General features: G+C 37.0%; 4 protein-coding genes and 3 long non-coding RNA genes across 7 annotated transcripts; 1 reads left to right on the forward strand and 6 right to left on the reverse strand.

Moving 5' to 3' along the window:
• Window positions 1–41,111: 41,111 nt before the first annotated feature.
• Window positions 41,112–45,810, reverse strand: LOC139713078 (uncharacterized). Its single transcript, XM_071624834.1, has 5 exons — window positions 45,788–45,810; window positions 45,149–45,436; window positions 42,694–42,972; window positions 42,056–42,355; window positions 41,112–41,248 (listed from the first exon to the last, which is right to left on the reverse strand). The coding sequence occupies exons 2-5, from the start codon at window positions 45,360–45,362 to the stop codon at window positions 41,112–41,114; spliced, it is 930 nt and encodes a 309-aa protein (XP_071480935.1). The 5' UTR covers window positions 45,363–45,436; window positions 45,788–45,810.
• A 42-nt stretch (window positions 45,811–45,852) lies between these two features.
• On the reverse strand, window positions 45,853–49,843 carry LOC139713076 (uncharacterized). The gene is made up of 3 exons (XR_011709619.1): window positions 49,644–49,843; window positions 48,337–48,465; window positions 45,853–46,069 (listed from the first exon to the last, which is right to left on the reverse strand). It is a non-coding gene; the product is annotated as an uncharacterized lncRNA (long non-coding RNA).
• A 14,765-nt stretch (window positions 49,844–64,608) lies between these two features.
• On the reverse strand, window positions 64,609–67,183 carry LOC139713079 (uncharacterized). The gene is made up of 4 exons (XM_071624835.1): window positions 67,086–67,183; window positions 66,170–66,448; window positions 65,523–65,822; window positions 64,609–64,745 (listed from the first exon to the last, which is right to left on the reverse strand). Exons 2-4 carry the CDS (start codon window positions 66,267–66,269, stop codon window positions 64,609–64,611), a joined length of 537 nt encoding a protein of 178 aa, XP_071480936.1. The 5' UTR covers window positions 66,270–66,448; window positions 67,086–67,183.
• Window positions 67,184–67,865: 682 nt separating this feature from the next.
• Window positions 67,866–74,071, reverse strand: LOC139713074 (uncharacterized). Its single transcript, XR_011709618.1, has 3 exons — window positions 73,779–74,071; window positions 71,983–72,111; window positions 67,866–67,996 (listed from the first exon to the last, which is right to left on the reverse strand). It is a non-coding gene; the product is annotated as an uncharacterized lncRNA (long non-coding RNA).
• A 9,953-nt stretch (window positions 74,072–84,024) lies between these two features.
• LOC139713080 (uncharacterized) lies at window positions 84,025–87,953 on the reverse strand. Its single transcript, XM_071624836.1, has 5 exons — window positions 87,947–87,953; window positions 87,467–87,754; window positions 85,691–85,969; window positions 85,054–85,353; window positions 84,025–84,245 (listed from the first exon to the last, which is right to left on the reverse strand). The coding sequence occupies exons 1-5, from the start codon at window positions 87,951–87,953 to the stop codon at window positions 84,109–84,111; spliced, it is 1,011 nt and encodes a 336-aa protein (XP_071480937.1). The 3' UTR covers window positions 84,025–84,108.
• A 211-nt stretch (window positions 87,954–88,164) lies between these two features.
• Window positions 88,165–92,898, reverse strand: LOC139713089 (uncharacterized). Its single transcript, XR_011709620.1, has 3 exons — window positions 92,713–92,898; window positions 91,403–91,531; window positions 88,165–88,387 (listed from the first exon to the last, which is right to left on the reverse strand). It is a non-coding gene; the product is annotated as an uncharacterized lncRNA (long non-coding RNA).
• A 42,771-nt stretch (window positions 92,899–135,669) lies between these two features.
• Window positions 135,670–139,234, forward strand: LOC139713075 (uncharacterized). Its single transcript, XM_071624833.1, has 4 exons — window positions 135,670–135,842; window positions 136,824–136,901; window positions 138,014–138,286; window positions 139,020–139,234. The coding sequence occupies exons 1-4, from the start codon at window positions 135,690–135,692 to the stop codon at window positions 139,074–139,076; spliced, it is 561 nt and encodes a 186-aa protein (XP_071480934.1). The 5' UTR covers window positions 135,670–135,689; the 3' UTR covers window positions 139,077–139,234.
• The last annotated feature ends 4,945 nt before the right edge of the window (window positions 139,235–144,179 follow it).

The raw sequence follows: 144,179 nt of genomic DNA on the forward strand, positions 1-144,179 counted from the left end.
CGACTGCTGCATTGGAATTTGATGCTGCTGAGGTAGTAGCTTTGCCGATGGCGGAGCTGACAACTCCACGTCTCTATTCGCATCTCCAAACAGCTGAGGTGACACCACTGGTGAGCGTGACAGTGACGACTGGTTACGGCGCCCTCCAAGTGTCATCGGTGAGCAGCGTGAGTTAGAAACCGAAGTTGGTGCTTTTTCAGTTTGCTTGCGTACCGATTCTGACACCTGAGCAATTAAGTCGTCGATTTCGCTAATCTTGCTCTCCAGCAAAAGTGACAACTCCAACAATGGCGTTTCGCGTGCCATAGTGAAAACACAGTTAACTACATTAATTCATACAAAAGTTACAAATAGGGATCCCACTCCTGACACCATGTGTGACGAACTCGCCTTCTCGTCGTGAATTAAGAGAGTGTATTTGACTGTCTGTACAAATGTCTCCGCGAGCCGTGTCAGGATGGCCGAGTAGGCGGGGTTCGTTTTGTTGCAGTTTACAACGATCCCTTTAAATTATTAAAACTACTAGTCTGTATGCTACCATGTATTATGTTGTGTCAGAAGCAGCTCACCAACACAAGCGGCACACATACCAAGTTCAGCATCACTTAAAGTATGTCACTCCCAAGCGTCACTTGTAGAGGATGTTAAGTTGGTACACTTATTTGTTATCAACTTTTACTACCAACACTTGCTACCAAGTTCTGCTACCAAGTGTTGTTACCAACTCTTGCTACCAAGTTCTGCTACCAAGTGTTGCTACCAATTCAGTCACACGCTAACGTGGAACACCTTTCACAACCATATGGTAGCACAGGTATCGTTGATGGCACGGGGTAAAGTGCTATATCGCACCGTTACCAACTTCCTCAGGCGACGACTGGAACTTGGATTGGGTACAGGGCATATGCGACAAATCACATTACCACTTCTCCCGATATCCAACGGCGACGACTGGAACTCGGATTGGGTATGGACTATGCGACAAGTCACATTACCAATATACCCGAAATCCAACGGCGACGACTGGAACTCGGATTGGGTACGGACTATGCGACAAGTCACATTACCATTATACCCGAAATCCAATGACTTGCTAGTTGGTCTTCTCAGGAACGGCGTTTCAACTCAGGAACATGTGCCACCACTCTCCAAGCTGTTGTATTGTGGTAGAACCCTCAAGAAGACACAGTGCAGACAGCAATTCAGGAACATATGCACAGTTTATTATATATAGAAGTGAACATGAACAACACATTGGAAATGTATCATACACGGGCTACTTTTTGCGGACTATGTCACACAACGGCCACTTTATATGCCTCCCCTCCTATCGCGGAGTGAAGAGGCAATCCCGCACGGCCATGAGCAACGCGGAAAATACCCGCTGTAGTCGTTCAAATTATTTACAATGTTGGCGTGGTTACAAAATTCGTACAATGATTATACGTTTTAACAATATCTCTTGTACATTGTTGCTATATTTCGGCATGTATCATCGGTCTAAACCGGAGTTGGTATTAAAATAATCCAAACTTGCCCATGACAAACAAGTAACCACATATCTAATAATAAATGTTTAAACTTATAATGATGCACTACCACCTTGAAACGTTTGTCCACCGTTTCGATATTGTGCCCCTTTCTATGTTATACACACTATCGATCATAACAAATACTAATCGAACAGTTAAATCGAATCGGTTCCACCGACTTTCGTTGCATGGCTTCCCTCCCCATGCAGGCTTCGTCCCTGGAGCCGAACACATAGAGAGCAAAAAATGACAACAAAATGTACTACTACAAACATTATTGAACGTTTTGCTCCTTTGCAAAACTCTGCGTACAGTCCATAACAACGTCATGAGACAACTACAGACTTTAATTCAAAGCTGTCCAATTGTCATAGACTAATTGTTCGTCGCAAGCTCATATTTTTAGAGTTCAACAGTCTCTTCATTTGATTTCCTGACCTGGCTGCTCCCTTGCAGCAGACAGGTCGACACGAGAAATGTCACATTTTACCCTGGCATGGTGTGCCAGAATGAATCCGATGTACGACGAGAAGAACGGACGTGCCTCAACGGAGAGCGGCTCCTCGATCGGGGTAGATAATCAGGTGGTCTTCCTGGTGACCGAGAATAGCGTGCAGGTGAGGAAGAGTCGTCACACCGGCGATGTCCACTAGGTAGCTTTCCCGCAACCACTGGTGCTGTCGCGCTGACGCTGACACGTGTCCTTGCTCGGCCTGTAGAGAACACCTCTTAGTCGTCTCTCAGAAGCTGGTATGCCGATGAATTGCTTTCTGGGGGAGTTTCTGTCAAACTGCATTGACAGAAGTCCACCAGATGTGGCGGCACACAATTCTGAGTTATACCTTCGTCGAGAGGCGTGGTCTCTGTGTCGTCATCAGCAAGGCTGGTAAGGTTGGCTGGCGCTGTCCCTTTTACCAACGTCGGTGCTGTCGTTGCTGCACATATCTGTTTCTCATTGTTTATACATGGGAGAGATACCCATGGAGTATGCAGCTGCATGTTCTCGAAATCTAGCGTGGTGTCCAGACCAATCAAGAGATCCAGACCGAGGATGCCCTCAGCTCTTATGTCAGCTACTACCAAGTCAACATGGCACAAGCAGAAGCCAAGCTGAAGTTCCATGATAGCATGTCCCTTTGTTTTCAGCCGAGATCCATCTGCTTGACGAACGATGCCTGTCACTGGTTCAAGTGGTGGCTTTCGCTCTGGTCTCATTCGCAGGTACATTTCTTCTGAGACATATGACTGCGATGCACCACTGTCTATCAGAAACATCACCTCCTGCCCATTCACGTTCAACTTCACGTACAGTCCTTTCTGGAACGTGGATGACAGAAGTGGAGCTGGGGAACTAGGTAGTGGCGGGTGAGATGTCTCTGGTTCGGGTGCCTCTCTGGCTGGTGTGCACCCGTCGTCTGGAGGATTCGTACCCTCCTTGGATGTGTCCTCCTTGTTGTCAGAAGGCTGACTGTCCTCCTTCTGTTCGCTTTTAGGGAGTGTCTCAGTCTTTGATGCCAAGTCGTTTCTCGGCACTGGCGCTGGTTGCTCCTTCTCCCTCTTCTTTATTAGATCGCTCACTGCTTCGATCATGAGAGTGGTGTTATTTTCACACACCCCCATGGATTTGTCAGCAGTGTCTTCATCCGTCACAGCCACGTCTTGTTCTTCCTCCTGTGACAACAAGACCCGGTTATACTGTCGACGGTCGCTCTCCATCCGCAGGAAGGCTTCTGTGTTGAGAGCAGCTTGGATTGCCTCGTCGAGCGTACAAGGCTGAGCCTGGAAGAGGCCGATTCGGATATCCCGGTCAACTATAGCATCGAGAAAGTGACCTCGAGCCAATTTATCTTGGCCCGCTTCCTCGAATTCAGGATATGCCATGGATGCAAGCTCGCGAATGCTCTGTCCTAGCTCCTGCAAACTTTCCTTCGGTCTGCGTCGCCTGGTACGCAGTTCAGCCAGGAATACTTCTGAATGCGAAACAGGTCCAAAGCGGTGCTTCAGGTGGTTCACAAGTTCTTGGTACGTCAACTGACGTCCCGTCTGCTGTGCTAGTACTTTGACAGCAGCTCCTTTCAAGCTGGCAGCCAAATATTGAAGAGCTTCCACTTCCGTCCAGCGGTTAACTCCAGCGCAAGCTTCGAAATGGCAAAGATAATCCAGCACAGGTCCTTTGCCATCATATCTATCTGGTATGACAGCCGGTTTGCTGGTTCCGTTGCCCTGAACATCATAATGACGTCTCTGGTCCCAGAGCTCTGTTCGACGTCGCTGGTTCGGGCTAAACTGGTGTGGCATTACATCTGGTTGTCCTCCAAATGTAACAGGCTGGTCACTTGTACGAGATGAATGCGACTGCTGCATTGGAATTTGATGCTGCTGAGGTAGTAGCTTTGCCGATGGCGGAGCTGACAACTCCACGTCTCTATTCGCATCTCCAAACAGCTGAGGTGACACCACTGGTGAGCGTGACAGTGACGACTGGTTACGGCGCCCTCCAAGTGTCATCGGTGAGCAGCGTGAGTTAGAAACCGAAGTTGGTGCTTTTTCAGTTTGCTTGCGTACCGATTCTGACACCTGAGCAATTAAGTCGTCGATTTCGCTAATCTTGCTCTCCAGCAAAAGTGACAACTCCAACAATGGCGTTTCGCGTGCCATAGTGAAAACACAGTTAACTACATTAATTCATACAAAAGTTACACATAGGGATCCCACTCCTGACACCATGTGTGACGAACTCGCCTTCTCGTCGTGAATTAAGAGAGTGTATTTGACTGTCTGTACAAATGTCTCCGCGAGCCGTGTCAGGATGGCCGAGTAGGCGGGGTTCGTTTTGTTGCAGTTTACAACGATCCCTTTAAATTATTAAAACTACTAGTCTGTATGCTACCATGTATTATGTTGTGTCAGAAGCAGCTCACCAACACAAGCGGCACACATACCAAGTTCAGCATCACTTAAAGTATGTCACTCCCAAGCGTCACTTGTAGAGGATGTTAAGTTGGTACACTTATTTGTTATCAACTTTTACTACCAACACTTGCTACCAAGTTCTGCTACCAAGTGTTGTTACCAACTCTTGCTACCAAGTTCTGCTACCAAGTGTTGCTACCAATTCAGTCACACGCTAACGTGGAACACCTTTCACAACCATATGGTAGCACAGGTATCGTTGATGGCACGGGGTAAAGTGCTATATCGCACCGTTACCAACTTCCTCAGGCGACGACTGGAACTTGGATTGGGTACAGGGCATATGCGACAAATCACATTACCACTTCTCCCGATATCCAACGGCGACGACTGGAACTCGGATTGGGTATGGACTATGCGACAAGTCACATTACCAATATACCCGAAATCCAACGGCGACGACTGGAACTCGGATTGGGTACGGACTATGCGACAAGTCACATTACCATTATACCCGAAATCCAATGACTTGCTAGTTGGTCTTCTCAGGAACGGCGTTTCAACTCAGGAACATGTGCCACCACTCTCCAAGCTGTTGTATTGTGGTAGAACCCTCAAGAAGACACAGTGCAGACAGCAATTCAGGAACATATGCACAGTTTATTATATATAGAAGTGAACATGAACAACACATTGGAAATGTATCATACACGGGCTACTTGTTGCGGACTATGTCACACAACGGCCACTTTATATGCCTCCCCTCCTATCGCGGAGTGAAGAGGCAATCCCGCACGGCCATGAGCAACGCGGAAAATACCCGCTGTAGTCGTTCAAATTATTTACAATGTTGGCGTGGTTACAAAATTCGTACAATGATTATACGTTTTAACAATATCTCTTGTACATTGTTGCTATATTTCGGCATGTATCATCGGTCTAAACCGGAGTTGGTATTAAAATAATCCAAACTTGCCCATGACAAACAAGTAACCACATATCTAATAATAAATGTTTAAACTTATAATGATGCACTACCACCTTGAAACGTTTGTCCACCGTTTCGATATTGTGCCCCTTTCTATGTTATACACACTATCGATCATAACAAATACTAATCGAACAGTTAAATCGAATCGGTTCCACCGACTTTCGTTACAATATGTGACCGTGCACCTCAAAACGAACATAAAGTCGCACACACTGATTTTGCGTGAGGACTGAAAATAAGTGAAATGGGTCAACCTAGCCGAACTTGACTTTTTCATATTTTCTGAAAGAGCGGGTCTTCTTTTACATTATGCTAACATTTGGTATCATAAAACGGGCAGGAAAGTGTGTTTTTTTTTAGCAGGTTATCTCGAACATTTTTGGTAGAATAGTGTGATTAGGTGTGTCTTTAGAATCCCTTTTTCATTTCTGAAAAACCTTGTCCACACTCTTCACTTTCAACTCTAATAACTTTTGAAAGGATAGTGCTACTGCTTTGAAAGTTGGCATTAATTATGGACAGAATATGTTAATGAGGCCTGCTCAATTTCAGTTAAATCTGATAATCCCTTCATTGTTGTTACTCTGGTGGTTTACTTCCTGTTTTTTTGTCCCATTCATCACACAGCCAGCACGGTTTGGTAAAGATTAAGCGCTTGAGTAGACACTGTACTTCAGAGCCTCTTTTCTCAGTTCACACTTTTCCTGAGTTTGTGCTTTCTTTCCAATATTTAGATAGGTTACGAGAGTCCATTTGATTTGAGTTATACATCATTTTAAAGCTTAAAGTCTGCTCTTTTAGAATATGGTCTTAACTGAAAATTCATGTCTGGCGACTTTTTGTTTGTTTTGAGGTGCAGGGTCACATATATATAATTATATATATACCTATTCTAAGTATGCAATGTTTAGTAAAGTTGTCATGACATTGTTAACACAAGCACAAACAAACCCACACACACAACCGTACCAATACGAGACATTTTGGACTTTGTACACACTTTTGAAACCAGACGAGAAATAAAAAGACATCATTCTTAATCTTCATCAACTTCTCCTTACTGGGTAACATACTTTGTAGTCACACTCCATTATGTATAAACTATAGATCCACGTTCAATGATTTAGTCCATCGGTTTAAATACTAAGCACGAATAGAGTGATACATGAAAGTGAAATGTAATTTTATTGGCTTGTAAATTGATTAACAATGCAGTGAAGGTGCAACTCCCAATTTATAGGTTTAAGCACGTATCGTATGACTTTAAGAATTCAGTATAATTGAACAATAATACTCGCAGTAGTTGGAAACAATAATTGACATTGTTTTAAGGAAAATGAATGAGATATTTTCCTGCTTTCTCCTATTTATTTTGTATTTTTACTGTTATTGGAAATAAATAATTCCAAATTGAGGCTTAGAAATGATACTTTATGCCAACAAAGTGCCAAATTAGTAAACTGATAAAGATACGAGCAGATTAATGCGTCATATTTATTATACAAAATTGTAACGATTTCAAACTTAAACTTTCAAACTTAGACACATTGTATCAAATCGATCAATACTCGTTAATCACATGCATGCAGTTTACACTTGCAAACCGGCAATCCAAACATCTCTTGGTTATATCATAGAAAATATGTTTATCTGTGACTAAGCAGAATAAAAGACAACAAACAAATGTAATGTTTGATAAAAGAGCATGAAGAAAGACTAGAAAAATAAAATGAAAACGTTCATTCTACTTTTCTTAAATGATGAACAACAACAACAAAACAGGGTCATCATGGCAAAGTTTTGAAACGTGGATTGAAGACAAAAGTTCGGTTTTTCTCATCGGACTCAGGTAACTCAGCAAAAGAAGAGTTGAAGGTATGTAGAAGGCGTTTAATTTTCAAAAGACATTGACCTCTCTCCTCCTCATGATCACTGTCGCACAGGTCAACAACGACAGGAAGAACACGGCGACGAGCAGGGCGTACGTGGTCGACGGCTGCTGAAGAACTCCTCGTCGAATACCAGCAATTGGACCTGTAAGGCAGGACCAGATATGTAGGGAGTGAATCAAAAAAATCATTTTGAGAAATCGAAAAACTTATCGATAACACGTACAAGGTAAAAATTCAGATTGAAAGCTGTAAAATAAAACTTTGGTTTTTTTTTTTACGTGGTCAAGCACACTGGTCGTATCACCTTCAGGAGATAAATGCATGTGTTTCGATGTGTTCGATTGTTTGTTATGAGGGAAAGCTAAATAAAGATTTAATCTATTTGTTGTGTAGTGTGGAAACTGTTTATGAAATTGCTGAAGAGAAATTTTCTTCCATCGTTACGAGTTCAAATTTGAGTTTAGAAACGGTTAACAAAAGCAGATAAACTTTGAAATTATGCCCCTATCAATAATGTCTCGGACTTGAATACCTTTATTGCTTTTATTTACTACTTCAAATTTGAAGAACGCGACAAAATATCACAAACAGCGTGCTTGTTAATTTTCTTCGAAATTTGTCGTCATATTCTCAATAAATCATGAGATGCATTTTTAGAAAGGCCAATGTTTGAAGAGTTTGTTCGCAAAAACCGATAAGTCCATATTTGCCAAATGTAGATATTTGCGATTAAAGGTCAAGAAAAATGAAGAGAATAACGAAAAAAATTGCTTCTTTTGACCATAACTTCAAAGATGTACCTTTATTATGTAGTGACCAATATATCATTTGAAAGGTATTATTTTGTACTTTATGACAGAGACCGTCCTTCAAAATCTTCAAAAATGGACTTATCGGTTTTTGCGAACAAACTCTTCATTTATTAGCCAAAACTGAAAAAAAGGTTACTTTAGGCTGTACTATAGATTGAATCGTAGATTGATTTAGAATAAATAAACTGAATATTAAAGGCCTGAAAAAACAAAACAAAACAAAACAAAACAAACAAACAAAAAAAATGTTCGAGTGACCGTAAGGACTAAAACTCATCTACATGTCTTGGAAAATAAAGTCACATTGATGTAATGCACCTGGAGTCTCACAAAAAATTGTATTTTTTCGTTCTTAGTAATCATCTCTATGCTTATGGCTTGTTATTATCAGCGCATCTGGCATACTTACCTTTCTCCGAGTCAAATGTTGAACAATGTTTAAGACTGGTGAAAGTCCGCCCAATCCCGTTTGTCGCGGAGCACGTGACGTTGATACAACTTTTGTGTGGGCGTGGTCTGAAGAGAGCCGAGGCGCAGCTGGACGTGGAGAGCGTGGTGTTGTCGACTCCGATGGTGTAAGTGTGGAGGTGTGGGAACGGCTGGTCTTCAAGACTGACGTGACACGTGATAACGAGAATGACCTGGCTTCCTTCCCCATTGATCTCCTGGGTCTCGATGGAGAGGATGTTACTCGCTGGAGGCGCGTGACCTATGGGAGAAGATACAATGTATTTGTCCTCATCCAAACGCAGAACAAACCTCTTCTCGAGAAGTTCAATCAAAAACAATGAGTACATGATATTATAACCGTGATACAATCTTACGTGAAAGAATATAATGACATCAAACAGGTCCATTATTTTCCCTTTAGTTGTTTTATCTCCACCCATAACAAGCTCAGTAAAAAAATCGCCAAAGCAAACAGAATTAAGAAACAACAAAAGCCGAAATATGAATAAGAGCACTTCAACATATTTAAACATGAACTGTGAGTGAAATAAGAAATAATCTTTTATTATCCTTTATATAATCTGAACTTATAAGAAATCTACCTGTTTTCACTGGGCAGTAATTCTGCGTTGAAAACGTCTCTCCGAATTGATTGATACCGGTACACGATATATCGATACACCGGTTGGGTTGATCTTCCATGATCATTGAAGAGGAGTTTGATCTTGACAAATTGTCTCCATCAGCGATGATTTCGAACACACTGATCGGTGGAAACGGTTGGTCGGTGGGATCCACGTGACATGAGATATTGAGATTCGTTCCCCAGTCATCCTCGTCTTCTTCTACCTTGATTGAAATGATGTTAGGCGCGGGTGGGTCTGAGGAATGGAAAGAGATATACATGGGATGTGATTGGAAAAAAGCAACAACAAACAAGCAAAAAGGTAACAAAGGATGACTAGTACATAATGTACTTTGTATAACATATACATGCATAAGTCTAGATCGAGCTTTATGGACAAAATGTGTGGGAAATGTGTATGCTATCAGTAAAGATGGCGATTGGATGGGATGTAATATAATCACAAACGTAAGGAGACAAAATTGTCTCTTTAATTAGGTAATTACGACGATGTTATTCTTTAGCAGATTTCATGGTAAAAGGAAGCCGTCGTCAATCATAAGCATTGTTTGGTTGTTTTTTAGATTAACATGAATAAAGTGAGAAAAGTCCATATTACTGGGCAGAAATGAAACTCGGCCTATCACAGGTAATCCTAGATTTCACCACCAATCTATAAAGTCCCAAATTATTCCAGACCATTCTAAATGATTCTCTTAATTTACTAGAACGTGTCCTAATTTAGACAGACGGAGTCACTCTTTTGCTTTATTCAAAGGGGGAGAAAGATATTTCTTGATTTCCTATCGCTCACCCCTCGGACAGTGCCTCGCCAACACGGAAGTAATTCCGACGCCATTAGTTGCGGAACACGTGACATTGATACACCTGTTTGGGCGTGGTCTCAGGACGGCTGAGGTCCAGCTTGCGTTGGACAGAATGGTCCCATCAACTCCAATTGAATACGAATGGAGGTACGGGTACGGCTGGTCGCTCAGGTTCGCTCTGCACAAGATTAGCAGATTCATCTGACGGTCTTTGTCTAGGAACTCCGAAGTCTTGATCGACAAGATATCAGATGCGGGGGGCTTGCCACTGGTTTCTAATGGAAATAAAAGACGTGTCAGTGACAGTGATAGAAGAATAATGTTTCATTTCCCACTCGTATTTGAAATACAATATAGACAATGCTGGTATTATTAGAAATCACTGTAAGAGTGTCAACATTCACCATAACAGTAAAACAGTGACACTGAGTAAAATTCCAAAACTACGTTTAGTGGGGATTACCCGAGATCAAATTAGAAGTGTTTTCAAGCTATTAAAGCATGTGCATGTGGCAAACCTACAAAGTTATTACATCATCCCAGGTGGGTCTGGTAAACAAAAATTAATAATAATAATAACAATAAAAATTATATGATTGTAGGATTCAATACTGAAATATTCTCTTACCACAGCTTTTTGTACAGTAAGTCTGTGCAGTGGTCGTGTTACCAATCTCGTTGATACCGGTGCAGGAGATTTCTACGCATCCACTGGGGAGAGGGTCAAGGGTCACGGTGGGGGAGCTTGAAGATGGCTGAATGACGTCATCGATTGTAATCTCGTATGCCTCGATTGGTGGAAATGGCTGGTCGCATGGGTTGACATGACACGTGATCTTCAGGTCATTTGTTTTCTCTTCATTCTCGACGTGGCTGATCTGAATCACGATGATATTATCCGCTGGGGCATCTGTCACGTGACAAGTGGTAAACGTAGGCAGCTAGTAAGTACTTCACTGCTGTGTAATGTCAGCGTGTATTATCTTCATCATCATGTATCCATGTGACTTTGTATCACAAGCGTTACACAACCTCGCATCTATATAGGTAAATGAACATAATTATGAGTACGTCAAGTTTTGCAATAGAATTGTGGAGATTAGTTCATGTAAGCAGATTCTACGGCATTCTAAATCCTGCGTGCGCGCACAATCACACAACGAAGGGTGAGTAAAAGATGCCTAAATAGACCTTTACCTTTCCCTAAATTTAACATTTTTCGCATATTTTACAATTTGTGGATTTCCTAAAGCTAACATTGTCTACTCTAAGGTTATGAACAAAATAAAAAGTCATCTTTAAAGGCGATTTTATTTTTTTTTTTATGCAATGCGACACATGATCACGACACTCTACGATGCATGCATGTATACATCGCCTGCCAAAAAATATTTCAAAGTCCAAGACATTAAGTTCTGAAAACATTAAACTAAGTCATGTTTCTGTTAAAGGATGAAAACAGAATATTTGGAAGGAAATCACGAGCTAAAGTTACTTTCTATCTGCCTGAAGTCTAAAACGTTGGGAATTTGAGACTTAAAACTCTTATTTCTTACTTTCGGAATTATCTAGGTATAGTGCTTGGAAATGATTTATTGCTCTAAAACCTCTAAAATGCAATTTTTCATTCACTCGAAATCATTAGCTGATTGCCTCACGTTAATGTTTTTCTTAATATGTTTGTGGAATGAAATAAACCATACATTGTTAGAATGTTTACAGTCTGGATGCTTGAGAAATTACAGACAGGAAGTCCCCAAGTTAGTTCCCAACTTTATCTATCTTTCGCATTGACAAATTATTCATTGTTGAATGTCAATTATGATATTTTATTAGTCATTAATAATATTGATAGTCTTAACTTTGCACTTCTTCATCGATAATATGGCTGGTATTGGCGTTAAAACATAGTTTGTGTCCATATCTGCTAATTTTCAATGCTCTCATGCTTACCTTTGGATTCTTTATTCTTTCAAACATTAATGTTAAATTGTCAAGGCATTCAGTGCCTGATTATCATTAATGTATGAACAAAATCACCAGGGGATATCAAAGTGTTACTTCTAGGTCAGTCAATGAGCAGCCGCTGAACAGAAGAAAAAATCACAACTTCTTTTTGTTATTTTTTCTCAATAATGAACAGAATTAAAAGCAAGTCCCCTCTTCGTTAGTGTGTGTATGTATTTATGTCTGAGTATACCTTTTTGCTTGTTTAGTGATAATAATTTTATATGGTGTTAGAACTCTTGGCGCAACTTGTTCAAAATAATGAATTAGAAGCACAAAGGTCTCTGGAAAGAAAGGACAAAGTGAAACAGCATAGTTCAAAATAATAGTAATCAATTAATGGTGGTCAAGTTGAACAAATACCTCGTAAGGAAACTTTTGAACACGTCAACAGAATTAGTACTTTAAAGGAATGTACAGTTTCGCTTTAGATGGGACTTTAGGTTTCCAACGGTTTTTGATGATTTCTTGAGATAATGAGAAACCTCTCATAAGATATGGAAGAGCGTAAGTTTAAGAGGAATTCAAAATTTATTTGATGAAATTTGTTTGAAATTGCTAAGATATCCAAACAAAGGATACCTAATAAAACGTGGACCCACCTTTTATTAAGATCATTTTGTTTTACTTTGTTTTTTGATACCTCAGCAACTTCAAAACAGATTTTCATCAAATAAACTTTGAATTCCCCTTAGAATTGTATGCTGTTTAACATTTCGTAAAGTGTTTTCTAAGTATCTCGCCAAAAATAAAAATAAAGGCTTAATCTTCACCTCAACTAATACTCGACTTTCACTTTAAATCAATTGAGTGACCGAGTTCAATAGAGAGGACCCAATGTGCGCACTCAGTGTGCCTCCTAGGAATAACGAGGTGGGCCAGAGTTCTTCAAACGTATGATTCTAGAGGGAATGTATTGCTTGACCAGGCCGATGGAGTACTGCCATTTCAACGGTGAACTAAACGGAAACGAATCTTGAAAACAACACGTTTTCAACAAGCAACTTGCAGAGTTATTTCAGTACTCGGTGTGATGTGTCTGTGCTTGGGAGGAGAGCTGCATTCTTCAATTCATATAGCTTTGATATTATGAGCGGGAAAAAAATTCATATCAGAATTCCAGGCGTGATCAATTTTCTTAGAAACACTACGGTTAAGATATTTACGGAGAAGACCTAAACTGCGTAACTTATAGTGAAATGATTTTGTGTGTTTTACTCAACCCCCGGAATATTATCGAGGTATATAATATTTTTGACAGAATTTTACAACTTGATATCTTGTGATTTACCACCAGCACACACTTATTCCATTACGGTAATCTATATCCTCCTAATAAAGCCAATATTCACATATATAGCGAAGGTGTATTTAAATATATTGTATAGACCCTGAACAAATGTATGATAATGATTATATGACCAGAAAGAGTCAAATGAGCGAACCGTACGACATGGAAGCGTCTATCATCAACAACAACATCATTGACTAAGCATATTCACTATCTAGCTCCTTCAACAAGACATATACTTACATTGGACTTCTAACGTTCTGGACTGTTCACTACTCTGAAGGTGGCACTGTAGGACGTATGGCAAGCCATATTACTTTTTAAAAAGATTTTCTGATATCACGAATTCCCTTTCGTGATATCAAAAATTCGAATTTCTGATATCACAAATTCAATTTTTGATATCACAAATACCCATTGCTTTATCACGTAAAACCAATTCTTGATATCACGACATCGAATAAGTGATATCAGAAATTCAATTCGTGATATCACAAATTCAATTCGAGATATCACGAATTCACATTCTTGATATCAAGAAATACATTTTGTGATATCACTAATTCCAATTTGTGATATCATTAATTTACATGGAATTTCAGCACATATCTTTCGCAAAGAAATAATTTGATTTCGAGCATTAGTTTTACGCTGAAATTCAACCGTAAATTCTGGCGTTTGTTGAGGGCAGAAATACACAGGGAATTCGAGCTTTAGTTCAGTGCAGAAAACCAACGGGAATTTGAGCGTTAGTTGAGCGCAGAAATACACACGGAATTCGAGCATTAGTTTTGCGCTGAAATTCAGCTGTGAATTCGAGCGTTAGTTGAGAGCAGAAATACACAAGGAATTCAGGCATTAGTTTTGCGCTGAAATTCAACTGTGAATTTGAGCGTTAGTTGAGCGCAGAAATACACAGGGAATTCGAGCATTAGTTTTGCGCTGAAATTCAGCTGTGAATTCGAGCGTTAGTTGAGCGCAGAAATACACAGGGAATTCGAGCATTAGTTTTGCGCTGAAATTCAACTGTGAATTCGAGCGTTAGTTGAGCGCAGAAATACACAGGGAATTCGAGCATTAGTTTTGCGCTGAAATCCAACTGTGAATTCGAGCGTTAGTTGAGCGCAGAAATACACAGGGAATTCGAGCATTAGTTTTGCGCTAAAATTCAACAATGAATTCGAGCGTTAGTTGAGCGCAGAAATACACTGTGAATTCGAGCATTAGTTTAGCGCAGATATTCCTATGGAATTCCAGGTGTTATCTTTACATAGTATATAACGATAGTTACAAAAAAACCTAAATGAAGAGTTTTGGCAACTCGTCTTCATTTAAAGTGATTAGGAATTGGTTTTAAAAGAATCAATGAAAATAAATCGTTTAGCAACATACCTTAAATGCCATTATTGATATGTTGTCAATTACTTCAAAGTCATTATTATATTCTTTTTTTTTTCTCTCCATTTCTCGCCACTGATTTGCCAGAGACTGGTTGACTTACAACTTTTGTTTGCGTTTCTCTTTACTCTGTCATGTGAAAGATACTCTTAGACCAGGAGCTGGCTGCTGGTCAATTTACCCCATCAAGCCCAAAAGGTTTGACCCCTCAAAGTTACTGGGGCCACCCCCCTCATTACAAAACTGGGCGTCAGCCTGATACCTGAGGGCGGGGTCGTCCCCCAGGGACCCCCCCCCCCCAAAAAAAAATGGCCTCCGGCGGGTGTAATTTACCCCATGGAGCCCATGGACCAAACCTGGTCTAAAAGAATGGCCTAGGGGTGTACATAATAAAAATATAAAAACTGACAAAATATCTGGTCGGGAAAGGGGTTGCCAGACCGTCCCCCCCCCCCCCCCCTGGCCCCCCCCCCCCCCCCCCTGGCGGGTGTAATTTACCCCACGCAGCCCATGCACCAAACTTGGTCCAATGAAAGTACTATGGGTGTACATAATGAAAATATAAAAACTGACACTGGTCTGGTTGGGAAAGGGGTTGCCAGATCCCCTCACCCCCCCCCCCCCCCTCCACCACCACCACCCATTACGCCCCTTTCAAATTTGGCTGGGGGAAAGTAGGCCCCGCTATGGGTGTGCAAAAAATAAAGATAAAAGCTGACAAAAATATCTCACTTACAAAGAGTAATCAAACATATCCCCTACCTTTGCTACCCCCCCCCATTTTTTAGTGTGAAGGGCCTATACGGTTTGGAGAGGTATGAATGAGCGTGTCATAAAAAGTAATAAATGGAACTTCTTGAATTAAGATGAAGTTATGACAACAGAAGCATTGTGTGTGTACATATATCCACATGCCCCATCCCACTCCCTCCCCCAAAAGAATGGAGTTATCGATATCTACACTAGAAACATACTCAGACAGTGCAGACCTTTGCCAAGCTGCTCATTTCCACCCATCCACACATGCTAAAAACTGCCAAATTTCCCATATAAAAGCCTTTTGCTTTTAAATGCCATCAACTTCCAGCTGTGTGGTAGTGCATTATACCTTGAGCACATGCCTTTACCTTTAGTGCGCATGTATGCAAACCTCAAATTAATGCAGCTTGAACTCCCAATTCCATTGATCTCATCTAGCTGCCATAAGATAAAAATCATCAAAATTTCATAAAGATTCCCGGATCACTACCAAAATTTATATTTATCATCTGTTTTTAAAATGTAATTGTGTTATTATCATCTTTTCATACAAGTTTCATCCAAATGTGTTCTCAACCTTTCAAGTTGTTTTGCATACAAACAATAATGCAGACAATACTATATATGAGTAATATAAAACCTCAAGTGGCAGAAATAATTACAACTGTATCCAACATCCTACAGTTCAACTGTGTTACCATGCATGTGGTGCAAGCTCATGTACAACAGTGCAAGAATCTGTACACCTGTGATACAAAATTGTACATGCAGTGGGTGCATAGGCCATAGTGTGGTTAATTGCATGCATATATTTGTATGTTGTATACATTTTACTTGTTGCATGCAATTATACATTCAGGGGCGTCACCAGCTTTTTTTCAAGGGGGGTGCGTTTCGACCCTAATGTAACGAGATTTTTTTTTTTTTTTTTTGGACAGACATTTGGAATACAGGAAGCTCTCAATCCCTATATTAAAGACTTTTACTGTTTTTGAGGGAAACCAAGCGGGGAAAGGGCACCGGCGTAGCTAGGATTTCATCTTGGGGGGGGGGGGGGGCTGTTAGTATGCGAGGGAGCGAGAAATGGGGAGGGGGGAGGGGGGAGAGAGGGTGTGAAAGTGCCTGTTGTCCCCCCCCCCCCCCCCCGTGAGAACTTTTTGCATTTTGATGTTGTAAATGGTGCAATTTGATGCAGGTTTTTTGCGTGTTTTTATCGACTTGAAACAGTCCCACTTGTTTAAGGTAGCCGTACATTTTGTTGGAAGTTGTTGTTGCACAATGTGCCTATAAACTATATCATTTCAATAAACTTCTTGTATTGATTCTTACACTGATGTCATGAACGCGACCGAGCCCGAGCAAGGGGAGAGAGCGAGGGGGGATTTGATGCATGTTTTGCTTGTTTTATCGACTTGAAACAGTCCCATTTGTTTAAAGTAAAGCAGTATATTTTGATGTAGATAATTATCGAACAATTTGCCTATAGAATAGTATCATCCAAATAAACTTCCTGTTTTAACATTTACACTGAATATCATGAACGCGGCCAAGCAAGAGCGAGAGGAGTGAGCGAGGGGGAGGATGTGGGAGGGAGTGTCCCCCTCCCACGGTGAGCACTTTTTGCATTTTGATGTTGTAAATGGTGCAATTTGATGCAGGTATTTTTGCGTGTTTTTATCGACTTGAAACAGTCCCACTTGTTTAAGGTATCAGTACATTTTGAAGTAAATTGTTATTGAACAATTTGCCTATAAATGGTGTAATTCAAAATAAAATAAACTTCTAGTAATAATTCTTACACTGATGTCATGAACGCGACGACCGAGCCCGAACAAGCGGAACAAACAAGGGGGGAGGTTGTGGGAGGGGGTTGTCCCCCTGTAAATGGATTATGGAATGACGGTGTGAAACAAATTATACTGGCAGCAATGTCGGGAGAATGGCTTAACGATTACATGCGAGCGAGCGGAGCGAGTGAGCTTGAAATTTTAGACATTTTACAGTCCCAAAACTGCCGTTTGTAGCCATATCTTTTTGCTTTGGAAATTAAGGGGGGGGGGGGGCACCGGGCGCAACTGCTGGCAATTACTGGCAGCAACATCAGGTGAATGGCATAACGATTAAATGCGAGTAAGCGAAGAGAGCGAGCTTAAAAATTTTGACATTTCACAGTAAAAAAACTACCATTCGGAGCTATATTTTTTCGCCTTGGAAATAAAACGGGGAGGGCGCACCAGGCGCAACTGCCGGCAATTACTGGCAGCAACATCAGGAGAAAGGCATAACAATTAAATGCGAGCGAGCGGAGCGAGCGAGCTTGAATATTTTGACATTTTACAGTAAAAAAAAAAAACCTGCCGTTTGTTGCTGTAATTTTTTTTTGCTTTGGAATTTAAGGGGGCGCATCGGGCGCAACTCCTAGCAATTACTGGCAGCAATATCAGGAGAGCATAACGATTACATGCGAGCGAGCGGAGCGAGCGAGCTTGAAAATTTTACATTTTACAGTCCAAAAACTGCTGCTCTTAGCCATAATTTTTTCGCTTTGGAAATTAAGGGAGGGGGCACACCGGGCGGAACTGCCGGCAATTACTTGCAGCAACATCAGGTGAATTGCATAACGATTAAATGCGAGCGAGCTTGAAAATTTTACATTTTACAGTCCAAAAACTGCAGTTCTTAGCCATACTTTTTCGCTTTGGAAATTAAGGGGGATGGAGCGCATGCCACCGGGCGCAACTGCTGGCAATTACTGGCAGCACCATCAGGTGAATTGCATAACGATTAAATGCGAGCGAGCGGAGCGAGCGAGCTTGAAAATTTTACATTTTACAGTCCAAAAACTGCTGCTCTTAGCCATAATTTTTTCGCTTTGGAAATTAAGGGAGGGGGCGCACCGGGCGGAACTGCCGGCAATTACTGGCAGCAACATCAGGTGAATTGCATAACGATTAAATGCGAGCGAGCTTGAAAATTTTACATTTTACAATCCAAAAACTGCCGTTCTTAGCCATATTTTTTCGCTTTGGAAATTAAAGGGGGGTGGAGCGCATGCCACCGGGCGCAACTGCTGGCAATTACTGGTAGCAACATCAGGTGAATTGTATAACGATTCAATGCGAGCGAGCTTGAAAATTTTTGACATTTTACAGTAGGAAAACTGCCGTTTGTAGCTATATTATTTTTTTCGCTTTGGAAATTAAGGGGGGGGGGGGGGCGCACCGGGCGTAACTGCAGACAATTACTGGCAGTAACATCAGAGGAATTGCATAAAGATTAAATGCGAGCGAGCTTGAAAATTTTGACATTTTACAGTCCCAAAACTGCCGTTTGAAGCTATATCTTTTTTGCTTTCGAAATTAAGGGGGGCGCACCGGGCGCAACTGCTGGCAATTACTGGTATGCAGCAATATCAGGAGAATTTAAATGCGAGCGAGCGGAGCGAGCGAGCTTGAAAATTTTGACATTTTACAGTCCAAAAACTGCCGTTTGTAGCTATACTTTTTCGCTTTGGAAATGAAGAGGGGGCGGGACGCCCGGTGCGCCTCTCCCCCTGGATCCGCCACTGGTAGTCAAGGGTGTCGTTTTATGTTCATGACTGGGGGAGGTATGACCAGCGAGGTGGCGTCGAAGTGACCAAGCATTGGAAGGATGTCCAAAATCTATCATGTAAACACTGTATAGAATACACTTGTACTAGATAGATATGTATAAAATCAGTGCTGCCAGAACCAGGGGTGCGAATTGTTTTTGCCCACGATTTTCTTTTTTTTTTTTCTTGTCCCCGATGCAAAATAAAAAAACAAAAATAGATAAAAGAATCATAATTACTTAGGGTCCGGCGTTGAGCTCGCTCGCAGACTGAAGTTTTTTTTTTTTTTTTTTTTTTTTTTTAGGGTCTGAAGGGGGGTGCGTTCGCACCCAACGCACCCCCCCTGGTGACGCCCATGTACATTTCGAAGATCGGCAACACGTGTATCATCAGTCTGCAAACAATAAAAAGGCGGTGTTTTCCTGACCTTGGTAAGTGAACTGGGCTTTCCTATTGTAGGTACTATACTGGTAGGCCCCTATGACAGTAGTACATGTATTTCATCACTGGATGACAATTGGTGTCAGTAACAGAGCAAACAAAGAAAGGTCAAGAGTCTAGATCTTGGACTAGATCTAAGTCTCAAATATGCTATGATATGGCTAGATATCTAACGTTAGACCTACATTTCCTATACATGCTATAGCTTGTAGAGTACCTAGTACTATTTGGCGAAACCAAATGAACTGGAACAGGGGATGGATTGTCAGTGAGATGTAGTGTATTATGAGTCATAACTGAAAAACCAATAAATAGAACATCAATGTTCTCAGCCTATATAGGTTTAAGTGTCAAAGGTGTGCATTGCTTTAAATTTGCATAGAACACTTAAACCCTGAATTTGTTCAAGTCACTGCACTTCCTATCATTCATAGCTAGAGTCAAAAAGGCAGAATTATACTACATTTCAATTTCTCTATCTAATAGACAACTTTGACTTTAGGATTAGAAATAGCCTTATTAATAGCTATATGTATCATAAGTGTTGAAGATGCAGATGTTCCAGTGAATGAATACTTGCAGAATTGGGTATGAAGATTAGGCAAATAATCTGAAACTCTCTTTAAATATAGCAAAAGAAATAACAAACAGCCTGATTAAAGTTGCAAATATTGTGATACCGATGTCTTAACAAGCTACAGTACATGCAGCATGTCTACCATGCCAGAAACATGGACAGAGAAGAGCTGTGCCCAAATGAAACCATTAGTAGTAAGATAATATTTTAAATACCTGCAAAAATATAGGAATCTGTACCAAAGGTCATTCACTTACACCTCTGTTGGAGCCAAAGCTATAATTGTGCATTGCTACAGTATTTATGCTCAACTCTGAGTTTGTTTACACTGATGTATGAGGCAAAAGTACACATAAGCTTGTTTTCACTTCAGTTGTTTGTTTTCTATACCTTGTGCAGCTCTCATAGTTTACAGGTACAAACCTTTGTTGGTTGTCAATGAGTCTGCACAAAGACAACTACATGCACCACACTGGCACTGCAGCCTCTCCTGGGAGAGGCTACAACACAGGGAATGCAAGTATTCATTCACTGGAACATCTGCATCTTCAACACTTATGATACATATAGCAATTAATAGGGCTATTTCTAATCCTAAAGTCAAAGTTGTCTATTAGATAGAGAAATTGAAATGTAGTATAATTCTGTCTTTTTGACTCTAGCTATGAATGATAGGAAGTGCAGTGACTTAAACAAATTCAGGGTTTAAGTGTTCTATGCAAATTTAAAGCAATGCACACCTTTGACACTTAAACCTATATAGGCTGAGAACATTGATGTTCTGTTTATTGGTTTCTCAGTTATGACTCATGATACACTACATCTCACTGATAATCCATCCCCTGTTCCAGTTCATTTGGTTTCGCCAAATAGTACCGGTACTAGGTACTCTACAAGCTATAGCATGTATAGGAAATATAGGTCTAACGTTAGATATCTAGCCATATCATAGCATATTTGAGACTTAGATCTAGTCCAAGATCTAGACTCTTGACCTTTCTTTGTTTGCTCTGTTACTGACACCAATTGTAATCCAGTGATGAAATACATGTACTACTGTCATAGGGGCCTACCAGTATAGTACCTACAATAGGAAAGCTCAGTTCACTTACCAAGGTCAGGAAAACACCGCCTTTTTGTTGTTTGCAGACTGATGATACACGTGTTGCCGATCTTCGAAATGTATAATTGCATGCAACAAGTAAAATGTATACAACATACAAATATTTGCATGCAATTAACCACACTATGGCCTATGCACCCACTACATGTGTATGTACAATTTTGTATCACAGGTATACAGTTTCTTGTACTGTTGTACATGAGCTTGCTCCACATGCAAGGTAACACAGTTGAACTGTAGGATGTTGGATACAGTTGTAATTATTTCTGCCACTTGAGGTTTTATGTTACTTATATATAGTATTGTCTGCATTATTGTTTGTATGCAAAACAACTTGAAAGGTTGAGAACACATTTGGATGAAACTTGTATGAAAAGATGATAATAACACAATTACATTTTAAAAACAGATGATAAATATAAATTTTGGTAGTGATCCGGGAATCTTTATGAAATTTTGATGATTTTTATCTTAGGGCAGATGAGATCAATGGAATTGGGAGTTCAAGCTGCATTAATTTGAGGTTTGCATACATGCGCACTAAAGGTAAAGGCATGTGCTCAAGGTATAATGCACTACCACACAGCTGGAAGTTGATGGCATTTAAAAGCAAAAGGCTTTTATATGGGAAATTTGGCAGTTTTTAGCATGTGTGGATGGGTGGAAATGAGCTGCTTGGCAAAGGTCTGCACTGTCTGAGTATGTTTCTAGTGTAGATATTGATAACTCCATTCTTTTGGGGGAGGGAGTGGGATGGGGCATGTGGATATATGTACACACATAATGCTTCTGTTGTCATAACTTCATCTTAATTCAAGAAGTTCCAGTTATTACTTTTTATGACACGCTCATTCATACCTCTCCAAACCGTATAGGCCCTTCACACTAAAAAATGGGGGGGGGGGGGTAGCAAAGGTAGGGGATATGTTTGATTACTCTTTGTAAGTGAGATATTTTGTCAGCTTTTATCTTTATTTTTTGCACACCCATAGTGGGGCCTACTTTCCCCCAGCCAAATTTGATCCATGGGTGCTGTTGGCTAAATTAAACCCACGAAGGGGCGTAATGGGCAGTGGGGGGGGGGGGGGTGAGGGGATCTGGCAACCCCTTTCCCAACCAGATATCGTGTCAGTTTTTATATTTTCATTATGTACACCCATAGTACTTTCATTGGACCAAGTTTGGTGCATGGGCTGCGTGGGGTAAATTACACCCGCCAGGGGGGGGGGGGGGGGGGGGGGCCCAGGGGGGGATGGTCTGGCAACCCCTTTCCCGACCAGATATTTTGTCAGTTTTTATATTTTTATTATGTGCACCCCTAGGCCATTCTTTTAGACCAGGTTTGGTCCATGGGCTCCATGGGGTAAATTACACCCGCCGGGGGCCATTTTGGGGGGTCCCTGGGGGACGACCCCGCCCTCAGGTATCAGGCTGACGCCCAGTTTTGTAATGAGGGGGGTGGCCCCAGTAACTTTGAGGGGTCAAACCTTTTGGGCTTGATGGGGTAAATTGGCCAGCAGCCAGCTCCTGGTCTATCTCTCCCGACCTCCCCCTGCTACTCCTCCGAGTTAATAAGAGAGATTTCTCATTGCGCAGATTAACAAAATTGAAGTCCTTGGTACTACTGCTTTTTTCTTACTACAAATTCTAACTGTTTGTTTGCCATGCATACTGCTGCATAAACTCCTCATAAGATCTGGATATCTTCACTCTCCTTGATCTGGTCTGAAGACTTTTGGACTTGTGCATTCCAGTTTTGTTCTCCCCGGTTTTGGTTCTTGAATAAACTTGCCTATATGATTACACTTTAAATTATTTTACAAAATCATAAACATATTGGGGCAGGCAAACTGTACACCCAACACTATTGGTCTTAATATACACCCCTTTGTTCAGGAGGACTGATTTTGAGGAGTGAGAAAATGTCTTTTAGGAGAAACACGTTGCTTTATGTGACCACCAGCCGACACCAGCGGTGGACATTAAATTGGCAAGTTTACGACTCCCTCTCGCACCCCGCATGACTCACAGTCTCTCTCTCTTATTCTCCGCTGCTGACATACACAGACCAGAGGGTTGATTGCCCTCGGTCGGTCCTCCGCAATACAAACACATGGTATATGCTTTTATAACACACATACACATACAACCACACATAATTATCATCGATTTGGTGGAAGAGTCTTACTGTAAAGGGGATTACCACATGAAAAATGTATCATAATTAACAATAATGTAGTAATAGATGACAATTTGAGGACCAAAACGATGAATTAAATGTAGGCCCTAAGTGAACATAGTATCATTGAATTCATGATAACATGTTGCAAAACAATTGATTTGTATCAATAATTCATCAAATATACCTTGACGATCCCATAGGGAATGATGGATGTGTAAATCTCTCATATATAGTTATTGGTATTTTGAACATTGTTCTAAAAAAAGTTAGCAGTAGTATACCTTCCATCTGAATATCAGCTCAAAAGTAATGTTCCAATTTCCTGTGTATTTCGGCGGTAAAAAAAAAAAACAAACAAACAAAACCGCTCGAATTCACAGTTGAATTCCAGGGCAAAACTAACGCTCGAATTCCCTTTGTATTTCTGCTCTAAACTAATGCTCGAATTCACAGCGATTTTCTGCACTAAACTGACGCTCGAACTCCCTGTGTATTTCAGCGCTCAACTAACGCTCGAATTCACTTTGTATTTCTGCGCTAAACTAATGCTCGAATTCACAGCGATTTTCTGCACTGAACTAACGCTCGAAATCCCTGTGTATTTCTGCGCTCAACTAACGCTCGAATTCACAGTTGAATTTCAGCGCAAAACTAATGCTCGAATTCACTTTGTATTTCTGCGCTCAACTAACGCTCGAATTCACAGGGATTTACTGCACTGAACAACGCTCGAAATCCCTGTGTATTTCTGCGCTCAACTAACGCTCGAATTCACAGTTGAATTTCAGCGCAAAACTAACGCTCGAATTCACTTTGTATTTCTGCGCTCAACTAACGCTCGAATTCACAGGGATTTACTGCACTGAACTAACGCTCGAATTCCCTATGTATTTCTGCGCTCAACTAACGCTCGAATTCACAGTTGAATTTCAGCGCAAAACTAACGCTCGAATTCACTTTGTATTTCTGCTCTCAACTAACGCTCGAATTCACAGGGATTTACTGCACTGAACTAACATTCGAATTCCCCGTGTATTTCTGCGCTCAACTAACGCTCGAATTCACAGTTGAATTTCAGCGCAATACTAACGCTCGAATTCCCTGTGAATTACTGATATCACAAATTCGATTTTGTGATATCAATAATTCAATTCGTGATATCACAAAATGGAATTTGTGATATCAGAAATTCGCATTTGTGATATCACAAATAAGAATTCTTGATATCATAAATTCAAACTAGTGATATCACAAATTTATTTCGTGATATCACAATTTCGAATTTGTGATATCAAAAAATCATTTTGTGATGTCACGAATTACTATTGGTTTTTCACGTGAAACCTATTTTTGATATCAAGAATTCGAATTTCTGATATCACAAATTCATTTACTGATATCTCAAATTGAATTTTAGATATCACAAATTCGAATTTCTGATATCACAAATTGAATTTGTGATATCAAGAATGGATTTTGTGATATCACAAATTCAATTTCTTGATATCACAAATTAAGTTCATGTGCTACACTTACGGGAATTTGTGATATCACAAATTTAATTCTTGATATCACAAATTGAATTCTTGATATCAAAAATTTGATTTTTTGATATCACAAAATGGAATTTGTGATATCAGAAATTAACTTTAAATGTAAAAAAGGCTTGCCATAAGGACGCCCCTATGGTCCGCTTCCGTCGGAATTAATGTCAAGTCGCTACGAACGTTGTACGCATCTACACTGCCGGTTCCTTAGCATGGAAAAAGAAGCCAAGATAACATTAAAGGTTCGTTTTGTCGGCTACTCACTCAAATATTGACGTGACGGCAAAATTGCGGAGAGAAAATTCAGTTATAGCAATCTAATCTGCGGTTCCTTAAAACGGAGAAAGGGACAAATCAAAATTTGAATACTTTTGAAAACAGATGATTGCCATCATTTATCTATTATGAATCACTCTTCATATCCCACGTGCATATTTTGTTTATACGAAATTAAATGGCACAAGGAGTCGATTTTTTTTTTTCATTTAGAAACACCTTCGAAGAAGCCTTTCCATTGACGAAGGAATAGCTTGGAACATTTGAAAACCACTGCATTGATGCAATTCAGTTAGTTTGCCTATTATGATTGCATTCTCTTAAACTATGTTCTCTCCGTAATAAAAAAAAATGTGCTGCAATGATTTTGTATGCATATGCAAATATTATATTGTACATCATACTTTTGTCGGAAATGAAACAAAATGAAATGAAATGTAAGGAAATGAAAAAAAAAAGAAAAGAAGAAGACTAAAATATCGGCGAAAAGGAATTTGGAACGACCAGGTTATAGAATGAATATTTTGAATCAAATCAACTCATATGATATTTTTGTGGCCCTTGAAGGAGTAACGACTACTTCGAAAATCAACCAGAAAACTGGACGGTTCTAAGTCCCCTAAGAAGGACTAGGCAATGCAGATAAATGGCCTTGACTCAGAGCACAACCGCTGCTATCCAGGGACTCGAACCAGCAACCTGACGTTTGTTATTGCGTGGTCTTACCCAATCAACCGCAGCAGCTCTATAAATATATTGGGGAACATGCCGATAGTGCTCAAAAGCTCAAAGGTTCTCATTGCCCCTGTTGCTGGGAAATTCTTAAAGAACCTTTGAAAAAAAGAAAGAAAGAAATCGCGCTTCAATAATAGAACTGGTGAACACCGTGGGCAAAGAAATCAATTTCCCTCTATCTTGATTAGAGTATTGACCAACATATAACTATTTTTTTTCTTTTGTAATTGCATTCAACTTTTACCACTTTTTCTTCAGATATCACCTTTATGGCTCGATCATAGCAATTATTACAACTATGTGTTGAAGGTATTACATGTCGATTTTTGTACAACTTATGGTTCTGGTAACATTAATGGGGGTACATCAATTTTGCATGTCACATGTTAGATGTTGTGTTTACATGTTAATAGGGATATGGAACCAGGGGTCTTGAAGAGTCCCTTCAATTTCCCTGGCTGAAAAACAAACAAACAAACAAACAAGCAAACGACAACATCTACAAAAACACGTGAATTAAGCATTAAGGAAAACGCCATCTTTGAAATATAGGAATTCAGATACATTAGTCACGAAAACAAAATAATAGAATATAATATGCATGATAACGTCACCATGACCGACCACAGCTTGAACTTTCTTGAATTAATGATTCCAACTTACTGTCTCCCTCACACCTCACTCCTGCGTCTAAACTGTGATCACAAGTAGTATCACATCCCCAGTATGAGCGAGGGCATTGAAGCAGGGAGTTTTCCGTTCCATCACAACCAGCCTCGTCAAGCAAGATTTGTCCAGATCCCTGTCCGAAGTGGGCTCCCCTATAATGAGCTGAGGCCGATGGGTAGCCGAGATCTCTGCACACCACGTTCGCGTCTTCGATATCCCAGCAAGCGTCACACACCGTGCCCCACTGCCCGTCACAAAATATTTCAACTCGGCCCTCCCTTTCGTTTGATCCACCTACCAGTCTCACTACAAACAATATAAAGGTAAAATGGTAATTACATAAAATGAAAAATAAAGAAAATTTTAATGATAACAGAAACATACGGTATACCCTATTCAACACAATGTTTAATGTTACGTATACTTATCAGCTTTAATTGTACTTCACACAAATTCTACATTAATTGGAAAACGGAATGACCAACTGATCCATGTATAGTCCTACAAGATGACAAATATGTGTATTCAGATGTTTGTGTGTGTGTGTGTGTGTGTGTGTGTGTGTGTGTGTGTCTGTGTGTGTGTGTGTTTGTGTGTTTGTGTTTGTGTGAAAAGAAAGACATTTTGTGCATATAATTGTTCTAAAAAAATATAGGATGAAATCACCTGTGAGTTCTTCCAGTAATTTCTCGGCAAAGAATAAACGAGCAAATAATTCAATACTGCTGAGAGTAATGGAAGATAAGACGGCTAGATAACCCTGATTCAGCTGCTTTATTAGTATAGGGTTGTTGGTCTTGCATGGGGACCAGTTGAAAAGAGAACGAACAAAATATATTGCCCTAACATTATCTTTTAAGGACTCATGATTTTGATCGTTGAAATGGAAGGGTTTCTAAACTAAGGTGGTTAGATTACTGCACAAAGAATGGTAACATTCAAATTCACAACATTTGGTAAATAATTGTTTAAATAAGATGAGATGCATGGCAGTATACAAATAGGTGTTGGAAGGCTACTGTGTTATTTTTTTATTTCTCAATAGGAAGAAGTTCGTTTGAAACCTTTTCTTCGAGGTTTTGGAAGAAACGATTTCTTCTGTTCCATAGAAGGTGATGTTTATAGGAATAAGTAGACGTTTTCTTTCATTGTGCCAAAAAATGCAAGATTTTGAACACAAACTAAATAATATTACTTTCTCTATCTTGATAATTCAAGGTTTCCCATTGTAGAATAGTTCATGCATTGAAGCAAGATAAATGCTTAAATCTTGTCTAACATGGACGTCAATACACGCACATTAATGCATGTTTCGCTTCAGCCTAAATGCTTGATGTGTGTTTTGGAACATAATCAAGATTTCAAGCTGCATGTACTCACCCGCATAACCGTCGCACGTACTTGTTCCACCGAAGCAGATTAGTGTGGCCGCTGTACTATCGAACTTGCTCTGACTCTGTTAGTTAATATTTGATGCTCATCTCAACCACGATGCGTCATCTTCTTATCGAGTTTAAAATGGCGATTTCTTAAAAAGAATGGATGAAGAGAAGAGTCGGGAGTAATCCTTACCACTGATCCACTGAAATAACAGCAAATACAATTCATTGCTTTATATTATTAACATGACCTTTGTGGTTGAAATTACTGTCATTTCCGTCTGTTAGAAAATTAAACCTGGGCAAGAAAATCATCTTATGCCCATGTAACCGGTAATGAGGCTTTTCTCACAAGCAATTATCTTCATCACTACTAATACACTCCTTCTTTTGCTTATTATGCCGACTATAGGGATACAAAACACCAAAATATACATCACCGCCTGTGCATTGAAATGGCAGAAAATAAACTCTTAAAAAACAATTAATTTAGGGGAGTCATCCTATGAACGTACATGGTTTCGACCTTCAAGATATGCCAGAATGAATTTCAGTGTCATGTCTATGCATGTACAAACTACAAACTGTATTTGATCAGAAAATAATGATAATGTGTTTTTTCTAATTGCCGTAATAGGGACGTTATGTGGTGAAACCCTTCGCTCTCCTACCAGACGTTATCTGGAAATATAACAAAGTCACTCTTGAACCCCTACCTACCCACTTGTGGAACTCATACCAACGCAGGTAAGTAAACAAGTATTCAATACTAGAGACATTCTATAGAAGAAGAATATTTCATCCTTAAGGGGTGTTAAAAAGCCTATTTCTATGGTTACTCATTATTGTAGGTGAAAGTTCACTTCCGTTTTCAACTGCCAATGTTTTTCCCTTTGGCCGTCTTGTGGTGAACTTCATTGTCATTTTGCCCATTTCGACGATGTAAACATTCACGACACTTGCAATAGATTACCTATTATCTTACACAAGGTGTAAACAATCTATACCCGTGTTAGCCTGATTATTTCCAGGAATTCAGATTCTGCATTAATCGTTTTTTGCTTCCTCAATAATACAAGTCTCGGCTGGTACAAAAATGTTAATTGTAACCTTTATAAGAAACGAGCAGAAACCGAATATCTCCAGGCACCAGTAAAGGTCATTTGATTCAACACTGGTCAGTCTTTCAGGTGGTGGTACCACGTCCTAAACTAGTGTATGGTCAAGGCAATTTTATCATTGAATTGTTTGCATTTATCTATTTATTTGAATATTTTCGCGGTCAGTCTATTAACACACACCGTAGAGGGGCCGTTATGGAAGCCTCAAAACCTGCCAAATGCCTCTCTCGGAATTAGTTATCACCATGCCTTAAAAGAAGCCAATTTATCTTATTTAGGAATATAGATATGGCGAATAGGCTGCAATTTTATGAAGACTGATTCTTTACGATAAATTTGCCTTATATGTCAACCGGAGAGAGTGTTGAGTTAGACGAAAAAATTGACGATTTTGTTTCGCTTTCTTGATATCGGTGAAAGTTCACATCCGATCAACCTGCGCATTGAGTAACTCCAATAATATGGGTACCCTCATCATCACTGTGAGCTAAACAAAAAGTTATGGACATTTTCAGTTAGGGAAAATCACTTTATGCGCTGTGTATGGGATTACAAAAAAAAAAACAGTGGTTCTTCCCATCTGTTAAAAGCAGCAATTTTTCTCGCTTTTTTCGTTGTTATTTGAACGGTATTCTACTTGACAACATTTCTTTTGATAACCATTGTCGAAGGAAGACGAAATACCAGTCCATTTTCTTGATGTATTTGTATCAATATTTTGTAATCTGCAAGCAATAGAATTATTATGAGGGTACAGTTGGATCTTAAAAATGCTTCGTGTATACTTTCTTGCAGAAAGTGTTATTAGGCAACTTTTTTTCTTATGTTCATGTCTCCCCTATTTACTCCTTAGATTGTCCGTTGAGAGTCTGTAGAGTTTCTTCCTTTTCACTCAGCTCAGCTCTGATGCACGGAAGACGAATCTTACATCCAATATTTCTTAAAATCAATGAAATCTTTGCCTTTGGTATTTGTGTACTGGTAGAGGAAGTGTCTGTTCTCCTTCAGACATCATGCTAAGTAGAATAAACGAGCTATTTGTGGAATGAATGTGGGGAAATCCATCGAGGGTGTCTCACTAGGTGAAAGGTTACTTCCGTCTGGGCTTCCAGGTTTGATTTCTGAAGCGTTTCCTGTCTCTGTTTTTTGTTGTGTCATTTTCCCTTGCAAAATTTCAGTTTCTATTTATATCAGAACAAATTGATGTCACAGATAGATTTAAGTAAGTGAAAGAAACTAAATTTTAATATCATTTTTCCATAAATTTCTCAAAATGCTCACGAATCACTGTTATGTCCAAACACACACTTGTAAACGCACACGCAGTAATCTCCAAGCAGCCATTTGTTTAGCCGTTGCTTTAACTTTGTTCTTGTGATCTGTACTGTAGATGGATTAATAAATGTAGACTAATGGTGAATAATGGCAGGGAAACTTTGTAAGGACGCGTCATCATCATTTGTGTGCATTTATGAGCTTATGAACTTTAGAATGATAAATATATGACTAAACATATGCATATATATATATATATATATATATATATATACATATATCACATTGATAGACACGTATAGGTACCTAATTTTTCATGTATGTCTATTTCATTTTTATGATCTGAAATGGCACAATTTAATGAAAAGTTTGCAAAAATTCAAGTTTTATCTGCCTTGGCACCATGCCGACACGATGATCTCGATATGGCGGGGAGCAGAAAATGGCGCCAAATTTGCACCACAAAAGTCTTGTTTTTTTTAACCTGCTCCTACATTTTTACAGATGTAAATTGCACGCTTTGGTGGTTAGCATATCTACTTAAAAGTCCTTAAAGTGATAGATTGGAATACCATTTCCTCTAAAATCATCGTCCAATCTAATAACGTGATGGTTGTACTATATCTTGGACGATGGCACTGCTAGCGGTGGTGAACCCTTCTGTGATTTGAACGCTATTCAAGTACCACGTCGGCGCTCCCCAGCCGGGGACGCCATTTCCTGTGCAAACCGCGGTGTCTTCACGGCCAGCCAGTAGAGGCGATGGTACCTCGAGGTTCAACGCTATTCCAGCTGCAACAGAAATGTAGGAAGATCGGTCGATAGATCCCAGGAAAATTGAGCATGACAAAGTGAGGAAAATGTTTTATAACTATGAGACACATTTGATTGTTCACACCCAATAAGAAACAATAAGATATTTTCGGGATTTTGAATATCTTTATGCCCTCTAAACGTTATTATAATCGATTTGCTGCAGATCTTATCACCCTGCTTATTCTGACTTTGCGGTTGTACACAGAAACACGTACCAAAACGACGAAAAGTTTGACAAAAGGGAGAAGAAAAAAGCAAACAAACCAAGTCTTAAACTATGCTTACCACCGAAGTGAATGTTTATGAAAAGAAGCCCCAACCGCATCAACACTCGGGTGTCAATCATTGTGAGTAGGTTCCTGTATGAAATGAAAATCCTGGTGGATAGAATCGGAAAAATCAGTCAATCAATCTATTAATCAATGACAACACGAATTAAAACAAGCGAGGCAATAAAAGACCTATCAAATACAAAATCGTTATATCCGATTTACATTGTTTTAAGAGGAGTTGATAATATGCCTAGTGTGAATAGTAATATTTTGAAGAGAAACACAAATCTTCATTGGTTAATTTATTTCCTCACACCTACTCTCGAGTATGCGTCTCTGAAAAACGAGGAAAAGCTGAAACCGTGAAAAAGTTGCCAATCTCTAGACATAAACCTGTCTACCTCGTTTACCACAAAGATCGAATTAAATCTAGTCCACTTCCATGCTTTCAAGATGTCGGCTTTTTATTGAGTCAGGGGAAGGTACGTGCACATGAAAGAGGCTACTCACGTGATGAAATCCGCAAGATTCATCCGCGCAACGTGATGAGTCATTTAGTTTCCTGCTACAAAAGCTAACACATTTTTTTTTCTTTAATTGGATCTGGTGCTTATATCTTATTTCAAATGGATATTCATTTGATGACCTCTTCATCTTACAGCTTCAGTGAAGGATATCAGATTTTATAGAGTGCACATCCTTGTATGCCTTACACTCGTATCACATGTGAACAATTTATTTACTATCAAATATTATAAAGTGTAGTTTAAATATATCGATGAATGGTTTACTTTCGGCAACTTCTAGCCTGTAGTTTAGAAAGACAGGGGAAAAAATCAAGCAATTTTGCAATGGTGGTGAATCTTGGTAATCAGCGTTTGCATTGTCTTGTTCTTTTTTATTTGAACTAGTGGACGTTTCTTAACAAACTACTAAATGGTATTTAGATTTGGAAAAAGTGTGACACAAATCAAACATTTGCACTGATGTAAGTAAGTAGGAATGAAAGAACTTGATATAAGGCATTCATTTATATGTGTATACATTAGTCATTTCATTTGACACAAGTTTTAAGGGATTTTCAAAACAATAGATTAATTTTCACATCTCTGCAAACATCACGATTATCAGGCACATTCAAGAGTCACCTCAAAATGCATTTGATCTGAAAAAGAAACTAAAGAAAAAATACCATTGGCTTCTGAGTAATTTGAATTGGATGAAACTCATTGCAATGTAATTGACTCATGCCGTAAATTATAGACGTACTCAGACAGGTGTGTCCAACTTTTTAGAAGGTGTTCTGTAAATCATCCATTAACAACATCTGATTCATTCATTTACATATGAAAGATGAAAGAAAAGTATGGAGAAAGGTTCATAAACGAATAAATTCTAAAAAAAATTGAGTAGTAACATCTCAGGGATTTTAATGCTTCGATTTTGAAAAGACGAGTTATCCCACGCTGGGGAACAAAGTATGACCTTACAGTCCTATAGATCACGCATCATCTAACATCCTACACTAGCTCTCCCTGTCAATTAACATGATGCTTTATGTTAATACCATCTCATATATCACTGCTTTTGTTTTCACTGCTCGGCATGTAACATGTTTCATGTTGACTTTTGTCACCCTGAAATTCTTTAGCGGGATTACTCTCATTGTACTTCCTCATTAGGGCCTAAATGCATACGACAAAGATACATAGACAGGCACATGTGTACACATATACAGGGATCGACTTTCATGTAAACTTATGCAGTCACACATAACATTAAATACATTTGTAAGTGCGTGTACATGCACGCTTGTATATATGTGTGTGTGTGTGTATATATATATGGGTGAGAATTTTGAACGATGTACAATTGCCAATTTTCGCACCTTATGACATTCTTTCCCTTAGAACACGCCAGGATGATCTAAGAAACCAGATTTTTTCATGTCATCTCAAAGATTGGTAAATTTCCTTTCAGGAGATATATGGTTTGGTTGACTTTTGCCTGATATTTTTCATTTGACAAGGACTTAAAGCGTAAAAATACGGTAAAAACGCTATTTTCACAATAATTTCTCTTTTTCAAACTAATGATGGGCATTTTTAAGCGTACGTGGCATCTAATATCTGACCATGTTCTGCATCTGACATATCATGGGTATGAACCACAAAAATATAAGAACTTTATGAGCACGTATAAAATGACAGAGAACAATTGAAATATCAAAGTCCCAGACAGACGAACGTCCGTGGTGCTTTTATTTCTAGTGCTGCTGCAAATTCTACTTTGTTGTCCCAACTGTAATGTATACGAAAATTTGGTGTTCCACCTAATGAACATATCCTGCAAAAATTGTACGTCTGCTGGCTGTACATGGGACGTAATATTCTTTTATGCAAAATTATACTCAGTTTTCGTCACGGACGTGCTTCCGCTATTTTCTAATAAAGATCGTATCCCATTAAACGTTATTGGTGGTATTGTTCTGAGTCGTAATCAACTAAGATCTAGCCACACGATGATGTGTTTGTTTTGAGTTTCTGTCCATCCTTTGTCAAATAGGAACCGAAATTATATTTTTAGACGAACCTCCGAGAAAAAAAGAACGTCCGAGATGATTAAAACGTTTTCGAGTGGGACACCATCTTGCTTTGATGACGAAGGTGCATTTTACCTTTGGCCCTCTAGCCGAGGAGCTGCATGTTATTTTTGGAGCGGACTGAGGCTTGTCCGCAGTTTTTGGACCATGCAATTTACCGAAAACCAAGCAAATAATTAATATTTTCTCTGAAAATTCACCTCCTGACCCCCCTCTGAGCAATACATATGTTGTAAGGATGTCAAATTTCTTATAATTTGCATTGACAATACCTTTTCAAATTTTTGAAAGAGTTAGGAAGGCTAGGTACTCTCTGCCGATTAGTTATCCGTCCTGGAACATGACCCTATCAGTAGAACGAACGTCCGTGACAATTCCAGCGAACGTCCGTGACGCATGCAATCCCTTCGATAGGGATAACTTGTCTCGAAAGTGTCCTGTATTCTTTAAAACTTTTAGCTCCAATAGCCACAAATAAAGTTTTACAAAGTAAACAATGAGTTTAGGGCAGTAGTTTCAGAATTTTTAAGGCGTTATGTGATCATGATGAACGAACAGTTGAAAATTTACTCACAATTTTACGCTTGTTTTCCCTCTAATTATACAAAAACAGCTAAACGCTGAAAACAAAGTTATAGGAAAATGGAATTTTGCGTAATCTGTAATTTCTGTGCATTTAGATTTCTTTCTAATGAGGATCTGGAGACAATTTGTACTGTTACAGGTTCTGAAAGTTTCGCTCACGGACGTTCTGTCCGAGAAAGGAAATTTCTGATAATTACAAATATATTACTGCACATAAAGTTAATGTTAGTTGAAAATATTACTAAATCACCGAGCCGCTCATACCCAAAAGTGAATAATGTTCAGCACTCCATTTACTTGTAATAACAAAAGGAAAACGTTTTTGTCACGGATGTTCGTTGGTAGAATAAGTCAATGGATTACATAGTAGGAGAAAGAGGATCAGCGACACTTTTTAGTGACAGGTGCGCCAAGTGTTTATCTTTTGAGTATGGTAGCTGGCGTCTCAAACAGAACACATCCAGTTTTGGTCTCCATAACGGACGTTCGCTGTAATTGTCATGATATTAAATGCCTTAATTCATTCTTATTTTTCTCTTCATGACAATTTTTCTCTCATTCCATCAATAGCCTGGACATGCTGCAACCAAACAGAAAACAGAAACAAACCAAAACAAACCAAAACAAATCCGAAAAGTGCTACGTAATCACATGCAGGATAATGACGAAAGAAGTCTGTAATTGACATGTGTTGAATAAAAAAAGGAAAAGTTTCAAAAGGACGTGGAAGCAGTTGAATGAAAATTACTGAGAAACAGAGAAGGGATCGAGCTCCAACACACAGAGAAAGAAATGCCAGTGCACTCCCGTTGTACCAAATTCCTCTGGAGAAGTTTTTGTTTGTTTGTTTATGTTTTTTATTCATCGAAATGCCGTCACAAGCTAGCAAAAATAATGCAGTATACAATTATTGTCCGATGAAAACAAACAAATCCTCCGCTTATCATCACATGGTGTTGTTAAGTTTTATACTCATCAATGAAAAGCAATGTTCATTTGTAATTCTTTCCAAGATTTTTTTTTTCATTTTACATTTAAGAGACAGAGAGATCGTCAATTTGTTTATGCTTTTGTGCTTACTTTGAAAACACATGTTACAAAAAGTAATGATTAAGAATAGGTTTAAGGTTGCACTTTGATACGTTCACTCTTCCTAAGATTCGTTACTCCGATGTCCAAAGGTTTGTTATTCCGAAAATGGAAAAAAGATTGTAGTTAATTAAGGAGATTTGTTATTAGAAATTTTCTTATTCCGAAAGTTTGTTAGTCCGAAAAATAAATATTAAGGATCATTATTTTTAGGCCCGTTCTTCTAAAAGTGGAAAGGGCCTGATATTCGTTTAGGTGAAAACGGTTATTATGAGGTTTTGAAATTTTGAGAATTTTAGTTGTTAACTTGTTTCTCCACATTTGGATAAGCGAACATGATTGTTCATGTTCCAATTAATAAACCTTTCGATTAACCTTCGGAGATTCCTACCATTTACCGAATAAAAAAGCTTCATAATTATACGAACTCTATCAATTTTCGTATTGACAAACTGTATGAATAACGAGCCTCCGAAATGACGCGCTACAAAATGTTTGTTATAAAGAACCATATTGCATAATGTCCAAGTCACAAACATCCATCCAAGTTATATGGACTTATTGTGTCTTGTTATGACGAAGCTTCGCAATATCGAACCTATTATGATTTCTGACTAATATAAAAATACAAATTCTCCTCGGTAAGAGTGTGTAACACAAGGAGCAAACATAGAGGGATTTCTTCCCAACGTTTTCGTTTGCCCTCCCCAGCTAAACTTCGTATTTCTATAACGGAGCACATTTCTGTTGCCTTTCTATGTTAATTCTTTGTCATAACTTTAGCTGTGACCATGTTCGTTATAAGCAGATTTTGCATTGTAGACTTTAGATAACAAATTTAGGACCTGAATCTTTACTTCATGATAACGAAATTTTGATAAATATATTCGTTCTCAAGAATGGACTACGTCACTGAGATTACACGTACGTTTGTACGTTCATTTACGAGAGATGGAAAAATTGTTTTCTTTGATTCCTCAGTATGAGAAGATAAACAAGCTTATATAATTGAGAATTGGTAATATCTATTCAGGATTTTGCAGAGGAGTTTGTTCTCGATATGAAATTGCTGTTTGTTGTGAGTAGAATGCGTTTCCAACTCAAGAGAGCTGCATCTTGTTTGTTCCGAACGTCCGTGAGCTACATGCGAACCTCCGTGATGAAAACTATGCTATGTTCGTTGGGTTATAGAGACTGCCTAGATCAGATACATCTTAAAAGGGTATGTTATTATTTGGGAGTGAGGATTAAAGTATGGGATAGTGAAATAACAGGTCAAAATATTGAGTTTCTGTAAAATGCGCGTAAAGTGGAGAAAGTGTTTAGCGGAAGAGCAATATTTCAACAGAAACGACGAATTTAGTTAAATCATCAGTTGTCTACCATTACGTACAGGTTAAGAGTACAAGCTTAATATTCTGCAAGCACGTACACATGTCCCTTAAGATATTTCGTTAGGATTTTGAACTGAATCAGATCTTTGCAAACTATGTTAAATGGTATTCAAGTGTATGTGCTGTACTATTCCTCACGGACGTTCGCTGCTCTTGACATGGTAAACTTCAGCGGTGAATAAAAACTTGTTCCTCTGGGAAAATCCTAGTATAATTGGGTTCATATTAACGCTTGAGTCATACTCTTTCAGGTAAGATGAATAATTTGGAGAATTTCCTACTTTTTAATTTTTGCCTTGTTTTGGCTCAATTGTTCATCGTTCAAAATTCTGACCCATATATATATATATATATATATATATATATATATGCGTACTTTCAAATATAATATAATGACTTGATTTTTATCATTATGACGGAAAGAAAAATGAGAAGAATAAATTTATTTGGGTCTTGTCAATGTCTATCATTCGTGTATGCATTATAATCAAAGAGACAAAATATCTTATAACAGGTGACTAAAGACATCGCAAACTGTATAGCAGTCTGAGGGCAAACTGTTTTTTTTCTTCTTAAACTAAGGAGTTGTTTCGTCCAAAATCCTGCATTGCTACTAGAAACATTGGTGAAACAGAAAGTGAATACATTTTTGGTGAAAATGATCATGCATTATTTTGGCCTCATGTCTGATATATGCCACCTCCTCTTATCCAATATTTCCAAGCATACGGTTTACGTTTGGAATTTTCAAGCCCAGTCTCCATTGAGTGTTTTTCCTCGGGAACAACTCCCGTATCCAATAACTATATTCTTTTTTTTTTGTGTCAGTATTTCTGTGTATTCGCTGCTCACTAAAACTGGCCAAATGTGTACCATCTTTTAAAAAAAAAAGAAGGGGGGGGGGGGGTTCCGAACAATATTGTTTGAATTAATGATATACACTGCAGCAGTTGAAATTCATTCAGGTAAATGGGTGCATGGACTTTAGTCCTGTCTTGTCTTGCAACCATATTGAAAAGCAGTTACGCCTCTTTGCAAATTGGTTCTTCGTCTTCTCGTTTATTCTTATATGCGTAAGAAGACCGTTTGGCTCCTCATTTTGGTCATCCTATTCAATGATTTATTGTGAACACCAATAACATATGCCATGAAGAAGAGAAATGGCAAAATTTCTTGTAGCCATTTTTTTAAATACTTTTTTTAAAAAAATCAAAATGGATTTAAGACGCCGAGAATCATTTTGACGTAGCACCTATAATATAATTGCAAAAATGTGTAATATGAAGACATTAATACGACTTTAAAGATAGGTTATGTCATTGTATTACTTATACGCAGTGCCTGTATATCTGTATCATTCTCTGCATAATTCTAGGTCGTTATTACTTTTCAAATACTTTTCAAGTTTTCAATATCAGTCACGGGAAATTATTAAATGTAAATGTGAAAACGTAAGAAAAAGATCCAAATACTCACCTAAACACACACTCACACTCATACAGACATGTCTTTTTCTATTGTCTAAAAGGAAATAAGTGATTAGAATTTGATATCTTATTGTATGTTTTCTTTGATAAACAGAGCACATTTTACCATTATCCAGGAACACAACTTTCTTACCATTACCCAAACACACCCTCACTCTTTACATTGCAAAAACGTTAAAGACAAGCATTGTTGACTGTCTAAAACACCTTACCTTAAGAAAAAAAATATGATAACTTCATAGTGACAGATTATTGGTTATTGTAAAGGGATACGTAGAATAACTTTCCATTGCAAATCAAGTTGACAACTACGAAATTCAATTCAATTCATTTATTTTCATACTTCTCGTTTATGATTACTACATTAGAAAATAAGTTATCTTCTCTGCATGGGTGTGTGTTAAATTACTACAAAACAGTGGGAGAGGGTGAGTTTGTGTACCTGTGGAGGAGAGAAAATATGGGTTCTTTCAACTGATATGTGATGTCTTTCTGTCTACATCCGTTGACTTTGGATGATCAAACTCAAAAAGTGCATAGGCTTATTCATCTACCAATATATTAAGTTGATATGATGCCTGGAAAAAATTAATGGAACAAATGTTTCGAAAATACTTTTAAATGTAACATAGTTTATTGATCATGTAGATATCAGCTACAAAGAGAATGAAAACAAATGTGGATGATGGACGTTTGCTTTTGTGTCATGTTACCAATGGGAGAATCACTTTTTTTTAAAGGAAATAGTCTCGCATTTTTAAATCGCAGATAGTTTTCATATTTTGAAACCTCATTACCGATTTCTGATACAACCGTACCAACTACGCTGTGTGCTTGAATACTATTTTCAATCGCGACTTGCGATTTAATAGTCAAAAATGGCTTACCATGGGAAAGTCAAATACAGGAATTCAAGTCATTCAAATGAGTATTTCAATAGTCTTTCAACACACACACACGCACGCACACACACACACACACAATGTCTCCTTCTCTCTCTCTCTCTCTCTCTCTCTCTCTCTATATATATATATATATATATATATATATACATACATATATATATATACATATATATATATATATATATATATATATACATATATATATATATATATATATATACATATACATGTGTGTGTTTGTGTGTGTGAGTGAGTGTGTGAAATGACGCTCGGTGAGTCGTGAAAACCGTACCTGGGAAAGGTATATAAGGGATGCACCATGGACAAACTTAAACCTGTTTAGAGAGGAACAGTTCACAATTCGTCATTCGTTGTGAGTCATGACGTCATTCGTATTGTTGAGTGGTATCGAAGCTGACATCACACTGAAATGTTGCCTTTATGAAGGGAGTCTCTTGCATTATATTCCCTTTTTTTATTTACTTATTTTAGGTACGCAATGTTTAGTAAAGTTGTCATGATATTGTTAACATAAACACCAACACTCACTCTCTCACACACACACACACACACACACACACACACACACACAACCGAACCTATACGAGACATTTTGGACTATATGGAACACACTTATGAAACCAGACGAGAGATAAAAAGGCACCATTGTCAATCTTCAGCAAACTTTTCCTTACTGAGTAACATATTTTGTAATCACATTCTGTTATGTATAAACTATATAGATCCACGTTCAATGATTTAGATCATCGGTTTAAATACTAAGGAAGAATAGAGTCATGCATGAAAGTAAAATAATCTTACTGACTTGTTCACTGATTAACAATGCAGTGAAGGTGCAACTCCCAAATTACAGGTTTAAAGCACATATGTGACTGAATTCAGTATAATAAAACGATTATTCTCGGAGTAGTTGGAAAGAATAATTAACATCGTTTTATGGAAAATGATTGAGACATTTTCTTTCTTTTTCGTATTTATGTATGTATTGTTAGTATTACTGGAAATAACTGATTTCAAAATAAAGCTTAGAAATGATACTTTATGCTAACAAAGTTCCAAATTAGTAAATTGATAAAGATACGAGCAGTTTCATGTGCCATATTTATTATACAACATTGTAACGATTTCAAACTTAAACTTTCAAACTCAGACACATAGTGTCAAATCGATCAATACTCATTAATCACATGCGATTTACACTTGCAATACGGCAATCCAGACTTCTCTTAGGTATATTATAGAAAATATGTTTTCTTTGACTAAACAGAATAAAAGACAACAAACAAATGTAACGTTTTATAAAAGAACATGAAGAAAGACTAGAAAGGATAAAATGAAAACGTTCATCCTACTTTCTTTTAAATGATCAACAACAACAACAAAAACAACAACAACAGCAACAAAAACAGGCTTATCCTGGCAACATTTTGAAACGTGGATTGAAGACAAATGTTAAGTTTTTTTCTCATCGGACTCAGGTAACTCAGCAAAAGAAGAGTTGAAGGTATGTAGAAGGCGTTTAATTCTCAAAAGACATTGACCTCTCTCCTCCTCATGATCACTGTCGCACAAGTCAACAACGACAAGAAGAACACGGCAACGAGCAGGGAATACGTGGTCGACGGCTGCTGAAGAATTCCTCTACGAAGACCAGCAATTGGAACTTTAATACAGAATTAGACATAAAGGGAGGAAGAAATAATTTTGAGAAAACGAAAACTTATCAATACGACGTACAAAGTGAAAATTCAGATTCAAAACTGTAAAATGAAACTTTTTTGTCTGGTCAAGCACACTGGGCCTATCACCTTCAGGAGATAAATGCATGTGTTTCAACGTCTTCGAGTGTTTCTTTTCAGGGAAAGCTCAATAAACATTCTGATTATTTGTTATAGTTGGGAAACAGTTAAGAAAATTGCGACTCTGCCGGTAGATAAATCTTCTTCGATCGCTACGAGTTGAAATTTAGGAACGGTAAACGAAAAGCAGCTGAACTGCGAAATCATGCCCCTATCAATAATGTCTTTTACATGAAGAGTTTGCTTCTTTTTTTTCTTCAGATTTGAAGAACACCAAAGGATAACATAAACAGTGTGCTTGTTAATCTTCATTGAAATGTATGTCATATTCTCAATAAATTCTGAGATGTATTCTTAGAAAGGTCAATATTTATAGGCCAAAATTGAAAATGTTACCTCAAGGTTGTACTGTAGATTGAATCGTAGATGTATTTGGATTTAAAATAAACTGACTATTAAAGACCTGACTTTTATTACAAATGCTAAAACATAAAAAGTCCCTCTAGTATTCGAGTGACCGTAAAGACTATAACTCATCTACATATCTTACAAAATAAAGTCACATTGACATAATAAACCCAGAGTCTCTCAATAATTTTTTTTTTCGTTTTTAGTAATCATCTCTTTGAATATGTCTTATTATCATCAGCGCATCTGACTTTAATACTTACAATTCTCCGAGTCAAATGTTGAACAATGTTTAAGACTGGTGAAGGTCCAACCAATCCCGTTTGTCCCGGAGCACGTGACGTTGATGCACCTGTTATGTGGGTGTGGTCTGAAGAGAGCCGAGGCGATGCTGGACGAGGAGATCGTAGTGTTGTCGACTCCGATGTTGTAAGTGTGGAGGTGTGGGAACGGCTGGTCTTGAAGACTGACGAGACACATAATAACGAGAATGACCTGGCTTCCTTCCCCATTTATCTCCTGGGTCTCGATAGAGAGGATGTTACTCGCTGGGGGCGCATGACCTATGAGTGCAAGGTACAATGTATTTGTCTTCATTCAAAAGCAGAAAAAAACCTTTTCTCGACAAGTTCAATCAATCAAAAAGTACATAATATTATAACCATAAAACAATCTTTCTTGAAATGATATGTGAAATCAAACAGGCTCTTTTATTTTCCCTTTCATTATTTTCTCTTCACCCATAACATGCCTATTAAACTTGCCTAGGCAGAACATTATACAGAAACCACATAAGCTGAAAAATATGAAAGCATTTCAACAAATTTAACATGAACTGTCAGTCAAATAAGAAATATTCTTTTATTGTCATTTATCTTATCAGAAGCTATAAGAAACCTACCTGTTCTGAGTGGGCAGAAGTTCCGCGTAGAAACCGTTTCCCCGAATTGATTGATACCGGTACACGATATATCGATACACCGGTTGAGTTGATCTTCCATGATCGTTGAAGACGCGTTGGATGTTGAGAGATTGTATCCATCAGCGGTGATTTCGAACATATCGATCGGTGGAAAGGGTTGATCGATCGGATCCACGTGACATGAGATATTGAGATTCGTTCCCAAGTTATCCTCGTCTTCTTCTACCTTGATAGAGATGATGTTAGGCGCAGGTGGGTCTGAAGAATGGAAAAAGATATACAGAGGATGTGATACATTTTTTTTTTTCTTCACACAAGTTGTCAAAGAGCCCTTTATTGTTTTAAACATAGACATGGATCCGGCTTTATGGACACAGTGTGTAGGACATGCCTACTAAAAAATGCCAGCGCTAAAGCAGGAAATTAGATGGCACATAATACAGTTTAAAAAACATAATTACTAAATGAAGGAGACATCTATTGCATCCCTAAGTAAGTACAGTACTCTCCGCATAATCGGGTAGGCTCGGGCAGAGTGTTTCTTACCCGATTAAGCGGAGTACCCGATTAACAGAAGAACACGTCTCATTCACAATTATTGACACAAACAATGCGTATGTAAATGCATTTTACACTGCACCAAACACCTACACTGTATGCTTAGCAAGCGTGCTTGCACGGCAAATATACCTTCCAATATAACACTTGCTCAGTCACGAGCAATGATTTAGAATCTTTTATGAACAAATACGTCTTCAGAAAACTTTGTCATTTGACTATAGACTCCTCGATAACACGCAGGCGTTTCCCGAAATGAACACATCTTTTTGCGTGCAATTATAGTCACATAGAACGTCGGGTTACTTTTCGAGAAGTGACTGCATGGGGAATAGCAAAATTATGAAGCTGGTGCATGGCCTGATTTTCGTTGCAAACTTCAAGGGAGGAGCGCAAGTGTGTTCAACTTCTGTCTGTCTATGCCACATGTGTAATGTTCGTTTATACGTGTGGCAAGTCGGTACACTGTACTGGTACGTCTGTTTTCATGTTAAATCACTCCCCAACTGATCGGTCTTGTTTGCAAATTAAGTAGAGAATGCGATTAGCCGAGGAAATTTGACATTTATGATATCTTAAAGTGTTTATCTGCGATAGAATATGGGTAAAAATTAGATAAGAAGAAAATTATTTACCCATTTATGCGGAGAGGCAACCCGATTATCAGGTAATTTTAATGTGCATTGGAACTGATTTTGAAATTACTACCCATTTAAACGGAGTACCCGTTTAAGCGATACCCGATTACGCGGAGAGTACTGTATTTGTGACCCTGCACCTCAAAACAAACAAAAAGTCGCCAGACATGAATTTTAAGTTAAGACCATATTCTGAAAGAGCAGACTTTAAGCTTTAAAATGATGTATAACTCAAATCAAATGGACTCTCCTAACCTATCTAAATATTGGAAAGAATGCACAAACTCAGGAAAAGTGTGAACTGAGAAAAGAGGCTCTGAAGTACAGTGTCTATTCAAGCGCTTAATCTTTACCAAACCGTGATGGCTGTGCGATGAATGGGACAAAAAACAGGAAGTAAACCACCAGAGTAACAACAATGAAGGGATTATCAGATTAAACTGAAATTAAGCATGCCTCATTAACACATTCTGTCCATACTTAATGCCAACTTTCAAAGCAGTAGCTCTATCCCTTCAAAAGTTATTAGAGTTGAAAGTGAAGAGTGTGGACAAGGTTTTTCAGAAAGGAAAAAGGGATTCTAAAGACACACCTGATCACAGTATTCTACCAAAAATGTTCGAGATAAACTGCTAAAAAAAACACACTTTCCTGCCCGTTTTATGATACCAAATTTTAGCATAATGTAAAAGAAGACCCACTCTTTCAGAAAATATGAAAAAGTCAAGATCGGCTAGGTTGACCCATTTCACTTATTTTCAGTCCTCACGCAAAATCAGTGTGTGCGACTTTATGTTCGTTTTGAGGTGCACTGTCACATTTATGTCCATGTAAAGCCTCCTTAGGGTTGGATTCATTGTAATGTATGCGTCAAGCGTTTCTTACTTCGGAAAAAACGCTAAAGGAGAATAAGAAAATAGTTTAAAGGATTCCGTTGTATTTAAGAAGGAACCCGCCTTCAATAATGATTGTTTGGCTGTTTTTCAGATTAACCTTTATAAAAGGGGGAAAGTACATATTACCTGGCAGGGATCAAACCCAGTAAATCACAGATATTCCCACCTTTAACCCACCATCGATAACGCTCCAAAATACTCCAGGCCATTGCAAATGGTTCTCAAAATTCTACGAGAACATGTCCTGCAAAGAATTTTGAAAGACGGAAACTTTCGACTGCTTTATGCCTGGGAGATAATGGGAGAGAAAGAGTTGACATTTCTAGATTTCATATTGCTCACCCCTCGGACAGTGCCTCGTCAAAGCGGAAGTAATTCCGACGCCATTAGTTGCGGAACACGTGACATTAATACACCTGTTTGGGCGTGGTCTCAGGACGGCCGAGGTCCAGCTCGCCTTGGACAGGATGATCCCATCAACTCCAATTGAATACAAATGGAGGTACGGAAACGGCTGGTCGCTCAGGTTCGCTCTGCACAGGATTAGTAGATTCATCTGACGATCTTTGTCGAGGAACTCCGAAGTCTTGATCGACAAGATATCAGCTGCTGGAGGCTCGCCACCGGTTTCTAATGGAAATAAAAGACGTGTCAGTGACAATAATAGAATAATAATTTTCCATTTCCCACTCGTATTTAAAATACAATTATCACAGACAATGTTGGTATTATTAGAAATCCCTGTAAGAGTGTCAACATTCGCCATAACAATAAAACAGTGACACTGACTAAAGTTCCAAAATTCTGTATAGTGGGGATTACCCGACATCAAAATAGAAGTGTCTCCAAACCAAAGCATGTGCATGTGGCAAACCTGTAAAGTTATTACATCATCCCAGGTGGGTCTGGTAAACAAAAATTGATAATAATGATAAGAAGAATTATATTATTATAGGATTTAATATTGAAATATTCTCTTACCACAGCTTTTTGTACAGTAAGTCTGTGCAGTGGTCGTGTTACCAATCTCGTTAATTCCGGTGCAGGAGATCTCCACGCATCCACTGGGGAGAGGGTCAAGGGTCACGGTAGGAGAGTTTAAAGAGGGCTGAATGACGTCATCGATTGCAATCTCGTATGCCTCGATTGGTGGAACTGGCTGGTCACATGGGTTGACATGACACGTGATCTTAAGGTCATTTGTTTCCTCTTCATTCTGGACATAGCTGATCTGAATCACGATGATATTGTCCGCGGGGGCGTCTGTCACATGACAAGTGGTAAACGTAGGTAGCAAGTTAGTACTTCACTGCTGTGTAAACTATATCTCAGCGTGTATTATCTTCATCATCATGTATCCATGTGACTTTGTATCACAAGCGTTACACAACCTGGCATATCTATCGGTAAATGAGCATAATATTAAGAGCTTGTTTGCAAAAACCGATAAGTCCATTTTTGAAGATTTTCAAGTTCGGTTCCTGTCATAATGTACAAAATAAGACCTTTAAAATGATATATTGGTCACTACATATAAAGAAACATTTTTGAAGTTATGGTCAAAAGAAGCAAAAATTTTCTTATTATTCTCTTTTTTTTTCTTGACCTTTAATCGCAAATATCTCCACTTGGCTAAAATGGACTTATCGGTTTTTGCAAACACACTCTTCATATGAGTATGTCAAGTTTTGCAATAGAATTGTGGAGATTATTTCATGTGAGCAGATTCTAGGACATTCTAGATCCTGCGTCCGCGCACAATCACACAACGAAGAGTGAGAAAGAGATGCCTTAGCTTAAGTTATTTTTTTTTTACATAGTTTACATTTTGTGCATTTTTTTTAAAATTAACATTGTCTACTCTTAGGTTATGAAAATAATGCTATATAATATGTCATCTTTAAAGACGATTTTATTTTTTTATGCAATGCAACGCATGATTACGACACTGTATGATGCATGTATGTATATATCGCTTGCCAAAAATTAGTTCAAAATCCAAGACATTAAGTTCTGAAAACATTAAACTAAGTAATCTTTCTTTAAAGGGTGAAGACTTAATATGTGTAAGGAAATTACCAGTTGAAATTATGTTCCATCTGCCTGAAGTCTAAGGTATTGAAAATTTAAAACTTTAAAGTCTTATTTTTTTTTTTTAATTTATGAATCATCTATAGATAGGTATAGTGCTCGGGAATGATGTATTGCTCCTAATCTCTGAAATACCACTTTTCATTCACTTAAAGTCATTAGCCGATTGCCGCACATTAACGTTTTTCTTAATATGCTTGTGGTATGGAAAAATAAGAACAAACAAACATACGTTTTCAGAAAGTTTCAGTCTGGATGCTTGATGAATTACAAACTTGAAGTAATTATTTCCCAACTTTATCTTTCTTTAGATCTAATGACAAATGAATTATCCATTGCGTAATGTCCATATTATGTCACTGGTTATTAATGCCATTCACTCTATTAACTTAGCCCTTCTTTGCTGATAATATTGCTAGTGTTGGTGTTGAAACATATTTTGTGTAAATATCGGCTAATCTGCGATGCGTGCATGCTTACCTTTGGATTCTTTATTCTTTCAACATGTTAAAAAGATACATTGTCGAGGCATTCAATGCCTGATTATCATTAACGTATTAAAAAAAAATCACCAGGGGATATGAAAGTGTCATTTCTAGGTTAGTCAATACGCAGCAGTATAACAGAATAAAGAGAGAAAAAAACACGATTATTTTTTTTTCTCACGAGAGGAATTAAAGAGATCGTAGAGTTTTGGTTGAGACCAAACTTCACGTTTATATAATATGTATATATACATATATATATATATATATATATTTATATATATATATATATATATATATATATATATTTTTTTTTTTTTTTTTTTTTGGGGGGGGGGAGATAATGAGAAACTTCTTATCAAATATGAAAGAGTATGTAGTTCCAAGTATTTTACACAAGCCATTTGTAGAGTGATTTCAGACCTGGTGTAATGTGACTGTGCTTGATTGAGAGAGCTACATGTAGCTTTGCCAATATTATGAGGAAAAATTAAAAAAAAAGGCATGTCAGAATATGACCTGAACTGCGTAACTGTTAGTGAAATAATTTTGTGAGTTTCCTCAACCCCGAGATATTATGGAGGAGGTACGTTTTTTTTTTTTTTTTTTTTTTGTCGACAGGATTTTACAACTTCATATCATGTGAATTACCAACAGCAGACACTTATTCCATTGTAACCTTCTAATAAAGCCAAAATCTGCATAAATAACATAAATATGTACGTGTATCACAAACACCCTGATAGGGTGATTATAAATGAATGAATGAATGAAGTAATTAGTGGATGAATGAGTGAGTGAATGAGTGAATGAATAAATAAATAAATTAATAGATAAGTAACCCGAAAGAGACAAATGAGCGAACGGTACAACATGAGAGCGTCTAGCATCAACAGCAACATCATTGACAAACCATATTCACTATATCTAGCTGCTTCAACAAGACCTACTTACAATGGACTTCTAACGTTTCGGACTGTTCACTACTCTGAAGGTTGCACTGTAGGACGCCCCCATGGTCCGCTTCCGTGGGAATTAATGTCAAGTCGCTACGAACGTTGTACGCATCTACACTGCCGGTTCCTTAGCATGGAAAAAGAAGCCAGATAACATTAAAGGTTCGTTTTGTCGAATACTCACTCAAAAATTGACGTGACGGCAAAATGCGGAAAAAAGTTCAGTTATAGCAAACTAAATGCCGGTTCCTTAAAACAGAGAAATTGACCAAGATACCAAAATAACATTAAAGGTTCGATACACCGATAATTCACTTCAAATGCCACTTGTGTCCATTAAAACCGCGTTGTCAAAGGCTGCCAGCACACTCACTTGTAAATCAAAACTTGAATTACTTTTGAAAACGGATTAATGTCATTATTAATTTCTAATCTATCATTATCCCTGTCCCACGTGCGTATGGATTGGGATGAAATTAAATCGCATCAAGAGTCGATTTTTATTTAGAAACACATTCGATGACGCCTTTCCATTGACGAATGAATAACTTGAAAAATTGAAAATTTGAAAAATTGCATTGATGCAATACAGTTAGTTTGCCTGTTATGATTGCACTCTCTTAATCTATGTTTCCTCTATTATAAAAGAAAGAAATGAACTGCATTGATTTCATATGTACATGTACATGCAAATGTTATATTGTACGTTATATATTTGTTGGAAATGAAACAAAATGACATGACATGAAATGTTATGAAAATAAAAGACTGAAATATCGGCGAAAAGGAATTTGGAACAACCAGATTATAGAATGAATATTTTGAATCAATTCAACTCATATGATTTGCGTGTATGTATGTGTGTGTGTGCGGGGTGGGGGGGGGGGGGTGGGGGCTGAAGAAGTAATGACTACTTCGAAAATCAACCAGAGAACTGATGGTTTTTAGGTCCCTTTAGAAGGAACAGGCAATGAGGATAACGGGTCTTTCCTCAGAGCAGAGCACAACCACTGTTCCATGTTACATGTTGTATTTACATGTTAATACGGAAATACATTCTCTATAAAACCAGGGGGGTTAAAGCGCCCTTTCAATTTCCCTGCCTGCAAAAAAAAAAACATTCACACACACACACACACACACACACACACACACACGTATACAAAACAATAAGAGAAACGCCATCTTTGATATACAGGAATCCAGACACATTAGTTACGAAATTAAAATAATAGCATAATGCACAATAACGTTATCATGACCGACAACAGGTTGAAATTTCGTGAATTAATAATTCCAACTTACTGTCTCCCTCACACCTCAACCCGGCGTCTAGACTGTGATCACAAGAAGTGTCACATCCCCAGTATGTTCGAGTGCATTGAAGCAGGGAGTTTTCCGTTCCATCACAACCAACGTCTTGAAGTAAGATTGGTCCAAATCCCTCCCCAAAGTGGGCTCCTCTATAATGAGCTGAGGCCGATGAGTAGCCAAGCTCTCTGCACACCACGTGCGCGTCGTTGATATCCCAGCAAGCGTCACACACCGTGCCCCACTTCCCGTCACAAAATATTTCAACTCGGCCCTCCCTTTCGTTTGATCCACCTACCAGTCTCACTACAAACAATATAAAGGTAAAAGGATGGATTACATAAAATGAAAAATAAAGAAAAGATTACAGAAACATACGGTATAAACTCTTTAATGCAATGCTTTATGTTACACATATCAGCATTAATTCTACTTCAAACAAGTTCTGCATTGTAAGACTGAATAACCAACCTGATCCATGTATAGTCATACATGATGATAAATACACTCAGCAAAAAAAGAAGAAAAGAAAAGAACAGAACAGAAAAGAAAGTAAACACTTTTTTTCCGAGTTAATATTTTTATAGAAGATTTTGAAAAATCAAATGTATTTCATACCATATTAAAGGTAGTTTAATTGCCTATCAAGTTAGTAGGTTAATACAAAGGGAAACTTTACGCATGAGTGAACACATTCATTTTGCTCTCCAAGGCACAAAAGTGAAAATTGCATTATTTGACAAGTTGTCTTTCATTTGGCAATACCCTTCAAGATAACAATGACACACACACACACACAAAGCAGTTTAACACAATGAGAGACACGAGTGAAATAGCAATAGTAAGTGTTTTGTTCTCTTTATCTCTTTATAACCTCAAACAAAAGCAAAGTGGGAAATTTAAGGGGAAAAAATTCTGTTAGCTTAAACTTCAAACGACATAGGGAGTAATGGCATAAAGATGACTGGATATACAAAATTTGTTTATTTCACTTTATTATATAGTAACCTAAGGATTCATAAGATAAATTTAATAACCAAGTATTATTTACAATTTCCTCATTTGAAAACAAATTGAAATTTCTCATTTTTTGTTTTAATATTGCTTCTCTTATTTCATTTGAATTTGGATTTGACCCCAGGTTCTTCATTTTCCCCCTTATTTTTGGCCTCTATTGATATTCTAGTCTTCACAGATATTATTGAGATCAAAGGTTTATTTTTTGCAACTTAACTCATGCATCTTCTTGTGTTGAATTTGTCTTTGTTCTTATTGTTATATGGAAGAGCACTTCCGTATGAATGACAACTTGTTCATTCTTGCAATTATTTTTTACTTTTGTGCCTTTGAGGGAAAAAACAAAGGTGTTCGCTCATGCGTGAAGTTTCCCTTCTCATTGACCTGCCAGGTTGATAGCCAATTAAATTATTTTCAATATGTTATATATTACATTAACTTTCAGCCAAATATTCAATGAGAGATATAAACTTGAAAAAGTGTTTACTTCTTCTTCTTCTTTTTTTTGCTGAGTTTATGGGCGTTCAGGTGTTTGTGTGTGTGTGTGTGTGTGTGTGAAAAGAGAGAAATTTTGTGCATAGAATTGTTCCAAAAAATATAGGATGAAATCACCGGTTAGCTCTTCCAGTTATTTCTCGGCAAGAATGACAGAGCAAATAATTCGATATACTGCTGAGAGTACAGAAAGCATGGACAGATAAGACGGCCGGATAACCCCGATTCAGCTGCATTATTACTATAAAGATGTTGGTCGTGCATCGGGACCAGGTAAAGAATATGGGAGAAAAGAACGGAAAAAATATATTGTTCTAACATTTAAAGGGATCGTATAGTTTTGGTTGAGACCTAACTTTAGGTTTCTAACATTTTGGCGAGATAATGAGAAAATGAGAAATATGAAAGAGCATGTAATTCCATGAGGAATTCAACGTTTATTTGATGAAAATTGGTTTTGAAATGGCTGAGATATCCAAAACAGAGTGATTCTAATAAAATGTGGGACCCACCTTTTATTATGATCGCTTTGTTTTACTTTGTTTTTTTATGTAACAGTCATTCCAAACCGAATTTTCATCAAACAAAATTTGAATTCCACTTAAAATGATATGCACTGTACTATTTCATAAGTGATTTCTTAGTATCTCGCAAAAAGTTAAAAGCCCAATTCTCATCTCCACCAATACTGTGCCATCCCTTCAAGGTCTTACGATATTGGTGAATGAAATGGAACGGTTTCTCAACTAAGGTGGTTCGATTACTGCACAAAGAATGGTAACATTCAAATTCACAACATTTGGCCAATTATAATGATTGTTTAAATAAGACGAGATGCATGGCAGTATTTGTTATATGCCATGTATTTTCCATCGAGAAATACGAAAATAAATTGAAATTGAAATTGAAATTGAAGTATACAAATAGGTGTTGGAAGGCTACTGTGTGATTTTTTTCCTCAATAGGAAGAAGTTCGTTTGAAACTTTTTCTTCGAGGTTTTGGAAGAAAAAACATCTTCTGTTCCATAGAAGGTAATGTTTATGGAAATAAGGAGATGTTTTCTTTCAATGCGCCAAATAATGCCAGATTTTAAACACAAACTAAAAAAAAAATAAAAAAAATATTACCCTTTATCTCTCTTGCCAATTCCAGGTTTCCCATTGGTGAATAGTTCATGCATTGAAGCAAGATAAATGCTTAAATCTTGTCTAACATGGACGTCGATGCACGCACATTAATGCACGTTTCGCTTCAGCCTAAATGCTTGATGTGTGTTTTGGAACATTATCAAGAAATCAAGCTGCATGTACTCACCCGCATAACCGTCGCACGTACTTGTTCCACCAAGGCAGATTAGTGTGGCCGCTGTACTGTTGAACTTGGTCTGATTCTGTTAGTTAGTAGTTGATGCTCATCTAAACCACGATGCGTCATCTTCTTATCGAGTTAAAGTGGCGATTTCTTAGAAAGAATGGATGAATGAAGAGGCGAGAGTAATCCTTCCCACTGTTCCACTAAAATAGTAGCAGATACAGTTGAGGTAAAGTCATATTATTACAATAAACTTGGTGGTCGAATAGGCTGTCATTTCCGTCGGTCACAAATCCAAAACTGCCCGGGAAATTAAGCTAGTGTTCACGAAACTTGTCCAAACTCCCATCTCCGAAATGATTTTCACCAATACAACTGGTAGACTTTTTCTTTTACTAAGTCAGCAGTGCTAACGTGACACAAAAGGTCAGAAATAAAACACGCCCTATAGCTTGAAGTGGCAGGATATACACCTGAATTGACAATACATTCATAACAATTGTCTTATGAACTTTCAGTGTTTTAACAATCTGAAATTATCAGTTATATATTCAGGGAAAATTTTAAAGAAGGAAGATATCACAAATGTATAATTTAGCATGGTTAATTCTAATGCGGCCCATCTACACGTAGTCGTAGAGAGGACGTTATATCATGTCACGCATCACTCTCCTAGCATGTGCTATGGAAGAAGATAACAAAGTTACTCATAAACCCCAAACTACATACCTGATGGACTAATTTCAAGGCAGGTAAGAGAATCAAGTGTTCAACCACTATACACCTTCTATAAAAGATGAACATTCAAACGTTGAGGGGCGTTCAAAGCCTGTTTCTGTGATTACTCATTATTGTAGGTGAAAGTTCACTTCCGCTTTCAACCTCCAATGCTTTTCCATTTCGCCGTCCGTGTGGCAAGTTCTTTATTGTTTTGCTCTTGTCGACAATTTAAACTTTCATGACGCCTGTAATAGATTACCGATATGTTACACAGGAAGTATACCATCGATTCCTTCTTTTCCTTGATTATTTCCAGAACTTCAGACTCTGCACTGATAACTTTTTGTAACCTCACGAACACGACTCTCGGCTGGTACAAGAAGGTTAATGGTAACCTTTATAAGAAATGGGCAGAAAATGAATGTCTCCCAACAACAGTGACGATCATTTTGGTTCAACATTTGGTCAGCAGAACGAGTTAAGGTACCATGTCCTAAACTAGTCTACATTCAAGGCAGTCCTAGCATAAATTAATTGACATGTATCTGTCTCTTTGAATATTTTTGCGATCAGTCTAAACACACACCGTAGAGGTTCCGTTATGAAAGCCTCATAATATGCCTAATGCCTCGCTGGGAAATATTCACCACCATGCCTTCAAAGAAGCAGATTTATCATGTTTATGAAATTATGAATGGCAAAATAAGCAACAAGGTTTTGAAGAATGATTCTTTAAGGCCAAGATTTATTGTAATCCAATCGAACACAATGTTTGTGAAGATTACAAATAGGACCGTTTTGATTTGCTCTCTTCATGTCGGCCAAAGTTCATATCCGATCAACCTGGGCATTGAGTTCCACACTGAGAGTGGATAACCTCATTATCATTATGAGTGTGAACGGGAAGGTGATTTTTCCGGTGTAATTTATCAATGATTTCTAATGTAGAAGTCATATCAGAGTTATGAGGTCAAAGTAGAATTTCAAAGTTCATCCTCTTATATTTGGTTGTAGTAGGGGTTATCAGGTATATTTGTTCTTATGTTCATGTCTCTCCTATAACTAGTCCTTAGATTGTCCATTGAGAGCCTGTATAGTTTCTTCCTTTTCACTCAGCTGAGCTCGGATGCACGAGAGACGAATTTTACACCCAATATTTCTTAAAATCCGTCTAATCTTCGGATTCGGTATTTATGTGCTGGTAGAGGAAGTATCTGTTCTTCTTCAGACATCATATTAAGTGGAATAAACGAGCTATTTTTGGAATTAATGTGCGGAGATCCATCGAGGGTGTCTCACTAGGTGAAAGGTTACTTCCGTCTGGGCTTCCAGGTTTGATTTCTGAAGCGTTTTCTGTCTCTGTTTTATGTTCTGTCATTTTCCTTTGCATAAATTTCAATTTCTATTAATCAGAACAAATTGATTCGCAGATAGATGTAAGTAATTGAAAGAAATGAAACTTTAATGTGATTTTCAGTGTATTTCTCAACATGCTCACGAATCACTGTTATGTCCAAACACACACAAAAGCACATGCCCTACTTTTCAAGTAGCCATTTGTGTAGCCATTGCTATTAACTTTTTCTTGTGATCTACATTGTGAATGAATTAATGGTGACTAATGGTAGGGAAACTTTGTTAGGACACGTCGTTATTATTTTTGTGTATTTATGAGCTTATGAACTGTAGAATGACAAATATATGAATAAACATATATAACATATGTACAATGAATATATGTTTACGTATTACGTATGTACATTACATGTATATATGTATATATCTTTATGTATGTCTATTTCATTTTCATGATCTGAAATGGCACAATTAAAGAAATATTTGCAAAAATTCAAGTTTTATTTTGCCTTGGCACCATGCCGACACGATGATCTCGATATGGCGGGGAGCAGAAAATATCACCAAATTTGCACCACAAAAGTCTTGTTTTTTAACCTGCTCCTACAGTTTTACAGATATAAATTGTACGCTTGGGTTGGTTTGCATGTTTGCTTAAAAGTCCTCAAAGTGATAGATTGGAATACCACTTCCTGTAAAATCATCATCCTATCTAATAACGCGATGGTTGTACTATATCTTGGACTATGGCACTGCTAGCTGTGGTGAACCCTTCTGTGATTTGCACGCTATTCAAGTGCCACGTCGGCGCTCCCCAGCCGGGGACGTCATTTCCTGTACACACCGCGGTGTCTTCACGGCCTGCCCGTAGAGGCGACGGTACCTCAAGGTTCAACGTTATTCCAGCTGCAACAGAAATGTAGGGAGATCGGTTGATAGGTAAAAAAATCAAAAATGACAAAATGAGAAAAATGTCCTCAATGCCTGCCGACATGCATCCATTATTGAGAATAACTTTTTTAAAGGCAAACAATGAATAGCATCATTGATATCAAGTATTTCTTTGTATTATATAAAGACATCTAGATTGAATCAAGAAAAAAGTTGACAGAATATGATTTACATGTGATTGTTCATACCCAATGAAGCATCAAGATGTATGAGCGTGAATATCTTTAAATCCGCTCGTAAATTTCTGTTTAACGTTATACAATTATCACTTAAGAACAAAACGTTTATAATAAAGGCAGTGTGGTTGTGCACTAAAAAACCCACCAAAACGACAAAAAGTGTTCAATAATGAAAAGAGAAGAAATAAATCGTGTTTTAAACAATGCTTCTGGTCCTTACCACCGAGGTGAATATTAATGAGAAGAAGCCCGACCTGCGCCAACATTTGGATGTCAATCATTTTGAGTAGATTCCTGTATGATATGAGAATCCTGGTGGATAGAAAGAAGACAAAATTGATTCATCAATCAATCAGTTAAGCAATAAATGACACCATGAATTATTCTAAGAGAAGCGATAAAGACCCATCGAACACTTAAGTAGTCGTTATGCCCGATTTCCGTGGTTTTTCGTGGAGTTGTTTTATGTTATATGTGCATATCAATAAATTAGAGAAAAATAAAGTCTACATTAGTTTATATATTTCCTCACACATACTATCGAAAATCTCTCTGAAAAATGGATAGAAGTTGAAACGATGACAAGTTGTAAGATTCACCAATCTCCAGACATAAACTGCTCTCCCTCGTTAACTATGAACCTCGTATCGTATGTAAGTGGGTACCATGCAATCAAAATGTCTGGTTTTTATTGAGTCACTTGAAGGTGCGTGCACATGAAAGAGGCATCTCACATGATGAAATCCCAAAGATTCATCCGCGTAAAGTGATGAGTCATTCAGAATCCTGCTTCCTAAACTGACGCCATTTTTTTTTTTTTTTTTTGCGCCTGGTTCTTATGTTTTACTTTAGATGAGTTTTCATGTTATTATATTTTCATCATACACAGTATAGTGAAGGCTTTCAGACCTAGATTTCAAATCCTTGTCTGTATCACACTTTAATTATACGTCGACAATACTTTCAGGCATTATTGAGTCTATGGTGAACTTTAACTATATTGATAAATCATTGCTTTTGGCAAATTCGACAAATGTCCTTGTATTTAAGATAATATATCTTGTTGTATGTAGTTTAGGGAGACAGAAAAAAAAAATTAAGCGATTTTGCAATTGTGGCGTTTTAAGTACAAAACATTTCTGTTCATGTTGACACATTGAATACAGCTATAGTTTTAGATGATTTTTATTCAGAAAGAGTTTAACATTTTAAATTCCTTGGAATTATTGTTGATGACAAACTTTCCTGGAAGTTACATACTGATTGTATTTGCAACACAATCTGGCGTAGTATAGGCGTTGCAAATAGAATGAAATTGTATATCCCTAAAAAATCATTACTTATGTTATACTCGTCAATTGATATTGCCTTATCTTAAATTATGGTGTTTCAGTTTGGGGCAACACTCGCCAGAACCTACTGGATAGAGTGTTCCTTCCACAAAAGAAAGCTCTCCGTGTCATCTGTTATCCTTCCATACCATCCCACTAAAATGTGTTATTTGCCTCTAATGTAGGCTGCGAAAATGAAAGATTTGCTTTTATTTAATTTGGGGCAATTAATGCATATGTACAGCAACAAGTCACGACCGTCCGATTTCGATTCTATGTTTCTAAGAAATCAATCATTCCATGAGTATCGCACTCGACGTTCCAATGAATTTCATTTACCTCTTTTACGAACGATTTTTGCTAAGAACACACTTATTTATACTGGTCAAATTTATTGGATTTTTCTGAATAATGATACAAACATGCCCCCTTTATGTATTCATTTAAAATGAGATTAAAGTCCTATTAATTGCAATTGTATAATCCCACAGAAATGAATTAGCCTGTTGGCTTACTGCAATTCCTTTTCGAAGAACTTGGATTACAAATACCATACTGTCATGTTTTTTTTTCGCCCTTGTTGTCCTGAGACACTTAAAGAGTAGATTTGATTGTATTACTTCTGCATCTATTTCTCTCTATTTCTCTATAATTCTGTATCCTTTTCACACCTACCAGTATTTTTTTAAATATAATTCTGTCGAGGATCGCTGGATCTGTTATGCCCTTCTGTCCGTTGTATTTTCTTCCTGTTATGTTTAGTCTTGTCTCATTCGGTCTTGTCTTTTTGTCTTCATTTATTAGAGTTTGTCGTTCCAGTCTCGTTTAATGTTTATTCGCGTGTGTATGTGTATTTGTCTGTAACTCTGTCTTCTTAGTTGTCTTCCAGACTTTTTTTCCGACTTTTTTCCCAGCCTTTTTCCTCCTCTTTTTGCATCAGTTTCTTTTTTTTTTTGGTTCTATTTGGCATTCTGCACATGAGGGGCCCACATTCTACAAGCCTTGTCTTTTTAGTGGGTCCCTCCTTTTTTCCATGTTTTGCGTATTGTTATATCGTTTATATCACTTCAGTCAATTTTCATGACAACGTATTTGTAACTCCAAGGTTCCACAGTTATATTTTTCTCAATTTACTTTGTTTTGTTTATGCAACCTTATTCTCTGTTACCAAAGAAAGCGAAATGTTTGTATTCTTTTCGAAAAAATGAAATAAAGTTTGAATTAAATTGATTTGAATTGAAAGCTACTGAATGGTATTTAGGTTTGGAAAAAGTGTAACACAAACCGAATATTTACACTGATGTAAGTACCTGGGAATGAAAGATTTTGAAAGAAAACATGCATTTACTTCTGTATATACCATTCCTTGCATTTGACACAGGTTTTAAAGAATTTTTAGAAGAAAATGTTCACATCTCCCTCATGAAGCACATTCAAGAGAACCCTCGAAATGTATTTGATCTGTAAAAGAAAATAAAGAGAACATATCATTGGCTTCTATATGATTTGAATGTAATCGATTATGCCGCGAATTGTTAGACGTACTCGATAGACGTGTCCAACATTCAATTGTATTACAAGGTTTTCTGTAAAGTATCTACGAACAACATCCGTATCATTTATATAGCTGTTGAAGATGAAAAAAAAAGTATGAAGAAAGATTCATAAACAAACACCTTCAAAATTTGAGTAGTATACAATTGCAGGGATTTTAGTGCCTCGATTGTTAAAATGGCAAAGGTATCTCATACTGGGAAATAAAGCAATACCTGTCAAGACTAGATCTTGCATTAATTAAAATCCTACACTAGCTCTCCCTGTCTGTCAATGTGACGCTTTATTGCTGTACCATCTCTTGTTTCACTGCTCTTGTTTTCACTGCTCTTCGTATTACCGGTTTTTGTTGACTTTTGTCATCCTCAAATTTTATTCTTTAGTGTGAATAATCTCACTGTACTTCCCCCGCCCAATGGACATGATTTCAGACACAGAGCCAGGCACGTTAGATGTTTTCTTAGATACAGGGATCGTCTTTCACATACACTAAAACAGTCACACATGACACATGATATCAGTAGATGTGTTCATGAGTATTCGTGTCTGCATATTTGTATATAGTTGCATACGAAGTATAAATGACATGATTTTTACGATGTTGGGGTAAAACAAAAATAAGAAGGATTTTTTTTTTTTTTTGGGGGGGGGGGGGTGCGGGGTGGGGGTAGGGGGGTCTTATTTAAGTCTACCACCGGTTTGTTCATCATGATCAACCTGAAGAAATGTCGAAAGACAGGTGACTAAAGGCACCAGAGACTTTAAAACACTCTGACAACTCTAAAACATTGTACATGTAACCAAACGACTTAGAACCAGTTGCCTTAATTGAACGTAGTAGAGTTTGAACATCGAACATGATACATTTTCACCACATTTCATATCTAAAGAGGTCCTTGTGGAGACTACATCACATTGTAAAGAAGAGCAAACGAGGACAGACTGTCAGGCTGCGTATTTGCTCGCTGTATTTGGTTTACAATCCACTGGAGGCAAGCTGTTTTGTTTTTAAACGAAGGAGTTGATTCCTTCAAACTCCTGTATTGCCAACACATTCAATGTTTGTGAAACAGAAAGCAAACTGATTCTTACAGAAATGCTGATGTATTGTTTTAGCCCTAAGTCTGATCAAACCCTTGCATGCTACTTCTTCCGACCAAATACTGGGTTGCTGCTTTCAACTAAATACATTAAGGAAATTGGAGCCCAGTCTTTAAGCAGTAAATGTTATTCCTTGGGAAAAAATGGCGTACGTATTATAATTATATTACTGTTCAATGTTCCTGTGCATCCACTGTTCAATAGAACTGGTCAAATGTATACCATCTTTAAAAAAGAGAGCAAACGGTACGAAGGATAATTGCGTCTAATAACAATAATTATGTACTCGAGCAGTATTAATTTATTCAAGTTAATGGAGGTATAAAGTTTTCTCCTGCCTTCCAACCGTTTCCATGATATTGTAAGCAGTTATGCCTTATTCCAATATTTCCTCTTGGTTCTTTGCCTTTGCATTTCTTCTTCGTTAGAAGACTCATTCGCTCCTCATTTTGGTCATCGTAATCAATGTTGAGCACCATTTGTCACGAATATTCAATTCACCTTTCCATGTTGACTCCATTTTCATGTGACATTAATCTATTAATATAACACTCTTCCCTTCAGATATAGTTTATTCGTACATATTACTATTATTTTGTATCTAAAATTGCTTTTACACATTGTATCGTGATTAACTCTGACTTTTATATACGTATTTACTTTTTACAAGGATAAGGCTTAAAAATCAGAAAACTCCCTAGATTGAGGTTCAAAACAAAACAGTGCGGACACGGCATATCTTCATCAAAAGACTGAAAGATGTACAATAAGATTATTCATTAAGCTAACGGGGTAGAAGGAAAGAGCAATTGTGATAATGTTTTAGCGTTGTAGAGCTTTATAGACCACACAGGCAGCAGATCAATAAACATCTAATCAATATCTATTGTGACATCACTATCGTCATGGTTGTCGTTTGCGTCATTGTGCATCTCAGAGCTATTATTAGCATAACCGTTATTTCTTTATCCATCATGTTCTCACCCATTTATACTAGAATAATGATAATAATAATGATAATAATAATAACAATAACAATAATAATAATAATAATAATAATAATAATAATAATAATAATAATAATAATAATAAAATACACAAACACCTCAAAACAAACGTCAAATCTTGGCACATCTAAGTTCTTCTGTGTAAAGTTATGTCAACACTGAAAGATTGTAATACAGGTATTCAGTGATGCATTTTCTCAACATGTAAATTCATCAAATTCTAAGAACAAAAGTTTAGAAAGATGATATTGCCAATCAATCTTGCAAGGACTTCAAGGCTAATTAAATTCTGAAGGATGGTTCTGAAGGATGTTTATTTCTCAACTCCTATGAGATGATCTAAGCAGTACGGATTTTCGTACTGAGGCATGTCTTCCCTAGAATTTTGTCCGAACTTCTCACCCCCCCCCCAAAAAAAAAAACAACAAAACAAAACAAACAAACAAACCAAAACAAAAAACAACAACAACAAAACAAAGCAAAAAACCCCAACACACACATATGTTTTACTATTGCCATCATGTCTACAGTATGTCTCCAAAACGTTTAAACTAAAGAACTTGAGTTTCCAATAAGTTACTATATGTGACCGTGCACCACAAAACGAACAGAAAGTGCGACTATCTGTTCGTTTTGTGGTGCACGGTCACATATATACTTTCTCTGATATTCCTCTTTTTTCTTATACGTTTTATTATGAAGAGTTTATTGACATAACACACAACAATGTCTATTTATTTGACCGATCATTGTTTGAATTCGGCCAGTTCACTAGAGCACAGTAACTTGAATTATGTTTTATGTTAGAAAAGATCAAAGTCAAAAAGTTTAGTCCAAATTAAAAGGCCATGTGGATATAAAGATAAGGGACATGTAACACAGTAAAGTGTGATGTCAATGAAAGAAAATTAGAAAATGATGACTTTCTTCATGTATTTCCGTTGTCGAGTCAAGGAAGGCGATTGAGGAGAGACTCAAGGACTGTTATCTGAAGATACCAGAATACTGGACTCTGGAATATGAAGCTCAGAGAGAGAGAGAGAGAGAGAGAGAGAGAAGGATAAAAACACAACAACAACAACATCAACAACAACAACAACAACAACAACAACAACATCATCATCATCATCATAAACGACAACAGCATCAACAACAAACAAACAAAACGATGTGTTTGGAGGTAAGGTGTGTGACTTTTTCATTTTATATAGGAGGTCTGCAAGAGGAATTTTACATGGTACCCGTTCTCGCTCTCCTGATTAGCTGGGTCATATTTGGTGACGTCAGCAATCATTGTTGAGAGGAATTTGATGAAGGACGATGAAGCCGCCGTCCCACTCAGAGAGGTGTAAAAGCGTCACTCCGCACCATAGCACAAGGTCACCGCTAGAGGGCATTCGTGAATCTGACTAAAAGAATACGACTTGGCGCACGATGGATAGGTGAAGTCACTTCCAAGTGCTGCAAAACTAGCGAGCTCACTTTTTTGTGTGTGTATTCCCCCTTGTTTTTATCTTTTTCTTTCTTTCTTTCTTTCTTTTTACATTAAACCGTAACATAGACGTAAGCCTTGAAGAAGAAAAATGACAGTATTGATGGTAGTCATTTTTTATTTCTTTTTCTTTTGAATCAAAATGAATTGAAGAAGCTGAGAACCATTGTAACGTAGCACTTATAATGTAACTGGAATAAAGTGTGTGTTATGTGACTTAGAGAAAGGTTATGTCATCTAATTACTTATACACAGAGCATGTATATCTGCATATATATTCTTTGCATAGTTCTGAGTCGTTATTACTTTTGTAATGCTTTCCTAGGTTTCAATGCTGGTCACTGGAAGGGATTAAACGCAAAGGTGAAACGTAAAAAAAAAGATCCAAATACTCACACAAACACACACTCTCACACACACACATACATACAGACATGTCTTTCTCTAATGTCTAAAAGGAAATAAGCGATTAAAATTTGATATCTTATTGTATGTATGGTTTTTTTTTTTGGATAAACAGTCGCATTTTACCATCATCACCGAACACCCAAACACACTCTCACTCTTTGCATTTCCAAAACGTTAAAGGCAAGCTTTGATGACTACTTATAACACCTTAGTAAAAGAGAAATATTATTTCAGAGTGACAGATTATTGGTTATTGTAAAGGGATATGTAAAATAACTTTACATTGCAAATCAAGATGTCTTCAGAATGACATTTGGAAAATAAGCCGTGTGTGTGTGTGTCTGTCTGTTTGTGTCTGTGTTTATAATTAAGAAACAGTGGGAGAGGGTGAGTGTGTGTACCTGTGGAGGAGAGAAAAACTTACTTCTTTCAATGAATATGTGTTGTTTTTCCGTCTACTCTCTATCAATATTTTCTTAGACGGAAACAAATGATCCGTTGACTTTGGAAGATCAAAGGTAAGGGATGCACCATGGACGAACTTAAACCAGTTTAGAGAGGAACAGTTCACAATTCGTCATTCAACTTTCAACTTTCAACTTTCAACTTTATTTTCACCTCCATCAAAATGAACAAAGAAATTTATGTACATTGCATATACACGGGATATTTGTGATACAGAACAAAACTTGAAAAGGTACATAAGAAAATTATGAAAATGAAAAGTAGATGTGATTACATCTTTGTTAAATACATAAAGCGTATAATACAAGTCAACTAAGGATGAGGATGGAAGTGGAGGGTCCCATTAAGAAGCAAAGCTTGTACGATATGGGACCCTCAGAAAATTCATTGTGAGTCAAGACGTAATTTATATTCTTGAGTGGTATCGAAGCTGACATCACTGTCAAATGTTGCCTTTATGATGGGAGTGTCTTGCACGATATTTCTTTTTTTATTTACTTATTCTAGGAACGCAATGTTCAGTAAAGTTGTCAAGATATTGTTAACACACACACACAAACACACAAACAAACACACACACACACACACACACACATACATGCACACACACACACACACACACACACACAACAGCCGAACCTATACGAGACATTTTGGACTATTTAAAACACACTTATGAAACCAGACGAGAAATAAAAAGACATCATTGTCAATCTTCAACAAACTTCTCCTTACTGGGTAACATACTTTGTAATCACATCCCGTTATGTATAAACTATATAGATCAACGTTCAATGATTTAGTTCATCGAATTAAATACTAAGCACGAATAGAGTCATGCATGAAAGTAAAGTAATCTTATTGACTTGTTCACTGATTAACAATGCAGTGAAGGTGCAACTCCCAATTCATAGGTTTTAAGCACATATATGACTTTAAGAATTCAGTATAATTAAGCAATAATAATCGGAGTAGTTGGAAACAATAATCAACATTGGTTTAAGGAAAATGGATGAGACACTTTTTTTCTTTCTTTCTCCTATTTATGTATTCTCATTGTTACTGGAAATAGCGAATTCCAAAATGAGGCTTAGAAATCATACTTCATGCCAACAAAATGCCAAATTAGTAAATTTTATTGACAAAGATACGAGAATATTGATACGTCATAGTTATTATACAAAATTGTAACGATTTCAAACTTAAACTTTCAACGTCAGACACACAGTTTCAAGTCAACCAATCCTCGTTAATCACATGCAATTTACGCTTGCAGTACTTCAACCGAAACTTCTTTTGGGTATATCATAGAAAATATTTTTATCTTTTATTAGGCAGAATAAAGACAACGTGGAAATGTAAAGTTTTATAAAAGAACATGAAGACAGACTAGAAAAATAAAAGGAAATCTTTCATCCTCCTTTCCTTTTATGAACAACAATAACAAAAACCGGATAATCCTGAAAAAAAAAAATTAAAAGGTGGATTGAAAACAAAAAGGAAGTTTTTCTCATCGTACTCAATTAACTTAGTAAAAGAAGACTTGAAGGTATGCAGAATGCGTTTAACTTTTAAAAGACCGTGACCTCTCTCCTTCTCATGATCACTGTCGCACAGGTCAACAACGACAGGAAGAACACGGCGACGAGCAGGGCGTACGTGGTCGACGGCTGCTGAAGAACTCCTCGACGAAGACCAGCAATTGGACCTGTAGTAAGGCAGGACCACAATTTAGGGAGTGAAGAAGTCATTTTGAGAAATCGACAAACTTATCGATACGACGTGCAAGGGGAAAATTCAGATACAAACCTGTAAAATAAAACTATTTTGCTTGATCAAGCACACTGGTTGTATTACCTTAAGGAGATAAATGCATGTGTTTCAACGTGTTCGATTGTTTCTTTCGAGGGAAAGCTCAATAAACAGTCTAATTATTTGTTTTGTAGTGGGGAAACAATTGCGACTATGCCGGAAGATAAATCCTCTTCGATCGTTACGAGTTAAAATTTAGAAATGTTTAACGAAAAGCAGCTCAACTGCGAAATTATTCCCATATCAATAATGTATTTGACATGAATAGTTTGCTTTTTATTTTTCACATTTGAAGAACACCAAAGAATAACATAAACAGTGTGCTTGTTAATTTTCATCGACATTTATGTCATATTCCCAATAAATCTTGAGTTTTTTTGGCCAAAATTGAAAATGTTACTTGAGATTGTACTGTCGATTGAATCGTAGATCTATTTAGATTTAAAATAAAGTGAATATGATTATTAAAGGCCTGATTTTTATTACAAAGGCTTAAAAAAAAAGATCTTTAGTATTCGAGTTACCGTAAGGAGTATAACTCAGCTACATGTCTTGCAAAATAAAGTTACATTGACGTAATGAACCCAGATTCTCTCAATAAATTTATTTGTTCGTTCTAGTAATCATCTCTTTGACTATGGCTTATCATCATCAGCGCACCTCGCTTACTTACCATTCTCCGAGTCAAATGTTGAACAATGTTTATGACTGGTGAAGGTCCAACCAATCCCGTTAGTCCCAGAGCACGTGACATTGATGCACCTGTTGTGTGGGCGTGGTCTGAAGAGAGCCGAGGCGCAGCTGGACGAGGAAAGCGTGGTGTTGTCGACTCCGATGGTGTATGTGTGGAGGTGTGGGAACGGCTGGTCTTCAAGACTGACGTGACACGTGATAACGAGAATGACCTGGCTTCTTTCCGCATTGATCTCCTGGGTCTCGATGGAGAGGATGTTACTCGCTGGGGGCGCGTGACCTATGAGAGCAAGGTACAATGTATTTGTCTTCATTTAAAAGCAGAACAAACCTTTTCTCGACAAGTTCAGTCAAACAAAAAGTACATAATATTATAACCATAAAACAATCTTACTTGAAATGATATATGAAGTCAAATAGGCTCTTTTATTTTCCCTTTCATTGTTTTATCTCCACCCATAACAAGCCTAGTGCAAAACTTGCCTAAGCAAAGCATTAGAAAGAAACCACAAAAGCTGAAATGTATGAAAGCAATTCAACTTAATATTATTTAACATGAACTGTCAGTCAAATAAGAAATATTCATTTACTTATCCTTTATATAATCAGAACCTATAAGGAATCTACCTGATCTCAGTGGGCAGTAATTACGCGTAGATACTGTCTCCCCGAATTGATTGATACCGGTACACGATATATCGATACACCGGTTGGGTTGATCTTCCATGATGGTTGAAGATGCGTTGGATCTTGACAAAATGTCTTCATCAGCGGCGATTTCAAAGACACCGATTGGTGGAAACGGTTGGTCGGTGGGATTCACGTGACACGAGATATTGAGACTCGTTCCCAAATCTTGCTCGTTCTGCTCTAACTTGATAGAGATGATGTTAGACGCAGGTGGATCTGAGGAACAGAAAGAGATGTACATGTACATGCAATGTGGTAGAAAAAAAAACAAGCTAAAAAAAAAGGATGGCTAGTGAAGAACGCATTTTGTATATCATGTATAGGCCTATATGCATAATTCTATCCCGAGCTTTACGGACTCAATGTGCGAGAAATGTGTACTATAATAATGCTATCAGTAAAGATGGCGATTTGATGGGATGTAATATAATCCAAAACGTTAGGAGACACAAATTCTCTCCTTTCGAAAATCAGGTAATTATGATCATGTAATGTCTCCATTCAGGCGGAGTAGTAGTTATGTATACGTCAAATATTTCTTCGAGAAAAGCACTAAAACAGAATTATAAAATTCTCTATCAGATTTTGTTGTAAAAGGAAGCCGTGTTGAATCATAAACATCATATCGTTACATGCACTAGGCAGAAATGTAACTCAGTAAATCACATAGTATTCCCAGCTTTTCTCACCAGTCCATGAAGTCCTAAATTACTCCAGACCATTGCAAATGATTCTTCAAATTCACTAGATCATGTCCCGCAAAGGATTTTGACAGACGGAAGCATACTATGGCTTTATGTCAAGGAGACGATGGGAGAGAAAGAGATACATTTTTGAATTTCCTATTGCTCACCCCTCGGACAGTGCCTCGCCAAAGCGGAAGTAATTCCGACGCCATTAGTTGCGGAACACGTGACATTAATACACCTGTTTGGGCGAGGTCTCAGGACGGCCGAGGTCCAGCTCGCGTTGGACAGGATGGTCCCATCAACTCCAATTGAATACGAATGGAGATACGGGTACGGCTGGTCGCTCAGGTTAGCTCGACACAGGATTAGCAGATTCATCTGACGGTCTTTGCCTAGGAACTCCGAAGTCTTGATCGACAAGATATCAGATGCGGGGGGCTCGCCACTGGTTTCTACCGGTAGATAAAAGACGTGCAGTGACAATGATAGAAGAATAATGATCCATTTCCCACTCGTATTTGAAATACAATTATCATAGACAATGCTGGTATTATATATTAGAAATTCCTGTAAGAGTGTCAACATTCGCAATAACAGTAAAACAGTGATAATGAGTAAAGTTCCAAAACTCCCTATAGTGGGGATTACTGTCATCAAATTAAAAGTGTTTCCAAGCTAAAGCATGTGCATGTGGGAAACATATAAAGTTATTACATCATCCCAGGTGGGTCTGGTACAAAAAAAAAAATGATGAAAATTATATGAGGATTGAAAAGTAAAAATATTCTCTTACCACAGCTTTTTGTACAGTAAGTCTGTACAGTAGTCGTGTTACCAATCTCGTTGATTCCGGTGCAGGAGATTTCTACGCATCCACTGGGGAGAGGGTCAAGGGTCACGGTGGGGGAGCTTGAAGATGACTGAATGACGTCATCGATTGCAATCTCGTATGTCCTGATTGGTGGAAATGGCTGGTCACATGGGTTGACATGACACGTGATCTTAAGGTCATTTGTTTCCTCTTCATTCTCGACGTGACTGATCTGGATCACGGTGATATTGTCCGCGGGGGCGTCTGTCACATGACAAGTGGTATACGTAGACAGCTAGTTAGTACTTCACTGCTGTGTAAACTGCATCTCAGCGTGTATTATCTTCATCATCACGTATCCATGTGACTTTGTATCACAAGCGTCACACAACCTCGCATATAGGTAAATGAACATATGAGTACCTCAAGTTTTGCAATAGAATTGTGGAGATTAGTTCATATGAATAAGCAGGTTCTAGGGCACTATAAATCCTGCGTGCGCGCACAATCACACAACGAAGAGTGAATAAGAGATGTCTAAATAGACCTTTACCTTTAGCTTAAAGTAACATTTTCACATGGTTTACACTTTGTGGATTTTCTAAAGCTAACATTGTCTACCCTAAGTTTATAAACAAAAATAAGTCATCTTTAAAGGCGAATTGTGTTTGTTTTTTATGCAATGTGACATTTGATTACGACACTGTACGATGCATGCATGCATAGTTATATACATCGCCTGCCAAAATTATTTCAAAGTCCAAGATATTAAGTTCTGAAAACATTAAACTAAGTAATCTTTCTTTAAAGGATGAAAACAGAATATTTGGAAGGAAATCACAAGCTAAAGTTATTTTCTATCTGCCTGAAGTCTCCCAAAGGTGTTGGGAATTTGAAACTTAAAACTCTTGTTTTTTACTTTCGGAATTATCTAGGTAAAGTGCTTGGAAATGATTTATTGCTCTAAAATCTCTAAAATGCATCTTTTCAGTCACTCTAAATCATTAGCCGATTGCCTCACGAAAATGTTTTTCTTCATATGCTTGTGAAATGAAATAAACCATACATTGTTTGAAAGTTTATAGTCTTGGTGCTTGAAAAATTACAGACAGAAAGTCAATAGTTTCAAACTTTATCTATCTTTCGCATTGACAAATTATCCATTGTTGAATGTCAATTATAAGTAGTCGTTATTGATATTGATACCCTTAACTTTGCACTTCTTTATCGATAATATCGCTACTATTGGTGTTAAACATAGTTTGTGTGTTGTTTGAAGGTTTGCATGGTGAAGTATATGAGGGAGAAAGATTTGCGTTGACACCATGTGTATGTAGTCCTTAACCGGATCGTTGTTTGGCAGAAGAGCCTAGAAAGAGGAAAATTGAAGAGGAAAGTGACATATGGGGGTTGTAAGTAGGGCAGAAAGTGAATAGAGGGGGAATCTTCACTCCACTCTCCTATATCCATGATTTTCCATCATTCAACTCCTCCCTCTTCCTCTTCCCTTCTGTTTCATCTTTCTCCTTCTAAGGATGTCCGAACATCTTTCTTGATTCTCACTCTATTCTTCCTTACCACTCTCTCTGTTTCTTTCTCTACCGTCTCCACTAGTCCAACTTCAACTTCTAACCCGTTACTGTCCCCCACTCTTCACTTTTTGCCCTCCTTACAACCCCCATAATGTCATTTTCCTCTTTAATTCTCCTCTTTCTAGGCTCTTCTGCCAAACAACGATCCGGTTAAGGACTACATACACATGGTGTCACCCCAAATCTTTCTCCCACATACTAGTAGTTTGTGTTCATATCTGCTAATTTTCAATGCTCTGATGATTACTTTTGGATTCTTTATTCTTTCAAACATTTAAGTTCAATTGTCCAGGCATTTAATGCCTGATTATCATTAATGTATGAACAAAATCACCAGAGGATATCAAAGTGTTACATATCAATAGGTCAGTCAATGAGCACCCGCTGAACAGAAGAAAAAACAACAACAACAACAACTTCTTTTTGTTATTTTTTTTTCTCAAGAATGAATAAAATTGATAGCAAGTCCCCTCTTCGTTATCGTGTATGTATGTATTTATGTCTGAGTATACCTGTTTGCGTGTTTAGTGAAAAGTATTGTATATGGTGTAAGACCTCTTGGCGCAACTTGTTCAAAATAATGAATTACAAGCACAAAGGTCTCTTGAAGGAAAGGACAAAGTGAAACAGTATAATAGCATTATTCTGAACTATATTATAGTTCAGAATAATGGTAATCAATTAATGGCGGTCAAGTTGAACAAATACTTCGTAAGGAAACTTTTGAATACGTCAACAGAATTTAGTATTTTAAGGGAATGTACAGTTTTGGTTTAGATGGGGCTTTAGGTTTCCAACGATTTTTGATGATGATTTTTGGAGATAATGAGAAACCTGTCGTGAGATATCGAAAAGCATGCAATTTTAAGAGGAATTCAAAATTTAATTGATAAAAATGTTTGAAATGGCTGAGATATCCAAAACAAAGCAAACCTAAAAATCGGTGGACCCACCTTTTATTAAGATCTCTTTGGTTTACTTTGTTTGTGGATATCTCAGCCACTTCAAACATTTTTATCAATTAATAAAAAAAATAAACTTTGAATTCCCCTAAGAATTGTATGCTCTTTAACATTTCGTAAGGTGTTTTCTAAGTATCTCGCCAAAAAAATATAAAGGCTTAACTTTCACCTCAACCAATACTAGACTTTCCCTTTAAATCAATAAGAGTGACCGAGTTCAATAGAGAAGATCCAATGTGAGCAGTCGGTGTGCCTCCTAGGGATAACGCGGAAGCCAGAGTTCTTAAAACGCATGATTCTAGAGGAAATGTATTGCTTGACCAGACCGATGGAGTACTGCCATTTCAACGGTGAACTAAACGGAAACGAATCTTGAAAACAACGCGTTTTCAACAAGCAACTTGCAGAGTTATTACAGTTCTCGGTGTGATGTGTCTGTGCTTAGGAGAAGAGATGCATTCTTTAATTCATATGTGACCCTGCATCACAAAACAAGCAAAAAGTCGCCAGTATAGGGTCTATCTGTCTATTCAAGCGCGTAATCTTTACCAAACCGTGCTAGCTGTGCGATAAATGGGACAAACAACAGGATGTAAACCACTGGGGCAACAACAATGAAGGGATTATCAGATTAATTTGAAATTGAGCATATTCTATCAACACATTCTGACCATCATTAATGTCAACTTTCAATGCAGTAGCTTTACCCCTTCAAAAGTTATCAGACTTGAAAGTAAAGAGTGTGCAAAGGGTTATCAAGTAATGAAAAGGAGTCTCAAAGCCATACCTGATCTCTCTACCCTACAAAAAAGAGTTGTAGAGAAACTGCTGAAAATGCACTTTTCCATTCATTTTATGATCCCCAAATTAAGAAGAATGTAGAAGAAGGGTATTTCCTTCAGAAAATATGGAAAACTCAATATTGACTTAATTGACCAGGTTCACCTTTTTTGAGTCCTCACGTAAAATCAAGAGGTGCGACTTCTTGTTCGTTTTGTGATGCACGGTCACATATAGCTTTGATAATATTATGAGGGAAAAAAATCCATATCAGAATAAGCCAGTTCGGAGTTCCACTTTGCGCATGAGCAGAAACAAGGTCATTCGGACCAACAGGCATGTTGGTTTGTAAATTTACTGGGATAAGCATCTGTCATATAATGATTATTCATGTAATCCTTATAAACGCCGCTTGCCAGTACATCCACCTGACAGCAAAAGTGGTATTTGGCAATATCAATAGAAAAAGATTGTCATACATCCAATGCAAAATAATGAAATGGATGCTTCCTCAAGTGTGAATTGACAGATCATTCTGCTCATCTGGTCTACGCAAGTTTATTCTTTGTTTGAACGGGATTGATGAATCCCATAAATAGTTGCGTGAAGCTTATGCATTATGTCGCTCTGAAAACGAGTGAAGTGCCCCTAACCAACTGAGAAAAAAGAAAAGTCATTCGTACCAATGTGCCCATGAGCTAACTCCGAACTGGCTTATTCCAGGCGTGATCAAGCACTACAGTTAAGATAATGTATTTTTGGAGAAGACCTAAACTGGGTAACTGATAGTGAAATGATTTTGTGTGTTTTACAGAATTTTACAGCTTGATATTTTGTGATTTACCACCAGCACACACTTATTCCATTGTAACGTAATCTATATCCTCCTAATAAAGCCAATGGTTTGTATACTTACACTGGACTTCTAACGTTCTGGACTGTTCACTACTCTGTAGGTTGCACTGTAGGACGCCCCCATGGTCCGCTTCCGTGGGAATTAATATCAAGTCGCTACGAACGTTGTACGCATCTACACTGCCGGTTCCTTAGCATGGAAAAAGAAGCCAAGATAACATTAAAGGTTCGTTTTGTCGGCTACTCACTAAAAAATTGACGTGACTGCAAAATTGCGGAGAGAAAATTCACAGTTATAGCAATCTAATTTACGGTTCCTTAAAACGGAGAAAGGGACAAATTTACCAAGAAAACATTAAAGGTTCGATACACCAATAATTCACTTCAAATGTTACTTGTGTCCATTATGACCGCGTTGTCAAATGCTGCCAGGATACTAAATAGATTTGTAAATCAAAATTTGACTACTTTTGAAAACAGATGATTGCCATCATTTATTTATTATGAATCACTATTCATATCCCATGTGCATATTTTGTTTATACGAAATTAAATGGCACAAGGAGTCGATTTTTTTTTTCATTTAGAGACACCTTCGATGAATCCTTTCCATTGACGAAGGAATAACCTGACAAAATTGAAAATCACTGCATTGATGTAATTCAGTTAGTTTGACTATTATGATTGCATGTGCTGCAATGATTTTGTATGCATATGCAAATATTATATTGTACTTCATACTTGAAATGAAAGGAAACGAAAAAAAAAAAGAGAAGAAGACTAAATTATCGGCGAAAATGAATTTGGAATGACCAGGTTAAAGAATGAACATTTTGAATCAAATCAACTCATATGATTTTTTTTTAGCCCTTGAAGAAGTAATGACTACTTCCAAAATCAACCAGAGAACTGGACGGGTCTAAGTCCCCTAAGAAGGACTAGGCAAATAGGATTAATGACTTTGACTCAGAGCACAACCACTGCTACTCAGGGACTCGAACCAGAAACCTCACATTTGGTGTCACGCGGTCTTACCCACTCAACCACAATACCTCTTTGAATACACACGAAAGCTCGGGGCAAAGACTGTCATTGCCCCTACCCCTGGAAAATTCTGAAAGAGCCTTAGATAGAAGAAGAAAAAAAGCCGCTTCTATAGAAATGGTGACCGTCGGCGAAGAAATAGATTTCCCTATACCTTATTAGAGTATTGACCCACATATAACTGTTTTTTTTTTTTATTTCTTTAGTGATTTCATCCAGCTTGTGCCATTTTTTTTTCAGATATCACTTTTATGGCTCGATTATAATAATAAGTCTAGGCCAATTACCCCCTGGGCAATTACCCCGGTCCCTTCCCCTGGCCCTAATCCTAATCCTAATCCTGAACCTAATCCTAACCCTAACCCAAACTCCTAACCCTAAACCTAACCCTCACCCCAATCTTTACTCTAACCTTACCACTAACTAGTATTTAGCCTGGGGGTAATTGCTCTGTGGGGGTAATTGCCCAGATAATAGTATTACAATTATGTTTTGAGGTCATTGCATGTTGACCTTTTTACTATGTATGGTTCTGCTGACATAAATGGGGTACATTAATCTTACATGACATGTTGTATCTACATGTCAATAAGGAAATAGAAATAGGGGTTATGAAGCATCCCTTCAATTTCCCTGGCTGCAGAAAAAAGAAAGAATACACGATAATGAAGAACAAAGGGAAACAACCAATTTGATATGTGGGAGTTTGAATACACTCGCCAGGAAATAAACATAATAGAATAATAAATGCATGATAACGTTATCTTGACCGACTACAGCTTAAACTTTCGTGATTTAATGATTCCAACTTACTGTCTCCCTCACACCTCACTCCGGCGTCTTCATGGTGACCACAATTGGTATCACATCCCCAGTATGAACGAGTGCATTGGAGCAGGGAGTTTTCAGTTCCAGCTGCACAAGTAACTCCAGTAAGCCAGATTTGTCCAGATCCCTCCCCAAAGTGGGCCTCAGTATAATGAGCTGAGGCTGATGGGTAGCCGAGCTCTCTGCAGACGACGTGCGCGTCTTTGATATCCCAACAATCGTCACAAACCGTGCCCCACTGACCGTCACACGATATCTCAACTCGGCCCTCCCTTTCGTTTGATCCACCTACTAGCCTCACTATTAACATTAAAGATGAAAGAATAATTACATGAAAATAACAAATAAAAAAGCAACACACGGTATGCACAATTTAATGTAGGCCTCATGTGTTATGTTACGAATTTATGAGCTTCAATTTCACTTCACAAAGTCTGCATTGGAAAATTGAATTATCAATAAATGAAGAGTTTGTTCGCAAAAACCGATAAGTCCATATTTGCCAAATGGAAATATTTTCGATCAAAGGTCAAGAAAAATAAAGAGAATAATAAAAAAAAAACTTTTGCTTCTTTTGACCATAACTTTAAAAATGTACAAAAAAATGTAAAAAAATATTATATGTAGTGACCAATATATCATTTAAAAGGTATCATTTTATACTTTATGACAGAGACCGTACTTTAAAATCTTCAAAAATGGACTTATCGGTTTTTGCGAACAAACTCTTCAACAATACATTACAGGAAATATGTATGTGTAGGTGTGTGTGTCTGTATGTATGTTTGTGTTGAGAGAGAGAGAGAGAGAGAGTTGATGTATAGAAATGTCCTTGAATATATAGGATGAAAAATCACCGATGAATTCTTCCGGTAATTTTTCGTCAAAGAATAGCCGAGCAAATAATTCGAAACTGATGAGAGCTTTGAAAGGATGGAAAGACTAGGCAGCTGGATAACCCTAATTCATCTGCACTGTAAGTATAGAGTTGCTGGTCTTGCACGAAGACCAGTTAAATAGTATGGGGGAATTGAAGGAGGAAAATTCGTTGCCTTTTATGAATAAAACAATGAACATTATCTTACTAACGGTCTAATGGTATTGATGGTTGAAGTAAAAGGGTTTCTATAATGAGATGGTTACATTATTTGCTAAATAAACCGTAAAATCTAAATTCATAACAGTTGGCAATTGATTGTTTAAATAAAGTAAATGCTAGGCAATTACGAATAGGTTTGTTCGAGGTTTTGGTAGAGAAGAATAATAAGTAGAAGGTAAAGTTTATAGGAAAAAGAAAATGTTTTCTTGCAAGCAGTAAGGTGCTAAGTCATGTTAGTTTTTTAACATCAAAATTTGAATATGAACCCTCTGTTAAGAATTCAGATTTTCCCATTGTATGAGAGTTAATACATTGTTGAGGAAACAGAAATGCTAAAATCTCTTCAAATATTAACGTCGATACACATACGTCATTGCATGTTTTACTTCGTCCTAAATGCTTGATGTGTGTTTTGGAACATTATCAAGATATCAAGCTGCATGTACTCACCCGCATAACCGTTGCACGTATTTGTGCCACCGCTACAGATTAGAGTTACCCCTGAACTGTCGAGCTTAGTCGGACCCTGTCAGTCAGTGTTGCTGCTCGTTCATTCCACAAGGCATCATCTTCTTTATGAAGTTTAAATGGCGATTTCTTAAAGAGTGTGGATGAAAAGAAGAGTCGGGAGTAATCCTTATCACTGATCCACTTAAATAGCAGCAAATATGGTTGAGATAGCGTCATGTTATTACCATGAACTCGTTGGTCATAATGACTGCCATTTCCGTCTGTCAGAAATCCAAACCTGTCCGGGGAAGTAAGCTAGTGGTCAGTAGACCTGTTATAATGCTTTTTTTCCGAAACAATTGTCATCATTAGAACTGATACACTCTTTCTTTTGTTAAGCCTGCAGTGCTACCGTCACACAAAAGATTAAAAATAAAACACTCCCTGTGGATTGAAGTGGCAGAATATAAACCTTGATAGACGATACGTTTATGACAATTGTCTTATGAACTTTCAATGTTTCCACAATCGAAGTTTATGAGTTTCATATACAGGGTAATTTTTATAGAAGGAAGACAACAAAACTGTATAATTCAGCATAGGCAATTATAATGCGGTCCATCTACACGTAGTCGTAGAGCGGACGTTATATCATGTCACATATCACTCTCCTTGCACGTTCCATCTGGGAGTATGACAAAGTTACTCATGTACACCAAACTACACACCTCTTGGATTAATTTCAAGTCAGGTAAGATAAACAAGTATTCAAACATTATACATCTACTATAGGGGAAGAGCATTTCAACCTTAAGGGGTGTTAAAAAGCCTGTTTTTGTGCTCACTCATTAATGTAGGTGAAAGTTCACTTCCGCTTTCAACCTCCAATGCTTTTCCATTTCGCCGTCCGTGTGGCAAGTTCTTTATTGTTTTGCTCCTGTCGACAATTTAAACTTCCATGACGCCTGTAATAGATTACCGATATGTTACACAGGAAGTATACCATCGATTCCTTCTTTGCCTTGATTATTTCCAGAACTTCAGACTCTGCACTGATAACTTTTTGTAACCTTACGAACACGACTCTCGGCTGGTACAAGAACGTTAATTGTAACCTTTATAAGAAATGGGCAGAAAACGAGTGTCTCCCAACACAAATGACGGTCTTTCTGTTCAACATTTGGTCAGTCTTACAAGATAAGGTAATGTATCCTAAACTAGTCTACATTCATGGAAGTCTAAGCATTGGTTTATTGACATGTATCTGTTTCTTGGAATATTTTTGCGGTCAGTCTAATCACACAGCGTAGAGAGTCTGTTATGAAAGCCTCATAATCTGCCTAATGTCTCACTTGGAATTATTTACCACCATGCCTTAAAAGAAGCAGATTTATCGTGTTTATGAATATGAGAATGGCAAAATTGGCGGCATGGTTATAAAGACTGATTCTTTAGGGCCAGGTTTTCTTATAAGCCCATCGGGGACAGCGTTTCTGAAGATTAGAAATTGGACCGTTTTGTTTCCCTCTCCCGAAGTCGGTCAAAGTTCATATCCGATCAACCTGCGCATTGAGTTCCTCAAAGAGTATGGGTAACGTAACTGTCGTTGTGGGCGGAAACGAAAAGCTGATTTTTCTAACATGTTTTATTCATAATTTCTAACCTACAAGATATAACATTTTTATGAGGGTACGGTAGGATTTCAAAAATCGTCCTCGTGTCCTTTCTTGCAGACGGTGTTATTAGGTAACTTTTTTTCTCATGTTCGTGTCTCCCTATAATCCTTAGAGTGTCCGCTAAGAGTCTGTAAAATTTCTTCCCTTTCACCCATCTCAGCTCTGATATATGGAAGACGAATCTTACGCTGAATATTTCTTGAAATTCGTCAAATTTTCGCCTTCTGCATATGTGTATGAGTAGATGAAGTATTCGTCCTTTTTTCAGATATCATGTTCAGTGAGATAAACGAACCATTTGTGGAATAAATGTGCGGAATTCCATCGACGGTGTCTCACTAGGTGAAAGGTTACTTCCGTCTGGGTTTCCAGGTTTGATTTCTGAAGCGTTTTCTGTCTCTGTTTTATGTTGTGTAATTTTCCCTTGAAAATTTTCAGTTTCTGTTTATATCCGAACAAATTGATGTCACAATTAGACGTAAGTAGTGAGAGAAATGAAAGTTTGATGCCCCCTTTTTTTCTGTATTATGCAAAATGTTCACCAATCACTGTTATGTCCAAACACACACGCCCTACTTTCCAAGTAGCCATTTGTATAGCCATTGCTATTAACATTTTCTTGTGATCTGTATTGTGAATGAATTGATAAATGTAGACTAATGGTGAATAATGGCAGGGGAACTTTGTGAGGACACATCGTTATTACTTTTGTGCATTTATGAGCTTATGATCTGTAGAAGGACAAATATATGAATATACATATATAAAATATGTGCCATAAAGATATGTATACGTATTGCGTATGTACATTACATCGATATGATATGTCTCAGTACGTATTTTTTTTTTTATGTATGTCTATTTCATTTTCATGATCTGAAATGGCACAATTTAATGAAATGTTTGCAAAAAATTCAAGTTTTATTTTGCCTTGGCACCATGCCGACACGATGATCTCGATATGGCGGGGAGCAGAAAATGGCACCAAATTTGCACCACAAAAGTCTGGTTTTTTTAACCTGCTCCTACATTTTTACAGATGTAAATTGTACGCTTGGGTGGTTTCCATATCTGCTTAAAAGTCCTTAAAGTGATAGATTGGAATACCATTTCCTCTAAAATCATCGTCCAATCTAATAACGTGATGGTTGTACTATATCTTGGACGATGGCACTGCTAGCGGTGGTGAACCCTTCTGTGAGTTGAACGCTATTCAACTGCCAGGTCGGCGCTCCCCAGCCGGGGACGTCATTTCCTGTGCAAACTGCGGTATCTTCACGGCCAGCCCGTAGAGGCGATGGTACCTCGAGGTTCAACGTTATTCCAGCTGCAACAGAAATGTAAGAAGATCGGTCGATAGATCCCAGGAAAAATTGAGCATGACAAAGTGAGGAAAATGTTTTATAACTATGAGACACATTTGATTGTTCACACCCAATGAAACAATAAGATATTTTCGCGAGTTTGAATATCTTTACGCTCTCTAAACGTTATCATAATCATGATAATCGATTTGCTGCAGCAGTAGAGCTGCAGATCTTATCACCCTGCTTATTCTGTCTTTGGGGTTATACATAGAAACACGTACCAAAACGACAAAAAAAAAATTGAAAAAAGGGAGAAGAAAAAAAAATAAACCAAGTCTTAAACTATGCTTACCACCGAAGTGAATGTTTATGAAAAGAAGCCCCAACCGCACCAACACTCGGTTGTCAATCATTGTGAGTAGATTCCTGTATGATATGAAAATCCTGGTGGATAGAATCGGAAAAATCAGTCAATCAATCTATTAATCAATGACAACACGAATTAAAACAAGCGAGGCAATAAAAGACCTATCAAATACAAAATCGTTATATCCGATTTATATTGTTTTAAGAGGAGTTGATAATATGCCTAGTGTGAATAGTAATATTTTGAAGAGAAACACACGTCTTCATTGGTTAATTTATTTCCTCACACCTACTCTCGAGTATGCGTCTCTGAAAAACGAGGAAAAGCTGAAACCGTGAAAAAGTTGCCAATCTCTAGACATAAACCTGTCTACCTCGTTTACCACAAAGATCGAATTAAATCTAGTCCACTTCCATGCTTTCAAGATGTCGGCTTTTTATTGAGTCAGGGGAAGGTACGTGCACATGAAAGAGGCTACTCACGTGATGAAATCCGCAAGATTCATCCGCGCAACGTGATGAGTCATTTAGTTTCCTGCTTCAAAAGCTAACACATTTTTTTTTCTTTAATTGGATCTGGTGCTTATATCTTATTTCAAATGGATATTCATTTGATGACCTCTTCATCTTACAGCTTCAGTGAAGGATATCAGAATTTATAGAGTGCACATCCTTGTATGCCTTACACTCGTATCACATGTGAACAATTTATTTACTATCAAATATTATAAAGTGTAGTTTAAATATATCGATGAATGGTTTACTTTCGGCAACTTCTAGCCTGTAGTTTAGAAAGACAGGGGAAAAAATCAAGCAATTTTGCAATGGTGGTGAATCTTGGTAATCAGCGTTTGCATTGTCTTGTTCTTTTTTATTTGAACTAGTGGACGTTTCTTAACAAACTACTAAATGGTATTTAGATTTGGAAAAAGTGTGACACAAATCAAACATTTGCACTGATGTAAGTAAGTAGGAATGAAAGAACTTGATATAAGGCATTCATTTATATGTGTATACATTAGTCATTTCATTTGACACAAGTTTTAAGGGATTTTCAAAACAATAGATTAATTTTCACATCTCTGCAAACATCACGATTATCAGGCACATTCAAGAGTCACCTCAAAATGCATTTGATCTGAAAAAGAAACTAAAGAAAAAATACCATTGGCTTCTGAGTAATTTGAATTGGATGAAACTCATTGCAATGTAATTGACTCATGCCGTAAATTATAGACGTACTCAGACAGGTGTGTCCAACTTTTTAGAAGGTGTTCTGTAAATCATCCATTAACAACATCTGATTCATTCATTTACATATGAAAGATGAAAGAAAAGTATGGAGAAAGGTTCATAAACGAATAAATTCTAAAAAAATTGAGTAGTAACATCTCAGGGATTTTAATGCTTCGATTTTGAAAAGACGAGTTATCCCACGCTGGGGAACAAAGTATGACCTTACAGTCCTATAGATCACGCATCATCTAACATCCTACACTAGCTCTCCCTGTCAATTAACATGATGCTTTATGTTAATACCATCTCATATATCACTGCTTTTGTTTTCACTGCTCGGCATGTAACATGTTTCATGTTGACTTTTGTCACCCTGAAATTCTTTAGCGGGATTACTCTCATTGCACTTCCTCATTAGGGCCTAAATGCATACGACAAAGATACATAGACAGGCACATGTGTACACATATACAGGGATCGACTTTCATGTAAACTTATGCAGTCACACATAACATTAAATACATTTGTAAGTGCGTGTACATGCACGCTTGTATATATGTGTGTATATATATATATATATATATATATATATATATATATATGCGTACTTTCAAAAATAATATAATGACTTGATTTTTATCATTATGACGGAAAGAAAAATGAGAAGAATAAATTTATTTGGGTCTTGTCAATGTCTATCATTCGTGTATGCATTATAATCAAAGAGACAAAATATCTTATAACAGGTGACTAAAGACATCGCAAACTGTATAGCAGTCTGAGGGCAAACTGTTTTTTTTTTTCTTCTTAAACTAAGGAGTTGTTTCGTCCAAAATCCTGCATTGCTACTAGAAACATTGGTGAAACAGAAAGTGAATACATTTTTGGTGAAAATGATCATGCATTATTTTGGCCTCATGTCTGATATATGCCACCTTCTCTTATCCAATATTTCCAAGCATACGGTTTACGTTTGGAATTTTCAAGCCCAGTCTCCATTGAGTGTTTTTCCTCGGGAACAACTCCCGTATCCAATAACTATATATTTTTTTTTTGTGTCAGTATTTCTGTGTATTCGCTGCTCACTAAAACTGGCCAAATGTGTACCATCTTTAAAAAAAAAAGGGGGGGGGGGGTTCCGAACAATATTGTTTGAATTAATGATATACACTGCAGCAGTTGAAATTCATTCAGGTAAATGGGTGCATGGACTTTAGTCCTGTCTTGTCTTGCAACCATATTGAAAAGCAGTTACGCCTCTTTGCAAATTGGTTCTTCGTCTTCTCGTTTATTCTTATATGCGTAAGAAGACCGTTTGGCTCCTCATTTTGGTCATCCTATTCAATGATTTATTGTGAACACCAATAACATATGCCATGAAGAAGAGAAATGGCAAAATTTCTTGTAGCCATTTTTTTAAATACTTTTTTTAAAAAAATCAAAATGGATTTAAGACGCCGAGAATCATTTTGACGTAGCACCTATAATATAATTGCAAAAATGTGTAATATGAAGACATTAATACGACTTTAAAGATAGGTTATGTCATTGTATTACTTATACGCAGTGCCTGTATATCTGTATCATTCTCTGCATAATTCTAGGTCGTTATTACTTTTCAAATACTTTTCAAGTTTTCAATATCAGTCACGGGAATTTATTAAATGTAAATGTGAAAACGTAAGAAAAAGATCCAAATACTCACCTAAACACACACTCACACTCATACAGACATGTCTTTTTCTATTGTCTAAAAGGAAATAAGTGATTAGAATTTGATATCTTATTGTATGTTTTCTTTGATAAACAGAGCACATTTTACCATTATCCAGGAACACAACTTTCTTACCATTACCCAAACACACCCTCACTCTTTACATTGCAAAAACGTTAAAGACAAGCATTGTTGACTGTCTAAAACACCTTACCTTAAGAAAAAAAAAGATGATAACTTCATAGTGACAGATTATTGGTTATTGTAAAGGGATACGTAGAATAACTTTCGATTGCAAATCAAGTTGACAACTACGAAATTCAATTCAATTCATTTATTTTCATACTTCTCGTTTATGATTACTACATTAGAAAATAAGTTATCTTCTCTGCATGTGTGTGTGTTAAATTACTACAAAACAGTGGGAGAGGGTGAGTTTGTGTACCTGTGGAGGAGAGAAAATATGGGTTCTTTCAACTGATATGTGATGTCTTTCTGTCTACATCCGTTGACTTTGGATGATCAAACTCAAAAAGTGCATAGGCTTATTCATCTACCAATATATTAAGTTGATATGATGCCTGAAAAAATTAATGGAACAAATGTTTCGAAAATACTTTTAAATGTAACATAGTTTATTGATCATGTAGATATCAGCTACAAAGAGAATGAAAACAAATGTGGATGATGGACGTTTGCTTTTGTGTCATGTTACCAATGGGAGAATCACTTTTTTTTTAAAGGAAATAGTCTCGCATTTTTAAATCGCAGATAGTTTTCATATTTTGAAACCTCATTACCGATTTCTGATACAACCGTACCAACTAAGCTGTGTGCTTGAATACTATTTTCAATCGCGACTTGCGATTTAATAGTCAAAAATGGCTTACCATGGGAAAGTCAAATACAGGAATTCAAGTCATTCAAATGAGTATTTCAATAGTCTTTCAACACACACACACGCACGCACACACACACACACACACACACAATGTCTCTCTCTCTCTCTCTCTATATATATAGTGATATATCTATATATATATATATATATATATATATATATACATATATATATATATACATATATATATATATATATATACATATATATATATATATATATATATATATATATATATATATATATATACATGTGTGTGTTTGTGTGTGTGAGTGAGTGTGTGAAATGACGCTCGGTGAGTCGTGAAAACCGTACCTGGGAAAGGTATATAAGGGATGCACCATGGACAAACTTTAACCTGTTTAGAGAGGAACAGTTCACAATTCGTCATTCGTTGTGAGTCATGACGTCATTCGTATTGTTGAGTGGTATCGAAGCTGACATCACACTGAAATGTTGCCTTTATGAAGGGAGTCTCTTGCATTATATTCCTTTTTTTTTATTTACTTATTTTAGGTACGCAATGTTTAGTAAAGTTGTCATGATATTGTTAACATAAACACCAACACTCACTCTCTCTCTCTCACACACACACACACACACACACACACAACCGAACCTATACGAGACATTTTGGACTATATGGAACACACTTATGAAACCAGACGAGAGATAAAAAGACACCATTGTCAATCTTCAGCAAACTTTTCCTTACTGAGTAACATATTTTGTAATCACATTCTGTTATGTATAAACTATATAGATCCACGTTCAATGATTTAGATCATCGGTTTAAATACTAAGCAAGAATAGAGTCATGCATGAAAGTAAAATAATCTTACTGACTTGTTCACTGATTAACAATGCAGTGAAGGTGCAACTCCCAAATTACAGGTTTAAAGCACATATGTGACTGAATTCAGTATAATAAAACGATTATTCTCGGAGTAGTTGGAAAGAATAATTAACATCGTTTTATGGAAATGATTGAGACATTTTCTTTCTTTTTCGTATTTATGTATGTATTGTTAGTATTACTGGAAATAACTGATTTCAAAATAAAGCTTAGAAATGATACTTTATGCTAACAAAGTTCCAAATTAGTAAATTGATAAAGATACGAGCAGTTTCATGTGCCATATTTATTATACAAAATTGTAACGATTTCAAACTTAAACTTTCAAACTCAGACACATAGTGTCAAATCGATCAATACTCATTAATCACATGCGATTTACACTTGCAATACGGCAATCCAGACTTCTCTTAGGTATATTATAGAAAATATGTTTTCTTTGACTAAACAGAATAAAAGACAACAAACAAATGTAACGTTTTATAAAAGAACATGAAGAAAGACTAGAAAGGATAAAATGAAAACGTTCATCCTACTTTCTTTTAAATGATCAACAACAACAACAAAAACAACAAAAACAGCAACAAAAACAGGCTTATCCTGGCAACATTTTGAAACGTGGATTGAAGACAAATGTTAAGTTTTTTTCTCATCGGACTCAGGTAACTCAGCAAAAGAAGAGTTGAAGGTATGTAGAAGGCGTTTAATTTTCAAAAGACATTGACCTCTCTCCTCCTCATGATCACTGTCGCACAGGTCAACAACGACAAGAAGAACACGGCAACGAGCAGGGAATACGTGGTCGACGGCTGCTGAAGAATTCCTCTACGAAGACCAGCAATTGGAACTTTAATACAGAATTAGACATAAAGGGAGGAAGAAATAATTTTGAGAAAACGAAAACTTATCAATACGACGTACAAAGTGAAAATTCAGATTCAAAACTGTAAAATGAAACTTTTTTGTCTGGTCAAGCACACTGGGCCTATCACCTTCAGGAGATAAATGCATGTGTTTCAACGTCTTCGAGTGTTTCTTTTCAGGGAAAGCTCAATAAACATTCTGATTATTTGTTATAGTTGGGAAACAGTTAAGAAAATTGCGACTCTGCCGGTAGATAAATCTTCTTCGATCGCTACGAGTTGAAATTTAGGAACGGTAAACGAAAAGCAGCTGAACTGCGAAATCATGCCCCTATCAATAATGTCTTTTACATGAAGAGTTTGCTTCTTTTTTTTCTTCAGATTTGAAGAACACCAAAGGATAACATAAACAGTGTGCTTGTTAATCTTCATTGAAATGTATGTCATATTCTCAATAAATTCTGAGATGTATTCTTAGAAAGGTCAATATTTATAGGCCAAAATTGAAAATGTTACCTCAAGGTTGTACTGTAGATTGAATCGTAGATGTATTTGGATTTAAAATAAACTGACTATTAAAGACCTGACTTTTATTACAAATGCTAAAACATAAAAAGTCCCTCTAGTATTCGAGTGACCGTAAAGACTATAACTCATCTACATATCTTACAAAATAAAGTCACATTGACATAATAAACCCAGAGTCTCTCAATAATTTTTTTTTTTCGTTTTTAGTAATCATCTCTTTGAATATGTCTTATTATCATCAGCGCATCTGACTTTAATACTTACAATTCTCCGAGTCAAATGTTGAACAATGTTTAAGACTGGTGAAGGTCCAACCAATCCCGTTTGTCCCGGAGCACGTGACGTTGATGCACCTGTTATGTGGGTGTGGTCTGAAGAGAGCCGAGGCGATGCTGGACGAGGAGATCGTAGTGTTGTCGACTCCGATGTTGTAAGTGTGGAGGTGTGGGAACGGCTGGTCTTGAAGACTGACGAGACACATAATAACGAGAATGACCTGGCTTCCTTCCCCATTTATCTCCTGGGTCTCGATTGAGAGGATGTTACTCGCTGGGGGCGCATGACCTATGAGTGCAAGGTACAATGTATTTGTCTTCATTCAAAAGCAGAAAAAACCTTTTCTCGACAAGTTCAATCAATCAAAAAGTACATAATATTATAACCATAAAACAACCTTTCTTGAAATGATATGTGAAATCAAACAGGCTCTTTTATTTTCCCTTTCATTATTTTCTCTTCACCCATAACATGCCTATTAAACTTGCCTAGGCAGAACATTATACAGAAACCACATAAGCTGAAAAATATGAAAGCATTTCAACAAATTTAACATGAACTGTCAGTCAAATAAGAAATATTCTTTTACTCTCATTTATCTTATCAGAAGCTATAAGAAACCTACCTGTTCTGAGTGGGCAGAAGTTCCGCGTAGAAACCGTTTCCCCGAATTGATTGATACCGGTACACGATATATCGATACACCGGTTGAGTTGATCTTCCATGATCGTTGAAGACGCGTTGGATGTTGAGAGATTGTATCCATCAGCGGTGATTTCGAACATATCGATCGGTGGAAAGGGTTGATCGATCGGATCCACGTGACATGAGATATTGAGATTCGTTCCCAAGTTATCCTCGTCTTCTTCTACCTTGATAGAGATGATGTTAGGCGCAGGTGGGTCTGAAGAATGGAAAAAGATATACAGAGGATGTGATACATTTGTTTTTTCTTCACACAAGTTGTCAAAGAGCCCTTTATTGTTTTAAACATAGACATGGATCCGGCTTTATGGACACAGTGTGTAGGACATGCCTACTAAAAAATGCCAGCGCTAAAGCAGGCAATTAGATGGCACATAATACAGTTTAAAAACATAATTACTAAATGAAGGAGACATCTATTGCATCCCTAATGCATACAAAGTACAGTACTCTCCGCATAATCGGGTAGGCTCGGGCAGAGTGTTTCTTACCCGATTAAGCGGAGTACCCGATTAACAGAAGAACACGTCTCATTCACAATTATTGACACAAACAATGCGTATGTAAATGCATTTTACACTGCACCAAACACCTACACTGTATGCTTAGCAAGCGTGCTTGCACGGCAAATATACCTTCCAATATAACACTTGCTCAGTCACGAGCAATGATTTAGAATCTTTTATGAACAAATACGTCTTCAGAAAACTTTGTCATTTGACTATAGACTCCTCGATAACACGCAGGCGTTTCCCGAAATGAACACATCTTTTTGCGTGCAATTATAGTCACATAGAACGTCGGGTTACTTTTCGAGAAGTGACTGCATGGGGAATAGCAAAATTATGAAGCTGGTGCATGGCCTGATTTTCGTTGCAAACTTCAAGGGAGGAGCGCAAGTGTGTTCAACTTCTGTCTGTCTATGCAGTTGTGAGTGCCAGCCACATGTGTAATGTTCGTTTATACGTGTGGCAAGTCGGTACACTGTACTGGTACGTCTGTTTTCATGTTAAATCACTCCCCAACTGATCGGTCTTGTTTGCAAATTAAGTAGAGAATGCGATTAGCCGAGGAAATTTGACATTTATGATATCTTAAAGTGTTTATCTGCGATAGAATATGGGTAAAAATTAGATAAGAAGAAAATTATTTACCCATTTATGCAGAGAGGCAACCCGATTATCAGGTAATTTTAATGTGCATTGGAACTGATTTTGAAATTACTACCCATTTAAACGGAGTACCCGTTTAAGCGATACCCGATTACGCGGAGAGTACTGTATTTATGTCCATGTAAAGCCTCCTTAGGGTTGGATTCATTGTAATGTATGCGTCAAGCGTTTCTTACTTCGGAAAAAACGCTAAAGGAGAATAAGGAAATAGTTTAAAGGATTCCGTTGTATTTAAGAAGGAACCCGCCTTCAATAATGATTGTTTGGCTGTTTTTCAGATTAACCTTTATAAAAGGGGGAAAGTACTACCTGGCAGGGATCAAACCCAGTAAATCACAGATATTCCCACCTTTAACCCACCATCGATAACGCTCCAAAATACTCCAGGCCATTGCAAATGGTTCTCAAATTCTACGAGAACATGTCCGGCAAAGAATTTTGAAAGACGGAAACTTTCGACTGCTTTATGCCTGGGAGATAATGGGAGAGAAAGAGTTGACATTTCTAGATTTCATATTGCTCACCCCTCGGACAGTGCCTCGTCAAAGCGGAAGTAATTCCGACGCCATTAGTTGCGGAACACGTGACATTAATACACCTGTTTGGGCGTGGTCTCAGGACGGCCGAGGTCCAGCTCGCCTTGGACAGGATGATCCCATCAACTCCAATTGAATACAAATGGAGGTACGGAAACGGCTGGTCGCTCAGGTTTGCTCTGCACAGGATTAGTAGATTCATCTGACGATCTTTGTCGAGGAACTCCGAAGTCTTGATCGACAAGATATCAGCTGCTGGAGGCTCGCCACCGGTTTCTAATGGAAATAAAAGACGTGTCAGTGACAATAATAGAATAATAATTTTCCATTTCCCACTCGTATTTAAAATACAATTATCACAGACAATGTTGGTATTATTAGAAATCCCTGTAAGAGTGTCAACATTCGCCATAACAATAAAACAGTGACACTGACTAAAGTTCCAAAATTCTGTATAGTGGGGATTACCCGACATCAAAATAGAAGTGTCTCCAAACCAAAGCATGTGCATGTGGCAAACCTGTAAAGTTATTACATCATCCCAGGTGGGTCTGGTAAACAAAAATTGATAATAATGATAAGAAGAATTATATTATTATAGGATTTAATACTGAAATATTCTCTTACCACAGCTTTTTGTACAGTAAGTCTGTGCAGTGGTCGTGTTACCAATCTCGTTAATTCCGGTGCAGGAGATCTCCACGCATCCACTGGGGAGAGGGTCAAGGGTCACGGTAGGAGAGTTTAAAGAGGGCTGAATGACGTCATCGATTGCAATCTCGTATGCCTCGATTGGTGGAACTGGCTGGTCACATGGGTTGACATGACACGTGATCTTAAGGTCATTTGTTTCCTCTTCATTCTGGACATAGCTGATCTGAATCACGATGATATTGTCCGCGGGGGCGTCTGTCACATGACAAGTGGTAAACGTAGGTAGCAAGTTAGTACTTCACTGCTGTGTAAACTATATCTCAGCGTGTATTATCTTCATCATCATGTATCCATGTGACTTTGTATCACAAGCGTTACACAACCTGGCATATCTATCGGTAAATGAGCATAATATTAAGAGCTTGTTTGCAAAAACCGATAAGTCCATTTTTGAAGATTTTCAAGTTCGGTTCCTGTCATAATGTACAAAATAAGACCTTTAAAATGATATATTGGTCACTACATATAAAGAAACATTTTTGAAGTTATGGTCAAAAGAAGCAAAAATTTTCTTATTATTCTCTTTTTTTTCTTGACCTTTAATCGCAAATATCTCCACTTGGCTAATATGGACTTATCGGTTTTTGCAAACACACTCTTCATATGAGTATGTCAAGTTTTGCAATAGAATTGTGGAGATTATTTCATGTGAGCAGATTCTAGGACATTCTAGATCCTGCGTCCGCGCACAATCACACAACGAAGAGTGAGAAAGAGATGCCTTAGCTTAAGTTATTTTTTTTTTTACATAGTTTACATTTTGTGAATTTTTTTTAAAATTAACATTGTCTACTCTTAGGTTATGAAAATAATGATATATAATATGTCATCTTTAAAGACGATTTTATTTTTTTATGCAATGCGACGCATGATTACGACACTGTATGATGCATGTATGTATATATCGCTTGCCAAAAATTACTTCAAAATCCAAGACATTAAGTTCTGAAAACATTAAACTAAGTAATCTTTCTTTAAAGGGTGAAGACTTAATATGTGTAAGGAAATTACCAGTTGAAATTATGTTCCATCTGCCTGAAGTCTAAGGTATTGAAAATTTAAAACTTTAAAGTCTTATTTTTTTTTTTTTTTTTATGAATCATCTATAGATAGGTATAGTGCTCGGGAATGATGTATTGCTCCTAATCTCTGAAATACCACTTTTCATTCACCATTAGCCGATTGCCGCACATTAACGTTTTTCTTAATATGCTTGTGGTATGGAAAAATAAGAACAAACAAACATACGTTTTCAGAAAGTTTCAGTCTGGATGCTTGATGAATTACAAACTTGAAGTAATTATTTCCCAACTTTATCTCTCTTTAGATCTAATGACAAATGAATTATCCATTGCGTAATGTCCATATTATGTCACTGGTTATTAATGCCATTCACTCTATTAACTTAGCCCTTCTTTGCTGATAATATTGCTAGTGTCGGTGTTGAAACATATCTTGTGTAAATATCGGCTAATCTGCGATGCGTGCATGCTTACCTTTGGATTCTTTATTCTTTCAACATGTTAAAAAGATACATTGTCGAGGCATTCAATGCCTGATTATCATTAACGTATTAAAAAAAAATCACCAGGGGATATGAAAGTGTCACTTCTAGGTTAGTCAATACGCAGCAGTATAACAGAATAAAGAGAGAAAAAAACACGATTTTTTTTTTTCTCACGAGAGGAATTAAAGAGATCGTAGAGTTTTGGTTGAGACCAAACTTCACGTTTATATATGTATATATATATATATATATATATATATATATATATATATATATATTTATATATATATATTTTTTTTTTTTTTTTTTTTTGGGGGGGGAGATAATGAGAAACTTCTTATCAAATATGAAAGAGTATTTAGTTCCAAGTATTTTACACAAGCCATTTGTAGAGTGATTTCAGACCTGGTGTAATGTGACTGTGCTTGATTGAGAGAGCTACATGTAGCTTTGCCAATATTATGAGGAAAAATTAAAAAAGAGGCCATGTCAGAATATCAGGCGGGATGAAATTAATTCATGAACAATTCTCTCAGTAGCACTACGGTTAAATGAAATATTTACTGAGAAGACCTGAACTGCGTAACTGTTAGTGAAATAATTTTGTGAGTTTCCTCAACCCCGAGATATTATGGAGGTACGTTGTTTTTTTTTTTTTTTTTTTTTTGTCGACAGGATTTTACAACTTGATATCATGTGAATTACCAACAGCAGACACTTATTCCATTGTAACCTTCTAATAAAGCCAAAATCTGCATAAATGACATAAATATGTACGTGTATCACAAACACCCTGATAGGGTGATTATAAATGAATGAATGAATGAAGTAATTGTGACTGTGCACCTCAAAACGAACATAAAGTCGCACACACTGATTTTGCGTGAGGACTAAAAATAAGTGAAATGGGTCAACCTAGCCGAACTTGACTTTTTCATATTTTCTGAAAGAGCGGGTCTTCTTTTACATTATGCTAAAATTTGGTATCATAAAACGGGCAGGAAAGTGTGTTTTTTTTAGCAGTTTATCTCCAACATTTTTGGTAGAATAGTGTGATTAGGTGTGTCTTTAGAATCCCTTTTTCATTTCTAAAAAAACCTTGTCCACACTCTTCACTTTCAACTCTAATTACTTTTGAAAGGATAGTGCTACTGCTTTGAAAGTTGACATCAATTATGGACAGAATGTGTTAATGAGGCATGCTTAATTTCACTTTAATCTGATAATCTCTTCATTGTTGTTACTCTGGTGGTTTACTTCCTGTTTTTTGTCCCATTCATCGCACAGCCAGCACAGTTTGGTAAAGATTAAGCGCATGAATAGACACTGTACTTCAGAGCCTCTGTTCTCAGTTCACACTTTTCCTGAGTTTCTGCTTTCTTTCCAATATTTAGATAGGTTAGGAGAGTCCTTTTGATTTGAGTTATACATCATTTTAAAGCTTAAAGTCTGCTCTTTCAGAATATGGTCTTAAGTAAAAATTCATGTCTGGCGACTTGTTGTTTGTTTTGAGGTGCAGAGTCACAATTAGTGGATGAATGAGTGAGTGAATGAGTGAATGAATAAATAAATAAATTAATAGATAAGTAACCCGAAAGAGACAAATGAGCGAACGGTACAACATGAGAGCGTCTAGCATCAACAGCAACATCATTGACAAACCATATTCACTATATCTAGCTGCTTCAACAAGACCTACTTACAATGGACTTCTAACGTTTCGGACTGTTCACTACTCTGAAGGTTGCACTGTAGGACGCCCCCATGGTCCGCTTCCGTGGGAATTAATGTCAAGTCGCTACGAACGTTGTACGCATCTACACTGCCGGTTCCTTAGCATGGAAAAAGAAGCCAGATAACATTAAAGGTTCGTTTTGTCGAATACTCACTCAAAAATTGACTTGACGGCAAAATGCGGAAAAAAGTTCAGTTATAGCAAACTAAATGCCGGTTCCTTAAAACAGAGAAATTGACCAAGATACCAAAATAACATTAAAGGTTCGATACACCGATAATTCACTTCAAATGCCACTTGTGTCCATTAAAACCGCGTTGTCAAAGGCTGCCAGCACACTCACTTGTAAATCAAAACTTGAATTACTTTTGAAAACGGATTAATGTCATTATTAATTTCTAATCTATCATTATCCCTGTCCCACGTGCGTATGGATTGGGATGAAATTAAATCGCATCAAGAGTCGATTTTTATTTAGAAACACATTCGATGACGCCTTTCCATTGACGAATGAATAACTTGAAAAATTGAAAATTTGACAAATTGCATTGATGCAATACAGTTAGTTTGCCTGTTATGATTGCACTCTCTTAATCTATGTTTCCTCTATTATAAAAGAAAGAAATGAACTGCATTGATTTCATATGTACATGTACATGCAAATGTTATATTGTACGTTATATATTTGTTGGAAATGAAACAAAATGACATGACATGAAATGTTATGAAAATAAAAGACTGAAATATCGGCGAAAAGGAATTTGGAACAACCAGATTATAGAATGAATATTTTGAATCAATTCAACTCATATGATTTGCGTGTATGTATGTGTGTGTGTGCGGGGTGGGGGGGGGGGTGGGGGCTGAAGAAGTAATGACTACTTCGAAAATCAACCAGAGAACTGATGGTTTTTAGGTCCCTTTAGAAGGAACAGGCAATGAGGATAACGGGTCTTTCCTCAGAGCAGAGCACAACCACTGTTCCATGTTACATGTTGTATTTACATGTGAATACGGAAATACATTCTCTATAAAACCAGGGGGTTTAAAGCGCCCTTTCAATTTCCCTGCCTGCAAAAAAAACATTCACACACACACACACACACACACACACACACACACACACACACGTATACAAAACAATAAGAGAAACGCCATCTTTGATATACAGGAATCCAGACACATTAGTTACGAAATTAAAATAATAGCATAATGCACAATAACGTTATCATGACCGACAACAGGTTGAAATTTCGTGAATTAATAATTCCAACTTACTGTCTCCCTCACACCTCAACCCGGCGTCTAGACTGTGATCACAAGAAGTGTCACATCCCCAGTATGTTCGAGTGCATTGAAGCAGGGAGTTTTCCGTTCCATCACAACCAACGTCTTGAAGTAAGATTGGTCCAAATCCCTCCCCAAAGTGGGCTCCTCTATAATGAGCTGAGGCCGATGAGTAGCCAAGCTCTCTGCACACCACGTGCGCGTCGTTGATATCCCAGCAAGCGTCACACACCGTGCCCCACTTCCCGTCACAAAATATTTCAACTCGGCCCTCCCTTTCGTTTGATCCACCTACCAGTCTCACTACAAACAATATAAAGGTAAAAGGATGGATTACATAAAATGAAAAATAAAGAAAAGATTGCAGAAACATACGGTATATCCTCTTTAATGCAATGCTTTATGTTACACATATCAGCATTAATTCTACTTCAAACAAGTTCTGCATTGTAAGACTGAATAACCAACCTGATCCATGTATAGTCATACATGATGATAAATACACTCAGCAAAAAAAGAAGAAAAGAAAAGAACAGAACAGAAAAGAAAGTAAACACTTTTTTCCGAGTTCATATTTTTATAGAAGATTTTGAAAAATCAAATGTATTTCATACCATATTAAAGGTAGTTTAATTGCCTATCAAGTTAGTAGGTTAATACAAAGGGAAACTTTACGCATGAGTGAACACATTCATTTTGCTCTCCAAGGCACAAAAGTGAAAATTGCATTATTTGACAAGTTGTCTTTCATTTGGCAATACCCTTCAAGATAACAATGACACACACACACACACAAAGCAGTTTAACACAATGAGAGACACGAGTGAAATAACAATAGTAAGTGTTTTGTTCTCTTTATCTCTTTATAACCTCAAACAAAAGCAAAGTGGGAAATTTAAGGGGAAAAAATTCTGTTAGCTTAAACTTCAAACGACATAGGGAGTAATGGCATAAAGATGACTGGATATACAAAATTTGTTTATTTCACTTTATTATATAGTAACCTAAGGATTCATAAGATAAATTTAATAACCAAGTATTATTTACAATTTCCTCATTTGAAAACAAATTGAAATTTCTCATTTTTTGTTTTAATATTGCTTCTCTTATTTCATTTGAATTTGGATTTGACCCCAGGTTCTTCATTTTCCCCCTTATTTTTGGCCTCTATTGATATTCTAGTCTTCACAGATATTATTGAGATCAAAGGTTTATTTTTGCAACTTAACTCATGCATCTTCTTGTGTTGAATTTGTCTTTGTTCTTATTGTTATATGGAAGAGCACTTCCGTATGAATGACAACTTGTTCATTCTTGCAATTATTTTTTTACTTTTGTGCCTTTGAGGGAAAAAACAAAGGTGTTCGCTCATGCGTGAAGTTTCCCTTCTCATTGACCTACCAGGTTGATAGCCAATTAAATTATTTTCAATATGATATATAATACATTAACTTTCAGCCAAATATTCAATGAGAGATATAAACTTGAAAAAGTGTTTACTTCTTCTTCTTCTTTTTTTTTTGCTGAGTTTATGGGCGTTCAGGTGTTTGTGTGTGTGTGTGTGTGTGTGTGTGTGTGTGTGAAAAGAGAGAAATTTTGTGCATAGAATTGTTCCAAAAAATATAGGATGAAATCACCGGTTAGCTCTTCCAGTTATTTCTCGGCAAGAATGACAGAGCAAATAATTCGATATACTGCTGAGAGTACAGAAAGCATGGACAGATAAGACGGCCGGATAACCCCGATTCAGCTGCATTATTACTATAAAGATGTTGGTCGTGCATCGGGACCAGGTAAAGAATATGGGAGAAAAGAACGGAAAAAATATATTGTTCTAACATTTAAAGGGATCGTATAGTTTTGGTTGAGACCTAACTTTAGGTTTCTAACATTTTGGCGAGATAATGAGAAAATGAGAAATATGAAAGAGCATGTAATTCCATGAGGAATTCAACGTTTATTTGATGAAAATTGGTTTTGAAATGGCTGAGATATCCAAAACAGAGTGATTCTAATAAAATGTGGGACCCACATTTTATGATCGCTTTGTTTTACTTTGTTTTTTTATGTAACAGTCATTCCAAACCGAATTTTCATCAAACAAAATTTGAATTCCACTTAAAATGATATGCACTGTACTATTTCATAAGTGATTTCTTAGTATCTCGCAAAAAGTTAAAAGCCCAATTCTCATCTCCACCAATACTGTGCCATCCCTTCAAGGTCTTACGATATTGGTGAATGAAATGGAACGGTTTCTCAACTAAGGTGGTTCGATTACTGCACAAAGAATGGTAACATTCAAATTCACAACATTTGGTCAATTATAATGATTGTTTAAATAAGACGAGATGCATGGCAGTATACAAATAGGTGTTGGAAGGCTACTGTGTGATTTTTTTCCTCAATAGGAAGAAGTTCGTTTGAAACTTTTTCTTCGAGGTTTTGGAAGAAAAAACATCTTCTGTTCCATAGAAGGTAATGTTTATGGAAATAAGGAGATGTTTTCTTTCAATGCGCCAAATAATGCCAGATTTTGAACACAAACTAAAAAATAAAAAATAAAAAAATATTACCCTTTATCTCTCTTGCCAATTCCAGGTTTCCCATTGGTGAATAGTTCATGCATTGAAGCAAGATAAATGCTTAAATCTTGTCTAACATGGACGTCGATGCACGAACATTAATGCACGTTTCGCTTCAGCCTAAATGCTTGATGTGTGTTTTGGAACATTATCAAGAAATCAAGCTGCATGTACTCACCCGCATAACCGTCGCACGTACTTGTTCCACCAAGGCAGTTTAGTGTGGCCGCTGTACTATTGAACTTGGTCTGATTCTGTTAGTTAGTAGTTGATGCTCATCTAAACCACGATGCGTCATCTTCTTATCGAGTTAAAGTGGCGATTTCTTAGAAAGAATTGATGAATGAAGAGGCGAGAGTAATCCTTCCCACTGTTCCACTAAAATAGTAGCAGATACAGTTGAGGTAAAGTCATATTATTACTATAAACTTGGTGGTCGAATAGGCTGTCATTTCCGTCGGTCACAAATCCAAAACTGTCCGGGAAATTAAGCTAGTGTTCACGAAACTTGTCTAAGTTCCCATCTCCGAAATGATTTTCACAAATACAACTGGTAGACTTTTTCTTTTACTAAGTCATCAGTGCTAACATGACACAAAAGGTCAAAAATAAAACACGCCCTATAGCTTGAAGTGGCAGGATATACACCTGAATTGACAATACATTCATAACAATTGTCTTATGAACTTTCAGTGTTTTAACAATCTGACATTATCAGTTATATATTCAGGGAAAATTTTAAAGAAGGAAGATATCACAAATGTATAATTTAGCATAGTTAATTGTAATGCGGCCCATCTACACGTAGTCGTAGAGAGGACGTTATATCATGTCACGCATCACTCTCCTAGCACGTTCTATGGAAGAAGACAACAAAGTTACTCATAAACCCCAAACTACGTACCTGATGGACTAATTTCAAGGTGGGTAAGAGAATCAAGTATTCAACCACTATACACCTTCTATAAAAGAAGAACATTCAAACGTTGAGGGGCGTTCAAAGCCTGTTTCTGTGATTACTCATTGTTGTAGGTGAAAGTTCACTTCCGCTTTCAACCTCCAATGCTTTTCCATTTTACCGTCGGTGTATCAAGTTCTTTATTATTTTGCTCTTGTCGACAATTTAAGCATTCATGAAGCTTGTAATAGGTTACCCATATGTTGCACAGGAAGTATACCATCGATTCCTTCTTTTCCTTGATTATTTCCAGACCTTCAGACTCTGCACTGATAAGTTTTTGTAACCTTACGAACACGACTCTCGGCTGGTACAAGAACGTTAATGGTAAGCTTTATAAGAAATTGGCAGAAAATGAATGTCTCCCAACAACAGTGACGATCATTTTGGTTCAACCTTTGGTCAGCAGAACGAGTTAAGGTACCATGTCCTAAACTAGTCTACATTCAAGGCAGTCCTAGCATAAATTAATTGACATGTATCTGTCTCTTTGAATATTTTTGCGATCAGTCTAAACACACACCGTAGAGGTTCCGTTATGAAAGCCTCATAACATGCCTAATGCCTCGCTGGGAAATATTCACCACCATGCCTTCAAAGAAGCAGATTTATCATGTCTATGAAATTATGAATGGCAAAATAAGCAACAAGGTTTTGAAGAATGATTCTTTAAGGCCAAGATTTCTTGTAATCCAATCGAACGCAATGTTTGTGAAGATTACAAATCATACCGTTTTGATTTGCTCTCTTCATGTCGGTCAAAGTTCATATCCGATCAACCTAGGCATTGAGTTCCACACTGAGAGTGGATAACCTCATTATCATTATGAGTGTGAACGGGAAGGTGATTTTTCCGGTGTAACTTATCAATGATATCTAATGTAGAAGTCATATCAGAGTTATGAGGTCATAGTAGAATTTCAAAGTTCATCCTCTTATATTTGGTTGTAGTAGGGGTTATCAGGTATATTTGTTCTTATGTTCGTGTCTCTCCTATAACTAGTCCTTAGATTGTCCATTGAGAGCCTGTAAAGTTTCTTCCTTTTCACTCAGCTGAGCTCGGATGCACGAGAGACGAATTTTACACCCAATATTTCTTAAAATCCGTCTAATCTTCGGATTCGGTATTTATGTGCTGGTAGGGGAAGTATCTGTTCTTCTTCAGACATCATATTAAGTGGAATAAACGAGCTATTTGTGGAATTAATGTGCCGAGATCCATCGAGGGTGTCTCACTAGGTGAAAGGTTACTTCCGTCTGGGCTTCCAGGTTTGATTTCTGAAGCGTTTTCTGTCTCTGTTTTATGTTCTGTCATTTTCCTTTGCACAAATTTCAATTTCTGTTTATATCAGAACAAATTGATTCACAGATAGATGTAAGTAATTGAAAGAAATGAAACTTTAATGTGATTTTCAGTGTATTTCTCAACATGCTCACGAATCACTGTTATGTCCAAACACACAAAAAAGCACATGCCCTACTTTTCAAGTAGCCATTTGTGTAGCCATTGCTATTAACTTTTTCTTGTGATCTACATTGTGAATTAATTAATGGTGACTAATGGTAGGGAAACTTTGTAAGGACACGTCGTTATTATTTTTGTGTATTTATGAGCTTATGAACTGTAGAATGACAAATATATGAATAAACATATATAACATATGTACAATGAATATATGTTTACGTATTACGTATGTACATTACATGTATATATGTATATATCTTTATGTATGTCTATTTCATTTTCATGATCTGAAATGGCACAATTAAAGAAATATTTGCAAAAATTCAAGTTTTATTTTGCCTTGGCACCATGCCGACACGATGATCTCGATATGGCGGGGAGCAGAAAATATCACCAAATTTGCACCACAAAAGTCTTGTTTTTTTAACCTGCTCCTACAGTTTTACAGATATAAATTGCACGCTTGGGTTGGTTTGCATGTTTGCTTAAAAGTCTTCAAAGTGATAGATTGGAATACCATTTCCTGCATAATCATCATCCTTTCTAATAACGTGATGGTTGTACTGTATCTTGGACGATGGCACTGCTAGCGGTGGTGAACCCTTCTGTGATTTGAACGCTATTCAAGTGCCAGGTTGGCGCTCCCCAGCCCGAGACGTCTATTCCTGTACACACCGCGGTGTCTTCACGGCCTGCCCGTAGAGGCAATGGTACCTCGAGGTTCAACGTTATTCCAGCTGTAACAGAAATGTAGGAAGATCGGTCGATAAATCCCAGGAAAAATGAGCATGACAAAGTGAGGAAAATGTCGTATAAGTATGAGACACATTTGATTGTTCACGCCCAATGAAACAATAAGATATTTTCGGGAGTTTGAATATCTCTATGCCCTCTAAACATTATTTTAATCGATTTGCTGCAGATCTTATCACCCTGCTTATTCTGACTTTGCGGTTGTACACAGAAACACGTACCAAAACGACGAAAAGTTTGAAAAAAGGGAGAAGAAAAAAATAAACCAAGTCTTGAACTATGCTTACCACCGAAGTGAATGTTTATGAAAAGAAGCCCCAACCGCACCAACACTCGGTTGTCAATCATTGTGAGTAGATTCCTGTATGATATGAAAATCCTGGTGGATAGAATCGGAAAAATCAGTCAATCAATCAATTAATCAATGACAATACGAATTGAAATAAGCGAGGCAATGAAAGACCTATCAAATACAAAATCGTTTATTCAATTTACATTGTTTTAAGAGGAGTTGATATTATGCCTAATGTGAATATTAATATTTCGAAGAGAAACACAAGTCTTCATTGGTTAATTCATTTCCTCACACCTACTCTCGAGTATGCGTCTCTGAAAAAAACCGAGGAAAAGCTGAAGCCGAGAAAAAGTTGCCAATCTCCAGACATAAACTTGTCTACCTCGTTTACCACAAAGATCGAATTAAATCTAGTTCAATACAATGCTTTCAAGATGTCTGCTTTTTATTGAGTCAGTGGAAGGTACATGTACATGAAAGAGGCTACTCACGTGATGAAATCCGCAAGATTCATCCGCGCAACGTGATGAGTCATTCAGTTTCCTGCTTCAAAAGCTAACACATTTTCTCTTTTTTGAATAGGATCTGGTTCTTATATCTTACTTCAAATGGATATTCATTTGACGACCTCTTCATCTTACAGCTTCAGTGAAGGATATCAGATTTAGAGTGCACATTCTTGTCTGCCTTACACTCGTATCACATGTGAACAATTTATTTACTATCAAATAATGTAAAGTGTAATTTAGATATATCGATGAATGGTTTACTTTCGGCAACTTCTAGCTTGTAGTTTAGAAACACAGGGAAAAAATCAAACAATTTTGCAATGGTGGTGAATCTTGGTAATCAGCATTTGCAGTGTCTTGTTCTTTTTTATTTTAACTTGGGGACGTTTCTTAACAAACTACTAAATGGTGTTAAGATTTGGAAAAAGTGTGACACACATCAAACATTTGCACTGATGTAAGTAGGAATGAAGGAACTTGATATAAGGCATTCATTTACATTTATATACATTAGTTATTGCATTTGACACAAGTTTTAAGGGATTTTCAAAACAATAGATTAATTTTCACATTCTGCAAACACCACGATTATCAGGCACATTCAAGAGTCACCTCAAAATGCATTTGATCTGAAAAAGAAACTAAAGAAAAAATACCATTGGCTTCTGAGTAATTTGAATTGGATGAAACTCATTGCAATGTAATTGACTCATGCCGTAAATTATAGACGTACTCAGACAGGTGTGTCCAACTTTTTAGAAGGTGTTCTATAAATTATCCATTAACAACATCTGATTCATTCATTTACATATGAAAGATGAAAGAAAAGTATGGAGAAAGGTTCATAAACGAATAAATTCTAAAAAATTGAGTAGTAACATCTCAGTGATTTTAATGCTTCGATTTTGAAAAGACGAGTTATTCCATGCTGGGGAACAAAGTATTACCTTACAGTCCTAGATCATGCATCAGCTAAAATCCTACACTAGCTCTCCCTGTCAATTAACATGATGCTTTATCTTATATCATCTCATATATCACTGCTTTTGTTTTCACTGCTCGGCATGTAACATGTTTCATGTTGACTTTTGCCATCCTGAAATTCTTTAGCAGGGTTACTCTCATTGTACTTCCTCATTAGGGCCTAAATGCATACGATAAAGATACATAGACAGGCACAATAGATGTGTACACAGATACAGGGATCGACTTTCATGTAAAGTTGTGCAGTCACACATAACATTAAATACACGTGTAAGTGTGTGTACATGCACGCTTGTATATATGTATATATATATATATATATATATATGCGTACTTTCAGATATAATATAATGACTTGATTTTTATAATTATGACGGAAAGAAAAATGAGAAGAATAAACTTATTTGGGTCTTGTCAATGTCCATCATTCGTGTATTCATTATAATCAAAGAGACAAAATATCCAATAACAGGTGACTAAATACATCACAAACTGTATAGCAGTCTGAAAAATCTAAAATACTTAACATGTAACCAAACGATATCGATCTATTTGTAGAGTAGAGTTTAAACGCTGAAAATGATATATTTTCACCACATGTCATATCTAAAGAGGAATTTAAGACTTCGTCACATCGTAAAGAAGGGCTTAAGAGGACAGGCTGCTTATCAAATTTTGTGCATTATACTGTGTTTACAGTCCACTGAGGGCAAACTGTTTTTTTTTTCTTAAACTAAGGAGTTTCGTTCAAAATCCTGCATTGCTACTAGAAACACTGGTGAAACAGAAAGTAAATACATTTTTGGTGAAAATGATCATGCATTATTTTGGCCTCGTGTCTGATATATGCCACCTCCTCTTATCCAATATTTTCAAGCATACTGTTTACGTTTGGAATTTTCAAGCCCAGTCTCCATGCAGTGAGTGTTTTTCCTCGGGAACAACTCGCGTATACAATAACTATATTCGTTTTTTTGGTGTCAGTATTTCTGTGTATTCGCTGCTCACTAAAACTGGCCAAATGTGTACCATCTTTAAAAAAAAAAGAAGGGGGGGGGGGTTCCGAACAATATTGTTTGAATTAATGATATATACTGCAGCAGTTGAAATTCATTCAGGTAAATGGGTGCATGGACTTTAGTCCTGTCTTGTCTTGCAACCATATTGAAAAGCAGTTACGCCTCTTTGCAAATTGGTTCTTCGTCTTCTCGTTTATTCTTATATGCGTAAGAAGACCGTTTCGCTCCTCATTTTGGTCATCCTATTCAATGATTTATTGTGAACACCAATAACATATGCCATGAAGAAGAGAAATGGCAAAATTTCTCGTAGCCATTTTTTGAAATACTTTTTTTTTAAAACATCCAAATGGATTTAAGACGCCGAGAATCATTTTGACGTAGCACCTATAATATTATTGCAAAAAATGTGTAATTGAAGACATTAATACGACTTAAAGATAGGTTATGTCATTTTATTACTTATACGCAGTGCCTGTATATCTGTATCATTCTCTGCATAATTCTAGGTCGTTATTACTTTTCAAATACTTTTCAAGTTTTCAATATCAGTCACGGGAATTTATTAAATGTAAATGTGAAAACGTAAGAAAAAGATCCAAATACTCACCTAAACACACACTCACAGTCATACAGGCATGTCTTTTTCTATTGTCTAAAAGGAAATAAGTGATTAGAATTTGATATCTTATTGTATGTTTTCTTTGATAAACAGAGCACATTTTACCATTATCCAGGAGCACAACTTTCTTACCATTACCCAAACACACTCTCACTCTTTACATTGCAAAAACGTTAAAGACAAGCATTGTTGACTGTCTAAAACACCTTACCTTAAAATAAAAAAAAAAATAACTTCATAGTGACAGATTATTGGTTATTGTAAAGGGATACGTACAATAACTTTCCATTGCAAATCAAGTTGACAACTACGAAATTCAATTCAATTCATTTATTTTCATACTTCTCATTTATGATTACTACATTAGAAAATAAGTTATCTTCTCTGCATGTGTGTGTGTTAGATTACTACAAAACAGCGGGAGAGGGTGAGTTTGTGTACCTGTGGAGGAGAGAAAATATGGGTTCTTTCAACTGATATGTGATGTCTTTCTGTCTACATCCGTTGACTTTGGATGATCAAACTCAAAAAGTGCACAGGCTTATTCATCTACCAATATATTAAGTTGATATGATGCCTGGAAAAAAAGTAATGGAACAAATGTTTCGAAAATACTTTTAAATGTAACATAGTTTATAGATCATGTAGATATCAGCTACAAAGAGAATGAAAACAAATGTGGATGATGGAAGTTTGCTTTTGTGTCATGTTACCAATGGGAGAATCACTCTTTTTTTTAAGGAAATAGTCTCGCATTTTTAAATCGCAGATAGTTTTCATATTTTGAAACCTCATTACCGATTTCTGATACAACCGTACCAACTACGCTCTGTGCTTTAATACTATTTTCAATCGCGACTTGCGATTAGTCAAAAATGGCTTATCATGGGAAAGTCAAAGACAGGAATTCAAGTTATTCAAATGAGTATTTCAATAGTCTTTCAACACACACACACGCACACACACGCACGGACACACACACACACAATCTCTCTCTCTCTCTCTCTCTATATATATATATATATATATATGTATATATATATATATATATATATATATATACATGTGTGTGTTTGTGTGTGTGTTTGTGTGTGTGTGTGTGTGTGTGTGTGTGTGTGTGTGTGTGTGTGTGATTGTGTGAAATGACGCTCGGTGAGTCGTGAAAACCGTACCTGGGAAAGTTATATAAGGGATGCACCATGGACAAACTTAAACCTGTTTAGATAGGAACAGTTCACAGTTCGTCATTCGTTGTGAGTCATGACGTATTGTTGAGTGGTTTCGAAGCTGACATCACACTCAAATGTTGCCTTTATGAAGGGAGTCTCTTGCATTATATTCCTTTTTTAATTTAGTTATTTTAGGTACGCAATGTTCAGTAAAGTTGTCATGATATTGTTAACATAAACACCAACACACTCACTCACACACACACACACACACACACACACACACACAACCGAACCTACACGGGACATTTTGGACTAATACTTATGAAGAGTTTGTTCGCAAAACCCGATAAGTCCATTTTTGAAGATTTTTGAAGTATGGTCTCTGTCATAAAGTACAATATAATACCTTTAGAATGATATATTTGTCACTAAATATAAAGGTACATTTTTGAAGTTATGGTCAAAAGAAGCAAACACTTTCTTATAATTCTCTTTATTTTTCTTGACCTTTAATCGCAAATATCTCCATTTGGCTAATATGGACTTATCGGTTTTTGCAAACAAACTCTTCAACTGGAACGCACTTATGAAACCAGACAAGAGATAAAAAGACAACATTGTCAATCTTCAGCAAACTTTTATTTACTGAGTAACATATTTTGTAATCACATTCTGGTATTTAAAACTATGTAGATCCACGTTAAATGATTTAGTTCATCGGTGTAAATACTAAGCAAGAATAGAGTCATGCATGAAAGTAAAATAATCTTATTGCCTTGTTCACTGATTAACAATGCAGTGACGGTGCAACTCCCATTTCATAGGTTTTAAGCACATATCATGTGACTTTAAGATCAGTGTAATAATTTCAGTATAATTAAACGATAATACTCGGAGAAGTTGGAAACAATAATTGATATTGTTTTAAAGAAAATGAATGAGACATTTTCTTGCTTTCTAATTATCTATGTATTTATTGTTTTACTAATATTGGAAGAAGCAACTAATTTCAAAATGAGGCCTAAAAACGATACTCTATGCCAACAAAGTGCTAAATTGGTAAATTGATAAAGATACGAGCAGATTGATGTGCCATATTCATTATACAAAATTGTCACTATTTCAAACTTAAACTTTCAAACTCAGTCACATCGTATCAAATCGATCAATACTCGTTAATCACATGCAATTTATACTTGCAATACGGCAATCCAACCTCCTCTTGGGTTAACAATAGAACATAATTTTTCTTTGACTAAGCAGAATAAAAGACAACAAACAAATGTAATGTTTTATAAATGAACATAAAGAAAGACTAGAAAAATAAAATGAAAACTTTCATCCTCCTTTCGTTTTATGAACAACAAGAACAACAGCAAAAAGTAGGAAAATCCTATCGGACTCAGTTAATTAAGTAAAATAAGAGTTTGAGGTATGCAGAAGGTGTCTAATTTTTAAAAGACCGTGACCTCTCTCCTCCTCATGATCACCGTCGCACAGGTCAACAACGACAGGAAAAACACGGCGACGAGCAGGGCGTACGTGGTCGATGGCTGCTGAAGAAATCCTCGACGAAGACCAGCAATTGGACCTTTAATACAGGATCAGACATAAAGGGAGTGAGAAATAATTTTGAGAAAACGATAAACTTATCAATACGACGTACAAGGTGAAAATTCAGATTCAAAGCAGTAAAATAAAACCTTTTTTTGTGTGTGTGTGCGTCTGGTCAAGCGCACTGGGTGTATCACCTTCAGCAGATAAATACGTGTTTCAATGTGTTCTAGTGTTTCTTTAGAGGGAAAGTTCAATAAACATTCTAATTACTTGTTGTGTAGTGGGGAAACAGTTTATGAAATTGCGACCATGCCGGCAGATAAATCTTCGATCGTTACGATTTAACATTTAGGAACGGTTAACGAAAAGCAGCTCAACTGTGAAATTCTGCCCCTTTCAATAATGTCTTTGACATGAATATTTTCTTTTTTCTTCAGTTTTGAAGAACACCAAAGGATATCATAAACTCTGTGCATGGTAACCTTCATTAAAATGTATGTCATATTCTCAATAAATCATGAGATGTATTTTTAGAGAGGTCAATATCTATAGGCCAAAATTGAAAATATTACCTTAATTGTATTGTAGATTGAATCGCGCATCTATTTAGATTTAAAATATACTGAATATTACAGGCCTGATTTTAATTACAATTGGTATAACATAAAAAAATCCCTCTAGTATTCGAGTGACCGTACGGACAATAAGTCATTTACATGTCTGGCAAAATAAAGTCACATTGACGTAATGAACCTAAAGTCTCTCAACAAAATTAATTGTTTCGCTCTAGGAATCATATTCTCTTTGATTATGGCTTATTATCATCAGCGCATCTGGCTTTAATACTTACCTTTCTTCGAGTCAAATGTTGAACAATGTCTAAGACTGGTGAAGGTCCAACCAATCCCGTTTGTCCCGGAGCACGTGACTTTGATGCACCTTTTATGTGGGCGTGGTCTGAAGAGAGCCGAGGCGCAGCTGGACGAGGAGATCGTGGTGTTGTCGACTCCGATGGTGTATGTGTGAAGGTGTGGGAACGGCTGGTCTTGAAGACTGATGTGACACGTAATAACGAGAATGACCTGACTTCCTTCCCCATTGATCTCCTGGGTTTCGATGGAGAGGATGTTACTCGCTGGGGGCGCGTGACCTATGAGTGCAAGGTACAATGTTTTTGTCGTCATTCAAAAGCTGAAAAAAATCTTTTCTCGACAATATCAGTCAAAAAAAGGACATAATAGTATAACGATAAAACAATCTTTCTTGAAGTGATATATGGAATCAAACAGGCTCTTTTAATTTCCCTTTCGTTGTTTTATCTCCACCCATAACAAGCCTATCAAACTTGCCTAAGCAGAACATTATAAAGAAAACACATAAGCTGAAAAATGTTAAATCATTTCAACGAATTTAACATGAAATGTCAGTCAAATAAGAAATATTCTTTTATTGTCATTTATCTTATCAGAAGCTATAAGAAACTTTCCTGTTCTCAGTGGACAGAAGTTCCGCGTAGAAACCGTCTCCCCGAATTGATTGAAACCGGTACAGATATATCGATACACCGGTTGATTTGATTTTCTATGTTCGTTGAAGACGCGTTGGATGTTGAGAGATTATATCCATCAGCAATGATTTCGAACATATCGATCGGTGGAAACGGTTGATCGATCGGATCCACGTGACACGAGATATTGAGATTCGTTCCCCAGTTATCCTTGTCTTCTTCTACCTTGATAAAGATGATGTTAGGCGCAGGTAGGTCTGAAGAATGGAAAGAGATATACATAGGATGTGATACATTTTTTTTCCACCCAAGTTGTCAAAAAGCCCTTTATTGTTTTAAACATAGACATGGATCCGGTTTAATGGACACAATGTGTAGGACATGCTTACTAAAAAATGCCAGCGCTAAAGCAGGCAAATAGATGGCACATAATACAGTTAAAAGACATAATTACTTAATGAAGGAGACATATATTGCATCCTTAAGTAAGTATTTATGTTCATGTAAAGCTTCCCTATGGTTGGATTCATTGTAATGTATACGTCAAGCGTTTCATACTTCGGAAAAACGCTTAAGGAGAATAAGAAAATAATTCAAAGGATTTCGTTGCATTTAAAAAGGAACCCGCCTTCAATAATAATGATTGTTTGGCTGCTTTTCAGATTACCCTTAATAAAAGGGGGAAAGTACATATATTACCTGGCAGGGATCAAACCCAGTAAATCACAGATATTCCCACCTTTAACCCACCATCGATAACGCTCCTACGGGAACATGTCCGGCAAAGGATTTTGAAAGACGGAATCTTTCGATTGCTTTATGCCTGGGAGATAATGGGAGAGAAAGAGTTGACATTTCTAGATTTCATATTGCTCACCCCTCGGACAGTGCCTCGTCAAAGCGGAAGTAATTCCGACGCCATTAGTTGCGGAACACGTGACATTAATACACCTGTTTGGGCGTGGTCTCAGGACGGCCGAGGTCCAGCTCGCGTTGGACAGGATGGTCCCATCAACTTCAATTGAATACGAATGGAGGTACGGGAACGGCTGGACGCTCAAGTTCGCTCTGCACAGGATTAGCAGATTCATCTGACGGTCTTTGTTTAGGAACTCCGAAGTCTTGATCGACAAGATATCAGATGCGGGGGGCTCGCCACTAGTTTCTAGTGAAAATAAGAGACTTGCAGTGACAATGACAGAAGAATAACGTTCTATTTCTTGTTAGAGAAATGACACTCGTATTTGAAAAAAAAAAAGTTCCCTAACTCCCTATACATGTAGTGGGAATTACCAGAACTCAAATTAGAAGTGTTTCCAATCCAAAGCACGCGCATGTGGCAAACCTACAAAAGTTATTACATCATTCCAGGTGGTTCTGGTAAATATATATATATATATATATATATATATATATATATATGTATATTATTATTATTATTATTATTATTATTATTATATATATATATATATATATATATATATATAGAGTGTGAGAAGGGGTATCGACCATTTACAGTACCAGTGTGTGGCCTTCATTATTTGCATTCAGTGTGAAAAGAAGAGCCAGGTGGACGTAGCTAGGTCAACGTGTCTGTTTATTGCCGCCGAGCTTTCGGTCCCAAACGGACCTTCATCAGGGCTGTAACGATACAAAAATGACTCACTCGTATGGCTACACTAATAAATATATATTCATATATGTATACTAATATAAATCTAACTGGCGTGAGTCTGTAATGACTATGTAATCAATCAATCCGTAATTACAGCTGTATATAACATATTCCAATAATCATATACATAATCAATTGCATATTATTGAATACATTTCATATCACACTCGTGTTATTAATTGAGGTGAAGGTATATAACAAAAACACCAATTCAGTATCCTCATCTTATGTGTTGTGTGACAGACGACTGTAATAATATCAAACTAGACATTTTTATGTTGTCGACGATAATACAGCATGTGGCAGCATTGCAAGACGTAAGTGGCTGTATAATACAGTACAACAGCCACGCGTCGTCTTCTGGCTATCGTATAATGAGGTAAATAATACTGATATACCACAACCATTCATATACATACAGTTGTATTATAACATATAACAGAATATTACATAAGGTACAGAATATGAACGGTTCACATAATAAAAAAAAAGGATTTACCTTATTAATGGCGGATATAAAGGCTTGCGGCGGTGTCTGTGTGGGTTGAGTGTGTCTGTTCGTGTGTGTGTGTATGTGTGGGTTGGCGTATGGTTGCATATATGCGCATCACATTGTTGCGCATGTGCAGTTAATGGTCTGCTGGTTAAGGATCAACATTGATGCCATTTGGCTGTAATGTTTTTAGTGTGGCTATCCAGTAGGATTCACGATTTAGAATCACAGGGCGGGTCTTCTTCTTGATTAGTTCAATGGCAGTGATTTGTAAGCAGTTCAGGCTGTGTTCTGGGAGGTTGAAGTGCCTTGTGTATGGGAGGTGTTTTGATTGTGTGTTGAATGTTCGTATTTCTGAGCGAGTGTTGTTGAGTCGTGTGTAGAGTGTGGTTTCTGTTTTGCCAATGTATTGCTTCTTGCAGAGTGTACATGTCAGTAGATAGATGACCCAGGTTGATTTGCAATCGATGTAGTCTGTGATGGGGTATGTGCGATTTGTGGTGGTACTTGTGAATGAGTCTGTTTCTGTAATGTGTTTGTGTAGGATGCATTTGTTTGATTTGCATTTGTAGAAGCCAGATCGAGGGTGGATGTCTGTGTGTTGGTGGTGTGTTTGTGTTTTCGGGTCTTTTGCATTAACTAAGATATCACGGAGTGATCTCGGTCGGCGGTATGAGATGAGAGGGGGTTCGGGGAAAGTTTTCTGAAGTGATGATGACGACTGTAGTGTTGAGAGGTGCTGTTGGATGATGCGTGGAATTTTTTCCGTGGCTCTGTTGTACGTGTTTGTGAAGATTGGTCTTTGTGTTTTTCTACGTTTGTGGTAGGTGAGGAGTTCAGGTCTGGGTTTTTGTTTTGCTCTTGTTATGGCATCATCTACGGTTTGTGGGTCGTATTTGCGTCTTACGAAATGGCTGCGAAGTTCTTCGAGATGATGCGATTCGTCTTCTGGGTTAGAGCAGATGCGTCTCACTCTGAGGGCCTGGCTGTATGGTATACTGTGGAATGTGTGTTTGGGATGGCATGATGTGGGTAGAAGGTATGCATGTGTGTCCGTGGGTTTAGTGAAGATTTCTGTGTTTAGGGTGCCATTGTAGAGTAGGAGGTATGTGTCAAGGAAGGTGATTTCAGTGTCGGATGACTGAAGTGTGAATTTGATAGTGGGGTGCGCTTCATTTAAGGACAGTTGGAAGTTTGACAGTGTGCGTGGTGATCCTAGCCATATGAATTGGATGTCGTCAATGAAGCGTTTCCAACTGCCTGACAAGATGCTTGTGGTGTTGGTTTTCGAGAAGATCAGTTTCTGCTCTAAGTCACCCATGAACAGATTTGCATATGAAGGAGCGCAGGGGGTCCCCATGGCAGTCCCATGAGTTTGCTTGTATACTTTGCCTTGAAACTGAAAGTAGTTGAGGTTAAGTACAAGCTCTAAAAGGCGCAAGAGTTGGTCAGTCGGGGGATGTGGATTGATGCGGTTGTCCAGTGCGCGTTTTGTTGCTAGGATACCCTCATTGTGAGGTATGTTTGTGTACAAACTACACACGTCGGCTGATACTAGGATGCTACGTGGTGAAAATGGGGCATGCTTGGTGTTTATTTCCTGTATGTGTTGTAAGAAGTGTGTTGTGTCTTGAATGAAAGAAGGCAATTTTTGAACAAGCGGTCGTAAGTGTACATCGATGAGTCTGGAAATTTCTACAGTTGGGCATGCGCATCCGGATACGATCGGTCTCCCAGGGTTGTTCTCTTTATGAATCTTGGGTAGGAAATAAATGTTAGGGCAGGTTGGGTGTGGTGGGGTCAGTACCCTCTTGACCTTGGGATCAATTTCTAGTGGTTCAATGGCTTCCTTTACTTGTTCTAGATAAGTTTGTGTGGGGTCTTTGTCTAGTAGTGTGTAGGTGTTGTTATCTGATAGTTGTCGTTCGCCTTCAGCGATATAGTCAGTGGTTGACATTATGACAGTTGATGAGCCTTTGTCCGCCGGTTTGATTACAATGTCCCTATTTTTGCATAGGCTTTGTAGTGCCTGTCTCTCTGGTTGGGAGAGGTTGTCAGTGCGGTTATTGTATCTCTGCACCATATTGTCGATGTCACACTTGACGTTTTCCAAAAAGACCTCTAAATGTGCATTGTGAACAGGTGGGTTCCACTTGCTTTGGGGGCGGAACCGTCGTTGTGTCTCTGACACAATGGAATTGTCAACATTTTCAGTGGTGGCTGCTAATGAGGCCGTGGGGTCAAGAGCCGATTCATCTTGGGGTCGATCATTTTCACTGAAAAACACTTTCAATTTCATTTGTCTTTCAAAGTTAAGAAAGTCTGTGTTTACTTGCAAATAATCAATACTGGGAGGGGTTGGGCAGAAGGTAAGACCTTTTGAAAGGAGACTGACCTCTGCAGGGCTAAGTACATGGTCAGAAAGGTTGACAATTGGCACCATTACATTTCCCAATTCTTCTCCTTCTCTACTTGTTTCATTATTGTTGGAGTCAGTTGTATTGCTTGGATTACTGATTCTTCTTCTTTTCGTGTATGCTCTCTTGTTGTATCGCCTATTTCTCTGTTTGTTCCGGGGCTGTGTTGGCTTAGAGGAGCTGGCAGGTAGACTGTCCGGTGGACCACAGTTCTGGTTGCGTTTGATTGACGCCCTGATTTCCTCACACAATTTTTCATCCCGTTTCAGTTTACGTTCTTTCTGTTTCTTTTCTTCGTGGTTTTGCTTTGCTAATTTCCCATGGATTGAGTTCAGTGTTTCATGGTAAACTCTCGGGGTTGTATTTTGAAAGAGTTCAGCTTTGGCCGTTTCTATGTTCGATTGAGTGCTTGTTATTTTCCGCGTGATTTCTGAGGAGACGATGTCTAGAAGCTGGCGAGATGCAAGCCAAAGTGTAGTCCGCCATTCGCTGGACTTTACAAGTGTCATCATCGCAGTTGAGCGCGCATGATTTCCTCAGGAGTAGGCCTTTAGGGATGATGTCTCTTTCTTTACATTCAAATAGGTAGTCTTGCTGTGCGTGTAGATGGTTGAGAGTTGCCAAATTTCTCCTTATTGTGTTGTAGTGAGCCATTGTCGTATCCTTTTGTGGGGACCTAGATGTTCTGGTCCCGGACGTTGCACTGCCGTCCTCACTGGACTGGATCCACTGGAGTGTGACTCCCGGATACAGGCCGATGACCGTATTTATCAATACATAGAGTGTGAGAAGGGGTATCGACCATTTACAGTACCAGTGTGTGGCCTTCATTATTTGCATTCAGTGTGAAAAGAAGAGCCAGGTGGACGTAGCTAGGTCAACGTGTCTGTTTATTGCCGCCGAGCTTTCGGTCCCAAACGGACCTTCATCAGGGCTGTAACGATACAAAAATGACTCACTCGTATGGCTACACTAATAAATATATATTCATATATGTATACTAATATAAATCTAACTGGCGTGAGTCTGTAATGACTATGTAATCAATCAATCCGTAATTACAGCTGTATATAACATATTCCAATAATCATATACATAATCAATTGCATATTATTGAATACATTTCATATCACACTCGTGTTATTAATTGAGGTGAAGGTATATAACAAAAACACCAATTCAGTATCCTCATCTTATGTGTTGTGTGACAGACGACTGTAATAATATCAAACTAGACATTTTTATGTTGTCGACGATAATACAGCATGTGGCAGCATTGCAAGACGTAAGTGGCTGTATAATACAGTACAACAGCCACGCGTCGTCTTCTGGCTATCGTATAATGAGGTAAATAATACTGATATACCACAACCATTCATATACATACAGTTGTATTATAACATATAACAGAATATTACATAAGGTACAGAATATGAACGGTTCACATAATAAAAAAAAAGGATTTACCTTATTAATGGCGGATATAAAGGCTTGCGGCGGTGTCTGTGTGGGTTGAGTGTGTCTGTTCGTGTGTGTGTGTATGTGTGGGTTGGCGTATGGTTGCATATATGCGCATCACATTGTTGCGCATGTGCAGTTAATGGTCTGCTGGTTAAGGATCAACATTGATGCCATTTGGCTGTAATGTTTTTAGTGTGGCTATCCAGTAGGATTCACGATTTAGAATCACAGGGCGGGTCTTCTTCTTGATTAGTTCAATGGCAGTGATTTGTAAGCAGTTCAGGCTGTGTTCTGGGAGGTTGAAGTGCCTTGTGTATGGGAGGTGTTTTGATTGTGTGTTGAATGTTCGTATTTCTGAGCGAGTGTTGTTGAGTCGTGTGTAGAGTGTGGTTTCTGTTTTGCCAATGTATTGCTTCTTGCAGAGTGTACATGTCAGTAGATAGATGACCCAGGTTGATTTGCAATCGATGTAGTCTGTGATGGGGTATGTGCGATTTGTGGTGGTACTTGTGAATGCGCATATATGCAACCATACGCCAACCCACACATACACACACACACGAACAGACACACTCAACCCACACAGACACCGCCGCAAGCCTTTATATCCGCCATTAATAAGGTAAACCCTTTTTTTTATTATGTGAACCGTTCATATTCTGTACCTTATGTAATATTCTGTTATATGTTATAATACAACTGTATGTATATGAATGGTTGTGGTATATCAGTATTATTTACCTCATTATACGATAGCCAGAAGACGACGCGTGGCTGTTGTACTGTATTATACAGCCACTTACGTCTTGCAATGCTGCCACATGCTGTATTATCGTCGACAACATAAAAATGTCTAGTTTGATATTATTACAGTCGTCTGTCACACAACACATAAGATGAGGATACTGAATTGGTGTTTTTGTTATATACCTTCACCTCAATTAATAACACGAGTGTGATATGAAATGTATTCAATAATATGCAATTGATTATGTATATGATTATTGGAATATGTTATATACAGCTGTAATTACGGATTGATTGATTACATAGTCATTACAGACTCACGCCAGTTAGATTTATATTAGTATACATATATGAATATATATTTATTAGTGTAGCCATACGAGTGAGTCATTTTTGTATCGTTACAGCCCTGATGAAGGTCCGTTTGGGACCGAAAGCTCGGCGGCAATAAACAGACACGTTGACCTAGCTACGTCCACCTGGCTCTTCTTTTCACACTATATATATATATATATATATATATATATATATATATAATAGGAAGAAAACAGGATTCAAACTGCAATATTCTCTTACCACAGCTTTTTGTACAGTAAGTCTGTGCAGTAGTCGTGTTACCGATCTCATTGATACCGGTGCAGGAGATTTCCACGCATCCGCTGGGAAGAGGGTCAAGGGTCACGGTGTGGGAGCTTGAAGATGACTGAATGACGTCATCGATTGCAATCTCGTATGCCTCGATTGGTGGAACTGGCTGGTCACATGTGTTGACATGACACGTGATCTTAAGGTCATTTGTTTTCTCTTCATTCTCGACGTGGCTGATCTGAATCACGATGATATTGTCCGCGGGGGCGTCTGTCACGTGACAAGTGGTGATAGTAGACAGTTATAGTTACTTCAGCGCTGATTTAACTCGATTTTCATCTTCCAGTATTTAATTTAATTCAATTCAATTTATTTCATTTTCATATTTCTCAATGAAGGAATGTACATCAAATATAATGAAATGAAATGAATCATAATATCCGACTCGGATGCACAGTAAATTAACGTAAACATATAAAACACAGCGGTCACTCTTCGTAAGTTTGGCTCTTTGTATAATGCTAAAGAAATATGATGGAACCTAATTAAAAGCGAGCTTGTTAAGCGTAGGTCCCAAATACTGAACAGAGTGTAAGATACAGATGAGGAGTACGGTTGCAACGTAGGACCAAAATAAAGAAAAACAAAAATGAAAGGCAAAAATACCCGGGCAATAACAGAGTTTTCTCAATATGAATAATGATAAACAGTATGAATAATGATAAACAGATAACCACATTCTGCATACGTAAGAACAGTTGATTTAGCAATGTTGACAATTTGGTGTAATAATACGATTTGAATAATGCTGAAAAAAAGAACAACTCGACATGCGAGTCCTCGGAAGAGAAGCGGGAAGCCTAAAGAGTGAACATACAAGTACTAACATAAAAAAAAGAAAATGAATAGAATTACTAGCCAGTATACCACTGACACGAGTACAATAAAGCCAGCTGTTCACGCGTTCCGAAGTCTTAGGGTACGAAAAAGGGTACTGGTGTGGAGGAATTTAAGAGCGCAAACAGAGAGGCTAAACTGATTTGAATGACAACAATATTAGTAGAACACATCAGTGAAAGCTTGAGGAAATTTGGACAATCGATGCAAAAGTTATGAATTTTTAAAATTTTTGTGTTGGAACCGCTGGATGAGGAGACTACTACAGCTTGTGAGTCATATGCGTACAACAGTATAAAGAAAATTCAACATATTTTCACTTTTTTCGCATAATAAAAGAGCTCTTGACTTGCCTCTTTCTAAAGGCGGGGGAATAATATTACCCATAACATTTGTCGGTAACGAGTCAGGGGAATGTGTACTTTTTTTTCAAAAGATGGCATTTTGTGAAATTCTCTTTATATTTTCCTTATATTGTTGTACGCATGTGACATCTAAGTTATTCATACACTGGAGTAGTCTTCTCATCCAGCGGTTACTGCACAAAAACTTCAAAAATTCATAACTTTTGAACGGATTGTCTGATTTTCCTCAAACTTTCAATGATGTGTTCTACTAATATTGCTACATTCTCTCAATCCTTATGTTTATGAAGGTGAACTTGTCCTTTAAATAAACATACTGCTTTCTATCAGTAAGATAATCTAATCTCTAAACCATTCTATAGCCGTCCCGCGAATGCCATAATGGCTTAACTTATAAAGAAGAATATCATGGTCTATCGTGTCAAAAGCCTTCGAAAAAAATCAATAAAAACACCAATGGTGTGTGAAGCATCGTCAAGAGCATGTACCACTTTATCAATAAAAGTCAATAAAGCTTGGGTAGTGCTATGTTGCTGCATATTCATGTACGTACGTCATATGCCAAAAGTTACCTTAAAGACCATTAGTCTAAGGCGTTAAGTTATTGAAACAGAAAAAAAAGTGATGTGGTTTCAAACCAGGAAATTGGAATATTTTGGTAGGAAATTTAGAGCTGGATATTTTTGTTTTTCAATTTCCTACTTGAATTCTAAGGCGAAGGAAAATTTGATTTTTTTTTTCTGAATCATGTTGCTTATAATTGACTTCTTGCTAAGGAGTCTTGGATCAAAAATGCATGCATTTTAAGTCATAAGCGTTCTTAACGTTTTCTTCTATTTAAATGATGTAGAATAAACAATACACGGTTAGAAAGTTTACCGCCTGGAATCTTGAAAAATAATGAGGTAGTCGATATTCCCCGTCTTTATCTATCTTTCGCGGAAACAACACTGCAAAAAGGCGGGTGTTAAATATGAAACTCCGAGCTGGTGTTAAATTCGGTGCTCATTCATGGTGTTAGATTAACACCTCCGGGTGTCATTTCAAAATTTAAAATTGTTTTTTTTTGAATAGTTTCTTAATTACTGCACTTCTTGTTAATTTTGAACTTCAACAAGACGATAAAGAATTTTCCGATAAAGTACTTGATTTTTGAAAAAAATGTGTAAACACATTTACCCCACAGTAACACCAGTTGGTGTGGTCCCCTGTTGAAGCTGGACGGGTGTTATACCATTGAAATTAACACCACCAATATCAAATCAACACCATGCGGTGTCATTATTGAATTAACTCTAGCGCAGTGTCAAAAATATCACCAGCCACAGTGTCAAATTAACACCACGAAGTGCCAGGTGAACACTTGTTAACACAGTCACAATACATTTCCTACACCTGTGGGTGTGGTCCTCTATTGAAGTTTGATCGGTGTTAGATTTAACACCCATGGTATTAAATCTAACACCGATGTTTTAACAGTGAAGTAATGCATTTAGTTATGTCAATGACAATGTTTCAGGTTATCACTAAAGTTCCTACTATTCCATTTATCTACATAAAAATACTTAAATCATAACATTTCGATAAGTTCATAACCATTGATATCCTTACCTATTTTCACTCTCATGTGTAAGTCTACATAGCAATCATTGGTTGCTTTCATTTGGATGTTTATCTACCTCGTCCAGATATAAGGACATACTACCTACTAGCTTAAAACTATACACTTTATAAAGAGTGACGCTGGCATGGGTAATAATTGTTTACTTATCTTCTAAACTTCAATACTTACTTTCCTTTGGACACTTTATAATCTTTCAAACAAAAACGTCAAAGTGTTCAGCCAGGCAATACCAGGTTATCATTAAAGATTTAGAATTTATATATAAACAAAATTCCCAGGGGATATCAATGTGCTACGTTAATGCCAGTCAATGAGAAGTCGCTGAATAGAAATGAAAAAAAAAAACGACTTCTTCTTTTGTTACTTTCTCAAGTTCCTTTTTTGTTTATGGTGTGTGTGTGTGCGTGTGTGTGTGTGTGTGTGTGTGTGAGCGTGTGTAATGATAATAATGATGCGTGGAATTCTTAAGACACCAAATTCATCCAATAATCAAATACTCAAGGCGCAACTTGTCCAAATTATCAACAACAATAGGCAAAGGAAAGAAAGGACAACCTGGAAGAATACAGTACAAAAAAAAATATTATAAATATCGCAGGTGAAGATGTACAAATTTGTATAGGCCCTCAATGAATATATAAGTAAATAACCGAAAACAGTGAAAGGGGCGAACCGCACAATATGAAAGCGTATATATATATATATATATATGAAGAGTTTGTTTGCAAAAACCGATAAGTCCATATTTGTCAAATGGAGATATTTGCGATTAAAGGTCAAGAAAAATAAAGAGAATAATAAGAAAATGTTTGCTTCTTTTGACCATAACTTAAAAAATGTACCTTTATGTGAAGTGACCAATATATCATTTAAAAGGTATTATTCTGTACTTTATGACAAAGATCGTACTTCAAAATCTTCAAAAATGGACTTATCGTTTTTTGCAAACAAACCCTTCATATATATATACATATATATATATATATATATATATATATATATATATATATATATGTTGATAAGGTAGTCCACGTGTTGGCAAGATAAAAAGATAAGTAACAAAGCTGCAACAAAGTTCATGCTGTATTCACCAACGGTTTATTTCTTCACACAAATTTTCGGGCGTCTCGCCGCCCTTTCTCAAGTGTTGATACTCAACACTTGAGAAAGGGCGGCGAGACGCCCGAAAATTTGTGTGAAGAAATAAACCGTTGTTGAATACAGCATGAACTTTGTTGCAGCTTTGTTACTATATATATATATATATATATATATATATATATATATATATATTATCAACAGAAACATTGTTGGCAAAACATATTATTCACTATCTACCTACTTCAACAAGACTAATACTTACATTGGACTTGTAACGTGCTGGACTGTTCACTGCTCTGAAGGCTGCACTGTAGGAGGCCTCCATGGTCCGCTGCCGTGGGAATCAATGTCAAGTCGCTACGCACGTTGTACGCACCTGCACTGGCGGTTCCTTAACATAATGTAATATAAGGTTACATCAGTGTATCTTTATGTTGATAATTCACGAAATTACGGATAGAAAATTCGCAGTTTTCGCCAACGTTACTTCTCGTATAACATTTGAAACTAATTGGTGGTTTCTTAAAGCGGATAAAGGAACCAAGATAACATTAAAAGTTCGATACACTGATAATAATTAGTTCAAAATGATTTGTGTCCATTCAGCCTAGTTGTCATATGCTGTAAACTAAACCGCAAGGATACTAATTTGCAAATCGAAATTATCATTAAAGATATATCATTAATACAGCCATGTGCAGTAATATATTCCCAACGACGTGTTTCATATATAGCTGGCAGGTTTCCTGCTTTATCATCTCCAGAATTGATTGTGAAAAAATCTAGACATTAAGGCCCCATACCATTGTATGTTCTTGTGTATGGAATGATCTTACAATGAGCGATGCAAGAAGATTAAATCTGTTCAGAGGAGAGCATCCAAATTGGTATGTGTAGTTGGGTAATTACCATTATTATTAGGGGCTCAAGTCTTTTGGAAATTCCATCCCTTGAGTATCTTTGAAAATGTTTTGCAAAGACTTTTATTGCCACTGACCCTGAACCTTGGAAGTTCTAAAAGAACCTTTAATGATAATGATGATAGTATTATGTAAAAGATAAAAATGATATAAAACTAGTGAACATCGGTAGCAAAGAAATCAGTTTTTCTTTACCTTAGAGTATTGACCTACATGTAACTATTTCAAAATATTCTTCAAAGATTGCATCCAGCTTGCGCCATTTTTATTTGTTCAAATATTACCTTAATGGCTCGATCATAGCAGTATAATTATGCTTTTGGAGTATTGCATATTGATCTTTATACTACGTATTTTTGCTGCTAACATAAATTTGAGTACATCAATTTTACATGTTTCATGTTAGATTTTGAATTTACATGTACATTATAATAGGGAAATATCACCACTACAGGTTTTGAAGCAGAAAAGGAAAATAAACACACGTACATAAAACGCTAAGGGAAACACCATCTTTTTGCAGGAATGTTTACATATTAACCACGAAATAAATATGATAGAATACGCATGATAACGTCATCATGACCGAACACAGCTTGAACTTTTGAGAATGAATGATTCCAACTTACTGTCTCCTTCACACCTCAATCCGGCGTCTAAACTGTGATCACAAGTAGTATCACATCCCCAGTATGTTCTAGGGCATTGAAGCAGGGAGTTTTCCGTTCCATCACAACCAGCCTCTTGAAGCAAGATAGGTCCAGATCCCTGTCCGAAATGGGCTCCCCTATAATGAGCTGAGGCAGATGAGTAGCCGAGCTCTCTGCACACCACGTTCGCGTCGTTGATATCCCAGCAAGCGTCACACACCGTGCCCCACTGCCCGTCACACAATATCTCAACTCGACCCTCCCTTTCGTTTGATCCACCAACCAGCCTCACTACAAACAATATAAAGGTGAAAGGATAATTACATGAAATGGAAATTAAAGAAAGATAACAGAAACATACGCTATGCCCTCTATATGTTACACTTATCAGCTTTACTTCACACAAATTTTGCATTGGAAAATTGAAAGACCAACTCATCCATGTTTTTATAGTCCTACATGATGAAAAATATGTGTGTTCAGGGGGGCATTTCATGAAGCATTTTTGTCTGGCAACTTTGTCGGACAAATTTGCTCTCAGCCAATCAGATGCACAGATTTCAGTAGCTTTTAACAGCTTGTCAGACATAATATCTAACAAAATGCTTCATTAAATGCCCCCAGGTGTTTGTGTGTGTGTGCGCGCGCGCGTTTGTGTGTGTGTGGAAAAGAGAGAAATTTTGTTCATAGAGTTGTTCCAAAAAATATAGGATGAAATCACAGGTGAGTTATTCCAGTAATTTCTCCGCAAAGAATAACCGAGCAAATAACGCAATACTGCTGAGAGTAATGTAAGATAAGACGGCTAGATAACCCTGATTCAGCAACATTATTAGTATAGAGCTGTTGGTTTTGCATGGGGACCTGTTAAATAGTATGGGGGAAAAAGAACGAAGAAAATATATTGCCCTAACATTATTTTTTTGGTTCGAGTACTGCACAAAGAATGGTAAGATTCAAATTCACAACATTTGGCCAATAATTGTTCAAATGAGATGAGATGCATGGCAGTATACAACTAGGTGTGGGAAGGCTACTATGTGATGTTTTTTTCTTTCAATAGGAAAAAGTTCGTTTTGATCTTTTTCTTCGAAGTTTTTGGAGAAACAATATTATTTCTGTTCCACAGACTGATACAAGGTAATGTTTATGGGAATAAGGAGATGTTTTCTTTCAATGTGCCAAATAATGCCACATTATAAAGGGACTGTACAGTACTGGTTGAGGTGGGGATTCATGTTTTGAACATTCCTAAGTGAAATGATGAGAAACCTCTTATGAAATATGAAAGAGCATATAATTTCAAGAAGGATTCAATGTTTATTTGATGAAAATTGGTTTTCAAATAGATGAGATATCCAAAAAAGTGATAATGATAAAAGGCGATAGGCCACGCCTTTTATTACGATCTCTTTGTTGGTTTTTTTTTTTTTGGTGTTTTTTTTTGACATCTCAGTCATTTCAAAACCGATATTCATCAAATAAACTTTTGATACCAATTACAATTGCATGCTCTTTGCCATTTCATAGAGTGGTTTCTGAATATCTCGCAAGACGTTAAAAGCTAAATCCTCACCTCAACCAGAACTGAACACACCCTTTAAACACAAACTGAATAATCTCTCTCTCTCTCGCTGTCTCTCTGTCTCTCTCTCTCTCTTGATAATTCAAGGTTTCCCATTGTAGAATAGTTCATGCATTGATGCAAGATAAAACGCACATTAATGCACGTTTCGCTTCAGCCTAAATGCCTGATGTGTTTTTTGGAACATTATCAAGATATCAAGCTGCATGAATTGTACTCACCCGCATAACCGTCGCACGTACTTGTTCCACCGAGGCAGATTAGTATGGCCGCTTTACTCTCAAACTTGGTCTGACTCTGTTAGTTAATATAGCTGGTCATCCATTCCACAGAGCATCATCTTCTTATCGAGTTAAAATGGCGATTCGTTGCAGAGAATGGATGGAGGGAAGAGTCGGGATTCATCCTTACCACTGATCCACTGAAAAAGCAGCAAATATGGTTCATGAAGCATCGTGTTATTACCAAGAACTCGGTTGTCGTAATGATTGTCATTTCCGTCGGTCAGAAATCCAAACCTGTCCGGGAAAAGAAGCTAGTGATAGGGAAATATGTCCTAATGCTCTTCTCCTAAACAATTATCGCCACTGCAACTGGTACTCTCTTTCTTTTGTGAAGCCTTCAATGCTACCGTAACATAAAAGGTTAAAAATAAAACACTCCATATGGATTGAAGTGGCAGAATATACTCTTGAATAGACGATATGTTTATGACAATTGCCTCATGAACTTTCAGTGTTTTTACAATCAGACATTATTAGTTTTATATTCAGGGTAAGTTTGATAAAAGGAAGACATCACAAATGTATAATTTAGCGTAGTTAATTCTAATGCGGCCCATCTACCTGTAGTCGTAGAGCGGACGTTATATCATGTCACACATCACTCTCCTTGCACGTTCTATCTGGGAGTATAACAAAGTTACTCATGTACCCCCAACTAAACACCTTTTGGACTAATCTCAAGGCAGGTAAGATAAACAAGTAATCAAACACCATACACCTACTATAGATGAAGAAAATTTCAACCTTATGGGATGTTTAAAAGCGTATTTTTGTGCTCACTCATGAATGTAGGTGAAAGTTCACTTCCGTTTTCAACATCCAATGCTTTTCCATTTTGCCGTCCATGTGGCAGGTTCTTTATTGTTTTGGTCTTGTCGACAATTTAAACATTCATGACGCTTGTAATAGATTACCCATATGTTACACAGGAAGTATACCATCGATTCCTCTTTGCCCTGATATTTTCCAGAACGTCAGACTCTGCACTGATAACGTTTTGTAACCTTTCGAACACGACTCTCGGCCGGTACAAGAACGTTAATTGTAACCTTTATAAGAAATGGGAAGAAAACGAATATCTCCCATTACCAATGACGACCATTTTGGTTTAACATTTGGTCAGTTTTACGAGTTAAGGTGTCACGTCTTAAACTAGTCTACATTCAAGGCAATCCTAGCACACTTTTATTGACATGTATCTGTTTCTTGAAATATTTTTGCGGTCAGTCTAATCACACACCGTAGAGAGTCCATTATGAAAGCCTCATAACCTGCTTAATGCCTCACTTGGAAATAGTCACCACCATGCCTTCAAAGAGGCAGATGTATCATGTGTATGAAAATATGAATGGCAAATTAAGCTACAAGGTTTTGAAGAGTGATTCTTTAAGGCCAAAATTTCTTATAAACCCACCGGGGACAGTGTTTCTGAAGACTAAAAACCAGCCCGTTTTGCTTTGCTCTCTTCATGTCGGTCAAAGTTCACATCCGATCAACCTGCGCATTGAGTTCCACTACGAGTATGGATAACCTCATTATCATTATGAGCGTGAACGGGGAGGTGATTTTTCTAATGTATTTTGAAAATAATGTCTAATTTGGAAGCAATACCATTGTTATGAGGTCCTAGTAGAATTTGAAAGTTCACCCTCTTACATTTTCTTGTAGCAGGGGTTATTAGGTATATTTTTTTCTTACCTTCGTGTCTCTCCTATAACTACTCCTTAGATTGTCCATTGAGAGTCTGTAAAGTTTCTTCCTTTTCCCTCAGCTCAGCTCGGATGCACGGGAGACGAATCTTACACCCAATATTTCTTGAAATCCGTCAAATCTATGGATTCGGTATTTGTGTGCTGGTAGAGGAAGTATCTGTTCTTCTTTAGACATCATGCTAAGTGGAATAAGTGAGCTATTAGTGGAATAAATGTGAGGAGATCCATCGAGGGTGTCTCACTAGGTGAAAGGTTACTTCCGTCTGGGCTTCCAGGTTTGATTTCTGAGGCGTTTTCTGTCTCTGTTTTATGTTCTGTCATTTTCCGTTGCACAAATTTCCGTTTCTACTTATATCAGAACAAATTGTTGTCACAGATAGATGTACGTAAGTGAAAGAAATGACATTTTAATGTCATTTTTCCCTGTATTTCTCAAAATGCTCACGAATCACTGTTATGTCCAAACACACACAAACGCACACGCCGTACTACCCAAGCAGCCATTTGTGCAACTTTTTCTATTAACTTTTTCTTGTGATCTGTATTGTAAATGAATTGATAAATGTAAACTAATGGCAAATGATGGCAGGGAAACTTTGTGAGGACACGTCGTTATCATTTCTGTGCGTTTGTCAGCTTATGAACTGTAGAATGACAAATATATGAATAAACATATGTGACCCTGCACCTCAAAACAAACAAAAAGTCGCCAGACATGAATTTTTAGTTAAGACCATATTCTGAAAGAGTAGACTTTAAGCTTTAAAATGATGTATAACTCAAATCAAATGGACTCTCTTAACCTATCTAAATATTTGAAAGAAAGCACAAACTCAGGAAAAGTTTGAACTGAGAAAAGAGGCTCTGAAGTACAGTGTCTATTCAAGCGCTTAATCTTTACCAAACCGTGCTGGCTGTGCGATGAATGGGACAAAAACAGGAAGTAAAACACCAGAGTAACAACACTGAAGGAATTATCAGATTAAAATGAAATTAAGCATGCCTCATTAACACATTCTGTCCACAATCAATGCCAACTTTCAAAGCAGTAGCACTATCCTTTCAAAAGTTATTAGAGTTGAAAGTGAAGAGTGTGGACAAGGTTTTTCAGAAATGAAAAAGGGATTCTAAAGACACACCTAATCACACTATTCTACCAAAAATGTTCGAGATAAATTGCTAAAAAATACACTTTCCTGCCCGTTTTATGATACCAAATTTTAGCATAATGTAAAAGAAGACCCGCTCTTTCAGAAAATATGAAAAAGTCAAGTTCGGCTAGGTTGACCCATTTCACTTATTTTCAGTCCTCACGCAAAATCAGTGTGTGCGACTTTATGTTCGTTTTGAGGTGCACGGTCACATATATAGAATATGTACAGTGAATATATATTTGCGTATTACGTATGTACATTACATGTATATATGTATATTTCTTTTTGTATGTCTATTTAGTTTTCATGATCTGAAATGGCACAATTTAATGAAATGTTTGAAAAACTCAAAATTTATTTTGGCTTGGCACCATGCCGACACAATGATCTCGATATGGCGGGGAGCAGAAAATGTCACCAAATTTGCACCCCAAAAGTCTTGTTTTTTTGACCTGCTCCTACATTTTTGCATATATAAATTGCACAAAAGGGTTGGTTTGCATGTCTGCTTGAAAGTCCTTAACGTGATAAATTGGAATACCATTTCATGTAAAATCATCGTCCTATCTAATAACGCGATGGTTGTACTATATCTTGGACGATGGCACTGCTAGCGATGGTGAACCCTTCAGTGATTTCAACGCTATTCAAGTGCCAGGTTGGCGCTCCCCAGCCCGAGACGTCTTTTCCTGTACACACCGCAGTGTCTTCACGGCCTGCCCGTAGAGGCGATGGTACCTCGAGTTCCAACGTTATTCCAGCTGCAACATTACAAATGTAGAGAGATCGGTTGATAGATCCCGGTAAAATCGAACGTGACAAAATGAGAAGAATGTCTTCTATGCCTGCCGACATGCATCCACCATTTAAAATAACTGGTTTTTTTTTTAGGCAATGAAAAGCATGATTGATATTAAGTGTTTCTTTGTGTTAAATAAAGACATCGAGATGGAATCAACAGAAAGGTTGACAGAATCTGATTTACATGTGATTGTCCATTCCCAATGAAGCATCAAGTTGTATGCACGTGACTATCTTAAATCCGCTCTTAAATTTCTGTTAAACGTTATGAAACTATCACTTTTGAACAAAACCTTCACACTCTGGTTTTTTTTTTTTTTTAGGCTTTGTTGCTGTACAACAAAACAAACACCAAAACGACAAAAAAGTGTTCAATAATAAAAGAAAATAAGTAAACGGTGTCTTAAACAATGCTTCTGGTCCTTACCACCGAGGTGAATGTTGATGAGGAGAAGCCCAACCTGGACCAACAATCGGATGTCAATCATTTTGAGTAGATTCCTTGTATGATGTGAGAATTCTGGTGGATAGAAAGGGAAAAGATCAACTAGCCAATTAGTCAATCAAACCACTCACTAATTAATCAATGACATCATAAAGCGAAGCAAAAAAAGCCCACTGAACACAAAATCAGTCGTTATGCCCGATTTCAGTGTTTTTTCGTGGAGTTATTTTATGTTCTATGTGCATATCAATAATTTGAAAAAAAAGAAAGTCTACATCGGTTTATATATATTTCCTCATACATACTATCGACTATCTCTCTAAAAAATGGGGAAAAAGCTGAAACCGTGGAATGTTGTAAGATTCGCCAATCTCCAGACATAACCTTCTTTCCCTCGCTTACCATGAACCTCGTAATCTATGTAGTTCGGTACCACCCGATAAAAATGTCTGTTCTTTATTGAGTCACGGGAAGGTACGTACATATGAAAGAGACATCTTACATGATGAAATCCACAATATTCATCCGCGTGACTTAATGAGTCATTCAGGTTTCTCCTTCACAAGCTGATACTACATATATATGTATATATATATATAGATATATATATATATATATATACTTTACATCAATTGTTATTTCACTTCCTCTTGAATATCAGAGAGATAGGGTAAAAAAAAAAATCGGCCAATTTCCAATTTTTGAGTAGTCGTCTTTTCCAGTGTTTCGTTTGTTTTGAATTACAAAACGATTTTTAAGAAGCTACAGAAGGCTAATATTTAGGGTTGGAGGCCATGTAGCATTAATCAAATATTACCACTATTATGATATGTAAGAAAAGAAACACGGAAATAAAGCAAAAAAAAAAAATGTAAATACCAGTTTGGGGGCATATGACTCGAGTTTGAAGGAATTTTTAGAAATAAAATGATCAAATCTATGTGACAATTACGGTTATCAATCACATAAGAGAGTCAGTACATAATATATTTAATGTGACAAAAGAAAATAAGGATAACATGTCGTTGCTTTCTTCACAATTTGAATTGGATGTAATTCATTGCAATGTAGATGATTAATGGAGTATTCAGAAAGACGCATCCAAGTATGAGAAGGTTTTTTTTTTTTTAAATAATCGATTAAGAACTGTTTTATTCACGGTCATGAAGAATTCCGTTGAAAGAGAGATTATAATGGCTCGATGGTGAAAATGGACGAGTTATTCCACTGGAAAAAAAAAAACACTGGTAATCAGTCCTAGATCTTAAATCCCACACCAGCTCTCCCTGTCTATCGACATAATGATGTTTTATCGCTGTACCATCTCTTGTTTCACTGCTATTGTTTTCACTGCTCGGCGTATTACCGTTTTTTGTTGACTTTTGTCATCCTTTGTGAGAATAATTATCACTGTACTTCCCCAATCAAATGCACATGATACCAGATACATAGCCAGCGTAATAGCCAGGCACAATAGATACGTACATAGATGCATGGATTGACTTTCACAGACACAATTACAGTTAGGCATGATATCGAGTACGTTCGCGAGTGGGTTTGCATACATGTTTGTACATTTGCATATTTGTTTGGATATAAAGAATTAACTTAATTTTTATGATGTTGGTGTAGGAGAAAAGGAGAAGAATGAACTTATTCGGGTTTTATGAATGTCTATCTTCTCTTTGTTTCACTATGATCAACCAGGCAAACTATAACAAAACACGTGAATGGAAGGCACCAAATGCTTTAATGTATTCTGTATCACTGTTGTGGTACAAAAATATGTAAAGTGTAAGCAAACAATTTGATCTCCTTGAATAACATCTATTCCATGAGGTAACTCCACTTAACTAGGAAAGGGCATAAACAGTGCGTGATTTTGTTTGTGTTTTTTTTTTACAAATGTCAATTGCCAACCAAAAGAAAGAAAACAAAAAGAAAGAACGTAGTAATTGAAACAACGATGAAACTACAAAGAGATATTAGAATTGTCGACTTTAAAGTGATGGTATGGTTTTGGAAGAGATGGGGCTTCAATTTCCAACATTTTAGTGAAATAATAAAAAACATCTTATGAAATATGAAAGAGCATACATTGTATAATTGCAAGAGGAATTCAAGGTTTGTATAACAAAAAATCGATTTGAAATGACTGAGATATCAAGAAACGAAGAGGTCCTTTTTATTAAAACTATGTTGCTTTACTTCGTTTTTGGATATCTCATTTTCTCATAAAAAACAACTTTCAATTCCCTTTAGTATTGTATGTATTTTAATACTTGATTCTAATTCTTGAAAAAAGTTAAAGTCTGAATTTCCCATCCCAACCAAAAACCTTACTATCACTGTTAGATTTTGAGCTCAGAGAAATGGTAAAGGATATCAATAGTGATGAAGCTACAGTGGGAGATCAGTGATTTTATCAATGGAGCAAGTCTGCAAGAGGAATTTTACACGAAAATCGTTCTTGCAATCCTGAATGGTTAGGTCATCTTTGGTAAAGTCAGCTGTCGCTGTTCAGAAGAAGATAAAAAAGTCTCCGTCCGAGACAAAAGTAATAGACGTAGTCAAGCGGTTTAGCAGAATGTCACCGCTAGAGGGCTATCATGAATCTCCGTCAACAGCAATATTAGGGAGCTTTAGATTTTGACGCGCGGACGTTTGAGACGACGCTTGCGCTGGACGTTCTCCTCTCCCTGCGTCGTGTGGAAAAGTAGCTTTAGATTACGCTGGGACGCAACGTATAAAAAATAAAATCGCGCCCCCATATGATCAGTGCATGAAGAAGCTCTCTGCGTCGCAAACTGTGCGGACGTGAAAACAGCCCACTACGCGTAGTAAACAACTCAGGCGACGCAAGCTAAAAATAGATTGACTTTACGCGCGCTACTGCGCAAGCTCAGATCATGTTTTTTTCCTTTGAACGTCCGCGCGTCTAAAATCTAAAGCTCCCTATTGACCGATTCTGTGACGCGCTATGTGTATTTTTGGCATGCGCGCAGCCATACTGGGTGTATCATCCGACCCCCCCCTCCGCACTCCCCCACCCCTCTCCCTACATTAGCACGCGCGCAGAATGAAAAACTGCTTTAGCCAATAGGCGTCTCGTACTGAGTGCGCGAATGCTTGCTAGTGCGCGAACCTTTGTTACAAGTGCGTGATAAACATGTTGCCCGGGGGGGTGGGGGAGAGCAGGGGGGGGGGGGGGGGTCGGCTGATACACACCATGGCTGCGCCCTGTGCCGTAAAATGTCTGCTGCCCTCAACGAACCCGAATCGGTCAATAGACGTATCCAAGCCTGAGAAATACGATGACTCTCACTATTGCTAGTCATTTTCACCCTTAAATTCAGAGAAGAATGTTATTGTACTACAGAATTTATGATATGTCAATTTCAATACCATCATGAATGCGATGTTAACATAGCTATTATGCAATTTTCTGTCACCAAATTACTGATACATAATGTCTTGGTAAATTTGACAATATAATACAATATAATGCAATATAATACAATATAATACGATAACATTTACGATATGGTATAACACAAGTGAAATACAGAGTGCTTTACAGAATACTTTATACTTACATAACACATACTCAAATATTGACATTAATATAGTAATTTTATCAACGGAACTATCAATGCACATTCTCTTGTTATACAATGTGGATCCTGGGGGGCGTTTCATCAACGAGTTCGTTGGAGGTTTTCACCGACAAATTTGCTATCAGCCAATCAGACGCAAGGAGCTACTGAAATCCTTGCATCTGATTGGCTGATAGCAAATTTGTCGGTGAAAACCTCCGACGAACTCGTTGATGAAACGCCCCCCTGATTTAAAGGCTGTAGTCAGAAAACATGGATAAAGGCAGCACAACATAAGTCCAATGCATTGAAGTCTCAGGACGAATCATTTAAATTTTACATATAAAGATGTGCCATCCTTTTTTCATTCTTTCCAAAATAACACAGAACATGATATTCCACCAGAATGATAAGACGATTGTAAACCTTTAAGATTTTTTGTGATATTTGAAGGTTGTTAGCAGTTGAAATTCAAATAATGCACCAAACGCTCACCGTGTTACGGATTCCGTGTACTAGGGGACAGCTGCATACATTAATCTTCCTGTGATTGTAATATGATACTTATTTTTCGAATAAAACATATCATGTTCAAGGTGTCGGAATAGAATGGTTCACTAGCTTCTGTTTCTTTGTTATCGATGGTAAATAACAACAAACCACTTACATGAACTTCATGTTCAACTAAGTGCATCACACAAGTCTCTAAAACTAGACTAGTAGTTTAGATTTGTAAGTTTTTCTTACTCCGAAATAAAAAGTGAAATCTTAATGGTCAATTTGACTAAACAAATAAAGATCCTATTGAGTTCAAGATTTACAGGATGTTTCCAAATAATGTTTTTTTTTTTTCAATACCTAAGTGTCCTCATCACTTAAAAAAAAAAAAAAAAAGGTGCATGCAAAAGGGATTGGCTGTCTTTAAACGTAAAACTCCACGCACGCTCAGGTCATGTAAAATTTCCAAGCAGCGCCGAGCACGGCGACCCCCCCCCCCCCCCCCCCGGCTTAATGAAGAGACAGGGGTCTTACCACCTTCAGCCCAGAGCCGAGTGTATACTATTGTACATAGAAAACAATGTTAGTGAGTGTTCATCAATGAGCTAGTTCAAAGTTTTTGTTGCCATTGGGAGGATTGATTTTAAAAAAGTCCAAATTATCACACTTGATGCAAATGTGTAGTTCAGATGTATCACAAACATTTTATAAGGAGATATCATTTGTTTAATTTCTTCAACAAAACATAACTGTAGACGAGTTATTCTCAAAACTGTGTTATTATAACGGTTGTTCACATTTTCTAAAATTAACAAAATTTGATATTGATTATAATGATTAACATATTCACATTGGTTGTTTCTATCCCTAACTCACATTTTAGAACTATTGGCACTGAAGCCTGGCCTCTGTTCATCTGCAAATGAAGGGTTTGTTTGCAAAAATCGATAAGTCCATTTTTGAAGATTTTGAAATACGATCTCTGTCATAAAGTACAAAATAATACCTTTTAAATGATATATTGGTAACTACACAAAAAGGTATATTTTTCAAGTTATGGTCAAAAGAAGCACAAATTTTCTTATTATTCTCTTTATTTTTCTTGACCTTTAATTGCAAATATCTCCATTTGGCAAATATGGACTTATCGGTTTTTGCAAAGAAACTCTTCAAATAGTAAATTATGTCTTCAATAATACCTTTTCTTATCGGATCGAATATTTTAGTGTGATGTTTTTTTTTTTTTGTGGTGATTTCGAGTTTTGACACTAAATGCTTTTTTTGTTATTGCTGTTGTTGTTACATGGGATTCTAAATTGTATCAGCTTTAACGCAGGTTAGGCCGTACAGTCTTAAATGGATCAGACGTCATGAATTGGCTGTTTTTTATTGTGATGTGGAATATATACATTGATAACAACTCGATGATTCTGATCCATTTCTAAAACTTTTCTCGATTATTCGCTTTCAGTGGGAATCAATCAAATGTCAAAGTGGAAGAGATTAAAACAAAATATTTCTTGGGATAATTAGTGAATAATTACAATTTCAGAAAAGGATTGATGAAAAAAAGAAGGAATGGTTTACTTTGTAATGCTCCTTCAATGAAGAGAAACGCAATTTCATACTCAAGCTTAAAATAATTCGATGAAATAATGCAATTCGTTGACTAAGAACGACAGGTAGAAAAGAACCTGACCTTTTCAATTTATTTCTTACTAGATAGTGAGGAAGGGTGAGTGTAGATGCACATAAGGGAGAGGGAGAGAGAGAGAGAGAGAGAGAGAGAGAGAGTGAGAGTGAGAGAGAGAGAGAGAGAAATGGGCTCTTGCTACTGATGTGAATTTTCTTTCTACTAACTATCGACATTATCGATATGATAGTGATATCGTATCGTTCTTGGTGGTGAGTAGTAAATGACAGAACACTGAGCAAAAACAGGCAGTGTGCAAGGGTTTTTACTTGTAGTTGCTTGGAAAATGTGATGAATTAAAGGATTTCACTCCTGTAGAATGGAGTACACACACACACACACACACAGACGCATAAATAAATTCAAATGCGTGCATAGTATAAAATAAGTACAGTTCAGTGTATCATACTTCAAATATCAAATAATGATCATCGTAATCATCATGATCTAAATCAGTGTTAGGATAGAGCCTATGCATTTTCAGATCGTATATTCATGGATACATAGGATCTATCATATCTTATGAAACCTACCAAGTTGTATAACTTTAGACTCTTTTTACGATTTCGGATACATTAAAATAGTCTATAATTTGATTTGTGACTGAGACAAAAGAATAGACAAAAAAAAAAGATCATAAAGGGTAATGTAAAGAAATAGAGATTTACGCTAGCATAAAACGTGTATGTTTAATCACGTTGAAATGAAATTGTGGCAATCTTGGAGGTGCTAGCTTAGGAAAAAACAAAAACAAAACCCAAAGTAGATGTGCATGAAGGCCAGTATATTAATCAAGCTTTGCTTAAAAACCTTCGGTTATAAAGGCCGTTTCTTCCACTACATTGTTTTATGATAGATATGCCATGATACTGGCAACACGCACACACACACACACACACACACACACACACACACACACACACACACACGCGCGCGCGCGCGCACACACACACACACACATGATATACCATCACATACAAACACCCTTTGGCATCTTGCATGCAGGTTTCTGAAAGAACCCATGCAGGATCCATCATATCCTCAGTTTCACACATACAGAGAGAGAGAGAGAGAGAGAGAGAGAGAGAGAGAGAGGAGGGGGGGGGGTACAATGTAGATATACGAAGAGCACGCCCGCAAACAAAACAAATGTCAACCCTTTCTATATGGCAATGAACAACACGAGAAAAGGCGTCATTCTCTTGCCTCGACCTAGGTACCGACGACAGAAAACATCATTAAGTAAATAGACCGAGAATAAAAAGAATGCATATTGACCAAACCCATATTACACGTCCGAAGATCGCAGTGCTGTTGAATAGCGAGCGATAAGTACGAGTGTGCTTCTGGTAGTCTGTGAACAAACTCGGTTGAGAGTGCACTCTCATAGGGCGATTTGAGAATTCCACAGTGACATAGATAATGAGGAGTTATTTTACGTGATATTAAGGATTCTTTGCGTAATAGTGGACGAGCTGAAACGGGGCTATTTGTTTCTTCCGTGGTAAGTTATGCTATGCTTATTATTTACTGGAAATGAATGTGTTGAAGTAAAACTGAAAGTTAACCGTACTTTGGTTCCTTTAATATTCTTATAAAACTTGTTAAAGTGTTGATTCATTCTTGCATTTCTGATAGCATCTATGCAGAAATTATATTTCTTTAAAGTACAAATTATATAGAAAAGGCAGTTCTGCCCGCGATAAGGCTTATTAAGATAGAATCTATTTATAGGAGAGATGGAAATTAAATGTGTCACCGTCTTGTTTAACTTATTCAATTGACAGTACAGTAATGATAAGGGGGGGAGGTATAGAGGAAGTGTAGATTTATGTAGTTATAAATCAATGCATTACATTGTGAAAATGATTCGTGCCTCTTCGTTAAGAAAAGTTTAAATCTATTGTGAATCCAGTTTGAACGTTTAAAGAAAAAGCAAATGAAATCGTAACAGGTACACATTGCAGAGTACACGATGCTTCTTCGCTTGATATGATATTTCTGTTATAGCTTGCTCGTGGGAAATTGAGTAGTTAGATTGTTGGACATGTAAGTTCTAAACGCTTTCTTACAACATTGAGGGAAGTGTGACCAATAGGAAATCATTTTATCATTGTTTATGGCATAAAATTTAATTCATGGATCAGTGAATGTCCTTTACAGCTACGGTTTGATGAGGGTTACGACTTATGAAAATGAAATGCGTATGACTCAAAGCAAAGAAAGAGATAAACGTAAAGGAAAAAGACAGTTGTCTTTACGCAATTATAAGGAAAGCGAGTTTAACGTGCATTCGGAATTATGTTACAGGGCATGGACCTGCCCGGTTCGTCTTTCCAATGACGTGAGACCTACCTTCGAGCAGTGTCACGATTGAACAAAAGGTGTTAATTGTGAAATCGAGGAAAGGAAATCTAAGTAAAGAGCATGGTCTTATACTTCACTGAAAATGTATTATTGTTACATAATAATGATAATAATAATAACAATAATAGTAATGATGATGATAATAATAATAATAACAATTATCATTATTATTATTATTATTATTATTATTATTATTATTATTATTATTATTATTATTATTGTTGTTGTTGTTGTTGTTTGAAAGAGTGTAAATTGTTCTTCTCTTAATTGTTCTTTTTTTCTAACCGTGCAAGACATGTTACATCAAAGAATGAGTAAAGGGTCTACAGTAGAGAAATTGCAGGAATATTTTGGTTTTGCCCTCTCCCTCCCCCCTCTCTCTCTCTCTTTGGTAGTGTATTAGTAATTTTTATAAGGAATTGTACATAGACATTGCCTAGGACAAGTCAAGTTACATTCGGCATTCGGTTAAGATAAATTATTCAATCTGTGTTCCTCTTACTGGGATAGTAGTCATTGATATTACCTTAATATTTCTCACTGTTAATGTTCTGGTCATATCATGGGTCAAATGGCTTACACCGCTCAAAGGATATACTACGATTCTGAAATAACGGAACAACAAACATTGGATGGATGTGCGTTGTTCCCAACCTTACACGTCTGACCCATTATACTGAACTGTACTTCTAAAATCTCAAGAACACAGCCCGAAAACGTCATTGATATTCTGTGCTCGCTTTGAAATGATAGAGTTGATCGAACTATGACCAAAATTTATCATTGGTTAAATTCAGTACGGGTGAAACTACCCCATTTTCATTTCATTTCTCATTTCATTTCTCATTTCATTTATTTCATTATAAACCAAGAGTGCCAGTGTACAAAACATAGCACAAACAAGGGGAAAAACAATACCATCTGCAATATACGTCTATAAGAATACATAGTTTACATACATCAAAAATAAATACATAATAAATTGAGGAAGAAATAAATTCTTGCTATAGTATATACTTACTGTAAGATGTTGAAAATTTTTAAAATGTTGAAGATGGAGGGGAAGTTAGAAAGCAGACGTTGTAATATGCTTCCCCTTCAAAACCATTGTCAATAAAGTAAGAAAAACATGTAAGAGTGTACGGGAAGGCAAACGTATGGGTATAAAGTGACTAGAACAAACAAAAAACTAACGACAGAACTAGAACCCTACAAGCCATCTTTTAACTTCATTCCAGCATGCAAAACCCGTGGCAAACACTCTTCTATACGATATATAGAACTGTACATTGTGACTGCCCTTACCCAATTAGCATCACCCTATATTCCCGCTTTCAAACGAAACTACCGCATCGTTATTGGTTTATACGCTGTGAACTCCAAACAAAAGCTTTTGGAAACTTTCTCGCGTCAAGGATGAGTGAACTCGGACAATTGAAACTGTCAATGACGCATGATGCAGCATTGAAATTTTGAGGTCGACGCTATTCACAATTTGTGTCGTTTGCAAATATTGCTCTGGTTTTTATTCTCAAGATTGCTATCCACTGGACTACATTTGCAGTACTGCACAAAATTTAATGCGTATTCTACATGTAAAGTTATTTATAGGTTACATGTGTATTTCTGTATCATGTCTGCGCTTCAGTTATGTGTAACTGAGTCCACAAATATTGAGATAATTAAGTAACTATAGTGTTATATTAATGTAATGATCATCTCTGTGATTTCTTCTTTTCAGTATGTTCTTTTTAAATGGATAAAAAACAACAACAAATCGTTGTGACGACATTCCAATAAACTCTCAGGTCTCTCACACACGCATACTGATCTGCAAAAACACTGGTGTTGGATGTATCACCGTTATGGGGTTTAAATCTAACACCGATCAAGTGTTTACAGATGGCCGCACATACAGGTGTAGGAAGTATGTTGTGATGGTGTTGGAAAGTGTTTACCTGGCACTTCTTGGTGTTAATTTGACACTGTAGCTGATGACCTTTTTGACACTACGCTGTGTTAATCTAACAATGACACCGCATGGTGTTGATTTGATATTGCTGGTGTAAATTTCAATGGTATAAAACACCCACTCAGTGTTAATAGGAGACCACACCAACTGGTGTCACAGTAGTGTAAATGTGTTCACACTTTTTTTTTTCAAAAATCAAGGGTTTATCGGCAAATTCCTGATCGTCTTATTGAAGTTCAAGCCAACAAGAAGAGCAGTATACTGATTAGCTATTCAAAACACACACACACACACACACACACACACACACACACACACACACACACACACACACACATTTTTAGAGTTTAAAGTGACATCCGGAAATGTTAATTTAACACCGGAAGTGAACACCAGCTCAGTGTTTCATATTTAACACTGGACTTTTCGCATTGTACATCATCGGTGCTTTTATGTGTGACAGGTGTGACAGATCATAATATACGAAGAATACGAAGATGAAATTCCGCCAGAAGTTTCTCGGATTCACCGGCGGCTTCATGCTCACCTCGGCAGTGCTGATGGTAATTCTCGGTCAGGATACGGCCTACTTACAGGGTCTCACTGGCGTCAACGGGGCAGCCGGCATACCCATGTGGACTGGTATAGTGGTAGGCGCCCTCTTTTGTTTAACCCTTCCTGCACCAGGGACTGCAGACAGGGGTACAATGACATGGGTTTGTCTGTGTTCATTGGTCTCAAAGCACTCAAAGGCATAACCAATCAAGTCGGGTGTGGGGGGGGGGAGGGATGTAAAAACTATCACCTACTTCTGAAATTGACAACGCCAAATTTGCCCTCACATCTTTCCTCAGAGACACATTATGTGACTGGTTATAGATCTATTCGATGTGGAAAATTAGAAAAAAAAGTAAGAATAATGTCAATGTTTTTGCAGAAATATTATCGATGAACTTCGAAAAAGATTGTCAAATTGCTGATCAGTTACAAAGTTATTAATTTACATGCTTTTTCAAATGTAATGTAATAGAAATACGAAACAAAATCTCACAAAATTTTGTTCAAATAAAAGAAACGTTGCCATTGTGAGGCAAGCAGTGTTGGTACCATGCCTGTATATAGGGTTTTAATCACAACTTTGTTAATTATCTCTTTATACACGAAAAACGTGTCAAGCCCATTCTTTTTGTCTTTGTGGGTTAAAGGAGCAATTCCATGTAATGCTTCCTGTCTGCATCAAAAGACGGTTGAATTCTATCACACTGTATGATAAATCGATATTAAATTCATTATCGTCTTTTTTTTTATTATTATGATCAAAGTGTACTGTGATCTATCATGTTTGTGAATTTTTTTTTTTATAAACAATAAAATGTAATATGTGTTGATAACGAATTCTGTGTTTAACTACGTCGCGCTCCTACAGGACAATTGATAAACCAATAAGACAAAATATGTCTACATCCTTAAATTGAAAATTTCACTGTTCGATATTTCCCTTTTTACCGAATGACCGTTGAAGCTTGGTACCGCAGGAAGATAATATCTGCTATATTGTTTTGTCTTACCTTTTCTCTCTGGCTTTGTTACTACTTTGATAACACGGTCAACATGCATTACCCTCTCCACAGATCATGATGTGCGGTCTGCTCAATCTCGTTGCGGCGTTCGACACACCCAAGAAGCCGCGAGATTTATACCTACTTCCGGTAAGTCAAAGTTACTGGCTTGGTTACTTCTACGAGAATAGTATACTCACTAGTAAACTGAGACTAGTGGATTATCTGAGTCTGGAAAGGAAGAGGAAGTTTTTTTTTGTGTGTTTTTTTTTGAAGTAAAACCCACGGTTTTTAGTAGCAAATTACGTTAACAAATTAGCGATGCGCATTTGTCCAATCTCAGTTTTAATACCAACATCAGGAATAGTTTGGTTTTGAGGTATTATGTATAAAGACTATAAATTCATACAAAATAATATACATAGATATATAGTACTGGCGTGACAAGTGTGATTGTAGGTAATATGATAACGTAAACAATTGTCGTATTACAAAAGTATTTTTGCTATAAGATGAGGAAATTGCGTCATAATTTCTCGCCTTCACTTAAATCTATATTTCAGCTCATTTACATAAGGTAGCATGTGTTTTTTCTCTCTTTTTTCTTTGCAATGATTTTTTTTTCAACACAGAATTTTAGATACACCTTGCCAGCGCAGCTCGTGTCACTCTGAGAAACGAAAATTTTAATGATCGTACACCATAACCTTTCACAGCATCACACATTTCCCATCCAATTTGATTAAAGGGGTATTCCAGACTATTTGCATAAATTTACATCATGTAGAACATAAAATTACAGCTCCATGTATAGATTTGTGGGATCTCTTGTGGTTCTTGAGCAGAGAAGCAATACTTTGGAAATCTTAAACTAGTTACAGTGAACAAGGATGATGACATAGGAGCCTCACATATTTCAGAAAGGTAGCAGTGTAATTCCATTACAATACTGCTTGCTTGCGAGTTCACCTGTGTAAATTCTATGCATGCCTTCTCCTTTTGTTCTGCTTCCTTTAGCCCCAAATCATGCATTCTTATGGTGATAATACCATGTCATCATCCTCGTTCATTGCAATTTGTTATAGATTTTGAAAATGTTCGTATTCTTTATTCCAATGATCATAAATTCTGAAACTCTGTCCTAAGTATAACTAATGTAGGCCTAGTTGTTCAAATGTAAAAAAAAAAAATATATATGAAAATCATTTAGATGTCTCTTTTAAACATAACATCGCATCAAATTTACGCTTTTCATTTTGCAGTTTTCAGCTAGCGTGGTCTTTGCCAACCTCGTGGCTCTGACCGCCGCCTCGATTTGCCTCGGTCTGCTCTCGTGGTCTCTCCACGACGTCTACCTCGACTCTACGATTCCCCCGAACACCCTGAGCGAAGCCGTGGTCGGACTGTACGCCACCGTGGTCATCCTCGCCTGCCTCGTCTTTGTCTTCGCAGTCTGCGCGCTGTTCGTCGACTGCTGCGGCAACGGGTTCGTTGGCTGGGGCGGGCCCATGGTACCTCCACCAAACATGCACAACGTAAGACGCAACATTGAGTTGCATGTTTTAACATTATGGCATAATGGCAGTGTTGTATTGACCCCTGTAACAACAATAACAACAAAGGGAAATTATACCTTAAATGAACGTTCAAGGTATTTGGGAATGTTTCATCATCATCATCTTTTTATGGGGATGATGATAATCATGATTATATAGGATTTGCCAAAGTTTCTTCTCCTAAGTTTGCTTTCTGACAGGAACTATTGAAGCAGATGCCGTGTAGTTTATCGGTAAAATTGAAAAGATTTTGAACTTATTTTGAAGAGGCGCTATGAAAACTTTTACAAAGTATGCTCCAGATCGTAGATAAAAAAGCCATATAGTTCAGCTGATTCTGGTATATCAAGAATTATATGTAGGCCTATATATATTTTTTTTCCTGCTACAAGATACTTCCTTACTGCGAATATAACCATGATTATTATTTTTTTTTAATAACCATCAATCTAATTTCGAATACTGGTCAATAAACACTCGGTAATAACTAAAGTATACAACAGATGTGATGACAATTTCATAATCATTAGAATACATCGGTGAAAAAAATAGATAAAAGAATACCATAACACTATACTACAGACAAAGTACATGTACTTGCACATTACATAAGTTTTGAATTATTTATATTTGTATCATTTCCTCTTTCCGTGTGTTTTTCTTTTTAAATCAGTCCCTTCTTATAATCATTGCTTTTTATATATATCCACAGAGAGATGGCAACCCGTATGACACCTACAATCGACAGCCAGCCGTATTCAAGATGTAAGGCTTCCGTGGCGGATATGGTCAATATTCGAGGATAGAGCATATTGATGCGTATATAACATACTTATTATTCGGTTGTGTTTATTCATTTTTTATTTTAGTTTTTAAGTACAATGTTGACTTTCCGAAGAACTGCCATCATGAATAGTATATCTGAAGGTAAAAAAAAAAATGTGTCTGCCAGTGTGTGTGTGTGTGTGTGTGTGTGTGTGTGTGTGTGTGTTTGTGACATAGATAAACACAGAGAGAGTTAGAGCTAACGAGTGGGGAGAATAAGGGGTGACAACGCCGGTATACGGAAGTTTTGATTATTAAAAAGTCATATCAACTGAAATTATATCCCATAATCGTATCTAAAAATGAAATTTCAAAGAAAACTGGGTTCTCTGCAGAAAGCAAGACTTTTGTTTTGTTATGTTCTTAATTTGTTTGTTTGTTTGTTTTTGTTTTGTCCCATTTTCCATCTGAGAAGATGGCGGGATAGCCCATATTCAGGTGCACTATGTAGCAGGTCTTCCATAGGGTCCAGTTGGATGTGAGACGGGACCACTTGAAGAGTTTGTTTGCAAAAACCGATAAGTCCATATTTGCCAAATGGAGATATTTGCGATTAAAGGTCAAGAAAACAAAGAGAATAATAAGAAAATTGTTGCTTCTTTTGACCATAACTTCAAAAATATACCTTTATATGTAGTGACCAATATATCATTTAAAAGGTATTATTTTGTACTTTATGACAGAGATTGAACTTCAAAATCTTCAAAAATGGACTTATCGGTTTTTGCGAACAAACTCTTTACTTGACGGGTTTAGGCATCCTCACATGAAGACACGCTGGAAATCAATATAATATCCAACAAATCAAAGAATTAGTGTGTGTGTGTGAGTGTGTGTGTGTGTGTATGTGTGTGTGTGAGTGTGTGTGTGTGTTTTCTTTACAAAAATAAAAGATGTATTTACCCATTTGCCATACATCGTACTATTATGGATGTGCTTGTAAACTCTTCTCATACGAAAGTTTGGATATTGTTTTTGAAGTGGGGTTTAGCTATCAGAACTTCTTCACGGGATAGAGAGAAGGAGCGGAAAATTAAAGATTAAGCTAGCTTGAAAATATGCTGCAAAGTGTCATCGAGATGAGACGGGCAATTAGTCTGCTTGTTTCATACCCAATTCTCACAATGCTTTGCACGTCTACAGAATGTGTGGCTATGGTAGAAGGTAATTAATTAGCAGTTGCATGTAGAAAGTGTTATGCGTCCATGTCAAACTATAGGCTGAGCCTTGAGGTAATAGTCTGGAGTTTAGTTGCCTCATCAAATTATATTACCGTGAACTCTCTGGTATGTCTACTGTATTTCCTCCCTCACTTCGTACTGTTTTCTTCTTTTTTTTTACGGTCATGTTTCAGTACTTCATAGTTAACATTCACACCTACTGTTTTTTTGTTGTTGTTGTTTTTTATTGTTCCATATTCCACATTTCGACAAATACATAAAACATAAACATCACAATACAAAAGCCTGGATGAATTGTCACGTACAGCTTATAAGACAATAAAACATGTGAAATATGAGGAATCTACATAGAAGCATTGCTTGTAGGGTGTAGGGTTTGCTTGTAGGGTGTTTAATAGTAGGCACATGAAAGGTCACGAAAGGAAAGTAAATGGAATCAAACGACATTACATGTGTTAACGTTTTTTTTTTTTTTTTTTTTTTCTTGGGGGGGGGGGTTTCTCATAGTGGTTGGGTTATTGAACAATATAGATTGTGTTATCATGAATAAAAAAAAAATGCCACGGAATAGGAATCGAACTTAAAAAATGAGAAAACACAAACGTATGTACTCCAGATACAATTACATCGCATAGCCTAGTAGAATGGGTCGGTGCAATATTGTGCTAACCCACACAATAGTCCTTTTGAGGTAATCGCTGTTGAATGTTTGAAACGTCCGTACATTGTACATTAATAATACATGAATGCATGCAATATTTTCCATCTTATTGGTTGAATTTTTATATGATATTTTCATGGACGTTAGAGTGAAGAATAAGGATTATGAAACTGCATGTAACTCATTTTGACAGAAGTGTGGGTTAGCACTATATTGCACCGACCCCTTCAATTATTATTATTGTCCAATTCAAATGTAAAAACTGTACCAGTTTCTGGAATACGTCTCTACACAATTACCATATAAAGATCGTACTCCATGTTTCCGATATGACTTCCGGAGGATATGATAGAAACGAGGTTCAAGTTCAAGTTCAAGTTCAAGTTCAAGTTCAAATTTATTTCATATTTCCATTTCTCAATGATGACATTACACAATTATTGACAACAAAACAAGAATACAAAATATATACAATCATGTATTTTGATTGTAGAAGAAAAGAAAAAGAAAATATACTTGACACAAATGTACAAGGTCATATCGTGTGAAAATGTCACTAGTAAGTATAAGAAATATGATGGGGCCTACATGAAAGCTTTAAAGCTTGTAAAACTGTAGGTTCCCGAGTTCATAGGCATATAATTTTACACGGAGAACGGATATGTTTGTCTTGACCAACTAAAATTACACAAGTACAAAAAAACGATGAGTAATAAACTAATGAACCACATAGATATCGCACAAACCAGACTGCATACAAATCTCGCAGTGTTTGAAAAACAAAAATGCTATATTATTAAAAGATGTATCGGTACCATAAAATAACTTGAATGACTTCGTGCTGCGGACAAGGACAAAAGACTGGGAGCATAAAAGGGTTGCTAAAAACTTGGTAGTGTGTATCCACTAAGTAATAACTGTTTTAATTTGCGTTTGAAGGTGAATAAAGATAAGGAAGAAGTGATATCTAGAGGGAGATCATTCCAATATCTGGGTCCAGTAAATATGATTGTTTTCTTTGCAAAAATAGTGCGAGTACGGGGAAGGTGATAGGCGTCACTCTGGCGAGTGGGATAACAGTGGATAGAACGATTCCTTTTGAACATGTGGATAAAAACAGATGGTAATTCATTAGTTGTTAGTTTATACATGAAAATTCTGAGATTGTAATAAAATAGGTCTTGAATTTTCAGAATTCTGTTTTGTTCTGTTTAATTTCTTCTTCAGCAGTAGGTTCAAAAAATATTGATTGAGAATTCCTATTACCTAAGTATCTATGGAATTCAATTGATGATTTCGGGATTTTACTGGCAAGATGTGGACCAAGAGTTGCAAAATAATCATTGAAAGATTCCGCCATAATGACCGGGTCGTTAATCTGGCGGTCGTCCACTGAAATATATGTGACACGAGGTATACCAAACGGCCCTCGTGATTTTACTATGTGAAGTAAAACTGAGATCAGTGAATTTGACACCAGACTACTACATTGACTATACAGTAAGGGTTTATGCAGTATTTGAAATTGACATTTTAGAAAACAAAATGAAATTTGAAAGGCGGGAATATTGAATATATGTGTTGAATGTGTATAATATTCCCCGCAAAATATTTGAATAGCGAACATTTTAATTACACTGCTCAGGTTAAACTCATAACTGTAGGCTAATGGTAGTCTCGATTTTATCGTGTTATTTATGATTATTTTTTTTGTTTTGTGTTCAAATGTCCGTATACCACTAAAGTGTACCAACATGTAAAACTTTACATTGTAATTAACGTAGCTCATTTTATGAAAATCATTTGTTTAATCCTTATTTTTATATTATTTAGTACCCCCTACAGCTTTCAAGGAATCACTCTATGCTCTTAGAAACATTAAATCAAGTAGAAAGTAGACAAAAATCTGACGTTATATCTTTAAATTGGCCTTGATTATGTATCCGTGCATATAAATGGAAATTAGTCATGTAAGTAAGGTAACGTTAAAGGTTTTCGGGACCATTGTTGTTGTTTTTTTGTCTCTCTCTCTCTCTCATGAATTGCAGAAAAATTAAAATCCCTTCATCTGTGTACAACTGTCATTATTTGGCTAAATTCGAAGGACATAGATTACTGTCACGTGTAGCTGCAATGTTACAAATACGGGGAACCACTTTTTGAGGTAAAGGTCGAATTCACAATTTAGATCAAATAAATATAACGTTTCACAAACACACGCGCTCGCGCATGCACGCATACAGTATAGATATTCTAAGCAAAAAAAGCACCTATCCATTCATAAAAGTATTGAATAAGTGTTAACATTACCATGATTTTTGTGACTCGATGCAGACTCGTAAGACACGTGGGGTATAAACTAAATATGGTATTGATGCATTTAAACATTAATAATCACTGCTTCTGTAAATCATGTAACCACGAGTTAGGAAGATTTGTAGAATCTGGCAGTGATGTCGATTAGAATAATGGGGTTCTTATACAACAGAATTTGTTGAACAAGAAGAATAACGCTTGTTTCACTCAACACTTTATATACACTGCATGCAATTTTGAAGAACTGAGCTTATATGTAGCAGCCACCACACTGTGTAGGTGAAGTGCTTTGCACACATGGAAAAGAAGTAGTAGGTATACAGCTTTGGAGTACCAACACGCCTACAGAAGCTGAGTCTGAATTTAAATGTGATTTTTTTCTCTTTCTTTTGACCCCCTTCCATTTTACATTTGACCTCCTTCTGTCTTTTATACATGTGCTTCCTCTTTTCTTTCTTTCTTTCTTTCTTTCTTTCTTTCTTTCTTTCTGTCTTTCTGTCTGTCTGTCTTTCTGTCATTCTTTTTTCTTTCTTTTTTCTCTTTCTCAACCTTTCTCGACCGGTTTCCTTAGAGTGACTTTTGATCAGTACGCGTCATGTCATATGCATACTTAAATATGTGTATATTTTATTGTTTAATATTAAATTCTACATATCTAGTGATTTGTCATATGTAGATAAGTAGAAAAAGTATGTGTTCAATCTGTCTTTCGGTCGGTCGGTCTTTCTGTCTGTCTCTCTCTCTGTGTATATGTAAATATATGTATAGATAAATATGTATATATATATATATATATATATATATAATAGTATTCATATCTATTTACTTATAAATTTGCATGTATGTGTGCACGTCGTGGTGCTTCTGACAGTAAAATGCATAAAACATA

This window comes from Diadema antillarum, unplaced genomic scaffold, assembly GCF_040938485.1.
Source record: "Diadema antillarum isolate AM-2024a unplaced genomic scaffold, OU_Dant_1.0 seq00001903_RagTag, whole genome shotgun sequence".
Classification (NCBI taxonomy): domain Eukaryota; kingdom Metazoa; phylum Echinodermata; class Echinoidea; order Diadematoida; family Diadematidae; genus Diadema; species Diadema antillarum.

What these genes read in the sequence shown, in the direction of transcription:
- LOC139713078 (XM_071624834.1), bottom strand. Translation starts at nt 45,362, where the DNA reads ATGAATCTACTAATCCTGTGCAGAGCGAACCTGAGCGACCAGCCGTTT. An exon ending in CTTCTGCCCACTCAGAACAG is followed by an intron (nt 42,356 to 42,693) that starts GTAGGTTTCTTA and finishes TTGCACTCATAG; the next exon opens with GTCATGCGCCCCCAGCGAGT. An exon ending in AACATTTGACTCGGAGAATT is followed by an intron (nt 41,249 to 42,055) that starts GTAAGTATTAAA and finishes TCTGTATTAAAG; the next exon opens with TTCCAATTGCTGGTCTTCGT.
- LOC139713079 (XM_071624835.1), bottom strand. Translation starts at nt 66,269, where the DNA reads ATGGAAGATCAACCCAACCGGTGTATCGATATATCGTGTACCGGTATC. An exon ending in TTACTGCCCACTGAGATCAG is followed by an intron (nt 65,823 to 66,169) that starts GTAGATTCCTTA and finishes TTGCTCTCATAG; the next exon opens with GTCACGCGCCCCCAGCGAGT. An exon ending in AACATTTGACTCGGAGAATG is followed by an intron (nt 64,746 to 65,522) that starts GTAAGTAAGCGA and finishes GCCTTACTACAG; the next exon opens with GTCCAATTGCTGGTCTTCGT.
- LOC139713080 (XM_071624836.1), bottom strand. An exon ending in GACGAGGCACTGTCCGAGGG is followed by an intron (nt 85,970 to 87,466) that starts GTGAGCAATATG and finishes TCCATTCTTCAG; the next exon opens with ACCCACCTGCGCCTAACATC. An exon ending in CTTCTGCCCACTCAGAACAG is followed by an intron (nt 85,354 to 85,690) that starts GTAGGTTTCTTA and finishes TTGCACTCATAG; the next exon opens with GTCATGCGCCCCCAGCGAGT.
- LOC139713075 (XM_071624833.1), top strand. Translation starts at nt 135,690, where the DNA reads ATGAAATTCCGCCAGAAGTTTCTCGGATTCACCGGCGGCTTCATGCTC. An exon ending in CCATGTGGACTGGTATAGTG is followed by an intron (nt 135,843 to 136,823) that starts GTAGGCGCCCTC and finishes CCCTCTCCACAG; the next exon opens with ATCATGATGTGCGGTCTGCT. An exon ending in GAGATTTATACCTACTTCCG is followed by an intron (nt 136,902 to 138,013) that starts GTAAGTCAAAGT and finishes TTCATTTTGCAG; the next exon opens with TTTTCAGCTAGCGTGGTCTT.